Source organism: Solanum stenotomum, chromosome 8, assembly GCF_019186545.1.
Source record: "Solanum stenotomum isolate F172 chromosome 8, ASM1918654v1, whole genome shotgun sequence".
In the NCBI taxonomy this organism is placed as follows: Eukaryota; Viridiplantae; Streptophyta; class Magnoliopsida; order Solanales; family Solanaceae; genus Solanum; species Solanum stenotomum.
In genome coordinates, this window is record NC_064289.1 from 2,094,659 (window position 1) to 2,211,332 (window position 116,674).

At 33.8% G+C, this 116,674-nt stretch overlaps 12 protein-coding genes, 3 long non-coding RNA genes and 1 other non-coding gene across 19 annotated transcripts; 7 read left to right on the top strand and 9 right to left on the bottom strand.

Annotated features, from left to right (window-relative positions):
• The first annotated feature begins 2,573 nt into the window (after window positions 1–2,573).
• Window positions 2,574–7,518, top strand: LOC125874578 (uncharacterized). Its single transcript, XM_049555489.1, has 3 exons — window positions 2,574–3,135; window positions 3,651–4,734; window positions 6,991–7,518. The coding sequence occupies exons 1-3, from the start codon at window positions 2,726–2,728 to the stop codon at window positions 7,291–7,293; spliced, it is 1,797 nt and encodes a 598-aa protein (XP_049411446.1). The 5' UTR covers window positions 2,574–2,725; the 3' UTR covers window positions 7,294–7,518.
• An 8,046-nt stretch (window positions 7,519–15,564) lies between these two features.
• Window positions 15,565–16,815, top strand: LOC125874633 (uncharacterized protein At3g28850). Its single transcript, XM_049555601.1, has one exon. It carries the CDS (start codon window positions 15,822–15,824, stop codon window positions 16,584–16,586), a length of 765 nt encoding a protein of 254 aa, XP_049411558.1. The 5' UTR covers window positions 15,565–15,821; the 3' UTR covers window positions 16,587–16,815.
• Window positions 16,816–18,716: 1,901 nt separating this feature from the next.
• LOC125873170 (uncharacterized protein At5g39865-like) lies at window positions 18,717–20,469 on the top strand. Its single transcript, XM_049554058.1, has one exon. The coding sequence runs from the start codon at window positions 18,909–18,911 to the stop codon at window positions 19,641–19,643; it is 735 nt and encodes a 244-aa protein (XP_049410015.1). The 5' UTR covers window positions 18,717–18,908; the 3' UTR covers window positions 19,644–20,469.
• Window positions 20,470–31,822: 11,353 nt separating this feature from the next.
• On the top strand, window positions 31,823–34,504 carry LOC125874986 (SAGA-associated factor 11). 2 transcript variants are annotated; one of them, XM_049556036.1, is made up of 4 exons: window positions 31,823–31,952; window positions 33,010–33,121; window positions 33,604–33,915; window positions 34,013–34,504. In XM_049556036.1, exons 2-4 carry the CDS (start codon window positions 33,083–33,085, stop codon window positions 34,190–34,192), a joined length of 531 nt encoding a protein of 176 aa, XP_049411993.1. In that variant the 5' UTR covers window positions 31,823–31,952; window positions 33,010–33,082; the 3' UTR covers window positions 34,193–34,504. The 2 variants fall into 2 exon arrangements, with proteins under 2 accessions (XP_049411993.1, XP_049411992.1); XM_049556035.1 differs by having other exon boundaries at window positions 31,944–32,005.
• Window positions 34,505–34,828: 324 nt separating this feature from the next.
• Window positions 34,829–34,944, bottom strand: LOC125875334 (U5 spliceosomal RNA). The gene has a single exon (XR_007447399.1). It is a non-coding gene; the product is annotated as a U5 spliceosomal RNA (small nuclear RNA).
• Window positions 34,945–37,418: 2,474 nt separating this feature from the next.
• Window positions 37,419–51,173, bottom strand: LOC125872479 (6-phosphofructo-2-kinase/fructose-2,6-bisphosphatase). 3 transcript variants are annotated; one of them, XM_049553214.1, is made up of 23 exons: window positions 50,890–51,173; window positions 50,741–50,804; window positions 50,275–50,570; window positions 49,508–49,717; window positions 48,733–48,939; window positions 48,535–48,630; window positions 48,275–48,373; window positions 48,164–48,193; window positions 47,521–47,574; window positions 45,968–46,021; window positions 45,815–45,892; window positions 44,940–45,031; window positions 44,797–44,854; window positions 44,621–44,695; window positions 43,216–43,263; window positions 41,953–42,050; window positions 41,742–41,817; window positions 40,162–40,224; window positions 39,974–40,065; window positions 38,923–38,991; window positions 38,749–38,812; window positions 38,585–38,650; window positions 37,419–37,631 (listed from the first exon to the last, which is right to left on the bottom strand). In XM_049553214.1, the coding sequence occupies exons 1-23, from the start codon at window positions 51,070–51,072 to the stop codon at window positions 37,557–37,559; spliced, it is 2,247 nt and encodes a 748-aa protein (XP_049409171.1). In that variant the 5' UTR covers window positions 51,073–51,173; the 3' UTR covers window positions 37,419–37,556. The 3 variants fall into 3 exon arrangements, with proteins under 3 accessions (XP_049409171.1, XP_049409170.1, XP_049409172.1); XM_049553213.1 differs by having other exon boundaries at window positions 48,733–48,942; window positions 50,890–51,131; XM_049553215.1 differs by lacking the exons at window positions 37,419–37,631; window positions 38,585–38,650; window positions 38,749–38,812; window positions 38,923–38,991; window positions 39,974–40,065 and having other exon boundaries at window positions 40,162–41,656; window positions 48,733–48,942; window positions 50,890–51,135.
• Window positions 51,174–52,071: 898 nt separating this feature from the next.
• LOC125874697 (uncharacterized) lies at window positions 52,072–52,777 on the top strand. Its single transcript, XR_007447293.1, has 2 exons — window positions 52,072–52,294; window positions 52,499–52,777. It is a non-coding gene; the product is annotated as an uncharacterized LOC125874697 (long non-coding RNA).
• Window positions 52,778–53,388: 611 nt separating this feature from the next.
• On the bottom strand, window positions 53,389–56,669 carry LOC125872298 (pyruvate decarboxylase 2). The gene is made up of 6 exons (XM_049553009.1): window positions 56,199–56,669; window positions 55,657–55,820; window positions 54,111–54,761; window positions 53,921–54,038; window positions 53,665–53,853; window positions 53,389–53,573 (listed from the first exon to the last, which is right to left on the bottom strand). Exons 1-6 carry the CDS (start codon window positions 56,667–56,669, stop codon window positions 53,403–53,405), a joined length of 1,764 nt encoding a protein of 587 aa, XP_049408966.1. The 3' UTR covers window positions 53,389–53,402.
• A 1,035-nt stretch (window positions 56,670–57,704) lies between these two features.
• LOC125874286 (ran-binding protein 1 homolog a-like) lies at window positions 57,705–61,247 on the bottom strand. Its single transcript, XM_049555138.1, has 4 exons — window positions 61,021–61,247; window positions 60,772–60,923; window positions 60,529–60,654; window positions 57,705–58,258 (listed from the first exon to the last, which is right to left on the bottom strand). The coding sequence occupies exons 1-4, from the start codon at window positions 61,173–61,175 to the stop codon at window positions 58,026–58,028; spliced, it is 666 nt and encodes a 221-aa protein (XP_049411095.1). The 5' UTR covers window positions 61,176–61,247; the 3' UTR covers window positions 57,705–58,025.
• A 1,516-nt stretch (window positions 61,248–62,763) lies between these two features.
• Window positions 62,764–65,261, top strand: LOC125874691 (uncharacterized). The gene is made up of 2 exons (XR_007447292.1): window positions 62,764–62,851; window positions 65,136–65,261. It is a non-coding gene; the product is annotated as an uncharacterized LOC125874691 (long non-coding RNA).
• Window positions 64,006–72,816, bottom strand: LOC125874689 (DExH-box ATP-dependent RNA helicase DExH12-like). Its single transcript, XM_049555686.1, has 4 exons — window positions 72,642–72,816; window positions 69,489–72,466; window positions 67,511–67,900; window positions 64,006–67,396 (listed from the first exon to the last, which is right to left on the bottom strand). Exons 2-4 carry the CDS (start codon window positions 72,441–72,443, stop codon window positions 64,217–64,219), a joined length of 6,525 nt encoding a protein of 2,174 aa, XP_049411643.1. The 5' UTR covers window positions 72,444–72,466; window positions 72,642–72,816; the 3' UTR covers window positions 64,006–64,216.
• A 1,113-nt stretch (window positions 72,817–73,929) lies between these two features.
• Window positions 73,930–77,813, bottom strand: LOC125873077 (ERBB-3 BINDING PROTEIN 1). Its single transcript, XM_049553941.1, has 10 exons — window positions 77,652–77,813; window positions 77,427–77,553; window positions 77,075–77,159; window positions 76,815–76,964; window positions 76,361–76,514; window positions 75,024–75,239; window positions 74,784–74,920; window positions 74,572–74,663; window positions 74,295–74,477; window positions 73,930–74,187 (listed from the first exon to the last, which is right to left on the bottom strand). Exons 2-10 carry the CDS (start codon window positions 77,515–77,517, stop codon window positions 74,132–74,134), a joined length of 1,164 nt encoding a protein of 387 aa, XP_049409898.1. The 5' UTR covers window positions 77,518–77,553; window positions 77,652–77,813; the 3' UTR covers window positions 73,930–74,131.
• An 8,936-nt stretch (window positions 77,814–86,749) lies between these two features.
• LOC125874503 (probable protein phosphatase 2C 25) lies at window positions 86,750–88,777 on the bottom strand. Its single transcript, XM_049555403.1, has 3 exons — window positions 88,226–88,777; window positions 87,366–87,704; window positions 86,750–87,273 (listed from the first exon to the last, which is right to left on the bottom strand). Exons 1-3 carry the CDS (start codon window positions 88,682–88,684, stop codon window positions 86,932–86,934), a joined length of 1,140 nt encoding a protein of 379 aa, XP_049411360.1. The 5' UTR covers window positions 88,685–88,777; the 3' UTR covers window positions 86,750–86,931.
• A 3,315-nt stretch (window positions 88,778–92,092) lies between these two features.
• LOC125874656 (protein PMR5) lies at window positions 92,093–95,148 on the bottom strand. Its single transcript, XM_049555650.1, has 5 exons — window positions 94,731–95,148; window positions 94,481–94,652; window positions 93,993–94,171; window positions 93,319–93,477; window positions 92,093–92,631 (listed from the first exon to the last, which is right to left on the bottom strand). The coding sequence occupies exons 1-5, from the start codon at window positions 95,063–95,065 to the stop codon at window positions 92,298–92,300; spliced, it is 1,179 nt and encodes a 392-aa protein (XP_049411607.1). The 5' UTR covers window positions 95,066–95,148; the 3' UTR covers window positions 92,093–92,297.
• Window positions 95,149–99,167: 4,019 nt separating this feature from the next.
• LOC125874704 (uncharacterized) lies at window positions 99,168–102,950 on the top strand. Its single transcript, XR_007447294.1, has 2 exons — window positions 99,168–99,644; window positions 102,610–102,950. It is a non-coding gene; the product is annotated as an uncharacterized LOC125874704 (long non-coding RNA).
• LOC125874703 (uncharacterized) lies at window positions 99,808–107,026 on the bottom strand. Its single transcript, XM_049555702.1, is given in 11 exon segments — window positions 99,808–100,382; window positions 100,937–101,260; window positions 101,641–101,740; window positions 101,871–101,957; window positions 102,156–102,376; window positions 102,572–102,660; window positions 102,776–102,974; window positions 102,976–103,960; window positions 104,642–105,608; window positions 105,611–105,955; window positions 106,058–107,026. Coding segments are annotated over 11 exon segments (4,287 nt in total). The 5' UTR covers window positions 106,944–107,026; the 3' UTR covers window positions 99,808–100,298.
• Between the last annotated feature and the right edge of the window lie 9,648 nt (window positions 107,027–116,674).

Here is a 116,674-nt window from a genome sequence, read left to right on the forward strand (position 1 = left end):
TAACAATGACAATATCAACATCAGACAGTGTGCATCTAATGAAATTGATTCACACGCGACCTCCAAATAAATTATGTAGTGCGCGATCTGAATCTAATTAGAACTTTAATATGAATGGGTAGAAAAAAAAATAACAATAATACAAGAACTTGCTTTGTTTCCAATTCTTTAAATTTTAAAAATATCTTCTACTTATATCTAATAAAAATTACTCCCTCTGTTTCACAAAAAGTGATCTGGTTTGACTTGACACGAAATTTTAGAAAATAAAGAAAATGTTTGAATCTTATGGTCCTAAATTAAAATTATATCAAATGTTCTAAATTGCCCTTCAATCTTGTGGCTTTAAACATGCCACGTGGAAAGTTGAAATTAAAATGTTACCAAAAAAGGAAAGAACTCATCCTTTTTTAACAGACTAAAAAAAAAATAAATTATTTTTTAAACGGTGGGCGTAACTTTAAACAAAACTATTCATTCCCAATTTTCAATCCAACCCAAAAGTCATGAGCTGAAATCTGTCCACACCAAAACCAACAAAGATCTCTGTAAAGTTATCATCAACACGAAGTATATAATCACATAGAATGAAAAAATACAGAACACGTGACCTACTAAGCTACACTATACATGCGACATGATTTACTTTTTCCGTTTTAAAATGATTTGTTGTATTTTAATTGAATACGAAATTGAAAAAAATAAAATAATTATTAAATCTTATAACTACAATTTTATATAAAAAAATTATTATAATATAGTAGGATTAATATTTTTAAAAAATAAAACAAACAATTAAAATAACAAAAAAATCCGGAAAGCAAAATAGAGGCCCACATCCCAAGAATTGCTTCAATCTCCGAGGACACCGAATGACAAATCGCTATCACTATTCCATGTTTAATCAGACATAACTATCATCACATTCACCACTCCGGCGGTCGCTTTAAGCTCACTCTTTTGTCACCGGTCCTATTTATTTCCCCACCATCTCCCATAAAACTACCCCTCAAGTATCCTCACACAGCCAAAAATATTACTTTCATCCTCTTCTCCAGTTATGTGTTAAGTACTATGTTTTAATTTCGAGAGTAAAACAAATAATTAAATTTGATAGAAATATTAAAAATATTTTGAATTTGATATAAATTATTAGTATTATTCCTAGATATTTTTAAAACTATTTTTTATTTTACTAATTAAACTCAAATTAACCTTTGATTAATGATATAACATGGCTAGTGGTCTCAAACTTTTGTAAGGGCGTGAGACTCTTAATAAAAAAATTAAGAGAAGTATTGAAAACATCCTTAAATTTGAATGAGAGTATAGGGGATATATTTCACTTATGTGACAAGATTATGAGTATATTTAAGTTCAGTTACTAAAGGGATGTTTTTAAGGTGGTATAAGGGTCTGAAAAATATTTAACTTTGATCGGATTTGTTGTTGCAATACCAAACTTTCATAGGACCTATTATCTTCCTAGACTATTTAATATCGTATTTTATATTTGTCCACGTGGACATAAAAAATAATGCAAAATTATAAATAGTAATGTGTCCATGTGGACACATATATACTTTTAAAATACACTATTAAATAGTTCTGGGGGTAAAAAAATACGATATTAAATAGTCTAGGGAGGTAATAGGTCCTTATGAAAGTTTAGTATTGCAACAGCAAATTCGNCCTTTGATTAATGATATAACATGGCTAGTGGTCTCAAACTTTTGTAAGGGCGTGAGACTCTTAATAAAAAAATTAAGAGAAGTATTGAAAACATCCTTAAATTTGAATGAGAGTATAGGGGATATATTTCACTTATGTGACAAGATTATGAGTATATTTAAGTTCAGTTACTAAAGGGATGTTTTTAAGGCGGGATAAGGGTCTGAAAAATATCTTAACTTTGGTCGGATTTGCTGTTGCGATACTAAACTTTCATAAGACCTATTACCTCCCTAGACTATTTAATACCGTAATTTAAACATATATATTTGTCCACGTGGGCATAAAAAATAATGCAAAATTATAAATAGTAATGTGTCCACGTGGGCACATATATACTTTTAAAATATACTATTAAATAGTTCTGGGGGTAAAAAATACGGTATTAAATAGTCTAGGGAGGTAATATGTCCTTATGAAAGTTTAGTATTACAACAATAAATTCGACCAAAGTTGAGGTATTTTTCAGATCTTTATCTCTTTTTAAAGCTATCACTAGTAATTCACGTTTAATTTAAAAGTGTTTTCAATATTTTTTCTCTTTAAACTATTGTTATTAGTGTGATATATGTAAAGGTGATATGTCCGTGATCTCATTTTTTACTTAAGAAAGTAAACTAAAATTATCGTGGATTCAAGTAAAACTTATCAGAATACAAACAGTAATGAATAATAATGCATATTGAAAAATCAACCTAAGGCAATCAATAGTTTTTTAAAATGAATTACCTAAAAAGGAAATTATATTGATAATTCATACAACAATAATTAACATACTTTGGTGTATTTCATTCATTACAACAATTTCCCTACTCTTTCTATATAAATAAATAACAATTTCTCTACTTTTCAGTCCATTTTTATAGAAACTTTTAGACCTCTAAGCTAGTGTTCACTTGGAGCTAGGCTCAAATCATATACACATAACTAACCATTCATATTATTAAAAATCAACAAGGAAGACGTGATATTCTGGATCTGCGTGCTTCAACTCATGGCAGCAGCATTGGAGTGCTGGTCCAGTAGAGCAAGTATGGATGAGGACATGGTAGAACAAATTCTAATGAGTAACAATGACAGATCGGAGGAGCCGCCGGGAAATAGTTGCTCAGCCGGTGGTGCTAGTTCTACCGGCGCCGGAAGCAATGGAAGTTTTAAAGAGTCCTCTGCGATGCAGAAGCGTTTACAGAGGCTGAGCCGGAATGTATCGGAGGCTATTGCGTCACTTAAGAACTCGCTCAACCTTGAATCGGTTCGTGACCCGCCCTCGGACCGGGTTGAGACCTGCCGGAAGCACGTTTGGGGAAGTGTGGTACGGGGCTTGACTCAGCTTTATCCTGGTAGTCAACTTCCGGAGAAGCTTGTCTCTAACATTCGCAAGCATTACGACTCTTTTCCACTCAGGTTTAGCATTTCTACTATTTATCAATAAACTCGTCGTTGCATTGTTAACGATGATTTTATATGTGTATGATTACAATGGCGGATCTAAGATTTAGAAATCCTGGGTTACGAGCTTAGAGTTTGAGTTCTAAATGTATGTCTAACTCTAGTTTTAGTTTTTTTTTTTTTTTTTTACATCTGTATAAAGTGTGACCTGTGGGTTCTCCAAAACTCCCGTAGTGTTTGCGCTACAGTATATACGTGATCATGAGCATCAAATTGAAAATGGATCAATGGAGTGGAGTGATTATCGGGAATTCGTATAATCAATTCCAACTAGTTTATGATTGAGACATACTAGTAGTAGTTGTTGACTTCTTGTTGTTTTGTGTAAGGTTTGGACCAAGAGCACTGTTCGGTTGGACCACCACAAGCTAGATATTTTCCTATTGTGTGTCACCGTCTAATTTCTTTGGCTTTGGTGCTGTTTGTTTTGGTAGTTGCATTTTCTTATATACTTGGCTTGTTTTTGATAGCTATGGGCAAGCTGGATTCGAAATGAAGGATGTGTTTCTACATATTAGATTGATAGAGCAGGCATCTGCAGAGGACCACCCAGCCATTATGATACAAGAGGTGTCTGATGATGAAGTCCAAGGGTCGATTTTCAAGTTGACATTTGCATGTAACTCCTCTATTTCATGGCCTGCAATGTCCGGGGCACTCGACAGCGCCTCAATTTGCTGCAAAAAGATACAGATCTTTGAAAAGAAAGGTTTTACATTGGGCGTTGTGATGCTTTTGGTTCAATCTGGGAAAGAAAAAATGTTTAAAGCTCGTATCGAGAATGTTCTTAAATCATCCCTTAAGAAGCCAAAATCTACTTCAATGAAGAAGCTGCCATTTGGCCTTTGTGGGACTCAAGAAGAGAACACAAAGAACAGAGAATATGGAGACATTGAAGAGGACTCTAGGCAGCCAACTTACAAAAATGGATTCGAAAATTTGAGCCCAAAGGTCCAGCTTCAAATGCCTTTACCTACTTCTTTGTTTACAGTCTCGGTCGATGAATGGCAGACTGTGTTATCTGGTGGGGATGAGATTGGAAAGTGGTTATTGAGCTCTGATAATCTTGAGTTCGTCGATCAGATTGGACCTAGTACATTCAAAGGGGTATACAAGGGAAAAAAAGTTACGATTGAGAAGCTCAGGGGCTGTGACAAAGGAATTGCCTATGAGTTTGTGCTTCGAAAAGATTTGTTGGAGCTGATGACTTGCGGGCACAAGAGTACATTGCAATTCTTTGGTGTTTGCATCAATGAAAATCATGGCTTGTGTGTTCTGACTAAGTTGATGGAAGGTGGATCAGTTTATGACTTATTGGTAAAGAAAAAGAAAGTCCAGACCAAAGAAATAATGAGGATTGCCACTGATGTAGCTGAGGGAATCAAGTTCATGAATGATCATGGAGTTGCATATAGAGATCTCAATACACAGAGGATCCATTTAGACAAAAATGGGAATGCTTGCTTGGGCGATATGGGCATAGTAGCTGCCTGCAGGAGTATTGACGAGGCCATGGAGTATGAGACTGATGGTTATAGATGGCTAGCTCCTGAGGTTTGTTCTCTTCTACATCCCATTTGATCCATATATATGCATTCATATGTTCTCTTTATTCTGGAGTATTCAGTAATGTTTTTGGAAATATATTGAAAAAGGCTATTCTTGGGATGGTACCAACATTATTTTATGGTTGGCTCTCAGATTGCATTACAGTTTGAGGGTAGTGATAGATTGAGGGGGGAAAGTGTTGGGATCTTTTGTTCCATTTCTGGCAGAGCACTTCAGATGAAATTTGTTATACCAATTAGAAGTTAAACATAAGTGGAGTAACTTATATAATTATTGGAAGTATAAGAGTATTTTTCATATGTTGTGCAGTTCATCATTAGGTGATGGCTTCAAGTTTCCTTATTGATGAGTCATCCAGAAAAATCTAGGGCCTTACATAACAAAGTGATCCGCTTACACTGTACCACAGTTTTTAATTGGAAAGCATCTCAAGTCTTAACAGAATGGAGATAGTAGATTTGTTGGAAAGATGTCAACCAAAATTTTTTGTGGTATAATTAATTTTAGGCTGTGACATTGGGGTTCGCCGTGTCAAAGATAGTTTTTCTTACATGAGTTCTCAGCTAATTTGGTAGAATCTTTCCACATATGCTGTGGTAGCCCGAGTAAACAGTTTTCGATGCCAAATTGAGTATCAGTTTGAGGTAGGGGAGGCAGAGAGCTCTTATAAGACAATACCTGGCCCCTACTTGTCTTTTTTTTTTGGTCCTTTGGGGATGAGATAAAGGACCGTGAGTAGAAAGGGAGAGTTTTTCTCTGTCAGATGTGCTAAATCTACCTGAAATTAAGGTCAATGAAGGTTGAAAGGGCTTGCCTAAATGGCCAAAATACTGTTATGGTGCTTGGGTGTAGTGTGATAAGAGGGGCAAAACAATGATCAGTTTCTACAACAATGACAACAACTATGTGTCAAACTAGTTAAGTTAAATGAATCTTCCGTATCTATTCTGCTCCATTTGGTCCCGTCTCATTTTACTACTCAATTATTTGTCTTTTATGGCAAATTAAGGTTCTCTAAAACTAGGATACTCTGAACTATCTCCGCAGCAATGACAGTTTCTGTACTATAAAAATTTCGAGTTAGTGTTCAATGAGTGCCATCTGATGTTTTCCAGTCCTTTGGGCATCCCATATTAATGACCACAGAGTATCATCTAAAATTTTCTTGAGAAGCATATTATGTGTGTTGTCCATACATAAAGAGAAGGGGGAAATTAATCTTTTGTTGCCACAAGATGAGTAGTTTAATTTTTCTTAAGAGGAGAAAAGTTGTGATTTTTGTTACTATTCTGAAAGCATATCAACGTCTTCATTGGATAGGCCTTTTGATGATTATCTACTAATAAAAATGTTGCCACTAATCCTGCCATGATTTTTGAGCATGCGCAGCATATTATCATATTTTCTTTTGCTTTATTTGCTTTATGAAATTAGCACTTATGTTCTGCTGCATGATTATGTACTTTTGTTTTTATTCTAGTAAACAATTCTGAGTTAATTTCTCTTAGTGGAACCCACTTTTAATTGAAGATGCAAATCCTTATGGATGTTTGGTAACTTTCTTTCTGGTGCTACAGTTTTTTCCCTTTCTATTGCTGGGAGTGGGGACAATTTTCAAATGAATTTATGCAATTCTTTTAGGGGAAATTGTGATATTGGCTTATTCCAATTTTATCCTCTGTAATATTATACTAAACATCACAAGGTATGGGTAACGTCTGCTGCGTACACCACACCCTCTCCAGACCCCACTCGTGGGATCACATTGGGTGTGTCGTTGAATATCATACTGAACATCTCAGTTGGTCCATCCCCTAACAAGAAAACTATGTGTCTGCTTCTTTTTATGGTACTTCTTATTCAAAATCAATAATCCATTAAGTATTTGAAAATTTGTTAGTGGAGAGACCAAAATCGCATAATTCTATTAATTAGTTTATAAATTGTTTTAATTAAATCTGCTTGATCAGACAACATGAGGACAAATTTGAAGTGCTAATCCTTTTAGAGCTATATTGATCGTTGTGGAACATGCTAGTTTTTTTTAGTAAAATACCTTGTTATTTGATTGATGTAATGGTATCTAATAACTTGCCTGCCTCGGACATTGATGTTAATGTATGCTAAGATCTGTTTGTTGTTTGTCAAAGAAGTAATGCACCATGAGCTGTTTACTTTTATGCACAATAAATGATAAAAGTGATATTTTTCACATTTTAACCATGTATTTGGTTGTAATAGATAATTGCAGGTGACCCTGAAAGTGTTAAAGAGACTTGGATGAGTAATGTATATAGTTTCGGCATGATTATATGGGAATTGGTGGCTGGTGAGGTAGCATATGCTGCTTACTCGCCAGTACAGGCTGCTGTTGGAATTGCTGCTTGTGGGCTTAGACCTGAAATTCCAAAGGATTGCCCACAAGTTTTGAGATCTCTTATGATCAAGTGTTGGGACAATTGTCCTTCAAATCGTCCTCAGTTCACGGAAATTGTGTCAACATTGGTACGTTCCAGCAGTAATAGCAACAGTAAGAATAGGTAATGAAAATCCTTTCCATCTCATAAAAATGTAAAAGAAGCCGTTTTAGTCTAGTAGATGCCTCAATCCCTCGTGTAGATCTTTTGTAGTAGCAACAACAACATACCCAGTGTTATCCCTCAAGTGGATCGTAGATCCTTTGTAGCAATGCAAATTAAATCCTTCCTTGATTAATGATAAATATCCTCCTATCATCATATATAATGAAAGGAAAAGAAATTTACTGGATTTTCCCCTCTTGGAATGTCTTTCCAGCTTATAGTTTGTGTTTTGTGCTAGAGACATGATTGGTTGGGTCACATCTGGTCTCTCCTAGTCCTATTATGGCTGCCAATTATCATTATTAGTTACTTTTCATGTTGTCTGTACTGTGAATTGATAAACTAGCATAAAGCAGAAAAAGACAGAAATATAAGGATTGAGGCATGAGAGACCACAAAGTCTTAGTAATTTAGGTCTTTTGTGTTTAGCTGCACTTTATGTTTTTATGGTGGCTAACTATGGGTCCCTTCTCTGTTTCCTTGTCACTAGAAGTAATAACAAGGAATATAAGATCAGAACAATTTTTTCCCATAGGAAAAAGATCCAAATGACATTTTGATGGGCCAACTTTTGAAGGCAGATTCAATTAGACTTTTAACCTCAAGGCAGATCCAAAGCTGGAAAACTGAACCAGCTTTTGAAAAATATTTGAAATCTATGGCCAAACACATACTAATATTTACTGAGAGCTTGAACGAATTTAATCGTTTTCTATATGCATTGAGTTTTGGTTTGAAATAGGCAAGTTCTGCATGTAAGTTCATGATAGTGTAATAAGACATTATGGGCTCATTTGGTACGAGAGATAATTAAAATTCTTTATTTATACATTTAAGAATTTTTCAGAACTCCGTTTGTATATTTCACTTGCTAATATACAAACATGGTAATTTATTATAATATTTTGATAAATCGTATACAAATAGCTAAGGTAAGCACACACAAAATTCTAGAATTATACAATCAGGAACCGAATACAAATCAGACGAGTAGCAATAATTGGGAAAACTGTAGCCGTGAATTACAATTTTCTTAAACGGTAGCTATAATACCTAATACAGGCTAAGTGTTTGCTGCATAATTTTCCCTAAAAAAGTGCCTAGATATTTACACAGAACCAACGAGTATGTGACATGTGTTTTTTTCACTTAGCATATTTACTTCGTATTTTTTTTCTTACCCTTAATTATGGTTTAATCCTAACAGAAAAGTGTTGGTTTTTGGTAAGTAAATTCAAGAAAGATTGATGGGCCGGTGCATTACCAGTTTTCCCTGGGCCGGCCCAGCTCAATTGTAGCCTACCTGCAGTTGGGCTTGGAGTGGGATATTGTCTGGTTAAGATAGGCCCGCATTCCTTTTTTTTTTTCCTCGGGCTTTCCATCCGAGCAATTCGCTCTTGTCATTGTTTTCCTTTATTAACCGGATTTCCCAGATAATTTAGCAGGAACATAGATAATCCTCAAATATGGTTATATTATTACTTATGAAAAATAGTACTAACAATGATAATGATAATAATAATACTCATGATTTTCTTATTGTAGGCCAGTAGCAAAGAAAAGAACTACTTTCCTCCATTAATCTTTATAATTATTAATTATAATAAACGCCTATTATCATCAAATTGAAATGAAACAAACACGAGTCACACAACGACTTGATCAATTATCCAAAAGGAATATTGCTTTCTTTTACAAATAATAGGTTAGAAAAGGGGAAAATTGATAAACTGTCAAAAGCAAAAAATAAGTAAAACAAAAGGCAAGTGCTCTTTTTATTTCCTTTTTGGATAATTAACTTATGAATATGAATCATAATACCCTTTCTATCTTTTAAGATCTACAAAAAAAAATTAAAACTTTTTCGCGATATACTCATAATTATCCTCATTCATGTTTCAGGAAAACAAATAGTACCAAATATAAAATGAGCATTGTACTACTCATCAATCAACATCCCAAAAAAAAAAAAAGGAAAAAGAAGATAAGAGTGTAGTACTATTTTAAATTACAAGGAGTTGTCTAGTTGGTAGACACTCTTCGTGTCTGATTCTAGAGTTTTGGGTTCGAGTAATCAAGAAAGTGAAAGAAAATGTAAACTCCTAGGAAGAGGTAAAAAAATAATATTAATGACAAATCTAAAGCACAATTTGTTCAAGGAACACAATAATTGTTACTCAATTATATTAATTAAAAAAAATTATTGAATATCCATAGAATTTGATTGTAAAACCTAATTATCATTATATATAACTTGTAAGTATTTTTTTAATTAATTTTACTGTTTTTTTTATATTGACAATACATATAACTTTAACTCGTGTGAAAGAAGAGAGCATGTGACCAAAAGTGAAAATTGGTTTGTTAATGTGGTTGCTGTAGAAGAATTATGAAGCACATGCAACTTTTCAGAAACCACTTACTTTGGTTGTGTCAAAAATATATGACCTAACCTTTATCTTCCTTTATATTGCAGAAATATGATCCAATCTAACTCCTCTCGTGCCCTCTAATCATACACTTACATGGTCCACCCACCCCACCTCCCACCCCCAGAGAATAAGAAATTGCACAATTTTTTCTATCTCAACGTGTCTGAATAACTTACGTGTATCTCAATTATTTTAATGGGTACTTAATATTCAGGAGTGAATATAGTATTATGAGACCGGATTCATTTGATTAATCCAAGTCTTTTGATGTAGAACATATTCACTAATGTTATAACAAATTGTAGATATGAATCCATCATTAATATTATTGTTAGGGGTTTATCCATAAAACTTGGAATTAAATTTATTAAGTATTTAATTGTGAGTATTAGCTAAAAAGAAAAAAAGTCATTCTTTTCCTATTGGCCCTATTCAAGTAAATTGATTTTCTTATATTTATTTATGAACGTTTCAAATTTAATGTGTGTCACCCTGTGTTAAAATAATGTTATAGAAACAACATGATATATTGAAGATCATACAATTGTAAAGGCACTTTTGATATATTATCTATATATATATCATTTATATATCAACATATATATAGCTTATTTATCAGTACTATTTTTGATAAATACTTATCCATATTGGATATATATATATATATATATATATCATTTATATATCAACATATATCATTTATATATCAATATAAATATGTTTATGGAAATTATAATTTATATCTATAAAATTGATATAAACATCAAATATATATAAATTTTAGTAGGGTTTGACCATACATTTCAAATATATTTTATTTTTTCGAGAAATTTATGGAGTTGAAGTTGAATATGGAATTGTGTTTGGTTATACTTTTTACGGAGAATATTTTGAATATTGTTTCCTTATTCTTGAGGGTATTTAAATACAACCTCAAAAGTAAAAAGTAAGCCGAAAAACAAATTATAAATTGTTNTTTTAGTAGGGTTTGACCATACATTTCAAATATATTTTATTTTTTCGAGAAATTTATGGAGTTGAAGTTGAATATGGAATTGTGTTTGGTTATACTTTTTACGGAGAATATTTTGAATATTGTTTCCTTATTTTTGAGGGTATTTAAATACAACCTCAAAATAAAAAGTAAGCCGAAAAACAAATTATAAATTGTTTTCTAAATTTGAAATACAACTTCAAATTAAATTTGAAAATTTTATGGCTAAATACAAAATTTTAAATATAGTAAAAAAAATATATTTTTTAAGAAGTGAATAGTTATTATGATCAAACAAATCGATAATGAATTTTTATTATTTTCAAAGGAAAATGTGGATAAGAATCTATGTGATGGGTGTCTCTCACCCCAAAAGTTTAATAAGAATATATCCATTGATCCTTATGATTAGTTTTCTCTGTGGTGATTAACACATCTCACTTTAGATTAATTAGTACCAATTACTAATTTATAATCTCAATCAAACTTGTTGAGACTGAAACTTCAGCACAAAGAGGAATATATTTTCTTGATCTTTATATTAGGTGGTTGGATTAAATCAAGAAGGTAAGAAAAAATACATATAGTATTTGTATATACAATGTATCCTATGTATGCCTAAATTGCCAATAACAACAGTAACATACTCATTGTGATTTTATAAGTGGGTTTTGAAGACGGTAGAATGTAGGGAGATTTTATCCTTATTTATGTGGAATAGAAATATTGTTTCTGAGACATTCACTCAAAAAAAAAATCGAAACAAAATATGCTTACATTGAGCCTTCTAAAAAAATTAATTTACTAAGAAAAAGGATCAAGAAAAGAACAAGGTCGGAATTAGAGTTATAATTATAGATTCGTAAGAATTTAATCGATTTGGCCAAAATTTTATATTTTTGTCAAGAACTCCACTTAGTATACATAAAGAAATTATTCAAAATCCAATAACCTATATTTCTTTTTATAAAATTCCTGATTATTAAAATTAAAATTCTAAATTTGTCAATCAAAAATAATACTCCTAGCAATTTTTGCTAACATTCCCAAATCTGAAATTCCATTCTCTCGACAATCCACATGCTTGCTTATCCTCTCATCAGTATTCATAAATACACATTTTAATTCATTTTATGGATGGCTAGATTCTATTATATAGTACTAATGACTCTTGAGTTTGAAAATGTTACTATTATACCAAACTTTTTTTTAAAAAAATTGAGTATTAATTATTATCGATCACGTAGCTATCCAACTTTTAATATGTTCAATAATAATAAGCAATAGTGTCAACGTTATGAGGACCAACGTTATAGCTAGCTCCTAATAGTATGGGAGTAGAATTTCACATAGAGAACACACTTTTATTACGCTCCTCACGTGTGAGTCTGATTCTTTTTCATGAGTCAAATACGTGGAATTTTTTTTAAATGAGTGGTGGTGATAGTCGATCTTATGATCCCTGCCTGCTCTGATACCATATTGAAGTGAGTAAATCATTTCATCTAAAAACTCAAACTTGTAGAGAAATCACATTTTTATTATGTAATTGTATTCTCAACCGTTGGGACCAACATCATATATAACTTTCCTCTTAAGAGTATTAGTACTATATTTTACTAAAAATAATAATTATGTTTTCACTATCAATATGAGACTTTATTAGTACGTCAAATTTCTTTTCGTGATTTACATGATTCATCATCTCATGAGCTTATCTCGAGATTAATTGTCTCCCACCCTTACCCACATCAATCGAGTAGTCATGATCATCAATTTAGTGATTTCTTTTTTGTATATGTGTCTTCAAAGCTATGGATATAAAGATAGTAAATTGATCTGTCATCACCTGTGTATGGACAAAGGTATTGACTATCAATTATCGAATTATCGAATTTGAAATTCGAAAAACCTAAACCGAATATCGAATGCCCCCTCCTTAACATGCTGTAATATTATTTAAGTCAAGTTCACACGATAAATTTGCAAAACTTTTGATATGTTACGTGAGTGACATTTTGTTAACGGGTCAATTTAGGTTGTAATCCAAACTGACCCATCTCTTAAACGGGTCAATTTGGATTATTTAATGAATCGATTAATTAATCAACCCGTAATCGATTAATTACTCAATGACTTCTTTTAATGATTCAAAACTTTTTTGGATGACGTTTCTTTTTTTATTGCATTTACTTTATTAACTCTCTACATTTTTCTTCTATGTAAATGAACTATTCTTTGTAAAATGTTACTAATTGGAATACAAATCATTGAAGTTGCAATTTTTATTAATTTTTTTTTTAAAGTTGGTAATCTACGAGACAGATTTTAGTAGCAAGTTTTGAAATCTCCCATATTCTATGATTTTGTTGACTTTTCAGTTTAGAACAGTAGAGTTTGATAAATAATTGAACTAGACTTGTACGAATATTAGTAATGTAATATTAGTTATGAATAAATTTATGTATTAGTTATGTTGAGTATTCACAACGAATGAATTAATAATCACATTATAGAGGAGGTTATTTTTAACTTAAATTATCATTTTTATTGATGTTGTTAAGCCATTCAGTCAAAACTCAAATCACTATGAAGGAAAAACTTAATTGAATATTAATAATAATGTCACGACTCAAACTAAATCGATTGTTTTTAGAGAATTTTTAGAAAAGATCAAGGAAAGTAATTGTTTACGAAAATCAAGTAAGCTAATGTGTACTTTTAGTCTTAATACAAAATTATGAAGCATCACTTGAGTGTTACAATTAGTAAATGAATTGAAATATTAAGTACTGGAACCGGAAATAGCCTACCTAATTATTGTCAATCTTGTCACACAATTATCAACCTCTTATAACCTATAGTTTCATATTGAACGTATTTGCTGGAAGCCAATAAAATAATTGTCAAACATATTTAAAGAAGGATATACTAATGTGTACACTTTTCTGCCAATAAAAAACAAATTTGATAAAATAAAACATCGCACTAGATTTTTGTGATTTTGATTTTTTTTTTTGCCCTCCTAGGAGCTTCCACCCCTTTTGTTTCTTTGGTGACTTGAACTCGCAACCTTCAGGTTGGAAGTGAGGGATGCTTACTATCCGAGCAATTCTCTCTCATCGTGATTTTGAAGTTGATACTTGAAATTTAAAGTTTATAAGTTGAAATCTCAAAAAGTGGCTCAGAGTATTTAAAAATTTAATCAAATAATTATGTGAAGATAATTTTTTAATTTAATCCAAAAATTATGACCAAAACTTTTTTTGACAGAATTAAATCGTATGGCTTTTATTTTTTTAGTTAAATTTCTAATTTACCAAAAAAATAAAAAAAATAAAAAATTAGTCAAACCAAACATGTGCAAGTCAGATTTCTTCTCCATTACTATAGTATTATTTTATCCTCAAAATCTCCTCTTCATTTTTTTCTCTTTCTTTCATTTCATATAGTAGTACTTTTCCTCCATATATTTTTAATCCCAAAATAATCAGTAGCGGTTTTAATTTTTGTCTGGCCTTTTGAAGTGGTGAGTATAGGTCTATAGGATAAATTCTCCATTATGTAATAATTTATAAATTATATAGGGATGAAAATTGTAGTAGATAAATTTTATGCAATAAATTTGATTTAAAAAATATTGAAGACAAATCTATTTCAAGTTATTTGTGTGATAGATCACCCTCCAAATGAGATAAGTCATCCTAAGGACTCCTTCATATTAACATGGTATGTTTTTTCTTTTAAAAATAATAATAATAATAGTAGTAACTGATTTTAATATTTATATTAATTAATACTATACTATATTTTTAGATTTTGTAAATAATTAGTATTAAATATAAGGCAAAACACATACACAGCCCCTCAAACTTGGCCCAATTTTTCATTTTGGCACTCCAACTTAGCCTTGTTCCATTTTAACCCTTGAACTCCATTTTTTATGTTCCATTTTAACACGAAATACTATTTTTATGATTTCTCTATTTTATATATATTCTTCCAATGCAACTTCTTATTTTAAATCGACACGTGTCAGTTAATTTTAGTTAAAAAAATTAAAAATTAACAAAAAATAATTCATTTTAAAAAATAATAATTTCTTTTTAAGAGTGTTATGTATTTTTGTGTAAAAAATAACCGACGAAATTGTGTTGGTAACATTTTTTAGTAGTGTTATTAGCAATGAACAAGAGTCTTTTTTTACTCGTATTGAAGATGAGTTTTTTTATTCGTATTGATTTATATTAAAAATTAAAAGTGAGTATTTGCGTTAAATTTAGATAGCCTAGATGATAAGAAAAAATAAATAAGTAATGTTATTTAATTTAATTGAATGTTTAAGAAAGAAAATCAAAGAACTTTCGTCAATTTATTTTCATGCAAAAATATAGAGAAATCTCAAAAAATAATATTATTATTTGAAATTTTTTATATTCGTTTGCGAATGTTTAATTTTTTTATGAAAATTAACAGGCACACGTCTATTTTTAAATTTTTTTTGTTAATTTTTAATTTTTTTAACTAAAATTAATTGACACGTGTCGATTTNTTGAAGACAAATCTATTTCAAGTTATTTGTGTGATAGATCACCCTCCAAATGAGATAAGTCATCCTAAGGACTCCTTCATATTAACATGGTATGTTTTTTCTTTTAAAAATAATAATAATAATAGTAGTAACTGATTTTAATATTTATATTAATTAATACTATACTGTATTTTTAGGATTTTGTAAATAATTAGTATTAAATATAACAAGGAAAAATGAAAATGTATATTAAAATCAGAGTAATTTTCCCCTTCTCTGTTTGCCACTGTCACCCCCACCCACCCTGACACCTTCACCGCGTTCGCAATTTCTTCTCTATAATCCCTTAACACTGACGCCAAACCCTTCTCCTTCTCACTGTCCCCACTCCCATCTTCTTCTACAATATATTTTCTTCCATTTTCCGCCATTGATTTCAACCAAGAAACCTCAATAACCAAATCCTACCAAGTTTCAACAAAGTTGTTCTTCTTCTTCTTGTTGTTGATTCAGTTCTTCGATCTCTGAAAACCATGTTGGTAACACGAACCAAATCAAAGATTTGGAATCACAACACCAATTCCCCCAAATTCTCCTGTCCTTCTTTCAAAGATATTCAAACCCTTTTCTCTGACGATTCAAATTGCAATTCACCCACCCCCAACAAAAAACCCAATATCTTCCATCGTGTACGCCGTGTTAGTGCTGTTCTTCGTGCTCTATCAGTCCGACCCGGACCCGATTTGTCCCTCAAAACCCTCCTCCCTCAACCCGAATCAAATCTCAAGGAGACCCGTAAATCGGAGCCGTTGATTCAAATCCCAGGAGCTGAGAAAAAGATAGTGATCTACTTCACAAGTCTAAGAGTAATTCGTTCTACATTTGACGATTGCAAAGCTGTTCGAACGATTCTGCGTAGCTTCCGGGTTTCGATCGACGAACGAGATGTGTCCATGGATTCTGGGTTTATGGAAGAGCTAAAGACGATATTGGGTATCCGTGAAAAGACGAAACCGTCCTTGCCGAGAGTTTTCATCGGCGGGAGGTACATTGGTGGTGCGGAGGAGATTCGGCAGCTACATGAAGCAGGTGAGCTGAAGAAGTACGTTGAAGGGCTGATTCCGGCGGATTTAAGCACGTGTGAAGAGTGTGGCGGCCATAGATTTATCCTCTGTGACGAGTGCAATGGTAGCCACAAGTATTATAGCGAGAAAGGTGGATTCAGAACTTGTACGTCTTGTAATGAGAATGGTTTGATCAGGTGCCCATCTTGTTACTATGCCCCAATTACACTATGATTAGATTAGCAAGCTCTATAACTATATTTTAGGCTAGTCAGAAAGTATAAGCTGAAAATGAAGATGAAAACTTTATACACTTCATTTTCTTCTTCTTTTTAATCTTCCATTAGCAGCTTTTTGTATGATTAATCTCTCTTTCTCTTCTTCTTTTTTTACCCTTTTTGGTGGAGGTAGAGGGAATTGGTGCATTAGGGTGTGTTTATATGCTAAGAAAGCAGTTTGATTAGATGCAAAATGTTATCTTTAGTTGATTTTTCTATGTATTTTTTTTCATAGTTTGCTTGATTACAAATATGCTGTGCCTGGGCAAATTGTTATTGATTAGGGGTAACACTCTCTGTTTAACAGAATGTTAGAGTTCTAATGTCTTGGTCGTATGCATTATCTGTATATATGTGATGAAGTTAAGTTCTATTAAAATGTCTTTCTGAAAGTTGGTTAGCAATTTTGCATAAAGATAATGAGTAATGACAATCAAATCTTGCACATTGCCTCATTTTTTGGTTGGCTCTAATTCAACAATAACAAATCTCATTAGGTGGGGTCTGGGGAGGGTAGGGTGTACACAAACCTTATGCCTACCTCGTGGAGACAGAGATAGAGATGTTGTTCCCGATAAAGAAATCATTACATAGCTCGAATTCTGGTTTCTGAATACTGATTTTGCTTGTGACATAATCTATTGAATGTGTTTAGCAACTTTGAGGCAGGGGCCAACCTCCTTGTATAGCCTTAGACCCCTTCCAAAATTATCTATTTCTATTTTGTTTTACCAACGATGGTGCTCAGAAGAGTTTGCATATGACCGTTTATTCTGTTGGGTATTTGTTCTCTCTCTCTCTCTCTCACTAGCCTTTGTACAAACTCTACCATCAAAGCTTAGACAAATGGATTAAGTTGAAGTTGTTTTTCTTCTATAGTCCCAAGTCTTGGTAGATAGAGTTATCGAGTATCTATCTGTGTTGATGAAAGGTAACAGGCTTTTTGGCAACATTTTGATATTAAGATTGGGTGATATTCCTTCCCAACTATAGACGTTTAGTGAGAGGTAGAGAAAGCTTTCTAGCCTGAGAGTTGTGGGCTCTCCCTTGTTTCAGTAACAACTATATCTGTAGAATTATGCTTAAAGGAGAAACATTTGTTTACGGTGAAAGCATCTTTTGAATGAAAATACTGACATGTACATTCAAACTTGGGATGGGTAAAAACTGCTGGCTGTCTTTCATTGTCGCAAATAGGTGATTTTTTTCACTTCTGCCTGAATTTTAGTAGGCAAAATTATATAGTGCATGTGCTGATGGTTGTAGCAGATAACTAGTCGAGGTACACGTAAATTGCTCGGACATTACTGTAACCCCGTCAGTGTTTGACCACTTTAGATAATCAACATGTATATATTTCACGCATCGATGATGTTGTGACATGCACCATTAACTTGAGAAAAAGAAAGAAAGAGAAGGCACATTACCAACTTCTTCTCGCCTTCTCTAACATTGTTTGCCATACCCAAACACCTCTAATTCCTTTTTTTTCCCCTCCGCCTCACAGAGATAAAATCATCAAACACCATTGAATCGAATAAATACGAAAAAAAGAGATGATATGAACAATAATCGAAATAGATAAAGAGGAGAAATGTGTGGGTATCTGGCCAGCCAACTTCTATTAGTATTTCGTTAGATTTCTCCCAATTTTTCTGTGAGACAAGACCAAAGGGAAGGCCGGCCGGAGCCTGAGGAAGAGGATCAATATTTTTTTTAAAAATCTAACACGTGTCACTTAATCAAGCATTGAGATAAAAAAAAAATATTATTGGTTTAAAATTTACCACCTCCCTTTCAAAAATAATCTTTTACAAACTCTTTAATTCTTACTTGTACACATGTTATATCGAATATTTTAGTAGGATAAACATATTGAAATAAGGAGTATCCTTTTGTTAAGTACGTGCCCACATACATAAACGCTCACAATTAGTTCAATTTTTTCTATTAAATATACTTTCGTTATATGCGCCACCAGTTTGGAGTCTTGTACAATTTTTGGCCCCATGTTCTATCAAGTAAGGATTTGGTAGTTAAAAGTATTTACCAAATGACTATTTTTTTACAAGTTAGAAAGGCAAAATATGTATTAAGCCTAAACAAAATTACAGTAAAAGGGAAGCATTTGAATTTGATGGATGCGGACCGGGTCGAACTACGATTGTTTAAATAATAACGCATTCGTAGAAGTCGGAAAATCGGAAGGGTCAGCCAACAACACCCCCATTGCGTCGCGCTGATCATAGCTTCGTTGTTGTTTCGATTTCTGGAAATCATGTTGCTTAGTCGAACCAAATCAAAGATTTGGATTCACAACAACAATTCTCCCAATTTCTCTTGTTCTTCTTTCAAAGATATCAACACCCTTTTCTCCGACGATTCTGATTACAATTCACCCGTTTCCACCACCACCACCAAAAAACCCAATATATTCCATCGTGTCCTCCGCGTTAACGCCGTCCTCCGTGCTTTCTCAACCCGACCCGCACCAGCACCCGCACCCGCACCCGAATCAACAACTCCGAAATCGATTCAAATCCCAGCAGCTGAGAAGAAAATAGTGATTTACTTCACCAGCCTTAGAGTAATTCGTTCTACATTCGATGATTGCAAAGCCGTTCGATCGATTCTGTCTAGCTTTCGTGTTTCGGTTGATGAACGAGATGTGTCTATGGATGCGGGGTTCATGGAAGAGCTAAAGACGATATTGGGTACCCGTGTAAAGACGAAATTGTCCTTGCCCAGAGTTTTCATCGGCGGGAGTTACGTTGGTGGCGCGGCGGAGATTATTCAGCTGCATGAAGCCGGTGAGCTGAAGAAATACGTTGAAGGGCTGACTCCGGCGGAATTCAGCACGTGCGAAGTGTGTGGAGGTAATAGATTTGTTCTCTGTGAAGAGTGCAGTGGTAGCCAAAAGTGTTATAGCGAGAAAAGTGGATTCAGGACTTGCACGGTTTGTAATGAGAATGGTTTGATCAGGTGCCCTTCTTGTTACTACCCGATACTCTGAATGCAATCGTTAATATTGTTTTCGTTAGATTAGTTTCGTTAGATTAGTCAGAAAGTATTAGCTGAAAATGGAGGTGAAAATTTTAGTAGTAGAGGGATTGCTGTGCTTATAAAAGTAAAGAAGGCAGTTTGTTTTTTGCAAAATGCTCTCTTTAGTTGATTTTCTTTCTTGGGTGTTTGCTTTTGACATAGTTCTGTAAAGTACTAATTGAAAATTGACTACAACTATGTGGGATAATACATGCTAATTATGCATGAATTCTGATGTTGTCCTTCGGGAAGTTTCCTAGATTTGATTCATCTTTTTAATTTTTGGTTGTACTGATTTTTACATATGCTATCTCTGTGTAACAATTGTTTGTGCTTGATGGTTTAGTCATATACATTAGGTTGATTCTGTATCGAAGGGTCCCTAATTGAAGTTCTTATAAAAATCCCTTTTAGAAAGTTGGTTAGTGTAAAGATAATGACACTCAAATGTTGCTCATTGATTCATCTAGATTGTTCGATTTTGCTTGTGGGCTGTGGCCTATTTATTGATTGTGTTAGCAAAAATGTGTTGTTTGGGCAGGCTAGCCTCCTTTATTAGTCCAATACCTCTTCTACATTAGCGAATTCAAATTTAGACATTGTATGTTACAAGTATGGGTTCTATAATGTGTATTTAACTCATCTATACTTATTTTCAAGCATACATAGGTCAATCCCAGACATTTGGTTTGCCAATCCCTCAAATCAGTTGTTGGATCCACCATTTTCCTTTTACACTATCTATTTGCATTAGTCAATATATTCAGGTGCCATTTATATTGGATGGTGTTTGTAACAGGCCTCGACTTACCTTCATTGGTTAAATATTAAGTTTGTATGCTCTTCCTTCCCAACTATACACGTTTGTTCAGAGGTTTAGAGTTCTCGAGCCACAGAAAGCTTTCTAGTTTGAGAGTTGTGGGCTCTCCCTTGTTGCAGTAAAAACTATATTTGTAGAATTATGCTTAAAGCCTAAAGGACAAACATATTGTTCATGGTGAATGCATCCCTTGGAAGAATATACTGATAGGTTATATGATCAGACTAAACTGCTGACGGTCTTTCACTATCACAAATGAAAATCTTATAATGGAAGAGTAAGCTCTGGGCTTGATCACAATTGACCTAAAACATCCTACCTAATTATTTTTGCCTTGGCGGACAGCGAAAGCTGGTGTTTGAGGAAAGTGAGTATTTGAAATTGATCAAGCTAAGATAGTATCAAAAGCATTTCTAGGAAGTTGGATATTGGAAGAGAGCCTACACATCTGTCTACCCTTGCTTTAAGGATCCAAGTGCAACTCTAGTTGGACTAATTCATTCTTCTTTGATGTTTGAATGACTGCCATTAGCTATCTTGGTAAATGGTAGATTACTGTCGTTCCTTAGGGTTAATTGTTTTCTTTTCTCATTGTCTGGATATTGAGGTATAGTAAAAACTTACCCGTACTCAGTATTAGACCAGACAAATTGACTTGTCACTTGAAAACTACAGTGACAATGCATTTATAAACGACATATAGGTTTTGCATTTGTTGGTTTGATATAAACACCAGGTGTTGGTAAGTATTATGTACACCACGAGGCATGTGACAGTTTTGAGGTTCAAGAAGAAGCAGTCTACATAAATTATACTGAACATTGTTCTCTTCATTGAATCACTATTACTTGTCTGTATTAACTGGAAGCACATTCATGGCCCTCCTTCTTAATGATCTTTGATGTTGTAGCAGCTAAATTGTAGCATTAAGCCATAGCTAGGTAGTTATTAATATTGTGGCATTGAAAATGTTGTAGTAATGAATTTGAATTATATACCTCAAGTGTTGCGTACACTTTACCCTCCCTCCCCAGACCCCACTTGTGGTATGTCGTTGAAGTGTACTTTAATTGGTTGTAACAAACCAACAAGAACAGTTAGATATATATTGTTGGATTAAGGGGGGCCTATATCCATTTACCTTTCAACAAGAAAGCAAGTAGCATGTGCTATCTTTTCCTTTTTCAGTTCTTTTTGAAAAGAAACAAACTTTGCTGTCTTTAGTAGTAGTACTACATTTTTCATGCACTTCCTTCAATGTTGAGGACTCGTGTCCAAAAATTATGCTTGGTCAAGGTCCGTTAAACTAACTCACGAGGTGAGAATTATTAAAAATTATATAAACAGAACTGACATTCAGTTCCCCGCACATTTAACTTACTAATTAGAATGTGAACAATATAATATGAAATTTCAATATCAAGGCAAAATGATAATTAAAATAATGAGTCTCATTTTGGTACTATGATTAAAAAACGTGAATTTTGTGGCGAACTCAACTTTAAACGTTTGTTCATATAGTGAAAAATGTTCAAAACAATATAATACAAATCAAATCGCCTATTGAGAATCGATGAGCCAAATTATCTTTTGTACAAAAACGAAAGTTGCTCCTCCGTTTCATTTTGTACAAACACATTTTTCATTTGTTTAAAAATCAATGACATTTTTTAATAATTTAGTTATAAACTTTTTATAGCATGGTTAATTATATGGTTTTATATCCACGAAAATGTTTATGATATATTTCAGACCATAAACTTTTTTTAAAATATTTATAATACAGTGGACAAGTAAAATAAACCGGGAGTAACTTTTGGATGGAAGAAAGATGATCTATGAGTAGAGCTATGAACCAAAATAGTGTAGAATAAATCATAAATGTAATGTGAGCTAGCAATAAAAGATTCGATTCTTCACTTTGTAATTCTCTTTCTCTACGATATTGATGAAAGGGTTTCGGGCTCCATCGACTATTCAGTCGTATAATGACCGTGATGACTCGATTATTTCAAATACCTCATGTTTACTAATAGTTGTTGCAGCCGTGCTACTTATTCTGATATGTGCCCTAACTCTCAGGGAAATCTCGCGTTGTATCTTACGATACAATGTGAGATTTCTGTTTGAGTCTGCGAAAGCTGAGGCCTCGCGTTTGGGTTCGAAAGGACTAGAGAAGGATGAGTTGAGGAAGATTTCAGTTACTGATCAAAGACGTATTCAAAATTTAAAGGCAACGTACATGTGATCTCCTAGAAGTAATGAGTGTACAACCTAACTCGTTGGATCCACTCTAAATCCGCCTCAATGTCTTGCTAATTATGGTAACAACAGATCAAGTTTCTTTACCACTCTTCTTTTATTGTATCCAGAAACATTCTTGATTACCAATAGGTAGCTTTTCAACATATTCGGTGAAATTTTATTGAAATTTGGAGAAGATAGGATATTACATCATCTTGTACTATATATTTGCAGGTTGCTATGTTCAGGAGAAATAGTTCAACCTTTTCATACTCAAAAGGCGTATAGCCATCACATGTACTTTGAGTTCTTCCACCGAAGAAACTCAAGTTTTTTCATACTCAAAAATAGGGATGGCAATGGGGCGGTGCGGTGCGGATGCGGGGCGGGGTGGGTTTAAGGCTATGTGGGGTGGGGCGGGTTTAAGGTTGTGCGGGGTGGGTGGGATGCAGGGCGGGTTGAAGTGGGCTTTTTTAAAATTAATGCGAGGCAGAGCGGGTTACGGGTATATGTGATTTTATGAGGATTCAAATTTAATTTTAAGTTTTTACATGTTATAAGAGTGATAGAACGTTATTTATCAAGATAACTTCTATAAATCTACTAAAATATTCAATATAGTAAATGAAAATTGTTTAATAAAAAATAATACAATTTCTTACATGTTTTCCAATTGACCTCTAAAAAATAAATTTTTAAGTCACTATCCTATTAAATTAGTACAACTTAATGAAAAAAAGAACTTATTTTTATGAATTTTATTTTTAATATCAAACTTAACTAGAAAAAGAAAATATTAAAAAAGTTATGCGGGGCGGATTCATGTGGGACAGGTCTATGCGGGGCAGGGTGGGGCGGATTGAAAATGAAAAAATTGTTATGCGGAGCGGGACGGGACGGATTAAAAATTTGCGGGTTAATCTCAACCCGCCCCACCCCACCCCGCATCACCCCGTTGCCATCCCTACTCAAAAAGCGTATATCTTGCCACCACATGTATTTTGAGGTGTAGAAGATTGTTTTAGATAGATGAAAATGTACTCGCGTATAATGGTGTACTTAATATAAACCTTCCTTTTTCTAACTTTCCATACCTGGCTAATTAAATTGAATCCGGCATGAAGTAGGATTAATAAGTTTTTTTATTAGTTTCCTTTTTTCGAAAAGGCTAATAAATTGAATCCTATTACAAATTGAGATTTATATATATGTGCTCTTAGTTTTATCTTTAGTTTTCACTTTTCTCACGTTTTTTTTTACTTTTGGTCTTAGTGTGATTAAGTGCAATTTTAGTTACTACAAAAACAATGTCAACATACGTTCATCCGGTTTATTGCCAAAATTCATATTTTTTTCCAATTCCAAGAATTGAATATCATTCATTTCAATCAACAGAAAATTGAGTGATCGATACAGAACCTATTTTCATTAGTTGGGTTTTTTTCACTTCAGGGATGTATCAAGATCAACACTGATGGCAGCTTCAATTTGGGGTTGGCGGGGTCGCACGTGATGACCAGGGAAGATGGTTGGGCGGGTTCTATGGACGACTTGGCATGAGAGCTACGCCAAGTCTTACAGCTGAGTTATGGGCAATACACGGAGTCTAATATTGGCGAAGAAATACAATTTGAAGAAGGTTATTATCGAGACAGATTCGAGCGAAGCCTTGAAGTGGCTATATCTGATGGGTAACGTCTTGGAAAGTCACCCCGATCATGTTGTTATAGAAGAATGAAAGAGTCTTATATTCGAACTTGGGATTGTACTAATTCACAATTTGAGACAGGAAAATAACTGCGCAAACTACCTGGCGACGTTGGGAAGGATACAACAAGAAGACATGGTAATAATAGATCGTCCACCACATTCCGTGTAACTTTTGCTTTGTGCGGACATGAACCACTTAGCATATCCTAGGTATCCGAGACATGTATCCTAACGAGGATCGTGAAGTTGTAAATCATTTGGTAAAATCTAAAAGAATGTAATAACATATTAGCATTGAAATAGAAAAATAAATGTAAAAAGGAGGTTTGACGTCTCCTATTGATGAAATATGTTATAAAAAGATTGTCTTATTTTTCATGTTTTACGTTTTTTATTTTTACTACTAATTATCAACAAAAAAAAAATATGTTTAACTTGCAACTTTATAAACTCGTAATATATATACATGAAAGAATAAGAACCAACGCACATTAAATAGTATATATTATTAGTACTAATAATAAGGACAAGAAGAGAGGGAGCTAACCCACTACTTAATTCTCCCACAAAATAATTCCTTCTGATCAAATTTGTTATAAAGAATTTCATCTCCTTATAGATCCCCTTAATCATATCAATTATGTAAAAAAAAAAAAACTAGGTACCAACAACAAACATTACTTAAAAATTCATTTCAAATATTAGAAATTAATTAAATATCCATAAGATCACAAAGTATTTAACATTGTCTTAGATATTCATATCATAAAAAATTCTTAAATTACATAACGAAAATTTAAAACTTAACCCCCTCCCCACCCCTACATAGAAAAGGAATAATCCCACAAAAATAGCAACAACATTTATTGGTTGGTTCACAGGTCGTCAATCCTGGGTGGGTAAAAGTTCATGGCATCAAAGTTGAGATACTGATCCATGTCTATTTCTGCAATTGACTCAGACTTAAAAGTTGGAACTTTGTCCTTCAATCTCCTGAGTCTTTGCAAGTTCCTTCAACTCAAGTTTCAACTCTTGAGTTTGTGCTGCTATCAAGATGATGGAAGTCAAGATTTTAAGTACGTTCTAGCTAGTTAATTATAAATCTTCTTAACTTATTAGGTTCTAATGAGTAACAAAACAATTTGAATAATTTAATGTATTTTTACGTATTAATTGATCGTGTAACAATTTCTTTGTCATTAATTATCTGTCACACCCCAAACTAAAGGAGGCGCAACCAACATTCGCTACCTTACTCAATTGAGCTAGCCACTAAGACATAATGGAAAAGGAATAATAAGGAACGACAAGTCCATCACAATAACTTGTTGAAATAAAATAACTGGACCAACAATGTCATAACAAAATCAATGACACAAAGAAAGAGACAACAAGACCTATACTCATTAATTGATAAAGAACTACAATCCGATAAGGCTGCAACTGAAATCATATATACAATAAGTCGACAAAGCTATTAAAATATATGATTTTAGTTGCAGCTTTGACGACTTGTAGTTCTTTATCAGTTAAGTTGTCTTTGTTGGCTCTTTCTTTATGATATTGAATTTTTTGTGACCTCCATGATTCAATCATCTTATTGTGATGGCCTTATTGAACCTCGTTGTTCCCTTTTCATTATGGCTCAGTGATAGCGCAATCGAGTAAGGTATAGAGTCCTGGTCGCGCTTCCTCTAGTTTGGGGAGTGACATTATTATTGTATGATAATTATATTATTATTATTATTATTATTTAATTAACATTTGTATATTGTAATTCCTTCATAAGTAGAATTTGAAATAATAATAATAAAAATTTGTAGGAGAGGAGATATATAATATACCAATACGTAAATTAGATTTGTCAGTGACAATATCCAATTGTGCTTGCAACATTTCGTTCTCCAGCATCAACTTCTTTTTATTATCTTTAACATTTTCTATTTCTGATCTCGCCCAAGCTATTGTATCCTGCACCAATACATATATGAACAAGATTATTAGCGTTAAGTATAGTGAAACAATTAACCTATTGATATTGGAAGATCCAACAAATTCTTATACACTTAGGTAATTCATTCGACATCGCTTCATCAATTTTATTTGTATATGTGTAAAAGGTAAGAAAGAAATTTTGTATATATATAGTTAGGTACGCTTAATCTAGTGTATCGAAACCAACCTTTTTATTTCACAACAAATATAGAAATAATATTTACTTATATTTTATTTTTATCAAAATTTCACTTGTGAAATTACACTTGATATGTTATTATGGGTACACTTACCAAAATGATTAATTTAATTTATATCCAAGTAAGATCATACACTCATATGTTTGAAACGTGTGCACAAAATTTCTTATTCAATTAGCAAATGAGTTTTGAAGCGATATCATTTTGAGAAAGACTTGTTTTTTTTTTTTTAAAAAAGAATTGTGATCGTAGAGTAATTATGAATTCAAACTTCTGATCTCAAACTAAGCATTAGCATACTAGGTTCAAATTGAATTAAAAAATACTCATAAAAATTATGTTTGAGTAACTAGCAATTTATTATTCGATCTGTTATTGTGATGTATTTATTTTTTCAAATTTTAGAGTTGTCTAAAAGTAAATTGCATTCACCATTGAATTTTCACAAGCCTCTTAAACTTTTATATTTTCATGTGTATATATATGTGCACGCGCGTGTACTATTTTCAAACCAACCAAGGAAAAAAATGAAATTAAATAATGAATTGAAACACCATTTGAATTTAAAAAATTGATGTAAATTTTTATTACCTCTAGTTCTTTGACTTTCTTTTCCAGTTCAGCTGTGTATTCAATCTTTCTGATCCTGGATCTTTGTTCTGATAGTCGGTTTGACATGATTCTATAAAGGCAATTACAAAAAATTAAATTAAATTACTAGTTTTAACACATAAAATCTTATAACAAAAAAATAAAAATATTATTTATCCTACAACTAGAAAATACAATTTTCTGATAAAATTCTTTAATCGGATCATATCCATTGACCATTGGTTTGTTAAAAATATTTTAATTGACTTTTTATTAAAATTTCAAACATCAATTAGAAATTTATATTTTTTAGTATCTATAAAAAAAGAATTATCTGATATATATTCCAATCTTATAAAAATAAAGTAAAATCTAATTATCTCCCATATAATTAGAAAAAGAAAATCTGATCGAAACAATTGATAATTCGCACAATCAATCATTTCAATAAATTTTTCATCAAAAATTTTCAAATGTTGATAAAAAAAATTCACATTTTTAAAAGCAACATAGAATGGAAAAAAATCATATATGTATATAACCTTCTCGACTTTTTCAAATCTACGTTAGGATCTACATGACCATGCTTGAGTTCAAAATTCATTGCTTCTTCCAATGTTTGAACTTTATTAATTAGTTCATCTTGAGTAGGAGTTTCAAGCACAAATCCAAATTAGTCTCATCAGATCTTTTTCGTTTCTCATCCATTTTTCCTTCAATAAATTTTGTTAAATCACTTAAGGAACAATGAATTAAAAAATTCAAAAAAGAAAAATAGTTAGCAAGAAAATGAATTATAAAATATATAAACTAATATATGTATACCTCTAATTAAAGAATATTTCTTTAATTTTTTTATAAGGTTAGAAAATTATAACTAAATGTCTTTATATAGAGACTGAAAAATGATTTTTTTTCACTTGGACAACCGGTCAACGCGTAAACTAGATTTCATATGATTCGAATATTTAAATTAAAAGGTAAACTAATTAATAATCACAGGAGAATAAAAGAGTTGATTTATTATATATCATTCATGAAATCATAGGATACAATTTATTAAATAAATTTACAAAAATAAAACATGGTAAATTGTACTTATTGAGAAATTCAATTAATATTATTGTGTTAAGATTAAAGTCATCAATATGGGTTAGGTCCGTTGGATTGATCTGATTCAACATGTGGTTTGATAAGGTTCAGCTAAAATTTGTAGTTCAGTTCGTCGACCAAATAAAAAAAGAAAAAATTATTTAAATTTCACTAGTTTAAGAGCTAATGAATTAGATATATTTTAATTTGTAATATTACAAATCTTATCAGATTTTGGTGTGTCCAAATACATTAAGATATGTTCAGATACATACATTTCGGGATACATTGGGTCAAAGTTAGGTGTAAGTTTTTTTAGATACATTGTATCCAAGTGTGGATTCGCATGTATTTGGGATACATAACAAATCTCGTTCGCCTCTCTCGCCATCTCGCTCGTCTCTCTCTCTATTTTAGTGCATAAGTTAACAAAAATACATGTATAGGTAGGGGTGAGCATGGTATGGTGCAGTACGGTATTTGAAAGGTTTGTTCGATATCGTCATTTCGGTTTTCAGTTTATAAAACATTATACCATTGCCATACCAATTTAATTTGGAATGGTTCGATTTCAGTATTCTATGGTATGGTAAATCGATAACCATAGTTTGTTCAACTTCGACTAATATATACTCTTATAATATAGTATTATGATTCGACAATTAAAAAAATGTCTCAATTGTATCATACTAACACATTACAAATGTAAAAGTATATATTCAAAAGAAAGTACAAACAACTCCTTTTGTTAATCAATTACATTTTAATCAAAATTGAATTGTCAAAGTTTCAACTTCTAAACATTTAGTTTTCACTAATATTAGGTGCATATTTGTTAGTATTTCAATACCACTAATCTATATAACCTTAAAATCATGAACTCCTAACTTGAATGTAAATTACTATAATATCCTTAACTTAGGTTGTGACTTTTTCAATAAGTTGTGAATTTTTTCAAAGGGTTGTGATTTTTCGATGAGTTGTGATATTTCCCAAAAATTGTGACTTTTTCGATGAGTTGTGACTTTTCCGATAAGTTGTGACTCTTTTCAAAGGGTTGTGATTTTTCGATGAGTTGTAACTTTTGCAATAAGTTGTGACTTTTCAAAAGGGTTGTGACTTCTCGGAAAGGTCATGACTATTAAGATATGACACAAAAATTATTTTTTCATACTACCCTTTGTTGACTATAAATAGAGGGATTTCCTCTCATTTTTCAACCACAATTTTTTTTAATCTTCTACTCTTGTTCTTCTTCTTGTATTTTAAAAAAAAACGTGTGATTTATTCTCATTGTGTGAGTTCGAAGTTTAGCGGAATATGAGGTACCACTATTCTGATGAAGTAAATTGTTCTATCCTAAGAAGATATATTCCATAACCATGAGTACTTGAGGAAAATAATTTTGATGATATAATAATAATTTTTTTTTACTTAATATATACATTAATATGTAATGTTCCAATATATGAAGTTAACATGATGTAGTCTAAATACATTTGTTTTTGTCAATAATTTATCTTGTGATGTAGATATATGCTTCTGAATAACTATTTCCAAAATTATTAGACTTCTTAAGAGTTAGATAATTGCCATGATTTATTTTTTTGATGTTCAAGACAAAAGAACATTCACAAAAGAATCTGTAATATTTTTTTGTGCAAAACTTATTATTCAAATCTTCGCTTAAATAAGCAATACAATTTACTATGCCATATATTTTATGAATTGGTAATCACGTGCAACACACGTGTTGAAAAACTAGTGTGTGTGTGTATATATATATATATATATATATATAGACACTTCGGTATGTTATTTCTAAATACTAAAAACCAAATACCATACCGAATATTTAAAAAATCAAAATGTATACCATATTATCAAAATCATGGTATTAAAAATTTCGATATGATATGATAATTCGGTATATTCCACACTATGTCCACCCATATGTATATGTATATCTTCCTTAATATATGATAAGAAACTCTTAATTAGTGTTAAAATATCTAATATTTTTAAAAGTATAGATTATAACAAAATATATGGTAGTGATAGTGGAGTATGTCTAATTATGTAGTTTCTACCTAGAAAGATAATTAAAAAAATAAAAAGATTACCCCGAATTAGGGGTGTCAAAATGAGCTCAAAATAATTTGAGAGTTCAGTCTCAATTCATTCAAGACTTAACCCATTATTAAAGAATCTTCAATCGAGCCAATATAATTTGCAATTTCTAACCCATTTTTTTAAAAAAAATATTTGCATTAATGTAATGTATTATCCTATATTAAAGGAAAGAATTATTATTTTTTTAACCAAAGGATCATGAGCCATTTATTATCGGGAAATTTGTATGAAATAACAAACTATTGATTCAAATTAAATGTTATAGCCATAGTTTATTTTAATTGTAATTCGCAGCAAACATCTAATTTTTTTGCCATTTGATTCGGTATACAATTAACCATTTTCGATATACAATTAGCCATTTTATACATTTCGATATAGAATGTATATAATGCATTTGTGTTTGTGTAAAGCGAGAGAAAAATATATATACAAATACAAATACATATATTTTTGTCATATACACTTATAATTATACAAATACAAATCTTATTATACAAATTACAATGTATAAATGAATTTATACAAAACTGAACAATTTGTATAAAATTGAATGTTTGTAGCGAATTATACAAATCAAAAGTTCCATAGCAAACATAAAATTTGCTAATTATACAAACTATAGTTATAACATATAAATATAATTTTTATATTTGTTATATATAAAAGTTGTTCTTTATTATTAAACAAAAAGAGTACAGAAGGCCCAAATCAGATTGATCCAAACCCAAGATAAAACAGCAACAAAAAAAAGGGGCAAAATATCTAAAAACAGTAAAAAGAGGAAAGTAAACAGTCACTCTTCTCTGTCCACCAAACTTCAACAAATTCCATCTTCATCTTCTCTAATTAATCGAAGATGTTGGCAAGCTATAGAACCAGTGAATGTATAAATAACTATTTACGGTCTACTCCCTTCGTCATTTTATGTGGTATCTTTTACCTTGATACGATATTTAAGAAAAAAATGAAGACTTTAAAATTTAAGATCTAAAATAATTTAATATTTGTGTTTATGTAAACCATTTCATTAAGGTAAAATGTGAATTTTAAAGTTAAATTATTTACGATTATAGTAAAACGATATTATTTTTGAGACGGACTAAAAAGGAAATAGTGTTACATAAAATGAAACAAAGAAAGTATTTTATATCTTCTAGGATTTTTTGTCCATTTGTAACTTTTTTTATTTTTTAGTGTTAAAGTTCAAAATTGTAATTATAAAAGTGTTAAGTAATAATATGTTAAAATTATCAAGATTAAACGAGTTAAATTAAGTGGGTCATGACCCAACCCAAATTTTAGCTAATTTGAGCCCAAAATAAAGTGATTCAACCGATTTCTATTGTAACCCATTTAATGCCTCTACCCGAATGCGCCTATCAAAATACCACACGAGGCAGTTTACAAAGTAGCTGACTGTAGAGCTCCAACTTCCCGACCCGACCCGAACACTGAAGCCCATCGTCCCTTCTGCCCCTGTTCCTAAATTCAGGTACGAAATTCCCAACTCCTTTCTGTTGAAGGAACAATCTTCTTTCTCGATCTGTAAGTTTTTTCTTTATGTTTTGGTGTAAGTTTATTGCATACGTTTACTAGATTTGGCAGGGATTTTAATCGGAAAATTGCAGATCGGATGTGGAACAGTTTGATTAAATTAGTTTGGAATTAATATTTTATTGATTGATGCTTGATCATGGTTGAGATCGACTTTAAACTTCTAAATTAATCGAAATGAAATCCAGCCGATGGATTAAGTTTGTATGAACTGAATTAGCTTCATTGAGCTGGGAAAAAAAAGGATGTCTATGTTTTTTTCATTGATACTAGGTTTGGAATCTTCAAATCTGTTGCAAATTTAGTTGTTGGTAATGTGCTAGTGCTGCTGTTCACTAGTCAGACTTTATCATAATGATGAGAGCATGTAACTCGAGAAAATCACGAATCCATTTGTTTGTTAAGATTGTATTTTCATTTCTCATATAGTATGTATTTGACACAATCTGAAGATATGATGCTAGATTGGAGGTTATGGAGGACATGACTTAGGTTAGGAGGTTAGGTGATAAAGCATTGTCATGCTTATCCTTTCATTCCGGTAGTCGTAAACTCGTACTGTTTCTCTGGTAGTTTCTTGTCCTTCAAATTTTGCTACTATCTCTTGTACTTTGGTTATCACATTACTTTGTCGTGTTTTCTATAGTAGTTTGCCATGCTCTTCTCTTCATTTCCGTTATGTGTTTCCTTAAGCGGAGAGTCTCCTCTCTCACTCCCAAGGTAGGGGTAAGGTCAGCGTACACTCTACCCTCCTAAATCTCACTTGTGGGATTACACCGGATATGTTGTTGTTGTTGTAGTGTAGTAATGTATCTATAAAATCAAGAAGATGATATAGCCAGCTAAATTTGTAAACTTATTTTTCCTTTACACATTAACTAGAGAAAAATCATGAATCCAACTTGTTTGGGCCTGTGACATAGTTGTTGTTTGTATTTTATTTTATATTTTTTTCCTATTCTCTTCTTGATCATGTTCTGTTGTTGTCTATCTAGGTTGCAGGTTTTTTTCTTGTGCCGAACCTTGTGGTGTGGATTTTATTGTTCATTGATTTCTGAGGAGAGATTCATGTCGGCATCAAATGAGGATAACATCTCTCAACCACAAGTAACCCACATCTTAAATGAAACCAGAAACTTATATTTGCTGGTTATCTTGCTTAATTGCTATAGTGAATTGTATGCATCAGTTGCTTCTGAAGGCAATTAGTAGAATCTTGCTATTATTTGACTCTGTTGTTTCTTCTTCGTGTGGGAAAGCATGCTTTTTCTTGTCTTTCCCAGCTTTTCTATTGATTGCATATGGTTTTTTGTTTTTATGTTTACTTTACTCTTAAATTTCTGGATATAGACTGTTCCTGCCCTTATTCCCATTGATGATCAAAGGTGGGCCTCGGGGTTTGGAGGCATGGGTGTGGCACTCCTTATTTAAGCTCAGTTCCCCTATGTTTTTTACAGTTAGAATGTCTTGTATATGGGTGAATTTACTGTATTCTACTTCAGGCTTTTCTTGTTGATATTTGACTATTAGTCTGCTCTGTGATTCTTGTTGATATTTGACTATTAGTCTGCTTTGTGATCCATGTGCAGTTGTCCGCTCATGTTTTTGATGAGCTTCTTGATTCCATCATTACTGATGTTGCATCTGAGTGTCACCGCGTAGCGAAACTAGGCCTTGATCGTAATTTAGAAGAAGAGGAGGAAGAACTTCGGTTGTCTGCACAAGCTCGGGCAACAGTAGCTGATCCTAGCAACAGTAGTGAAACAAATGGCAAATACGTCGTAGATATATTTGGGCAAACCCATCCTCCTGTTGCAACTGAAATATTTGAATGTATGAATTGTGGCCGATCTATCATGGCTGGGCGATTTGCTCCTCACTTGGAGAAATGCATGGGAAAGGTATATTCTTTTTCTATTTCAGTAGCCAGTCTCAAATTACCTCTCATCAGTTGATCCAAACTATTTTCTATTAATACTTGTATGCACTTGGCCTCAGGGGAGGAAGGCCCGTCTTAAGGCAACAAGAAGTAGCACTGCTCAGAACCGATATACACGAGGCAGTTCTACTTCAACCTACTCCCCTTATTCAACTCCCACCAGCACGAGTCGATTACCAAATGGAAGTTCCGGTGTTTCAGGTCATGAGTACTCAAATGGCTCCTTAGAAGACTTGTGACATGGCCTTGGATGGATGCAGTGGTGGGGGCTGATTCATCTTCAGGTGAAGGATTGAACTGAGAAGACAACCCACTGTTGTTGCATCCTTTCGTGCCATAAGAGGAGCTGGTGGAAGTAGCTGTACTGGTCCGTCATACAAAGCAGATGCTGCTCATAGTATGGTTAGATAATAGCTGTATGAAAACATGGGTTTCCCATACAAATGGTTTATAGTACACATTGACTTTCACAAGAGAGATGAATAGCATTAGTTTAGTAGAGATTAACAGCATTGTAAAGGAGATCTCACTGTCTGTCTCAATATTCTAGTTCAAAGCTAATGCCTTCTTTAGCAAGTTTGGGGTTCTATTTTTAGTACAATTGAACTGATAATAACATGACCCATGTAACGAAGTAAAATACTACATACTTTGAGCCTATGACTTGATCATAACATGAACCAATGTCTGCTAGATACACATGGCCTCATAATGTCTCCCAAACTTTGCCTACCCACCCACCCCATCCAACACTAAGCTGACACAGAAATGGCTCAACCAGCATAGAGATTTAATTTTTGAAACAACTTCTTAGGGATATGTGCAGGAAATCTACCCAAATTCACTGAAGAAATATTATAACTAGAATTGTTGGGATCCTCAGTAAAGAGAACCCCTCCAAAAATTGGCGTATGCCACTATTTGCAACGTACACACGGTATTCTTTAGTAAAAGGCGAAAGAATAGTTCGCTATGTGTTCATTGCGTGGCTGCGTGAGTATAACAGAAATGAAGGAGTGCTTTATATATTCCTTCTGGCCTCTCTGTTCTTCGTATGCGCTTCGATGTGGGACTTTCTACTTACCAAGTTTTATTATTAAGTACCACTAATGGGCTCTGTTAACTATTGGGCGGAGTCCAAGACTTTGAACGACCCATATTTTGAAAATAGAGGACCATAAGGTTTGGCCCATACTTGTCATACTATTATTTATGAGCTTTTTAGATCGTCATGTAAAGATTCATTTTGTGCAAATAAAAATTACAATGATTCCAATTTCCACTATTTCTTTGTTTGGGAGACTTCAAACATGTTTTACAATGAAATTTCATTTTTTACAAAATTTACTTATAATTATTCTATATCTTTAAGTTGTGTAAGAAAACAAAGAAATCTGTTCCATTGTCCATTTTATGAAGTTCTATTTATCCATATTAATAATGATTTTAGCATTTACTTCCTCAATTTTCAATCCTGATCACTTTTAAAAAAATAAAAAACTGTGATACTTATTATTATTTATTATTTGAATCCATGGTGTATGGGCAATGGGCCTTATTGCTGCTACTGAAAATAAATGAAACAGTTGACAATGCAGTAAACCAACTCAAAGAGAGTGAGTTTAATTACTCTTTTTTTTTTTTTTTTCCCTAAACAAAGAGAGGGAGTTGGCTGTTGGATTTATTGCTACTATGTGGTTTAAAATAATTTAAATATAAAAGATTATCTGTCTTAATTTTCAGATTATTAATTTCACCTACTGCTGAGAATTACTTATACATATCTTTAGTAAGCAATTTGATAATATTCTTTTTTATTGTTACAATATAGAAGTTAAAAAGACTACAAACGGTTTGATCCACATACAATAGTAATATAATGGCATAATATAGACAAATTTAAGAGTTAAATTTACTTGGTTTAAGTTTAAGGTTCTAACCATGATGAGTTTAGAATGTCAAATTCATCTAAATTTTAATGAATTTAATGTAGAACGAATTTCTCCTCGGATATGCCATATTTCTAATGACATTCTGATGGAACTGTCCATTTGAAATTCGCGTTTGTAGTTATATTTTTTCTTCATCTGTCAATAGTATTCCCTCTGTCTCAATCTAAATGTCTTACTTTTTTTTCTGGTTTGCCCACAAAAATGTCATTTTTATATTTAGTAAGTTTTTCAATTCTAACATTCTACGTGACAAGTTTAATTGTACTACAACAAGATTTAAAAGACTACACACATCTTTAATTTAAGATTACGAGATTCAAAAGTCTTCATTCAACTCTGAAACTTTGTGCTCAGTCAAACTAAGACACATAAATTGAGACGGAGAGAGAGTGTAAATAAGAAGCTAGGAAGCAGAATTGTCCGTACTTTTCCCCATCACTTCCATTATTTGAGTTACTCAGTATTGATCAATTGGTCATGTCTTTACAAGATACTCAAACTTCAAACTGGTACTTCAGTGACCTCAAATTAATAACCTCACATTTCCAAAACCATGGCCTTTCAATTATTTTTTTCTTCATCTTAGCATTACTTGTTGCCTTCTTTTTCTTCTATTTTGATTGTAAATTTAACTTCTTTTCTAGTGAAATATTGAGCTCACCACCAGATGCAAATGCAGTTTTGGTACAAATCAACAAGGGACTTGATGAGGAAACTATTCAAAAGCTGCCTGTTTTCTTATTTGGTGAGACAATATGTAAGTTAGATAGTGTTCAAAGAAGTGATGAGTGCCCAATTTGTTTGGGATTATTTGGAGATGATGAAATGGTTAAGTTATTGCCTTATTGTGAACATGTATATCATGCTCAATGTATTGATAAATGGCTGATTGGTCACTCAAATTGTCCTTTATGCCGAGCTTCTCTTCATCTCAACTCATCTATTACAAGTTCAGAAGTCGTTGCATGATTGCTTCCATCAAGAATGAAGAAGTATTGACCATCAAATGGAGTGTATTTTATTTCTTTTGTATTTTTATGAGTTGTACTATCCCAACTTGTAAAATCCTCTTATTGATTTGATATAAGTGCTAGTTAACTGAGTATAGCAAGTTGTCACTATATTAGATCTCTAGATTATTATATTATGATTGATATATAGAGTTACGCGTTATTATAGGTCAACTTAACCTGATAGTTAACAAATTCTTTATAGTGTCAAACTGTCAATGCATTGAACATAAAACATAGATCAGTTTTTTTCTTTTGGCTAATTAAGAAGCAAGAAACATAAATAACTTCAACATTCAATAGTAGGATTATAGGCAAAGTTGAAAATAAATTTAATCTTGCTACTTATGACACTTTAAATGTCTATGTGAATTTGGAGAAGGGGGAAGTAGATATTTAAATTTATCATCTTCAAAAAGACCATAGTAAGAATCCTTCGCGAAATCACAAAGAAATTAAAAGACTGAAAAAAAGAGAGAAGAAGGGATCGGAGAGTGCAGAAGAAGATGAAGATCAAGCCTTCAAATTGATACACTTTGATATCAAACACTCGTCGATATACAATTTTTTGGGTATCAGTTGCTACAATTTGAATGAGAGAATTGCTGCATATACGTATTAGAAAGTCAAGTTGCAATGACCTACATCAGTTTGTATCTCTTCTCCTGTACTCCTGTAACCCCCATTTGTATCTCTATGATTGTGTGAAGTGGCATCTGCAAGTTTAACAAGGAAAAGGGTACAATAAATGCATCTTTCGACTTGTTCAAAGGTCACCACATAAAATTGCACAAAGCATAAATGCAGAAACCATCACCTATACGGCTATAGCCACTACAAAACTTTGCCTCGTCTTCCAGCCATTAGAATACATATGTATGGCTTAATATATCGATAGTATCTTGAACTTTTCTGTAAATTTCATTGAACAAGCTGTAGTTCCAGTGTTTAAATGAAATTTACTCACAAGTTTAAGGGACTGTTATGCATTAAGCCTATAAATGATCAGCAGACACTTCCAACTTCAAGGCTATTTTCCTGATTAAATGATGAGTAATGGGTGTTTTTGGTATGAATGGAAATATTTCCCAGAAAATGTATTTTCCGGAAATCATTTTCCAGAAGAAACTGTCTCACTATCCAACACTCTAGAAATTTTAAAACTATTCCAAATGAACTATCAGAGTTATACATAAGCGAGGAAAGTTGTTTTCTCCCTCTTTAATGAAATATATTTTTCATTGGTATTCTGTTGCCAGGAAAGGATTTATTTTTTAGAAAACATTTTCCTAGAAATATTTTTCTTCATACCAAACAACCCAAAGGATAACACCAATAATGAAAGTTGTATGCTCAACCTCTTTTTCTAGAATCATGTCAGTGCCTTATCTACCCTTATTTAAACCAGAGTGTCATAGAGGAGCCTTAATGAACTTCGTTTCTTTCAGCAACTTAATTAACCAATTCAATCAAGACAGATGGAATGAAAGAAAGAAAACGTAACTCCGCAGCTTGCCCAAAGAAGATAAATATCATTTTCATGTCTAGAAGATATGTTCACTATGCTTTAACTACCAAATTAGCACGAATAGATATGTATCCCCATTCATTGTGGAATATAATATAATGATCCTCTTCAAAGTCTTCACACGCAAGATCAAGTAATTACCTCTATGTGTGGAATTTCACTTAAAGGCCTATCAGCAAAATAAGCATACAAAGCCCTCAATACGGCCTACAAAAAAATTTAGAAAGAGACAATTTGAAGTCATGCACATGCTTTATTGGCATGGAAAAGCGAAATATTTTAATGCTTCAGCAACATTTACCAACCTGGTGAGATACCACCACCACTGGTGCTCTTTGTCTTTCAAGCTCGATAATCACCGGCTCCAACCTGCAACATGTTGAGAATGTTAATTAGAACAAAATGAGAAAAATGAAGGATTCTAAATTTAATGTATTGAAAGTAACAAACCTTTCAATTTAAAGGGTTAAATAACAAACCTTTGTATGACATCAAGATAAGATTCGCCTCTAGGGTATCTATACCTCAGCTTGTCCTTTTTGCGTGACCTGTATGTATAAATAAGTAACAAGCAATTTGACATAACCAATTGATATTTTTTTTAAAAGAATACAGTGTTGTTCATTAGTGTATTCACTACAAGAGAATGGTGGATTCATTTCTTCTCATAAGTAAGCAACACACTGCTATGAAAACATGTGAAGAGAAAGAGTAAATCACACAGCCAGTTAGAAAATAATGAAGCAAAAAAACCCTATGATTTCCAAGGAGATGTCTTTACTCCATATATGAGTCTTTCATCAGTTGTTCAACGAATTCCCAAACTAGGAAAGGTGATGGTCGTGCCATCACGGAAGACCTTTTCCAACTCTAACTACATTTCAAAGCAGTTCAATCCAGTTGATTTTCAACACCCGTTGATTCAGATCCTTATCAGCTAGAATAAATGCCTTTAGATCTTCTCAGATTTTTTATCTGGTAACTGACTTACAGATAGATACTGAAAAAAGAAAGAACTATGCCACTGGGACAACTAATCAATTTTTTTTTTTTTTTTGATAACAAGGGAAACCCGCAGCCGCTACCCTTTGGGTGCGCACAGGGTAAAACCCCCACTCCTATGCAATAGCTCGCAAACCACATAGGAGAGGTAACCCGCACTAGGCAAGCCTGGTGCGACGAGCTCGACCCAGAAGGCAAACCCCTTGCTTTCGCTGACAAGGGGTTTCGAACTTGAGACCTCCAACATGGAAGTCCCAAGCTCAAACCACTGGGCCACCCCGAAGGGTAGGACAACTAATCAAATTAAGCTCGTTAATTAGACTCCAAACAGACTCTGTGGTCAATTCTCTGTCTTAGTAATATCAGTTTTCTGTAGCTGATGAGGCATATCTTCCTTTCAGTATGTGTTCATAGTTTGCTGACTGTTCCTATAAACACCACAGAAATTCTACTTGGATAAAATCCTACTAGGTCACAAACAAATGGATAAGCTTGCATTGTGAAAGGTAAAGAAGAGTTATAGCATACTCATATTCTTCGGGCATATTTTTCTTTATTTCTTCATAAGTCATCCCGTCACATACACCAGCATTTATTTCATCAAGGGCTCGCCATTGTATCTGAAGAGGGAGTGAGGGAAAAGGAAGAACCTTACTTCAGGAGAGTTAAAGACATGATTTAAAACAAACAAACACACGATGGTTCAACAAGCTAACCTTGGGAAACCCAGCAATTGGACTAGCTGTCAAAATTGTTCTTTGCAATGTGCTGGTCCATATCTAAGTCACAGAATATATAATAGAGCATTTTATTTTTTTTGAGATAAAGGTAACTGTGTATTCACAAAAGGCTCATCATCAAATAAATGATGAGCATACGTCACTTACAATCTCATCAGAGCATATCATATAATAGAGCATTTTATACAACTTTTCTCTAGCATATATAGAATAAGTTGTGCAGAGTAAGCACTACCAGCTATCTTCAACTGTTAATGATCTGTGCAGAGTCAGCAATACGTACTGAAAGCCTAACAAACCATCAAGGTACTTAAACAGGGTCCTTTTCAAGGAGAAATATAAGAAAAATAGAAACTTTTGAGCTTAATAACTCCTAGAGACCATAAAATCTTTATATGCTCATACTTTTTTTAAGAAGTACTCTTTATATGCATGATTATGCTGATTTTTTTCTTCATGTGCATTATGTTCTTGAAAAAAAGTAAGCTTTTAATTCTTCAAAAGCAAGAAATTTGAGATATTATCACATCGCACATTCCCAAAGATCAGCTGCAAGACCGCAAATCCAATTCTTTTAAATCACCTCCTCCCAACCCCCACAAAAAGTGAACAGTACCTGAATTTATTTATTATTTCTTGATTTCCTTTTTGAGGAGAACGTGGATCTTTTTGGGCAAACAGGTGTATTAAGCTGCTAGGGAACCACATTTTCCATATAGGGATTCCTTAAATCTTAAGATCAGTATAAAAGTTTGACATCTGTCCTACTAAATAGGAGTAGCTTAGTTACGGGCTGATACTAATTTTTTAAATTCTGGAAGTGGTGCATCCCGTATAAGCTGAAAAAGTTGGCTGCTAATGGTTCATGCACTTTTGCTTTGTGATTTTTAGCAACCATTAATCCTACTTCGAGTTTGTGTGTAAGAAATGATAGTAAGTATAAGTACTGCATTTAGATCCTTTTACTTCAAAATTCCATCTGACATAGGAAGTTACGAATATCAGAGAAAGCTGTGATCATGCTTCTTCTAGAGAGCTAATTTTCCAGTTGAAAATATCAGGCCAAAAAAAGAAAAAGAAGATAGAAAATGCTTGCTCGCCTTGGGGGAAAGATCAAAGGTCCCTGCTCCTGGCACAGATTACTAACCAAAGCAGGGAACTTCAGTTCTTTTTCTTTATTAACTTATTTATTTATTGAGATGTAGTTATCAGGAAAAAGGAAGTGTTTTCATCAACGATTAAGGAAGCTTTCTTCTTAAGCCAGAGAACACAAAGTGATTCAGAACAGGTTTCAAAATGATGAACTAGATTAGTCATTAAAATTGAAGAACTAGATTTTCTTGATATGTTGACAGTAACATAATAAAAGAATGCTTTTCCACTATTGCTTTAAACCCAATCTTTCTCCCAGCCCTCCCCAACCACCCAGTGATAGCTCAATCAGATGCTGTAGGTCAGTTCCCATTCGTATCTATTTCAATAAAAGCACTAGTGGAAGTTGGAAAAGAAAAGGGAAAAAAAACTATACAATTGAAGCATCAGTAGGTAGAACTTACAGAAGCGGCCTTTTCATTTTTCAGTCGTTTTTCAACAAAATTGGCAAGCTTCTTTGCATAGAGCTCCCCAGTTTCACTGTTAAAGAAATTTGTCAGTCAAAAATTTGAAGCTCCATCGATGTTCAAAAAAATGTTGTCTTGGACAGTATTAGATGGATTATAAAATGTTCACATATATATATCATCTTCAAGGTGTTTAGAGGATACAAACCTTATCGCAGTGTCACCACCAATTCTGCCTCTAACATTGTACAAACTCTCTCCATGCCTTGTTAGCAAAATTGGACGGGGTGTGAGATGTGTATTGACCTGCATATCATATCATATCAATCTGATGGGCACTTCCAACAAAATTTAAGATCAAATGAGAGGAGCAAAATAAACAATAAAATGTCTAGATCAGGCAAATTGCCATCTTGCAATGAATGCTAGTGTGTTTGACCAGTTCTCTTTCTTTCCTTACTTTTCTGGGATAAGTGGAGGGCCATGACAATGTGAAAATCACTCTTATGCAAAATGAGAAGCCCCGTCACAAGAATGTGCCAGGTCTTTGTTATACATTCAAATGATAAAGGGAACACCAGTAAAGAGGACCTGTTCTGTACAGCATGGAATTCTTCCATTTACCAGTGTGTACCAGTAGTCATATCATCCAGTAGCAAGAATACTAACTCTGCTCCCAAACTCTGATTTTCAATCTCTCTTTTCCTTGAAACCCTAAGAACAGATAAGACTACACTAAGGTGGTAACTGTTAAAACTTACACATTGGTTGAGAGAACGGATTGTTGTCTCCTTATATGGTCTTGAGAAATTTTCACCTCATGAGATAACTTTTAGGCCCAAAGTTCATTTTCTTAATAGCAGTGTTATCAAAGGCGCGCTTAAGCCCTGAAGCGAGGCTCAAAACGTATTGAGCGCTTTGCCTTGCTTAATGTGTGCTTCAATATCGTCATCAAGGTTCTAAGGCATGCTTTCCCTTGACAATGAGCCTCTTCTGAAGAGGCAACACTAAATAATTGATATTTCATTTTATTGTTAAAAAAAAATCAATTTCTTTATTCATATATTTGGCATTAATGCTTATAATTATTAGTCTTGGACTAAACATATATATTTGTACTTTTTTTTTTGAGAATTATATATTTGTACTTTTTTCTCCCTTTGCGTCTTCATTCATTAACAGCTTTCTTTCATCTTTGCACTTAAAGCCCCAACAAACCGTAAGTTTTTTTGCGTTTTTTGCTTTTGATAACACTGCTTAATAGTAACCATCTGTGGATGTGAGTTTATTCCAGTCTTTGCTACTTCTGTTTTTCATTTGTATCTATTTCATGGAGTCGGGCATTACGAGAAATAGAAGCAATTCCTTCATTTCTAGCTACATTATTCAATATAATTCAGGAGATGCCTCAAAGACACAGTAGTCTATCGGAAAGAAAAGAGACCACTTAGTAGGATGAGCAGTAACTTACCAAGAAGAAGACAATCCTCCCAGGAAGATAGCCACTAATATTATTTACCTGCACAAATAGAACTAATTAATTAAAGAATCTGAAGCTGAATAAATAATTTCAAGAGGCTAATCTGGTAGGATCCATTCCTCCCTTGGAAATCTGAATTGAATTGCACAGAAACTTAGTCTATGGTTGTAGCCAAGTCTAGCCGCCTATCAAATTTTGAAGAAAGTACTCCTCCGTTCACTTTTAATTGTCAAATTTGGACTTGCCACTCTCACTAAAAAAACAATGATTGAGATGACTATTTTGCCACACTACCCCTATTAATTGATGTTTAGTATTAGGTCTTGGAAAATGATAAGTTAAAAATGACAACTAAAAATGAAAAACTATTTCTGAAATAGTGGACAAGTAAAAGTGAACAGAGAGAGTAATATATTATACAAGTGCATGGATGTCTCTGGTAATACGCTAACACATCTCTTGATCTTACACGAGTAATTAGGATAACACTAGAAGAATCTTGACAGTGGCACAAACTTCCATCAATTTTGCGAATCAGTCATTAATAAACTTATACAAGCCTCACTTCATACTTAACTGGAGATGCTACCAACTAGTAACTCAAACGAGGCCAGCCTAAAAGATTGACAAATTTGAACACTGCTGCATAGGCATATTAAGAAAGAAAGGTCCTGTAGCCTGTTCTGATTGCTCCCACCTCTCTTTCCTCTTTAATTAACTGAACAATCCACTGTCAATAGCTTTCGAATTCTTACTGAAGCCAATCTAAACATCGTCTGCACCATAGATTACATCTTTTCTCCAACTCCTAAAATTCGACATGAAATTGGTACTGAAAAGTTTATGTCAGCCTGTAAAAAGCATATAAACCAATTTTATACAGAGTCCTTCACTATCAAACTGTTTACCCGTCTCCAGACCGCCAAAAGATATATAGCTCTCACTGAAGTTAAATGCGATGAAACCTTAAAGAAGTCAGAAGAAATATAACTTCATATTCCTTCAAAAGACTGAGATAATAGGGTATTTTGAGGTTATAAACCAACTTATAGGAAGAGTTAGAGGTACAAGGCTATTGAAAGTCAAACCGCTAAACACTAAGTTAGCCCGATGAGGGGAAAGAAGTAACCCTAGTTAAAAGTATGAAACCTAAGACCTAAAAACCCTTCAGAGGCACAACCTACCACTTGAGCCAAGCCTCATAGGTAGCTCACTGTCGGTGGAATAACACAAAATCATCATGAAGAAATCAAGAAGTTTAAATAAAGTCCACCTTGGAATTAATTCCTTGGACATAAAATGCAATATTTGCTAGTTGCTACCAATGCTTACATCGACCTTTTGACGTGTCCTCAAATAAACAACACATGAAACAAATCAAAATAAGGTCACTTACTTGTATTTGTCCTCCATGACCACTGACCATATCAATCATTTTAATATAAGAACCTTCCTCTACTGGCTCATAAACCTTGGAGAAAAGAAAATGACAAACATTACATAATATGATGTTAAGCATTCATAAATAAATATGACAAAAACAACCATAATAACTATGATAAATAATATTACTTTTTCATAATTATCAAGGCGATTCTTGAAGTCCCTGTATCCAGCTTCAAAATCTGGCCTGTATAACAAATTAACAATGCCAACTATGTAAGTTCTTTTCTAACTAATATGAGAAACACCAAAGATACAGCAAATTATCATACTCTTCAGCATAGTCTGGACTTTGTTGAACTTTGAGGCGTATGTTTCTTTCAATTAGTTTAGGATCATTACAGAGGGTTTCCAAGAAAATTATCTGCATGCAAAGCATCACAGAATTCAAGAATGAGAACTAAGAGCAGATAAACAACTTAGGCTTCTGCATATGGATCCACAAAATCCACCAACAAGTATCATCATAAAATGTACACTTCCCTTTTGGCTTGTCTGCAACCAGTAGTACATAAACATAAAGAATGAATTAAAAAAGAAAGAAAGGACTAATCTGTTAAAAGAAACTACTTAGACACATTAAAGCACTGAGATACATAAGTGGGTGATGCTGCAATTTTTGAAGTGCTAAGAAACTAGAAACACAAGTTGGAGTGACTTTGTTTCAACCAACAAACGTAGTGTCATGCAACCACCACTCCAAAAAAAGTAATAAGGGCACGTTGACTTAATCGCTATAAGGACTTCGATGTTATCTCGACTCCCGCACCCAACTCATGGAAACAAAATAAGGTATAGTATTAGATGAAACCGCTATTTGTAAATATTAACTATTGTTAAAGAACTTAACTCAAATCCTGCAATTGCACTTACATAGATGAGAATTAAACACATCTTACAGTTTTTTTATTTTGTGATAACCGAGAAATCTTCGAGGGTCGTGGTTCAAAATTCAACAGGTTGCGTGTCTGCCCTTCAATCCTTCTCCGCTTAAATATCAGGTTTTTATCTATGACATGTGTGTAACCTATACAGCGCTCGCTCTTACCACTAGACCAAAGCCTTGGGAAAAAAATCTTACAGTTCCATTGAAGTAAACTAAGAGCAGTAACATACTAACACTAGATGTCCATCAATAAGAATTCACCTTGCATTTTCCCTCAGCCATCTGCATAAGCATATTCCTTCTTTTCCTTGAGCTATTTGTGGCATCGAAAATTCCTACCTGCATTCAGTAATGGATATAGTTATCGAAAACTCAGATACAGGTATTGTTCCATAAAAATTACAGAAGACTTACCTGACCACCCTCTTGCATCCAAGCGATCATGTCTTCCATTGCAAGGGCAGCTACCTAGTAGCATGTGATGTATTAAAACTATGTGAAAAGAAGAAAGTCAATGCAACGAATAAATTAAGTCCAATGTAACTACAAGAGAGATTGATGATGCACTACAACTCAAAGTTTTATACCCATTAGCCCTAGGGATAATGCAATAATAAACTCCTACCATGGCTACAAGAATAACAACAATAGAAATTTCTTTAAAAATTACCAGTCATACTGTCAATAAATGGGCCTATGGCCATCCATATCTAAACCCCAAAATCCTAGAAAGTAACTTCTACAGCAAGATGAGAAAGCAACATGTTCTTTTCTACAACACTCTTACAAACTAGATATAATATTAATCAATTTTTCTAAAAGTGAACGGTCAAATGTCCAATTAATGGGTGTTGAATTGGCAATGGAGAATATTGATACAAATTGCAAAATTCCCATGCATGTGATATGACAGAAGCCCTATCCATATGTTCTTTTCTCTGGGAGGCCAGGAGGGGCTACTAAGATTAGGGATGTTAAGGCAGAGCAATGAAGGACCTGCCCATAATCGAAAAGAGAATATAGATCTAAATGTGGAACGGGCCAGCGACGGGATTTTTTTTCCTTGCATTGTGGGGGTCAGGGATAGGTGTTCCATAATTTTTATGCAAGTAATGGTAATTCTTCTGGGGTTTTGATTCAAGTGAGCCACCAGAACTTAGGTTTCACACCCTTACCTCTCCAAAACAGACTCTGACACTCATAATGGTTCTTTTCGGGAAATAGAACTAAGAATAGAGAGAAAATAGGAGAAGCGTAATTTCCGTACAGAAGACAAAACACAAAGGGGAAAAAGTCGTTATTGCTACAGGTTATGACTGAACCTCTCAATCTTCACCCATCCCTCTCTTTCCCAATCTCAAACTGATACTTAATCCCCGTTTCAATATATGTTGACAAATAGACAAGGAAAGGGAAGACAAAGACCTCCTCTGACTACATTACGTGGAGCCTACATCTCCATTTCAACAGCGGAATGTACTGCCCTTCTTAATGCTCACCCTCTGACCTTCCTGGTCTTGCCTCTTTCCTCTAAAATTCCCCATTGCTTCAAGTGAGGTCATCCGACACTGCTAACTAATGTATGTACATAATAATTACAACTATACACACAAACTCACGATAGAATGACACTGTTTAGAAAATAATGTGAAGTAATTATCAGTTTGGGATGGAAGTAAAGCCTTGCTGAACCCCACAGCCTCCAATCCAAACATGTGTACTAGCTGAGTTATAACAGGCAGGTGTCAAAATCCTATGTATGGAGGATGGAGGCCAAAATGGGGCAGGGAAGGGGAAGGGCAAGACATATAAGGGGGAAGGGCGAGGGAAGGAGCACTATGGTGAGTCGTTACAGGCATAGCATTCAGTATACCCGCCCAAACCCTGCCTCATGTTCAATCTAATTAAGATGATTTCAGGCTTCTAGCAAACAGACAATACACAATACCTATTCTGACAGAGTTTACCTCATTGCGAGCCTCCAAGCCTTCTGGATTGTCACCTCGGAAGAAATCAGCAGTCTGCGTCAACAAGATACACAAGAAAATGAAGTTCCACAGATTGTATTTCAATTAATACGAACTTACAGCTCCTAGGAGGAGAAGCTCAATAAGTAGTGTAGTTTTTTATGTTACAGTTGATACTTAAGGAACTACTTTGAACCTACTACCAAAGATAAAGGACCATTTTTGTCATTTTTATCATTTTCTCCATTTCATGGTGTATGCTTTCTATATAAAAGATGTCCACGGACTATTAACTTTGTCTCTTCAGAACACAAAGGATTGAAGCCGCTTTTAGATCTTTGATACAATTACTTATTGTAATACCAGTATGAAAGAAGTGGTAGTAGTACTTTGCTGAAATGGACAACCCAAAGTGTCAAATGTTTTAGATGTCATCTGCAAAATAAAATCATACCACCTAAACCAAAAGGCCACCAGATAATGAACCTTAAATGATGTCTTGGCAAGTGAATTCTCAGTTTAACATAGTTTTCTATACAAGAAAGATAACAGTTCTTTTTTTCTGTTTTTTTATACGTGAGACGGCAGTTCTATTTGACTGCAGATATTTAGAAAAATAGTTCAATTCAGGAATTTAAACTACCTGATTACTTCCGTGCTTGAGTCGGCGGTACTGTCACAGAAAAAAGATTGGTTAGTTTCCTTACGTTTGCAAATTTAGGAAGACATTGAAGAAACAAGTGCTACAATTTACCTTCCCAACATTGAAGTGCTTGGTGTCATGGCCTAACCATCGAAGATACCTAGTAAGCTTAGCGGCAGTAAAAGTTTTGCCACGAGCTGGCAAGCCAACCTGCAAGAAGCATAAGCAAATCCTAAGATCATTCATTTCATAAGATACTATTCCAAGAACATAGGAAATCCAATCCGAGAGCACAACATCAGCATCAAAGTTGACAAGCTTACACCAAAACTAACGTGCTTATCAGTTCTTCATCATAAAAGAAAAAATACCAGAACGATTGCTAGATGCATGTCTTCCTTTGGCCCAAGCATCTGATCAGCTACAGCTCCAGCTGCAACTGCTCCTGCAGCAGCTGGCATCACATTCTAAACAATTTAAAAGAATGATACATCAGATGCATAAACCAAGATACAACAGATATTTTATTACAATATTCATCACAACAGAAACATTAGATTTCTACACACCTTGGCATCTGAATCAGGCTTGAGATCAAGAGTAAAACTGGTTGTACTGGGTGATTTTACTAGTCTTGGAGATCCCACACCCCTATCTACAAGGATTCCCCTGTAACTATCTTGCTTTTGCAAAGACGAGAACGCACCCATGGACTTGGATTCAACCGTACCAGACCCTGAGGGGACTCTAGTTGGATCCGGGACAATTACTTCCATCTGCTGGATGATAGAAAGACGGCATAATGTGAATCAACTGTGGCTCTTAACCAATGAGGTACAATTTGAAAGAAAATGGTAATACATGTAGAATGAATAAAAGCATAAGGTTGGTAAATTAAGTAGGGAGAACACTAGTCACATAACATGCATGTTTCCAGCGAATGTAATACCTTCTGTGCATAATATGGGATAAAAATTTAAATAGCCTCTATGATTGGTTATATGAGTGTCAAAGAGGCTTACTATACAAGATTTTTAGCTGGAGGATGAAAAAGATTAGTATATAATATAAGCACCAGGGTTGAATAGCTTTTTCATTTTACTGAGTAAAATGATGATCATTATCATGTATTACAAAAATGCTAATGCCTATTTCTCTTAAATTATGGGAATGCATTACAGTGAAACACTTATCCCAAAAAAAATAGTCATAGAATTAGTAAAACTCTGAATCTCAAGCGCACTTTGGGGGTTTGTTTTGTTTTGATAAGAATGGGATAAAGATAGACAAAATCTCAAGTCCTATAGTCAAACTAGACCTCAAGTCAAAAGGCACCACGAGAACCTTTATTGTAGCAGACCGATCATTTGAAGTGTGACCATCTTTTGAGGAAGGCCTTGGAATGATAGTGCCATCTGTCCCAGAAAATACCCCTTTACGTGTTAGAGACCTAGGAGTTTCTGTCAAGTTAGCAGCATAAACCGGTGCAGATGTTGCTGGAGCAGGGACAACATAATGTTCAAGATCAAGCTCTAGACTAGCCGAAGAGCCATGCTGTCGAGAAAAAATGTTTAAAATATAATTAATATAATTAAGGCATATATGAAAAACATATCCAACTGCCAAAATCTATAGAAACAACCCTGGTAAGCAATATTCATCCACAGACATCTGAAGAAGCTAAAAACAAGAATAATTTGACCAATAGACAGAAGCAGAAAAACTAGGAGCACTGATAAGAAACATGAAAGTCAATAGTTTCCTCAAAATTACACATATAGTAACAAAAAGCATAGGCTAAACATCCTTATTCAAAATTAAAACATCTTCAATATCAAAATCTGCAACCTCATTTCACTCCTAAAGAAGAGCAAATTATCTCCCTTTAAATTTAAATGTACAATATCTGTTGATGCAATAACCTGTAATATAGTTTCTCACATTTGCACCAAATGTGAGCACAAGGCTTCTGAGCTCCAGCATGTTAAACAAACACTCATTCACATGGAGAGATCATCTAACAAGATAGTAAGACAGTAATCACAGGCATCTAGCACCATGGTTACAAAGCAGCATTTACAATTAGCAGTCAAACAATAGCAACATCTTACCTCTGCACCCATTGCTGGTGTCGAATTTATGCTAACATCTGGTACTCCTCGAACAGTAGAAAGCCTGCGATTTTCCTGAAAGGCTCTCCAACTAGCCGCAAGGTCAAATGGTGAAACTCTGTCTGCTTTAACAAACACTCTATATTCAATAATCTCTTCATTTTCCAGCTTAAACGAGGCTGAACGCCCATCACCTTGCAACGTTCCAGCAATAAGTACACGGTTTGGGCCTTCCTCCACTATACAAGGCTCATGATTGTACTTTGGCTTCAAAAGGAACTTAAAGTCCAATGTCTCTATACAAATAAAAATCAAGCAATCAACTACTTCCCAATCCCTATTTAGTTCGGGTCAACTATACTAATCCTCCTATAACTCCATTCCGCAAATCCGCAAATGAAATTACCATAGATTTTCATTCCATGAATTAACCACAAATTTAACAAAATCACAATAGTAAACTAACCGTGATTACGAGGAACAACGAAGCTCAGTTCCCACATAGAAGTTGATTCCCGTTCCATCGGAAGCTGATAATGAAAAACAAAACTGCATTAGTTATTAATCACAAAAATCAAAAGGAAAAACTGAAAAAGGTGAGAGTGATGAAATTACAGCTTTAGATGAATCCCATGAGCCAATTAATGGAACGGAACCATAAACATGAGGAATGAGTTCTCCTTTAAGCTTATAATTCTCCATTTTGAGAGAAACGTAAAGCTGTCCTCCTCCGTGATCTTCTCTATCTTCGCTGCCATGCGAGCTGCTGTCTGTGTTCTTCGATGAACCAGTACCCATTTTTGCTTGAAGCTACAATTTCTCTCCAAACAAAAAAAAGAAAACAGTATTCCTGTAGGCTTATGTTAACTGAATATAGTAATAATAAAAATTATGTAATTAAAGTAGTCGTCAGTTGTGGATAGGACGATAGGTTTAAAGAGAGACGGAGATTGCAAGATGAGGAAAACTGAGAAAAAGAACAAAAATTGAAATGGTTGGTTAAATTTTTCCTGTTTTGATAAGAATAGAATTTGGGGGAAAAATATTTAATTTTTAGGTTAAGACTATAATAATGGAAAATGAAAGTTGAATTCTATATAGGATTTGGATTATACCTTTGAGTGACGATTAATCAATATATATTTATTATGAATTGATTGGAGTTGCAGATTGCAAATCAAAGAAAATTTATGAATATTTTCATCTATTATATGTTTTTATGAAAATATTACTCCTTATTTGTTTGTTAGAACGCGATTGACGGGATGAAGATTTTTGTGTATTAATTTGTTAATATTATATACTATAAAAAATTGAACAAACAATAATATATATTTCAATAAGGCATGAAAATTAGGTTGGAGACTAGTAGAAAGTAGGTTTTTAAATTTATGTGATGTTTCTCTTTCTTGGAGATGTTGATTTTAGCTATAGCTAGTAAATTTAATTAACTACTAACTTATATCATTTCATTCTTGACAATCCATGCAGCACATTTTGATACTTTTTCCATTACTCTGATTCGTATTTTTATATAAAAGAATTACTCCATAACTTAATGATCGAACAATCTTTTTTCTTTGTTATCATGTATGAGATCAAATAAACTTGCATTTGATCAAATACAAATGTATTAAAATATATAATTATGAACATTTATAGTATTTTCATAAAATGTAATTTTAACTACTCCTATATGTTTTTTGTTTTAAGAAAATTAATGAATTCATGTAGGAATACAAACATAAATTGAATGTCTAAAAAATAAATACTTCAAAAATTAAACATAATGCATATATTATGGTTACTTGGTGCAAATCCTACAGAGACTGGGCCCATTTCTCGGATGATTTGCCCCAAAGCCCATTAGTCATATCCACTCTTAGGGTTTCCTTTTATATTCCACCAGTCCTCACTTCCGTTCTCATCGTGCATCTTCTCTTCTTCATCGGTAAGTTCACTCCGGCCAGGAAGTAAATAGACTCCCCTCCGTCGTAGCTGATTCACCATGAGAGCCAAGGTACGTAGACGTCTTCGTCTTGTTTTTTCCCTTTTTAGATTGTAGTTTTATACAGACGGATCTAGAATTTTAAGTCGATTGATACAGAATAATACTCACTACCGATTTGTGAATCATGCTCCATTGCTGAAGCTTTACATGTACTACTTTTTTTACTGCGATTAATATGTGTTGGTGCTCACTGGGCATTTTTTTTCATTTCAGTGGAAGAAGAAGCGTATGAGGAGATTGAAGAGGAAGCGCCGAAAGATGAGGCAGAGATCTAAGTAGAATTGTACTTTGCAGTTCTTAGCTTTTGACATATCTCCGTCGCTCTAGGTTATTGCGTTTTTGTCTTATTTTCATTGTTTGCAGTTAAATTTCAGTAGTTACATTGTTGCTAATGGCACCTAAACCTAATGTATTTCTGTTTCTGAGGTGTATTGAAACTCTGGGAGCCATTTTTGGCTCAAGTTTATGATATTTACTCCTTAATTACTGATTCATCTTGATACGTTTTTTCTTTTACCAAATGGCGTATTGCTTGCTAATATTGTGAAGATGTGACAATGTCCCAAACAGAGTGAATTACGGACTGTTTGTCTTCTGTATTTGAAGGATTAACAGTGTTTGCTGCATACTGAAATAGATATCCTCCACTTGTGTTTAGCTTTTAGTGAAGTTGAACACAAGACAGATTGTTAAACTTGAAAAGTAATGCATTATTCTTGGTCATACTTTCTTCTCCAGTTCATTTTTTGAGCAATGAGTCTTTTCTCATATGGTAGTCTGCTAGTTATCTAGCTATATACAATATCAGAGAGGTTTAACAGTTTGAAATGCTAAATTTTTGCCTTCATTATCTAGTGAATCGTTTAGGCAGTGAGAATTAGAAGCTGACTCCTAACATTGAACCTTTAATTTCCAAAACCGTCTGATATTGAAGGGGAATTGTTGAATCAGCTGGGGGAAACTGTAAATAGATGGAGCCAGGTAATAGTCCAAAAATCCATTTTATTAAATGGTAATTAATTCTGATTACTGAGTTTAAACAAAGAATTCTAATACGGCTCTGGTGTTATTGAAGAAGTAGTAAGACGTGCTGGAAAAAAAAACTAATCTAGCAGACTCATTGAGGGTTTGGTGGACGTCCATTGGCAGAACAGACTCTAGATCCCCACTCAAGTAACTCTTTGCTAGTATCATCCCTGTGAACAATAACTTCAATGAAACATAAGCAATCTTTCTTCTCTCCAGTTGCAGTTGCAATTGCTTCTGTCAGCTCCTCTTCCGTCCTTACCTACAATCCAGTTATAAAACAATTTGAAAATGACGTTTTTTTGTTGGAAGTATGGATATGAACATTTCTATGTAGAGTAAGTAACACTTACCTTTTGGGTCCAGCAATTACCTTCACCATTGTGAAGTGCATCCACCAAACCAGTGTAGTTCCAGTTCTTGATCACATTATAAGGCCCATCATGGATTTCAACCTCAATGGTGTAACCACCATTATTAATCAAGAAAATGATAGTTTTTTGGTCACAACGAATCATTGTTGACACGTCTTGTGCAGTAACCTGTTATCCATAATTTAGTTCTCCACTCGAATAATAGTGTCTGGTATGACGAAAGTCATTTTGTTACCTGAAAACTTCCATCACCGATGAAAGATATGACACGTTTTTTGGGTACAGATTGTGCATAGCCCAAGGTAGCACCAACAGACCAACCAATGGAGCCATATTGCATCTGGAATTGATACCTGCAACACGAATCGTCTAATGACTCAAAATAAAATGGATACCAGTCTGTTAAGCTTTTATTAGTCACATACCCACATCCTTCTGGTAACTTAAGCTTCTGGCAATTGAACCAAGAATCCCCTGTCTCAGCAATCACAGCTGTATCAGCTGAAAGCATCTTCTGTACATGTTGGAACAGAACATTGACTCTTAGAGGTTCGTTAGGCTCCGGCTTTGGAGGAGTTCCTTCAGGAACAAAGATCCGACGATAGTTATCATAAGCAGTTTCGTTTTTCTTTACTTTCTTTGCTAGTTCAGATAGGAAATCTTTCATTAGGACACAACCAAATGCTGGTCCATTTCCAATTACAACTCTATCAGGCTGCACAATTAACGCCTTTTCTCTCTTGATCAAAAGTGAGTACCCAACAGAGCTGTAATCATTAAAAACCGGACCAGCAAACAAGTAAGCATCAGCTGATTCAACGATTTCCGCGCAATAGGATGTGCCTACCGCACCCCAGTAAGTGCCAATGAAGTGAGGGTGTTGTTCTGCTACTAGCCCTTTTGCTGATGGCATCATTGCCATGGCATAACCAGAAGAATCAGCAAGTTCAGCAAAAGCATCACAAGCTTTAGCTACTCTTAGCTTTGGCCCTCCAATCATGACTGGTTTTACTGCCTTGCTTAGAAAGGCCACTGCTGCATCCACTGCAGCTTCCAACCCCTTCTTGCTACTTAGCCTGTATCAATAAGTTCTAATTTTAAGTTGAAAGAACATTTCACATACAACAGTGGTGAATCCAAGATTTAAGGTCAGTAAGTTCTTCTCTTTATATATGTGCTAATTTCTTTTCACACACGCATATTTAGGCAAACCCACTGCATCTGGTCTTGATCCGCCATCAGGGGCGGAGCCAGGTAGGTAGGGTTGAGGGGTTCATCCGAACCTCCTTCAATGGGAAAATTACCGTCTTTATACATAATAATTAAAATTATTTTGGCTTCTTCGTGTGTTTACTTCATCATATTTTGAACCCCTAGTAAAAATCATGGCTCTACCATTGTTAGTAAGTATATTCTGCTCTTTATATATGTGCCAGTTTCTTTTCACATACACATATGTAGTCAAACTCATGTGTCAAGTCTTGATCCGCCATTGTAAGTTCTAAAGGTAAGTTAAAAAATAGCTCTCATGTTACCCTTCGGGGTGGCCCAGTGGTTTGGGCTTGGGACTTCCATGTTGGAAGTCTCAAGTTCGAAACCCCTTGCCAGCGAAAGCAAGGGGTTTGCCTTCTGGGTCGAGCTCGTCGCACCGGGCTTGCCTAGTGCGGGTTACCTCTCCTATATGGTTTGCGAGCTATTGTATAGGAGCGGGGGTTTTATTCTGTGCGCACCCAAAGGGTAGCGGCTGCGGGTTTCCCTTGTCATCAAAAAAAAAAATAGCTCTCATGTAACAACGACGGATCCAGAATTATGAGTCAATAAGTTCTGCTCTTTATATATGTGCCATTTTTTCACACATATATTCTCTGAGTTAGACACGATGGATATGTGAACTGCTACGTCTAGTGTATATCCGCCACTGTCATGCAAGTTCTTTATAAATGTAAGAATAATTGATAATGTAGCACATACCTAGGTGATAGAAAAAATGGAATAGGATCCCTGCTGAAAGTTGGATGAGGGGTGGCTGGCAAATTGCAACTGATACTAATATATACTGGCTTTCTTTCTATTAGAGCAGTAGAAATTGCTCTATCAATTTGTTCAAGTGCATCCTCCAAGTTATTTATCACAGCCTAACACAACCAAAAATAGAAACACGCAGTTAGTTTGATATGTAGGGAACTTTTTGCATGGTATTATTGGAGGAAGGAAATAGGAGTAGAATTTTTCCTTGGTTTGGATATAAGCATCATCTTCTATTTCGTGTTTGACATGGTTCGGCGTACAAGGGTCAAAGTACTTAATTTTCAGTGTGAATTTGGATATAGAATCTTCAAGTTCTTAGAAATAAAGTTTGTTTATCTAAAAACTACATAAAAAGTAGTACTCTCCGTTCACTTTTACTTGTCTAGTATTCCAAAAATAAATTCACTTTTACTTGTCAATCTTAACATAGTACATAGCAACCTGTAAACTTCAAATTTTGAATCCAAAACTAGAACTTAACTTACCTGATAACATGTAACAGTCTGAAAACACCTAAGTTCTTGGCTGAAATCAGGCAATCCAATAGTATGATGCAGAATTCTATTAGTTCCATAGTCATTAGTATTAGGACCTCCAACAATGCAGATAATAGGGAGGTTCTCACTATAAGCACCAGCAATTGCATTAATCACACTAAGACCACCCACAGTGAACGTGACAACACACGCACCAACACCCCGAGACCTCGCGTACCCGTCAGCAGCATATCCAGCATTAAGCTCATTGCAACAACCAACATTCTTAAGCCTTGGCTCAGCAATTAGGTGATCAAGAAGTGTGAGGTTGAAATCACCAGGCACCGAGAAAACATCCTCAACGCCAATTTCAACTAACCTTCGGGCTAAATGGCGCCCTAAGGTTGCGTCAGGGCTCGCAATAACGGAAGAAGAATGTGAGTTTTGGATACAGGAAGTGGTGCCATTTGCATTGTCCATGTTTTGTTTTTGAGGAAATTGATACAGGGAAAATGAAAGACATAAGGAAAAAATATATATGTGTGTGTAAAAATAAAAGAAGTCAATTTGTTAAGATTCGAAAAGATAGGGAAAATTGAGTGAAGAACAAGATAGTGGTTTCTTGGAGAGGTGGTCAGTTTTTTTTGCTTCAAATATTTCAAGGTACCCAATACAGGACGAATGTCTTGGCTTAATGATCGGGGTTACTATATAATTGTTGTACAATTTTATTTTTAAGTATCATTTTGGTCTAATATTTTTAGTGGGTAAATAACGTAAGAGGAAGAGGTTCAACTTCAAATATATAATCATATTAGAATTTTATAGTTAGGTCATAAACAGTAAATATCCTTCATCGATTTGTCTTGTACGTAGAACTCAAGCCTAGGAGTTATATTTAAAATGTTAATGTAGCTTTCTTGACGAACCATGAACAGTTTAACTACTGATATTCTTAAAAGGCGTAACAAGTCATAAAGAAAATAAATTGTATAAAACCAATAACTATATGCAGCTCATTAACATTGCCTGTAATCAAAGAATGGCTACACAGAAAGGTTATGTATTCGGTAATTACTACATATCTTGTTTTCTTTTTACGTAAATCAAAAGAGGAAGCTTCATTATCCGCTCACGAGCTGTTTCATTGAGGATTCCACATACGAGGTCAGTAGCTTATGACCAAGTGAACCTACGCAGTTTGAGACAACTCCACTCTTATACGTACATTGAAAGTAAGCCAAATATCCAGAGAACTCTTTAAATCAAAGTTCCAAGAGGCCCAAAATAGACAGCAGTCTGATCACAGTGCAGTACTGTGAGCAGCATCTTGTGTCTATATATCATACAAACCGAGTGATTTCCTTCGAAATACTCAACTGACGAGACCAAAAGAGAGCCTATTTCTCTTACCATGCCATTTTTTAAAATTTTAAAAATAATCAGCAAACCTACCAGTGGATTCAACTTCCCCAAATAAGTAATGAATTGAATTATATGGAACCAAGGACACAGAGAAAGAACAGCCTCAAAAAGAGGACTTACATAAACAACGTACAGTTGGGTATATAATACCAAGACTTACAATAGACCAACACAATACCTCAATCAAAGAACAAGACCCACCCTTGACGTAAGTTTCCCCAAGATGTTGAAACACCTCAGAGATGGACAAACAAATAACAACCTCCCCCAACCCCAGACGACCCCGCCCCAAAGCAACACCCAGAAGTAAACACCCCTTGCACTTGACCAGACTATACCCAAATTTGGTTGGCAAAAATGGAGGTGCTACAAACCTCACCAACTACATTTGGCGTACATGACATACATCTCTCAGGCTGAAGCAGCCTCTTCCTTTTTCTCTGCATTATCAGAAGGCCTCTCTTGTTTGACGTCGTCTTCCTTAACTTTCTCTTCAGTTTTTTCCTCGCTCTTCTCTTCTGGTTTCTTATCTTCGACACTCAACTTCTCAAGTAGGCCAGCAGCATTAGATGCATCCACATTTTCCTCTTTCTTCGTTTGTGATTCAGCAACCTCTTGGAAAGTCTCCATGAAGGTCTTGCAATCTAAGAATAAAAACATTACACTAAGACATCATTTTTGCTGAGGAGAAAAAAAAAAAAAAAACAGGCAGCAAAATAAAAGAATCAGGGACATGATCATACATACTATTAAACTACAACATCCTCAGAATCACTTCCAGGGCCCCTCTCAAGTCTCATCCAGTGTTTGACTTATCCCCAATCATGGGAAATTTTCTAATCCCTTGAACGTGTAATTAACTCCAATATGTTGAGTAAAAACTGCAATGAAGATCCAGTTCAGGAGTCCATACCCGGCTAGGTTCATTCCACGCCTTATAATCCAATAGTCCTAGTTGATAATTTATAAAGCACCAGTCCTCAAGTCCCTAAAGAGCAATCACTCTCAAGTAGGTAACCAAGCATGCAGCATTAACCATGATTCCTTTTACCAGTACCTAGGATTCTGGAGAGAAGTCCAAGATCAATTCACTCTCAACACTACACGGACCTCAATCAAGAGGATATGACCTAAAGGTTCTCAACAACTTAATAATAAAAGATCAATCACTTAGGTCATTGGCAGTTCCGGTTTGGAGAATCATAAATGGGGGCATTTTTAATGGGTTTCTGTAGACTGAGGTTGTGGTTTTGCCTTCTAACGGTGCATCTGATTTGCAGTCTAATGTTTTTGATTCAAAACCTGTGAGGCCTGCCATGACATTATTTCTGGAATTTGGGAATTTCGGAACTATAGCAGAAGGCAGAAACATGGAGTCTACCTTACATACAGTTGTCCCATCACTCCCCTCTCAGCTAATCCCAACCTCGCCTAAATCTTAGTAAGGTATAATATTGGTACTACTCGTATGATAGTATTACCAATTTAATATAATGAGAATAAAAACACAACCAAAATAATTGATAGGTATAAGATAATATGTATGTTGCCACTAAACAAAAATAATATACATGTTATTCCCTTACAGAGAGAAGTCACCTATCAGTTTAAGGTTTGGTTTGCTTTTCCGTCGTCAGCAAAGTCGTGGATTTACTATATAGGAGGGCCTAAGGCATGGAAGAGATCAGACTGGCGACAACCTAAGTCACAGGTGAGATGATCTTTATTCATAGCGCACAATGTTGAGCAGTAAAATTTGTACATCTATAATCTTGAGCCTGCACTTAAGTCTAGAATTGGAAAAGAATTTAGGGACTTATCAATTCCCTAGTTTCTGCAATCAACCTTAATAAGGATTTTACTCTTCCAAGTTCTATTCATGCTTCAACCACTGTTTCAATTTTCAAAAGGCAAGGATGTACGACATAGGGTATCTTAACTTCCTTGATCACTCTTTCTTGCTATTACCTTATATATATATTCAAGGAATACACACCATTAAAGCCATAACTAACATCTCATGTTGAGAATAGGTACCTCAGATATGAAATAACCTCTATTAAACTTCAACATCTGAAACATCAAGCCATTGGTTCTAATATAGACAACTTATATAGACTTGAAGAGGAGCAGAGCTTGCAAAATTCTATTTCCCTGTCCATCTAAGTACACTTCTACCCCCCTCCCCTACACACCCCAACTCAGAATCTATCAAAACATTTGGTTATCTAAATTACACCAACAAACTACCCAAAACATAATTTGGTGGTACTATAATCTTGCCTTGATCCATCACCTAATCCAAACAACAATCATAGCCTCATAAGCCAAAACTACTGGAACACCTTTGCATCCCAATTACGCTCAAGTAGATGAATTGCAGAATTTTACACCTCAGCCCTGAAGATCTAATCTTATGATTGTCACTACATTCAATCTTCCAGAGTGGAGTAAATGGTAGTTTCAACTGGACTAATAGTTTAAGAACTATCAAAACGAAATAAACCATATGCACACAGCAGAAGTGTATGTTAGTGTAGGTTTTCCAATCATAGAGACAAGCTTGAGTTGGTGACTAACAAGAAGAAAATGAGAAACTACAAAGCATACCTAAAGTACAGTAATTAACTGGTGAGCTTCTATACTCAATTGATCTGAATACTTCAGAAATCTACAACTACAATACGTGCACCCATTACAGCATTCAGTAGAGAATGAAATGTTCTCCAAACAAAAATCTAATGTTATAACCATAGGCACAAAAGGAGCCATTATAATGACTAGCAATTATGGGGCAAAGGCAATCACGACAAAAGGAAATTGCAGATTTTAGCTAATTGAATGCTTCATCTATCAAACAAGACCCTAGAATCTAGTAAAAATTAACCGAACCAGCAGATTCAGAAATTCTTACTCTCTAACGATGCAAATCTAATACAGAAAAATTCATCCTTCAATTCACCATCAGCAAAATCTGCGGCATGCCACACACAGGACTTCTCGTTTCCAGCATGTTCCTGAACTGTCATCGTCGGAATAACTGCATAGCACCGAATCAGAGTCCAAATCTCAGATCCCGAATCAAATGAAACACATAATTGAATAAAATAAACTTTAATCATGCAAATAAAGGTCACAAATCGAACTATAAACAAACCTAGATGATTGGCACAGATCTTAAGAGTCTTAGATTGACGCATAACAAGACGAACTTTTCCAGTTTCCTTATGCTTTAAAAGCTTAACAGTACCAGCACCTCTCTCTTTCCACTGATTTCCCTCTTTGTCGAATCGATAAAGCTTCGCTTTCCTGATACGATAAATTCACAAGTATTAAAGTTATTCATCATTCCTAGAAATCGAAGCAGATCGAAAAAATAAACACAATTATCAGAGAAATCAATTACAAATCGAGGATAGCATCTTCGTTCTCTTCGCCAGTTGTTACGGCAACTTCCTCGAGCCTGACAATCGGCGCAACGTGAGCTCCGGTATCTTCGTCATCGGCTCCAGCGGCTTCTTCCTCCTCTCTGTGCTCGTGTTTAGGCTCGGCGCTAGACATTGTTAACCGTACGGTTGCTGTGTTTCTTATAACAGAGGTTTTATTTATTTTTTTGTAGAAAGAGAAAAGATAGTGAGACGCCAGAAGAGGGAAGAAAGGTTTATATAAGAGTTATGGGAAGAAAGCGTGATGCTTACGCACATGATTTTTTATTTTATTTTTTTACCTATTTTATCATTAAGCCCTTGTTTAGTACTAGTAGTAATAAAATTCTCAATTTCTCATCTTAATTTATAAATTACCTATAGGTCAAGAGACTTAAAGGGGGGTTTAACCTTTAGATTTTTATTATTAATTTATTACGCTTTTAAAATTAAAATTTTCAAAAATATTGAAAACAGTTGACTACATGTTACCTCTTTTATTGATACTAATTTATGAGGATAAAAATAGAATAGAAATTTCGATTTGTCCAACTTTACATCTTATAGAATAAGCCAAACAAACAAATACAGAAAATAATAAAATACCTAGGTCTCAATTCAAGAAAAATATAACCCGATATGTTTAGTTTCAATCGTGAATTTCACTTATGAAGATGCATCCAATAATTATTGTACCATAGCCCATAGGACACGAAATTGAGTGCACACATATCGAAGTAATAATTTTATAAAAATATAACGTTGTTCTACATGAAGAGAAAAGAGAAAAGCAGTTGCAGAATTGAAACTGAAGTCTAGCTTTAATCAAAAAGGAAGGAACTGAAAGCCACATAACTAATCACTACTACATAGGAGAAGTTGTCAAAAAAAGAAAAAAGCTACATCATTCTCTTCAGCCATTGCCTGTTTAACATTAAGAGTAAAGTTGTATTCCTTGTCACAACCCAGATAAGAATCGCACATGAAATAGAGTGTGTAGTACCTTGTTCCAGCTTCAGCAGGGGCAGCAAAATCCAGCTTGACCTTAGCTTTCCTTTGGAGGGTTATAACTCTCGTAATTGGTTGCTCATTGTATCCCCGACAACAAGCCACCATCCTTCCTCTTTTGTTCCGGGATATCTAGCTATGCAATAACAGGTCCAACTTCTGTTCTTCTACGCTCAACATATCGCTTAAGGGTTACCTGCACACTTACATCGTCTCCAGCACTCACATTATCACTGTCCAGCACATGATACTTCAAATAAATGTCTGGAAACCGGTTACAGAACCGGGCAATATGTCGAAGCTGAAAGAAAGTCCGACATTTGCAAGAGCACACGCTTCTCATCATCTTTCATCTCCACTAAATCAAACACTGTCTCTATACGATTTTCTTGGCACTTGTTAACCAATTCCTCTGTCAAGTGTGGAAGCTGGAGAAGCATCGAGTTACGATGCCACAACCCCTGTGTCGCCATCTGGCTCACCTCCATTGTTAGAAGTGCTAGACTAAGCCAACCATTACTGGAAACAACATCAACCATTGCTTGAAGCAGCCTAGTAGCAGAAAGAAGCACCTCTCGCTGATCAAAAGCAAGATTTCCAACCACCATTCGCCTAGAGAGATGGGCTTGTAAAAGAGCATTTGCCTTGACATGAGGATCTGTGTATTTCGGATTCTCAAAAGAGAATGGCAGATCATTAATCAATCTTTTTATCGATTCCTCTTCACCTGGCCGTATTGGCAGCTGTTCAAACTCCGATGCTGACGCCAATATTTCCAGCAAGCCCTTCAAATTTGTTTTGGAGGTCACAGAAGAGCTAAAACGCTCTATTGTGGTGTGACTGATATTATAATATGACGCTATCATACCGAGCAGAAACACGATTTGAAGGTTGTTGTTGAAAGGTCTCTCAAAAAACCTTGTCTTTCAAAACAATACTGATCACTGATGAGCAATTGAATAATTCTCTCAAGCCATCCTATTTATAGAGTTGTGTTTTTTCTTATAAAACCAAATAAAATTACATCTCAAATCCTTTTTTCTAATAGGAGTTGTGTTTTTAGCCAAAATCTAACTCCAAATAGAATTACAGCTCAAATCCTTTTTCTAATAGGATTGAAAACCAAATAAGGAGAAAAATTCCAATCCTTCTCCAAAAAGGATTAGGCCATGGGCTTATGGCTGAAACATGGCCATAGCCCAACACTGTAATCGGTTCAGTTTCAATTGAAAACTCTGACGTTTCACTGTGTTAAAATCCGACCCAGGTATGTTTTCTTAAATACTTAATCTACATATGTGTTTTCTCAACTCTTTATGAACAGATTCTAAGACTGGGAATTTGCACTACTATTTATGGTCTCTTGGTTTCGCTCTTATGCGAGCTGTGTTCAACACCAGTAATCTTCTATTTAGATTGTTGATCAATATTTTTGCTGTTTTGAAGTAGTACTGTGACATGATCCTCCAGCTTGAACTTCATTTTTTAAAAAGAAAACTTCAGTAAGTCTTATTAGCATGTTTCAGCATGTCATTTAGAGATCTGTTTTGCAGTGCATATGAGTTATACATCCTTATATGTTTAGCATCTTTGGCTGGCCGAATTGGTTTTAACCAAATGAGTACGGTATGCATTTGTATTTCTAATAACTTTCGATATGCATTTGAATATCCATTCATCTTGGCGTGCGTCTCTCGCTTGATTAATTATGCATCCGATTAAAATCAGAACAACAATTAGTGTAATTGATTCAGAAATTTAAGTATGGTAATGTTATTAGAGCAGCTTCCTCATTTGTGCTATATTTGGGTAACTTTGATTTAGTCCTATCTAATTGATTAAGATACCTACTGCCCCCATTCAAGAAATAAGGAAAACATAACAAGACATGTTTAGTTTCAATCGTCAAAGTTCAGCAACCATTCTCTATCAGGGCATGAGCAGAAACATTAAAGTAATTGAAAAACCAAGTACATCCATTTTCAATTCATACTGAACAAGTCCTCCTAAATAAGGATAACCGAAGCTATAAAGCAGGTGCAGCAGTGAAACTGAAGGATCTAGTACCAACTGAAAGCCGCATAACTAATCACCACTAGATTGTCTACAGAAATAGATAAAGCACTTGGGAAAAGTTCTCAAAAAAAGAAAAAAGCTACATCATTCTCTTCAACTGTCATCTTCAGCCATTGCCTCTTTAACATCAAGAGTAAAGTTGTATTCCTGGTCACAACCCAGATAAGAATCGCACATGAAATAGAGTGTGTAGTTCCTTGTTCCAGCTTCAGCAGGGGCAGCAAAATCCAGCTTGACCTTAGATTTCCTTTGGAGGGTGACTCTCTTAATGGCCAGTAATTGGTTGCTCTTTGTATCCCCGACAACAAGCCACCATCCTTCCTCTTTGGTTTTGGGATATCTAGGTGCAAAAACAGGTCCAACTTCTGTTCTACCTTCAAGATCTCGCTCAAGGGTTACCTGCACACTTACATCATCTCCAGCACTCACATTATCACTGTCCAGCACATCATACGTCAAATCAATGTTTGGAAACCGGTTACAGAACCGGGCAATATCCAGAAGCTGCAAGTCTGACATTTGCAAGAGCTCACGCCTCTCATCATCTTCCATCTCCACCAAATCAAATACTGTCTCTATACTCCTCCCTGGATTTTCTTGGCACTTCTTAGCCAATTCCTTTGTGAAGTGTGGAAGCTGGAGAAGCATCGAGTCACGTTCCCACATCCCTTGTGTCACCATCTGGCTCACCTCCATTGTTAGAAGTGCTAGACTAAGCCAACCATTACTGGAAATAACATCAACCATTGCTTGAAGCAGCCTAGTAGCAGAAAGCAGCACCTCTTGCTGGTCAGAAGCAAGATTTCCACCCACCATTTGCCTAGAGAAATGGGCTTGTAAAAGAGCATTAGCCTTGACATGAGGATCTGTGTATTTTGGATTCTCAAAAGAGAAACGCAGATGATTAATCAACCTTCTTATCAATTCCTCCTCACCTGGTCGTATTGGCAGCTGTTCAAACTCCGATGCTGACGCCAATATTTCCAGCAAGCCCTTCAACTTTGTCTTGGAGGTCACAGAAGAGCTAAAACGCTCTATTGTGGTGTAACTGATATAATAATATGACGCTATCATACCGAGATTCAAAGGTGAAAGCAAAAATTCATCCTCAACAGTGACACATTTACTTGCCTCCAAGTCACTGATGGTATTCTCCACTAGCTCCGACAGTTGGTCAGACAGATGCCTATGACTAACACCCTGCAGATTGTAGTAATTTGGATTCTGTGTCAGCCTTCTATACATGAAGGTCCATGTTAGGTAATCAACAGCATCCTGCTTGTTCTGAATAACGCCAACCACCACCTCAGCATTCAAATTATCATGGAGATAATGTTGCAGATGGCTTTCAACTGGGAATGCTTCATACAAGAACTTCTTGTAGTAATCCTTGCGTGGTGCATGGCAGAGGATAACACACTTCCCTGAGCTATCTACAAGAGGTCGACTGGCATGGCCCATCATCTGCAACAAATCAGTAACGGGATAATCAGTGTGTGCATTTTCCCTACCATCATAATACTGTGTCCCCATGACCACCACCAAATGTGCAGATAACGGTACTCCCCAACACATTGTACCGTTCATCACACACACTTGAATCCATCCAGTTTCAAACAATGTCTTCACTATATCCTGATCAGTGGCACTCAACCCCTCATGCAAGTAGCCCACACCATACTTGAGTGTCTCTTGCAGCATAGGTTCATTGATCCTTTCCACGAAAGGTTCCAGCTCTTCTGCAGATCGTAGCAGAAATATGGGTGTGTCTTCGCTGTCCATGCTTGAATAAGTCATCAGATCTACAGCAGTCAAGCGAGCATGCTTCCTTGTGGGAACGTACACAAGTGCAGGTTTTCCCTTCCTTGCATGTTGGACTATTGCAGTATATGTGGGTTTTGTCATGGCTTGCATCCTAGCTTCAAAGTTAGCAATATCAACACCTTGAATGTGTATTTCAAGTGGCACAGGCCTTACCCCAGGCGGAAAGTTGAAGAGCCCATGAGATGTAGCCCCAATCCATTCTCCCAAATCCTTGGCATTAGCTAAGGAAGTTGACAAAGCAACGATGCGGATCTTGTTCTCAACCTGGCTTGAGATATATCTCATCCGAGAGACGATCACCTCCAGGATTGGGCCACCTTGACCCCCAATCAGGTGCAATTCATCAATAATGAAAAGACTGACTTGCTGAACATGCTTACGTTGTTTCCAGCGACGAGACAAAGCATCCCATTTCTCAGGTGTGCTGATAATTAGTTGACCCTTCTCCAACAGCTTCAGATCACTGGCGGTCTCCCCAGTTAATTCAACAACCCTCATTCCCAGATGGTCCCCAAATTTCGTTTTCCAATCGTTGAACCGCTCCTTAGCAAGAGCCTCTAGTGGAGCTATATACACAGCACGAATGGTACTATCAGGTCCTTTCTGATGATTCCTCAATATGGCAAATTCAGCACAAATAGTCTTCCCACTACCAGTTGGAGCTGCAACCAAGACATTGTCATCTGAATTGTACAGCACTGTGAAAACCTGAGTCTGAACCGGATTGAAATGCTTGAAATCTTGATAAAGTGCTTCATATGCTGGATTCCTCAATGCAGTAACTGGCAGAGGTTGCAAGTCTAGTAACTCGGTGGGAGGAGGATATTTCTCTGGCAAAATCAGATGTCGGAAAGAGACGGGTAAAACAGTCTGGGACCCTAGCCATTTGTCAGAGACAACCCAAATGAAATACTGTGGGGGCAGTGGCTCATATATTGGGACTGTGAAGTTCAAAGTATGGTCCTCATCAATATACTGCTTCTTCAACATGAAATATTCATGATGAAGAATAAACTCCCCATCATTATCTTCAACAATTATCCAGAAAGGTTCTACATAACCATGAACCTTGTCTTCCCATTGGAAATCCGGTGTAATCGTCAATTCAACCCTCAAGACTGACCGCGTAATTGGTTGAACATGTGCAGCAAGGTTCAGCTTTGGGAACTGATGAATGAACTTGTGTAATGTCCTTCCCATCTTTGGGAACCGGATAAGCTCTCCCAATTCTTGTGATGAAAGATCATAATAACGCTCCCAAGCCAAATCTTTCTTCTCCAACTTCATCAAGATTTCATTTGGTATGCCATGGAATTGGCGAAGTGGTGTCTGTACACTCCACATCCTCTTGCTTATCATTTTGCACCATTTTAAGGCCTTCTCAGCTAACTGAGCCCATCCCCTTTTCAGAACAATCTCAAAAAGGGCTCGCATCAGACGTGCAGCACTCTGCAAAAGCAAATAACTAAGTTAGATAATTCACTATCAGATAACACCAAATCACAAATGATTAAAGAAATAACAAGCAACTATATAGGAGGTTATTTATACAACACAACAAACCTGAGTGATATAAACCATGTCGGATGACAGGGACAACCCTTCAAGCTTCAGCCGTGAAATATACGCCTGCAATAGTACATTGATCTTGGCACTAGGTTCCTCAAGACTCTCTTTTATTGGGATAGGAACACGATCTAGAAGCTTCGCCAATTCCATTTTCTCATCTTGTCTGACTGTAACATATTTGAATTCCTCACTAAGAGAGAAAAGCCTGCAAAGTTCAATGTCACCCATCGTAGGCTTCAAATGCTCATTGTACGTGGAAATTGTCCCGTGAGTTATATAATAATAACTCGCAATGCGACCCAGGTCAGTCACCTGGAAATATCCACTTTTTCTGTCATACTTGACCAAGTTATTCTTGTCCAGCAATATAGCAGCAGAATGTACCTGCAAGCAAGTATTTCAAACTCTGAAGGAATTATCGATGCTTTTCAGCTAAGATGGAACAAAATACAATTTGAATGTCAAACTATCAGTACAATAAGACATAACAACAATTTCAAGGATGGAAGAAATACAGCACATATGTTGGATATTACTACCATTGATTATCATAGAAATAATTATATTGAAGGTTAGTCTCTGCTCTGTTTCATTCAAACTAATGGAAATTAGCTCTCCATATAAACAACTAGCTGGCATCAACTCACCAAGAACGATCTAACTACTATAAACTAAACATTAACATAAATACTCACTCAACTATTGGACATTACTTTTTTCCATGATTGGCATCAATATTCACGGGAACGCAAGATTATTAATCATGGAGAATCTGAGCAAGCCATTTGAACAACATTTAGCAATACAAAAATATGGTGCAACCAAGAGAATATCATAATATGAGTTTGTCAATTAGATCGTCGCAGATCTTTAATGAGAATTGAGGTTGTAGAGCAATAATTACTGTTAAATATGGTGAAGCAAATTTGGCGCACCAATTCAGTGTATGTGCCTACTTATATAGGAGTTTGAAAGAATATATGCAAGCTTGGTCTGAATTCCAGCACCATGTCAAACTAAATGATGGCAGCGGCTGCAGGATTCTTTCTGGACAGATTTTTGGTTGGGAGATAGAATAATTAATGGACAAATCTCCTGTATTGTGTAGCTTAGCTGTAAGCAAAGATAGTACAGTTGCCAACTGTTATACTGACTCGCGGTGGCATTTAAATTAAAGAAGAAACTTCATGACTGGGAAATGGATGAAGATTAGCAAATTTCTATATATTTTGGAATCTATAAACCTTGATGTGAGCCGGCTAGATTCCCAGACTGGAAAGCTAGTCAGGATAGAACAATCTTTGTTAAAAGCTGGTATACTTTCTACAGAAACAACCAGACAGGTGGAACAAGTCTTGGCCTTGGAAAATGTTGTGAGAGTAAAAAGCATCTTCTAAGGTTTTCTTGTTTTGGTTGGACTGCTGTAAGGAATGTGAGTTTAGCTCATAGAATTTTACAGGAAAAGGCTTCTCCCTGTGCAGTAGTTGCTGGTTTTGCTCAGGAAACGATTGGCCATCTATTTTTCCTTTGCAGGCAAAGGAGACAAATCTAGGATCTTTTTCTTAATACGAAATGTGCAGCAGATGATGTCTCAACATGTGAAGAATTTACTGGAGGCGGAGTAGAAGAGCACAAAAGATGAAAACAGATCTGGAAAGCAATTCCTTTGTGCACCATATGGACAATTTGGTTAGAGAGGAATAAGAGATTCTTTCAAGGACACAAAAAACAAACACATATCATTTGTAAAAAATAAATGAAATTTATGTTTCTGGTGTAGGAACAAGAAGATAGAAAATTTGTCTCAGTACATGTTGACTTTCAGAGTTCCTAGGGATGAAACAGTGATGGTGAAAATGTAAATTTTGTTCTTTATATTTTGCAATGCCTTCTTGGCACTATTAATGAAACTTTTATCAAAAATAAAGTAAGGAAAGAAAGGAACAGCAAGTGGAATATATGTAAGACTTACCAAGTCAGCACGCCTTTCCTCCAAAGCATAATCAGTCTTGAGAGCATCAGCAGGTAGACCATAAAGTGTGGGATTCCGTACCATGCGGACATAGAGGTAAGTATACAGGAGCCATTTACATGCTTCCTTGGCATTCAACACAGTCCCAAGGACAATCTCCGCATTTAACTGATCTGCCAACTTGGAGATAAATTGACTTTCTATTGGCAGCTGCTGATTCATCAGGGACAAATAATATTGCAATTCGCTGTGGCCCGTTAATATGATTCCTTCACCATAGGTGTCATACTGAGGACGTCCAGCGCGACCAAGCATTTGCATAACATCAAGAGGACTGAGTTCAGTCCATGCTCCTTTCTCAGGATTGTAAATCTGGGTACCTTTTATAATCACAGTATGTGCAGGTAAATTGACACCCCATGCTAAAGTGGCTGTTGAAACCAACACTTGCACATGGCCATCAGCAAAAAGATCCTCCACAAGTTGCCGATCAGTTCTAACCATCCCCGCATGATGAATAGCAAAACCATATGGTAAAAGATCTTTGAGATCATTGCTCTTCACAAGCTCAGTTTGCGACTGTAGAAGTTCCCGAGTTAAACTGTCCTCCTTCAAAAACTTACCAAGGGTGTCATTAGCAAGTGCAGTATCCCGTATCGCACGAGCTGTCTTAGATGTTTCCTTCCTTGAATGGACAAAAATAAGCACCTGATGCTTTCCTGCAATACTAATCACCTTCTCATAGCAAACGTCATTCATCAACTGGAATCTCTGCAGTGGCTTCTTAACTGTAATTCCAATATACTGCTGAGCCAACGGAACAGGCCTATAGCTATTGTCAAAATGGAAGAGTCCTTTCTTCAGATCCACTCGCAAAAACACAGCCACGTCCTCATAATTTGGAAGAGTTGCTGACAATCCAACAAGACGAATATGCTCTTTGGTGGTTTCGATCTGTCGAATAGTTCTAGCAATGATACTCTCCAAGACAGGACCTCTGTTGTCATGCAGAAGATGAATCTCATCAATAATAAGAAGTTTAACAAGCTGTGTATATGTGCGATCGCCCGACTTTCTGGTTATAATATCCCACTTCTCTGGGGTAGTCACGATAATTTGAGTCTCTTCAATCTGTTGACGAGTTAATGTTTGATCACCACTCAACTCCTTCACTGTGACACCATAATGTTCCAAACGCTTGGAGAGATTACCAACCACTTCAGCAACAAGGGCTTTCATGGGTGCCACATATACAATCTTATAGTTGTTGTGGTTGAATGTACCATCATCTTCATTGCGGTTTAGTGCAATTTGCTGAAGTATAGTGAGCATAGCTACATTGGTCTTCCCGGCACCAGTTGGAGCACAGAGCAAAATGTTCTCCGGAGAAAAAAGGGCAGTCTCATATACTTTACTCTGCACCCTGTTCAATTGGGTCATCCCACTGAATGCTGGTCGAGCCCACTCTGGAATGGAGGATATCTTCACAAGCTCTTCACCAGGGTCTAGTGGCCTTGGCTTCAATGCTGGCACGTGAACTTCCTCGTACCCCTTCTTATGATTCCTGTAAGACCCCACTGGAAGCTCACATTTCTTATTTGCCATCAACAAACCGCCTTGCTGAAATGCAAGGCTGTCAAGATCAAGAAACTGACGCTGCCCCATTAACCAACCATTATCAAGATCTCTATCTACAAGTGCCTTCCTTTCTCCATCACCATCAACACCAGACTCATCTTTAAGACGCCTAGCCTCTTCCCTAATGCTTTTCTCCAGATTCTTCTGCCTCTCTTTTGCAGTAGCCCTAGTAGCATGCAACTGTTCTAATATAGCCACATGATCTGGCCCCAACCCCAACATCTCTTCTTCAATTTTCTTCCTATTCTCTTGGTCTTCAGCCCTTGCAAGGCGGGTACACCATACTACCTTTAGCCGGTTGCGCAGAAGATATTTGATGAGACTGAACTTATCAAATTGGAGATGCACCAGCAGCTTTGTTTCTACTTCACGATCATCGCCTTCAGCAAGAATTTTAAGAACCTCTTCAGCAAGCTTTTGGCTCTGTTGGGGATCGATCTGCTGCTCATAAGCTTGAGAGATCTTTCTTTGAAGCCAATAAGCATCTATGTCCTGAACATTCAAGGCCATTCCCTCATCGGCCTCCCGCATCTCATCATCATCAATGCCACTGCCCATCTGCATAGCACCAGAAGCACTGGCTTCCATCACATCATCGTCCTCCTCTTCATCATCAGGTACCACATCAAGATCACTCTCTTCTTCTTCTTCTTCATTCTCCTCAAACTCAACTGCTACACCGACATCATCGTCAAGACCATCATCGCCGTCAGCTGCAGCAGACGCTGATGCATCGCCACCATCCTGATAGTCAGTAATGAGTCGCCCAATTGACACCAACTGATCAAACACCTGATTCGATATAGGATTTAACAGCTTCTCAATTTCCTTTTTCTTTTCAGGGTTCTTGAAGTTATCATTTTTCAACACCGCCAACATCTCGTCAGCTGCTCCACTCACAATGTTGAGAGGCTGTCCCCCAAGTTGCTGCTGAATCAAGCTGAGCATAGCCTCATAAGCAGCCCTAGTTTCCTTTGTTTTAGGCTGGTAAACACCTTCCTCACTCGAAGTAAGAACACTTTCTTCCTGAAGCCGTCTCTTCTTACTTTGCCTAGTGGGCTCAGAGACAAGTGGTTCCCGCTCCTTCTTCTTCCTAGCCTTCTGAAGTTTCTCATCCAACTCTGGAGGTCTACCCTTGTAAGCTCGATCACCAAATGATTTAGGGTCAATTTTTCCATAAAGAGACTCAGGTTCACCAGAGGGTTCATGAGTATCTCGGGGACGAGAATCAGTAGTTAGAACAAGACTTGAGTTCGCTCTGTACTCATACTGTTTGAAACGTGCGTGTGCTTCTGCACCACCGCCCAAATTCGACATATTTCAGTCGAAAATCAGAAAACCTAAAATTCAAAAAAAAAACTCAACTACTCAAATCAGTCGGCTCAAATAGCTAAACCCTAAGTACAACTACAAAATTCAAAAATTGACAATACAGTTGGGAAAACGCAGATACAAGTTCAAACGAAAAACAATAACAGCAATAAAGACGAATCAACAAAAAAGCTTTGCACTCACCGGAGTCAAAGAGAGATTCGAACGCTTCCGACTATGCCGCAAGTAGAAATAATACTATACACTAACTGATTAGTAGTAGTAATATCTAGGGCTCACAACCGACTCGAAGAATCGGAGGACAGTAGCCGCCTCTAAGGATTGAAGAAGCCGAGTTTGTATGGAGTTAAAGTGTTATTTGATTGATGCCCTACCGTAGTGAGCCTTTGAACTACAATAAAATCAATTCTAGATCTACAATTACCACACTAATTTTTCCCTCTAATTATCGATTTTTGGGCGTTTTTTAAAATTAAATAAAATAAAATAAATAACCATGTGCATATTACATAGAAAATCTCATGCAATTTGACATATAATTTGAGAATACAAATATTAGTAAAAGTATATTTTTACATGTATTATGTCTTCTTTTTATTATTTTTCATTCATTTGACATTAAATTTAGATCATGCATCGCAGAGCTTAGGACTTATCTATAGGAAATAGACTCTAAATAAAAGAAATTCATTGCAGGAGCGAATCGAAAACTAATTAAAGATGAACAGCCTTTTACTATATCAAATACAATTCAAATTGATATAATTATTGCATAATTATAAATTTATGACTAATATCATAAAGTCATAGACTCATAGTACAACTATTACTCATAGTTATAGCAAAGTAAAAGTATTTTTAAAATATAAATGGCTTTACTTATTCATTATACAAATTTAAATTCAATATATTTATAAGTTGTTATCACAATGAGCCTCGTTCAAAGATATGGTAGGTCATTACCATTTTGTAGTGATCTTCCTAGGCACTCCAACATTTTTTTTCCTAGATTACCCGAATTCACAATCGTTAACATCAAATGTAAATTAATTGATAAATGGTTATATAATTGTGCAATGATTTTGAATATTTCATGAAGATGTACCAAGTACAAATTTCTTCAATCAATTCGGTTATTAAATGCATAGATAGCCACTTAAACCTGACACATTTTATAAAATAGTCATTCAAATTTGCATAAAGCAAAAAGACCTGGTATCCTATTAACTTAAGGCTTTAGCATTTCTTGATGAAGAGCTGATTAAAAGGTGAGATTCTTCTACTAAAAACTTTGAAACATTTTTTCTAGTAGAATCAGAAAAATGATTGTTATGTTTCCCATTCATGTTTGATTTTACTGAAGCCAGTCCATATTTGTTAATATCAGAAACAAAAATGTGATCTTTCTAACTTCAAACAAATAGAGAAGAGCACAATACGGACTTATTGAAGGTTTAAAATTAAAATGATGAGAGAATTTTGAATAGCATTGAAAAACCTAAGGAGAACAACTTAACATGAACGGGTACAATAATTGTCTTTCATAACCCCACAAAGATGAACATAAGCAGCTCAACGTGACGAATCGACTCACACTGAACCAATAGTTTCAGTAAAGTTGATCGATCAAAGCACCTCAAAATTGCAAGTATGAAAGTTTTGGAGCCACTTCACTATCCTTCCATAGGCTCAGCTTGAGATGCCTCTTCTACCTTGTCACCTTTCTTTCCTGCTCATGCAAAGGGGGTAAGATATCAGAATTCAAAAGTTACTGGTAAAAACAAGTTGTGCAACATCGATTCAGTAAATATATTTTGCAAATGCATTTTGAATTACCTTTCTTTTTCTTCCCACCACCTTTCTTCTTAGTCTTGGTGGGAAGGGCTAGCCAAGCCTTGATTTCAGGTTCATTCTCTGTTGTCTTTGTAGGCTGAAGCTCCTGGAGCGCATGAGATGTTACCCTATCGGATCCATTGGGCATTAACAGCACTGTGAACTTAATGTGAGCAACCAAATCACCTGCGTAAGCAACAAAAGATGATGAAAACGAACAAGGGATATTATCGACAAAACTTACATCTAAATTTTGAATACTGAAGAAAATGGTACCAACCAGGTTTCTCATGTAGAACAGGATATGGCTGCAAAAGCTCATGGTTAACACATTCAACAAGGCCCAAACGAGCCCTCTTCTCCTCCAAATCCCTGCTCAAGTAAAAATAAGAGAGTAAGTAAACAGCATTCTCTGTGAAACCAGACATCACTATTATCATGAAACTTCTAAATTACTACAGTTGAATATGAATTTTGAGAAAATCATCGGACCTTGCGGTAAATGGCATGATAGGGAACTTCTGACTGATTTCACTGAAGATGAACCTTGAGGCTTTCATCTTCAGGTTATAGCTTTTGTCCACAGCTCTCTTGTAGATGGTTGTTTGTTTCTCATCCAACAACTTGGGCTGCAAAGATTAAGAAAGGCCCATGAAAATAAACTGTGAGATTCACGAAGAGAACTCGTAATATTAGATATTCAGATGTCAAAGGTGTAATACACATCCATACCTTTCCATCACCAGTGCTCGTCACGATATCAATGGAGTAGACCTCATTCTCTTCAAATTCTGCTTCATCTACTCTTGTGTCAGGATTGGACACGCTCAATACAACTTTGTTTCCATCAATAACAAACTGTTTCATTTGATGGCTCAATACACCCTCGACAATCTTGCAGTCATAGGCAGCAGCAACTTTCTGAATAGCTTCTGTTACATCCGAGTTCTGCAACGTCCAAGAAACTTAACAACACAAATAATACACAAGAAGCCAAAGAATAGATATAAGACAAAGAGCATCCTGACATCTTCATGCCATGACTATAATGGCCTAAACAGCATCTGTATCCTAAACACCTACTCTACCTTGTGTCCTTGTCCACATAATCATAAGGAAGACAGCCTCACAGTAATCTGAGGATTAAGAACACAGTTGAAACAAATAGAAAAAGACCTAACAATTTACAAGTTCACACACATAAAACATACTACTTTTTATATAACACTACCTAAGATGATCTATAACTCCGGCATTACAGAGCATAACACTCAGTTAAGTGGATCTCATGCAAGTCAAAGACTAGTGATTGAGGTACATATCAAGAATTTTTTCAACAAATCATGTTACTACATATCAAATTTACCAAGCACTAAGAGAACGAAAATTTAATTGTCAAAAAGAAAAAAAAACAGCACTAAGAGGCTGGAAATGCTAGACCAGTGAAGATCAAAATAATCATACGGTTGGAGGAAAAAAAAATGCATTGCAAGTAAAATTTGTTCACATCCAACAATTATGTCTCCAACTATATTGTTTGAGGTTCCTCAATTGGAAAAAAGAAGCATCAATAGCTCCTTCACTTCCTAAAAAGACCCACCAACCTAAGGATGTAACAAGTAGTCACACAGAAAAACACTTACAATTTACCAACTTAAAAAGGTCCTATGGTTTCTTTTAAATAGGCAAAGGTGAGAATCATAGCATTAGCTGAAAAAGTTACAGCAGAGCAGGTTTTTTAAGCAAGAGGAAATGTTGCACAAAGCAAAGAGCAGCAAAGATTGAAGAAAAAACATGCACATCAACACCAGATCACTACCACCATTTAGAAACTAGACTGACGCTATTTGGTAAAATTACTTGAGCTAACAGAAGTACCCACTGAGGAATAGCCAATGGGAAACAAACAAAAAAACTATAGGAGTAAGAAATAAATATAATTCAATTCCACGTAGAAATCCCTTAATTATATATAAGCAAGATACAGAAAGAAATATCAGCCAATACCTCTAAAATGACATGTAATTAGTTGGTGCATCACAAAAAAAAAACATTTACAATGACATTACCTTCTTCCCTGGTCTTACAAGTCTCAAAGCAACTTCAGCAGCTGTATTAGCAGCTGCAATGACATCAGCAGCTCTACCAGTAACTGGTCCTTCGTGAAGAACATGTGTATGTCCAACTACTGCAATAAATCCATCAATGTGACATCCCATATCACTGCATCAAAAAAGAACTACATGTTACTCACAAAACAGTTTATCTCATTTCACAATACAATCAAAAAGGGTCACAGCAAAATCCTCTGAATGCATTGCCTAGTTAAGGCCTAAAGTTAGAATTTGACCTGGACAAAAACCAAATTATTTATGACTTAAAGTTCCTGCTATCAGCACTTGATGCTAGAATTCAAGCTTAGCTCTGTGCTGAGAGAATTTTCCTTTTTTTCTTCTAAAGTGGGCTTCTGGAATCATGATAAACAATGAAAATCACCTCAAAATGATGTAAACCATTACTTACATCTTCAATATATCACCTTCTTCCACTACTGTCTCATCACTAGCCAATGGAGAGAAATGGCACACGGTGTTATTAACTGAAATACATGTTGGAAATGCAACACCTCTCTCAATCTTCTTCTTCACATTCTTGTACATATTTCCAGTTTGCCTGCACAACGATTTATTCTTCAATCAGTAAACTTAGCAGACACCATTATTCCTGATATACAACGCAAAATTACATGTGTTGAAAGTATAGAAAACCCAAGAAGTACATACTCTTTGATAAAGGCATCCCCTTTCTCACAAAGATCAACTATCTTTACTTTTGGCTTGCATTCGGACAACACCAACTGCAGCGCCTCTGCAAAATCAAAACAACAAAACTTAGTGCTTCATACCATGAACCTAGGTTCGACTATGAATATGGCTTTTCAAATACACTTTAATCACTGTAATTATAAACAATTGAGATTTTTCTCCACCACAGGGAGTAAACACCAACAGACTTTCAGCTATCAGATGCCACAAAAGTTTCAACTATCAATCAGAAAATCAAATAGGCTATGTAAAAAATGCATAAAACATCAAATTAAAAACCCAAAAAAATAAATAGCGAAAGGGGATTAACTGTTAACAATTTCAGCGGCGCTCTTGTACTTGGTGACGACCTCAGGACTTGTGAGATCCAATTCTTTCTCTTCTCTCTCGTCGTCCGACATAGTTACCAAATAGCTATTAATTCAAACACACAAATTCTGCAGGAAAAAACTAACACAGAACAACGGAGAAAAATGAACTGATAAGAGAATGGCGACAGAGAAAGAGGAATAAATGTAGAAAAACGAAAACTTACCGAAGCAAAATTGGGATTTTGCGATGGAAGAAAAATGGAGGCAACAAGGGTTTGGAAGCTAGGGTTTTTAGTGAAGTTAAAGGTGTATGAGGTGATAAAAAGGAGACAAAGTACTGATTTTTTTTTTCTCTTTCCTAATGGGCAGTTTATGCCTTGTTTGGCAATGTTCATGTGAGTAGTATTATCAATTGGTATTTTGGTTTGACAAAAAAAGGAAGTTCTTATTTTTTAAATTTATTTTGTTATTATATTGGAAGGATAGCTATATAAATGAGGAAATAAAAAGTAAACAAAATTCTTTAATGAAATTGAAATTCTAGAGGCAATCAATAATTTGTAAATTTTAAATAAATTAGAGGTAAGTGTGAGTTTTGTTTGTGATTTGTGGTTTTGAGATTTTTTAAATTTTTCAATGAACCTCGTAACTTCTTTATTTCATAAAATAATGGAGAAATTAAGCAAATACCCCATAAAAACAAAATAATTATAAATATATATCCCTTACATTTATACTCCACTAAATAATTATACTATATACCCCCAAACTATGTTAAATCAATATATATATATATAGTATTGGTATCATTAAGGCTGATAGTTTCGCTTAATCGAAATCAGTATATATATATATATATTGTATTGATATCATTAAGACTGATAATTTCGCTTATGTGATACTAAATCAGTATATATATATTGTATTGGTATCATTAAGATTTATTTTTGGAAATTACTCATTAGTCAATGATACTATAAGAGTATGTGTATATTTTTTTTGGTATCATTAAGGTTTATTGTTCAGGAATTACTTATTAGTCAATGATACTATAAGAGTGTATATATATTCATATATATTTGTTGTATCATTAATGTTTCTTGTTCACACCCTACTCATTCATATATATTTGTGGTATAAGGTTTCTTGTTCACACCCTACTCATTAGTCAACGATACTATAAGAGTATATATATTGTTATGGTATCATTAAGGTTTCTTGTTCAGAAATTACCCACTAATCAATGATACTATAAGAGTATATATATATATGTAGTTAGTTAGTTAGCTGTGATATTATTAAGGTTTCTTATTCACACCCTATACTCTTTGCTCATTTGTAAATGATATTGTAAGAGTATATTAACAAAGGGTATCTCTAGTAAAGGAAAAAAGAAAATAAAAAAGAATAAAAATAAATAAATTATCAAATGGTATCTCTAATAAAGGATAAAATGAAAAAAATAAAATAAAGAAGGAAATAATAAAAATTGTTACCAAATGGTATCTATATCAAAGGATAATATGAAAAATGAATAAAAATAATAATTAAGAAAAGAACAAAAGTAATTTATTTTATTTTCTTAAAAAGACAAAAATATAGAAAGAAAGAAAAAGATAAAAAAATGACAAAAATATTATCAAATGGTATCTTTAATAAATGATAATAAGGAAAAAAAAAGAAAATATAAATATTTAATGAGAAAGAACAAAAGTAATTAATGATAAGATAAAAATAATAAATGAGAAAAAAAAAACAAAAATAATTAATAATAGGGAAAATTGTATGAAATAACAAACTATTAATTCAAATTAAATGTTATAGCCATAGTTTATTTTAATCGTAATTTGCAGCAAACATCCCCTTTTTTTGCCATCTAATTCGATATATAATTAGTCATTTTCGGTATACAACTAGTCATTTTATACATTTCGGTATAAAATGTGTTTTTGTTTGTATAAAGCGAGAGAAAAGTGTATATACAAATACATATATTTTTGTCCTATACACTTACAATTATACAAATACAGATCTTATTATACAGATTACAATGTATAAATGAATTTATACAAAACTGGACAATTTGTAAAGAAATTGGATGTTTGTAGCGAATTATACAAATCGAAAGCTCCATAGCAAACATAAAATTTGTTATGGAAAGCAATTATGCAAACTATAGTATAACATACAAATATAATTTTTATGTTTGCTATATGTAAAAGTTGCTCTTAATAATATGATAAAAGCTTTGGGTTGGGGCGAATTGGGCCTAAGTTTTAAAAGATTTGGGGGGAAATTGGGCCTAAATTTAAAGGAAGTTGAAGGAAAATTTGACCTAAACTAAAAGAGGTACAAGCTGTAAGTTATTTTGGGTCAATGTGTATTTGCTGAATTAGTTTGGGTTAAACTATGAAATTGTAATTATTTTATGTTTTGTGGTTCATTTACGTAATTTCCTCTAAGATTAAATAGGTATAGAAAAGCCTCAAATGAGCCCAAAACAAAGCCCAAAAAAGGTAAACAAAGTTCGATCGATCCATTAAGATATTTGCCAACATCTAAAATTAGGCAAATGACATAGTATAAGAAAGAAATTACTTCCTTTTCCTACTTTTTCATTAATTACCAAAAATCCCCTTTTTTAGTGTTTTTTGGATACATAATATAGCAGTGTGGATACTTAATATAGCAGCGCGGATACTTTAATTAATAACGGGCGGATACTTAAATTATTAATTGTTAGCAGCACGGATACTTAATTAACGAGCGAATGCATAATATAACAGCGCAAATACTTTAATTAATAACAGGCGGATACTTAAATTATTAAGTTGTTAGCAGCACTGATACTTAATTAACGGGCGGATGCATAATATAGCAGCGCGGATACTTTAATTAATAACGGGCGGATACTTAAACTAATAAAGTATCCGGTTAAGTTGAATTGGGAGAAAATAAGGGATTTTTGTATTTTCGTAAAAGAGTAGGAAAATATTGAGAATAGATAAAGAAGTGTTGTGTATTTAAGTAATTTTTCCATAAATCAATCCTCTGAGTTAGGGTTTTTATTGTGATCTCCGCTTTCTTCTCTATCATGTCGCCTCAGGTGGCGAAGCTTCTTTGAACATAATCTTTCATTTTTTTCTTGTTGTGCATTATCAATATTTAACGTTTGATGTCTTCGTTGCTTCACTTTCTCAGATCGCAAAAGTAAGTATCCTCCTTTGCCATCTTTTTTATCTCGTTTCTTCCTTATTTGTAATCTCTTCCTCTTTTGCAGAGGTATACTCTTGATGATGGATGTAATGGATTTCAAAGTGGTTTCGACACAGGTACCAAGTCATGTGTGTTGTGAGAAGAATTTTATGTAAGTTCATTTTTTTAACTATCCCTTTCATCTCTTTTCTTTCTCTTCGATCTAACCTTATATATATATAATAACTTTTTGAGGTATGTATATTTTTAATTAATAATTTATTTAGTTCACAAAGACATATATTATGAGTACGTATTAATAAAGTTGATATCCAATTTTGATCATTTTTTAAAATTTATTTTTTGAGCTTCCATATTTAATAATAGATATAATTACCTTATTTTAAGTACCAATTTATTACTTTTATATTTTTTATAATTATTATTAAAATTGTATATTTTGTTATCGAAGTCACTATTATTACTTTGCACCTTTTGTTTTAAACAATTGATTGTCGTCACCTTATTAAAAAAAATCACACTTTTTAAATTAACTATAGGTCGTTAAATTGTATTTTATTTATATATTAACATAAAGTTATAATATTAATATTTTGTATATATTAATTATTAGTTGTCATCACATAATTTATTGTATTAGTTATTAAGTTAGAAGCTCAAAATAGTATAAAAGAAAGAAGAGAAAAGACCACAGAAATCAGATCAAAACCTTATATGAGATCAAATATTTCAGTTCATTAATTTTCTAATAATCTATATAAAAGGTAGCTCAAATATAGGCCTTAATCCATGTATTTCACTGGCAATATTCTCAAGACCCAAAAATTAAATTAGATCATCTCTTTTCTCAATGTGTCTTTGTTTCCCTTCATTTTTGACTAAAACTTCATCTCTTTTTCATTATTGACAAAGCACCTCTCTATTTTCATGTAGACACTGAATACTCCAAAACATTTTTTTATTTTTTTCCTCTTCGTGGTAGATTTAGTCAAGTATAAAGATAAAAGTCTATTGAAATTTTGACATTGAATACTAGTATTTACATTCATTTTTTGACGAACCTTTTTCGCCATTCATATTACCATAAGCACTGATATTTTCTTTAAAAAGATCTTATAAAATTTCTGTTTAAATATGTATCGGTGATCAAAGTACCTCATTCAGTGTCCCGCAGAAGTTTTTATAAAGACTTTTGTTGTCGTAAGGAGTTTTGCTTTGAGAATTAATATTGCGGCTAAATTTGGAATATGTATCTTTTTTTTTTATTTGCTTCTCTAGCTATCTCTTGTTGCATTCCGAGCACAAACGAAGGAGGAAAACATGAGAAAATCTTAAGTTCTCTTCATGCATTATTTTTCTTCCTCTTTTGAAGATATATATTGAAGAAAGCTTTTTAATTTTGTGAATTTTTTTAAAATAATTTTATTTTTTAGTCATATTTTTCCGCCATAATAAATTCAAATTTGTATTGTTCCTTTTTTCTTCTTTTAGTTCAATGAAGTTTTTAGGCCAATATCCGCAACAAGAACAAACTCATCAAGATCAAATGTGAATTTTAAGCGAATTGAGGAGTAAAGTTCATGATCAAGAAGAAACAAACACTAGTATATGGGATAAATACAATTATGGTATTAAAAAGTACAAGCTTAAGATTTTCTTGTAGACTCCACATACTAGTTTTTGCTTTTTCTTTGTCAAAAACTTGAATTTTCAATTCTTTTGATATTTCACTTTGATCTTGATGATATTGTTTCTCTCGTAGAAATTAGCTTAAAAACTCCATTGAATGAAAAGAAGAAGAAAAAGTTAAATTATTCAAAACCTTATTAACCCGCCACAATAATTTCAAATTTGAATTGTTCTTTTTTTCTTCTTTTAGTTCAATAAAGTTTTTAGGTCAATATCCGCAACAAGAACAAATCATCAAGATCAAATGTGAATTTCAAGCGAGTTGATGAATAAAGTTCACGATCAAGAAGAAACAAACACTAGTATATGAGATAAATACAACCATGGTATTAAAAAGGTACAAGCTTAAGATTTTCGTGTATACTCCACATACTAATTTTTGCTTTTTCTTGGTTAGAAACTTGAATCTTCAATTCTTTTGATATTTCACTTTGATCTTGATGATATTGTTTCTCTCGTAGAAATTAGCCTAAAAACTCCATTGAATGAAAAGAAGAAGAAGAAAAAGTTAAATTATTCAAAACCTTATTAACCCGCCACAATAATTTCAAATTTGAATTGTTCTTTTTTTCTTCTTTTCGTTCAATAAAGTTTTTAGGTCAATGTCTGCAACAAGAACAAATCATCAAGATCAAATGTGAATTTCAAGCGAGTTGATGAATAAAGTTCACGATCAAGAAGAAACAAACACTAGTATATAGGATAAATACAACCATGGTATTAAAAAAGTACAAGCTTAAGATTTTCTTGTATACTCCACATACTAGGTTTTGCTTTTTCTTGGTAAGAAACTTGAATCTTCAATTCTTTTGATATTTCACTTTGATCTTGATGATCTTGTTTCTCTTGTAGAAATTAGCCTAAAAACTTTATTGAATGAAAAGAAGAAGAAAAAGTTAAATTATTCAAAACCTTATTCACCCGCCACAATAATTTCAAATTTGAATTGTTCTTTTTTTCTTCTTTTCGTTCAATAAAGTTTTTAGGTCAATGTCCGCAACAAGAACAAATCATCAAGATCAAATGTGAATTTCAAGCGAGTTGATGAATAAAGTTCATGATCAAGAAGAAACAAACACTAGTATATGGGATAAATACAATTATGGTATTAAAAAAATACAAGCTTAAGATTTTCTTGTATACTCCACATACTAGTTTTTGCTTTTTCTTGGTTAGAAACTTGAAACTTCAATTCTTTTGATATTTCACTTTGATTTTGATAATCTTGTTTCTCTCGTAGAAATTAGCCTAAAAAATCCATTGCATGAAAAGAAGAATTTCTTTTTTTAATTTTTTTTTATTCAAAACCTTGTTCATCCGCCACAATAAATTCAAATTTGTATTGTTCTTTTTTTCTTCTTTTAGTTCAATGAAGTTTTTAGGCCAATGTCTGCAACAAGAACAAACTCATCAAGATCAAATGTGAATTTCAAGCGAGTTGATGAATAAAGTTCATGATCAAGAAGAAATAACCACTAGTATATGGGATAAATACAATTATGGTATTAAAAAAATACAATCTTAAAATTTTCTTGTATACTCCACATACTAGTTTTTGCTTTTTCTTGGTCAAAAACTTGAATTTTCAATTCTTTTGATATTTCACTTTGATCTTGATGATCTTGTTTCTCTAGTAGGAATTAGCCTAAAAACTCCATTAAATGAAAAGACGAAAAAAATAAAAATTAAATTTTTCAAAACCTTATTCATCTGCCTCAATAATTTCAAATTTGCATTGTTCTTTTTACTTCTTAGTTCAATAAAGTTTTTAGGTCAATGTCCGCAACAAGAACAAACTCATCAAGATCAAATGTGAATATCAAGCGAGTTGATGAATAAAGTTTATGATCAAGAAGAAACAAATACTAGTATATGAGTTAAATACAATCATGATATAAAAAATACAAGCTTAAGATTTTCTTGTATTCTCCACATACTAATTTTTGTCCTTTCTTGGAGAAACTTGAATCTTCAATTCTTTTGATATTTTATTTTGATCTTAATGGTCTTGTTTCTCTCGTAAAAATTGGCCTAAAAACTTCATTGAATGAAAAGAAGAAAAAATAAAAATTTAAATTCATTGTGGTGCATAAATAATTTTTTTGGCAAATACATATATGATATATAGTGACTTGTTTATGAAAATGTGTACTGTTTTAAATTAAAAGTCAAATCAAATAAAAAATTAAAGAAACATTAGATGACTCAGTGTGAGTGTTCATTAATGATTAAAAATATAATTAAAAAATAATGTTTGGAGTATTTAAAACTTTCACAAAATTATAGACTCATGTCTAATTTTTTGAATTTTGTGTTCTTCATTACCATAAATGACTTTTATTCAAATTAGGTTAATTTGTGTGTCTACCGGTGAGGGTGGGGGAGGTTTAAAATTGTATATGAATATTTTAATTTTCGAATGGAAGAAATTCTAATTCAAATTCTCTCATATTTGATTGAATTTTTAAGTTCAATTTTGAATATTTTAAATTTTTGATTAGATCGTTAGTGACCAAATGATAACATTGACATAAGAAAAGAAGGTGAGTAGGGAATGGTCTCTTAAAAAATACAAACAGATTTCATAAAAAAAGCAGCGATAAAACTTATTGCATATAAGATTGAGAAAATGTTAAAGCTTACGAGTTCTATACAAAATATAGTGTACAATAAAAAAATCAATAAAACTTCCTTATAGATACAAACTTTTCGTACTGCCAAGAAATGAATGCAGTTTACAAATTAAGGATCTACAACACTAGCAAATATGCATTTCATATTTCCCGCGTTACTTCCCAGTCTAATAGAGGTCTTTTAACTTTCACAAAATTTACTAGAACTCACTTCTAGTCACTTTTAGTATTGAATTAAAGTTATATACTTGATACATATATATAAAAAAAAAATATGTAATGACAAAATAACTATTAAGATATTTTGTGACAAAGTGAAACATCTAATCATACTTAACTAGTGTCATATATACTTTATGATACAACGCTATGATTTTGACAAATAAAAAAGGCGATGCTCTAGTGTTTTCCATGTTTTATGTAACTGCAGCAATTTTAAGCCTTCTATTGTTGCACACAATGTACTCCAATCTCATTGAAAATTTTATATCTATTATTACATTTAATCTTGGACTTTTGGTTAACTAAATTGCTTTTTCAATTTCATTTCATCACAAAACACGTTTTAAAAACATTTAATGTTATGCTATAGAATAAAGTTGATTCCAATGCATATTAAAGGTGATGTGAAGCAATTAATACTTTCTTAAGGACATATGAAAGAAAGCATTTCACTCCTCATCACCTTCTTCACGATCAAACATCACACCTTCTCACCAATTCACTGTCCGTAAGGCCACTTATCAAATTCACATGGAGGAGACGAAGGCCTAATCATATCATATTGATGAACTGACTCTTATTAACAGGAGTTGCCCAACAAATTATAGGAGAAAGTACACTTACAATTTCTACGTATGTATATGGACAATATTTTCTTTTAAAAAAGTAATTCTTCACGCCTCAAAATAATTTGCATGGACGATACGTAATCATGCTTAGTGTACGAGCTAGGAATATGTGGCGTAATCATGCTAAATTGTTAGCTTTATGAGAGGAATCTCTAATACTATTAATATTCCCACTGAATTAACAACTATTATGCAGGATCTAAAAATAACATTTCGACAAAATTTATCCATTGAAGATAATTTTATTTATTTATATTAATTAGATTCAAAGGTAATTAATATGCTATAAAATGAATAGCAAATTTACAAAGCACTATTATTTTAATGCATGTATTTGTTTTAAGGACAAAAATTAAATATCAACTCCTGTTTGAAGAGCAAAAGTGTAATTTCTTCTCTTGGAATTACATGTTTGACTTGATCCAATTGAGAATATGAGTTCACATATTAGGAAGTCTTTAAGTTCACATAATAGGACTATATAGAGTTGAATTGTTGACATTTGACTGCATTTGGATATTTAACTCCATTATCAGACCTAACTTAACCTATCAAATCTCTTTCTTATGCTAATAAACAATTGTTTAATCAAAATAACATTCTCCAATTATTACTTTATTTTCTTTTAACTAAATGATTTGGTCTATCATTCATACTACGATATTGACATCATTGAAACAAAAAAAATAAATCTCGACGATGCTAAAAGTTTGAGTCGAAGTTAAAGATCAAGAAATCGTTACTAACATATTTACGAATCTCAATCGTGGTAATATAACATCCCACTTTATTTAACTACCACGACTTCAAGTATAAAGTTTTTAGCAATAGAATTCACACTTGTACATGTCCGTCTGAATACAATCATAGGATGTTTAACAATTAAATAACGATTGCTGATAATAATATCGTAAACATTGTCTAATGAACAAATGGATAAAAAAGGATTTTTGCTCATCATTTCACCTGATCTGAAGTCGCATAACAATTTGATTTACAGAGTTAAAAACCTCATACTAGTAAACTGATCCAACTGTTATTCTAGTAAAAATCTCTGGCTAGCAATTCGTCTGCGAGTTAGTAAGAAAGAATTCCTAACCTAAATTGGGGATCTGTCAACAGAATTGTCCCAGTTGAATGATCATCACACTTATATCATCAAGTGAACCTCGCGAAACAGAGAGGTCAATGAGCTTTCTACACGCTGACAAGGGCTGCTGTGTACTGATGCCAGTGCACAAAGGCCGAGCAATATCTACTGCTTCCTGGTTGCTAACGGTATCCCATAAGCCATCAGATGCTAGGACTAAGAATTCCAATTCAGGATTAAGTTCAAGAATCTTCGTCTCAGGTTCTGCTGTTACCCATTGTTTAAGGTACTGATCCCCAATACCTCTTGATACAGCGAGAGATCCCTGAATTCTCCAAACACCATGACAACAATCCACGTAGCCACCCTATAGAACACAAAACACAAGAAGATCAGCCACTATTCATATTTAACAAGTAGGGACATAGCTAAGCATAATTTCATCGTCAAGCTGCTTACCGATGCCTCAATTCTATCCTTCTCATCTTTCCTTGAAGGCCTATGATCAGAGGTCAATACCTCAGCAAGCCCTCCTCTGCTCACAACAGCACGACAATCCCCAGCATTAGATACAACTATATTGCCCTTTTGGATTAAAGCTGTCACGCAGCATGATCCACCCCGAACTTCTTGGCTGAGAAATTCAGTATCTGTTTTAAGATAACCGTTTTTCACTGCCGCCTCAATTTTGTCATCAGTTGTCTTCCCTAGTTCATTCATAATGTTCTTATTCAAGTTCTCTGCTGAAAACTCTGCAGCTTTCACTCCTCCATGACCATCAAATATACCAAAAACACCCTGTTACAAGTAATCCCTTTGTCAGTTTTTACTGCTTCAAAACACTTTATAAACAATCAAACATGCCTTAATCCAAACTCGAAGGTAAATAATCCATCCTCTAAGACAAACTTGGTACTTACACACATTTCCAGTGAAGTTCTACTTCTATGAAGAACTAAATTTTGAGAAACATTAGTTCATTCTCTCCTCAGACCCTACTTGAGGGATTACACTGGGTATGTTGTTGTTTATATTAGTTAATTTTTTCCTCAAACCATACTTGTGGGATTACACGGGGTATGTTGTTCTTCATATTAACTAGACATAGAAGAATAATTTGACAGTTGCCTTCCAACTACAGATTCTACAACACTAGCAAAGATACTCAATTTGATGCTAAATTTACATTTCTCGTTCCTGTTTATCGTATATTTAACATATACGCAGTGTAGAAAAAGTGAAACAGTTACAGATAAGTTTCAGAAACTGAAAGAGAACCATAAAATGTACTCCTACTAGTAATTAACAGCAAAAGATACCTGTTTGGAATCTCCTTTAAGATTAACCATGGCAGAGTGACGATCCTCCATTGCACCTTTTCTCCCCCTTTTACAGCAAACAGAATATCCATCACCCTCAGCCTCAACCAAATCCGCTACTCCAGCAGGAGTCACCGGAAAATTCCCGAAACTCATCGAAGCCACCGGAAGATCCAACCTAGTCGGTCTCTTCCTCTTCAAAACCGTAGAAGTAGAACAATCAGTATTAGAAGCTCTAATAAGGTTACTCGGTGGAGGTTTCTGAAGCCTAAGAATCCGTAACGGCGACGACGGAGAAGAAGGAGAAGCTGAGGTCTTTGAAGGAGAGTGAGTTAGGGTAAGGGTTTCAGGCGAAGAAGAAGATGAAGAACTAGAAACTTTACAACGAAGAGAAGCCGGCACCGGAACCCTAGACGGTGAGAACACCGGCGAATTTGAAAGAGCGACGGTGCAAGACATATTTTCTCCGGCGGTTTTTTTCCGATCTGTCGTTTTCTTTAACGTTCGAATTTTTTCCCGTTATAATTTTTTTGGATTTGTGATGGAGATTGTGAAAGAGGAAAGTTAGAGGTATTTATATGTGGGAAGGAAATAGTGGCAGACTGGCAGTCAAAGTATTGGGGCCTAAAGTGGAAAAAATTGTGTGGCCCATGAAAGCCCATCCCGTGTTTTTAGAGCGGTGATTTTATTTTATTATACTATACCTTTTTTAAAACTTAATTTATTGTGTTGTTGACTATTTTTTTTCTGTTTTAATTTGTTTATTATAAATTTTTTTAAGTTTGTTTCAAAATTTAATTCTTACCTTTCATATTAAAGACATTAAGAATGTAAGATTATACTTATTCCTTTACGAAAGAAGGACTTGTTTTCCTTTTTAGTTGTTTTAAAAAAAATACTAATTTTTTTTTGTAACATTTTAATTTTTAACATGACATGTTCAATATCACAAGATTAAAGGATTTTTTTGATAATTTTGACATAACTTTTATTTGTAAGATTAAGAGCCCGTTTGGATTGACTAAAAAAGTAGTTTTTAAGTTAAAAAATAAAAGTAACGGGAAACCTATTTTTGAGTTTTAATTTATTTTAAGTTATTTTAAACTTATTTAAAGTTATTTTAAAATTTATCAAACACTTTCTAACTTATTTTTATATTTGTCGAATAATTCAGAAGTCAAAAACTAACTTAAAAATAAGTTTGACCAACTTATAAGTCAAATCAAACACCCTCTAAAAGGTCTTCTTTATTTTTCGTAAACGCCGCTCCAAGTCAAATGTCATTCTTTTTTAAACGAAGAGAACTATATTTTAGTACATTCCACCTATTTAGTTAAGGCCACAAAATTCACAAGTAAAGTTAAATTTACAAAGCACAATAAAATATAGTGTTAGAACTTAGAAATATTTTCATAATTTTTATTTTCTTAAATTTTGTATCAAAACTAAAACAAAGGGAGTACTACTCTTTCTAATGTTGATTTTCTCCCTAGAAAAGATTTAATCTTATTTGAATTCTATGATACAAGTCACCTGTAAATAAAAGAGGTTGTTCAAGTGATAAGTATTTTCAATCTCCATTTTAAAATTACAAGTTTGAGTCACCTAAAAGGAAAAACTAAGGAAGGTCTAGACGAAGTTGAAATAATTAAATGGAGAAGTCATGTAGATAAAAAGAGGGTTGCTTAAATAGTAATCACTCTTCGCCTCTAATTTTACAATTATAATTGAATCACCAGAAGAGGAAAATGGGAAAAGATCGTATGGAAGAAGGGAAATTGATAGAAATCGTGTAGACAAAAGATTATTACTTAAGTGGTAAGCACTCATACCTCTAATTATAAAAATACAAAAGTGGGAAAGGTCCTACGAGAAGGAAAAATGATAGAAGTCGTTATAGACCAGTCATAAGAGATCATTACTTAAGTGGTAAGTATTCTACGTCTTTAATTACAAAGTTGCAAAAAGTAGAAAAGATCAAGAAGGGGCCAAATGATAGAAGTCACGTCTCATAGAAATGACTTATGAAGGAAATGTCTGATATTGAAAATTACATTATTTTCAAGACATATTAAAAAAAATAAAAATACATAAATTGACACAAAGAATGCACTAAGTTAAAGAGTACTTATACTTATTAATAAAAAAATAAATTAGAGCGTCTTGATGAAATTTTTTGAGTGCTAAGATTAACAATAATATTCATGTATTAATTAAAATAAATAATATAAAAAACATTTTACTTAAAATATCTCATAATTTCTCTCTCATGCAGAATATTTCTAAGTAGCCCATACTATTAGTGAGTGAATAATAAACTCATACCCTTTTTTGTTGTCATTTCTTTTAAGTTAGATTGTCTTTTACGTATACGCAAAAATGTAAATTAGTTATGTTAAGTTTCAATGTAACGCGTTATCTTTTAGTACTAAAACATTAGATTAATAGAACGTTATGATTAATAATAGTAGTAATTACTATTAGTTTTTATGAATCAAACAAGATTGTTGTTAGAGAAGAAGTGGGAAGATGTGGACAATCAAATTTAAGAAATTAAGGTCAAACACGCAAATACAATAACTACTTTTCTTCCAACCTTGCTTATAGAGGTTGGCTTTGACTAGGCCACTTTGCACTATGTCATTTTATTGGTATATTTATTGCAAATTATTACCCTATTCAGCAGTGGGGCCAAAAAATTTATTGAAGAAATTCAAAATATAAGAAACTTATATATAAGAAATTTAAATATATATATATATACACGTAGACACCCGTTGGACCAGAGCAAAGTTAGAGTCTGTTTGGATTGACTTTAAAAATAGTTTTTAACTCAAAAAATAAAAAATCAAACTTAAATGACTTTTAAGTCAAAAATTAAAAAGTAGGGGAGACCTACTCTTGATTTTTAACCTTTTTTTAAAGTCATTTTAAACTTATTTAAAATTATTTTTAAGCTTGTCAAACACTTTCAAAAGCTAAGAATAACTTAAAAGTAGGATTGATCAACTTTTAAGTCAATCCAAACAGGCTCTTAGAATATAGCATAGAGTTGATAAACTCAGCAACTATATCATACATTTTCTCTATATCTTTCAGAAACAATTAATTTTCTACCTCCATAAAGTAGTAGTAAGCTTTGCGTACAGTCGACTCTCTCCAAACCCTCTACTTGTTATTATTGTTGATACGTTTTTCCATTTCATCATACCTACCCTAAGCCAACCCAACATGAATACATATATCACAAAGTAGCTATTGGGCCAAGAAGCAGCAATAGGACCAAAAGGACTTCACAGTGATGGATTGAGATCCAGGTCCAATTAGCAACAAGTCAAAAATGACTGTTTCAGCTACTATCCATAGCTGTCTTACTTTCAGTACTTGATCAATTATTGCTCTATCATTGAAGTATCACTTTGATTATTAGCTATTGTAATTGGAGTTAGTTTCTATCAATACAAATTGGGAGTTTAGTTACTGTTTCATTGTTGTTCGTTACAATTAAGCAAATTCGTTCGGCCCTGTTGCAAACACGTGCATAGCTGGAGCTTTAGTGCATCAGACTATTTCTTTTTTTGTTATCCTTTATGCTTTTGTATTGTTTACCTTATGGTAAACATTATGACATAATTGAAGATGTTATTTGCCATATCTAAACATATATAATGTAATAACGATCAGAGCAAACACTCCTATGTTCCTTATGTCGGAGTGGTATTTCATAAGTAAATGTCAGACCTCACAAGTGAATTATGAGAGATTGTTTTCAATATACTCTCGTGTCAGTAGAAGTGTAATCAACACAAGATTGACATGGAAATAATGGCAACAAAATAACAAACTGAACAAATCAAAATTCAAATGTAGTGAATAATACCAAATAATATCTTTCATAAGCAGCACAAATCAACAATGCCGATTCAATCACTATATAAACTCATTTAACAATTATCTTAATTAATTAGCTGCATTAGTGTGAACATTTTGTGTCTCCTAAAATGAATTTGCATCAATAGGGCTAGCAAAAAACTAAAAATTACTACTACAAGCTAGCTAGTCCTATAATAAGTTAGTAGAAAAGTACAGTGTAAAATAGTTGGTTCCATGTATCAGGCAGGCCAGGTAGACACCAATGGCTACAATCAGGTTTGTTAGGGTTAATTCTTTGCTGAGAATTGAGATCCCCACTGTAAATGGATGGATGTGCATCTTTCCTCATTGTTGATAACAGTGTTATGTCTAGAAAGAAAGGTGGGTTGTCCATTTCTCTTATTACTTTTTGGATCACATTTGATTGATCCAAATCCGGACCTGGGTATGTGCTCGTCATCGGGGTGGTTGTTACGGGGATGGTCTCCCCGTAACAACTCCCTGTTGATGCACCCACGTTCCATTCACTCGGGCTGCCAACAAAAACAAATTTTAAATTATTCATACGTAGTAAATATATGTGGAATTTCTCAATTATTTGGCACCGACAGAAGTGACGGAATAATTAATACAATTTTTAACATACTACCTATTTCTCAAATAAACACCGAAATTTGAAGAAAGAAATGGATTTTTTTTTAAAAAAACAATGACATTCTTGCTATAATATTAGTGTGATTATGAAAAAAAACTTCTTACTGGAAGTAAAATGTCAAGTGTAATTTAATTATTTTTTTCTTAATATCACACATACTCAAAAAGGAGTATCATTTTCACAAATACGACTGCAAAAACACAATAATTGAATGTTGTTAGGTCCAAGTTGGAATACAAAAGCATATAATAAGTCGATGACAGCTGATATAGTGGGGACAAGGTCAGCATAGTTCCAATAGAGAAATTCAAAAAACGACTGCTCCTACTAATAACACTGACAAATCTACTGAACACCTCCAGTCTCACGCCAGGCCAAGATTATATAGAGATTGGATAGCTCAATAATTTTAGTCTAATTTTGTATTTGTATTAAGAAATTTAAATTAATTATGTATTTGAGATCCTAGTACTAACCACTCACATCACTATCCTAGAACTTTGAATCAATAAAATTTAAATCATGACTCCGTCTCAGTGCAGTATTATAGAGAGAGTTAACATACTTGTAGTGCGTAGGGGAAATGCCCTGAAAGAAGAGTCTGGTTCTACTTCTGTCAATATTGGCATCAACCCATCTTGCCCACGTTCTTAGCCCTTTCTCCATTGCCATTAGTGGATCCATGTCTTCATACATTGTCCCTCCTGCTTCTACGTTGTCCCACCTGCATATTTACCAATTTCACCCTCATCTCAAATTTTAGAGTCGGAGCCACAATTTAAATTTACATATACTCAATCTATCATTGAATCATAGTCCGTTTTAGTTACTGGATTTATAATTAAATATTCATATATATATTTAACAATTTTATTAATATAAATATTAGATCTAAGCAAAAATTACTTAGTTCGCCTGAATTAGGACCTAATACTATAGCTTTGCCCCTAAATATTATTACATATGGTTAGCTTCTACTCAAGAGTGGAGACGAACCTAGTTAAATATATTTTTATGTACATATAAATACATATTGAAAACTCGTCAGCTAATTTGTGTGTTTACTTATTCATATTTTAAACCCATGAAAATCGTTATTGCTTCTAACATGACCTAAGAGTGCACTCTTTGATTATATCAATTTGTAGAAGTGTTTTTATAATGTTAGTTAACAAAAATCAAAGTCCAAAGTGAAAAAAAAATCTACATGATGAATAAAGTTAGGAAAGGAAAATATACCCTTGGAGAGGGCCTTTGTGAGTCCACCAATGACCAGTATTAAAAGACAATACATCTACACCATGCCAAGCATTAGCATTTCCTCTTATATCATCCAATTTTAGCACTCTTTTGCCTTGCACAGTGTCTATGTCCACTAGATATGGTGCTTTGTAATATGAAATAGCCACTCCATAATCCTGCAACAATCACACCATCTTTAATTTTAGCACTAAATCACATAAAAAAATAATACTACACTACGAAATTTCGTGGTGTGAGCAGAGGCGAAGCCAGGAATTGAAGCTACACTCTAGCTCAGCATTTAGAGTTTGAATCAAAATTACTGGATTCTACTGAACCCGTTCCCTACAATCTAGCTCCGGCCCAACGTGTGAGCTTGCTCATATTGTAGGTCTTAAATCCTCACAATGCATAACATAAATCCGATTAACATTGGTGAAAATAATAGTGAAATAGAAATAAAAAAGCAATAGCGAGGCGTATACCAGGAACTTGAAAGTTGAAATAGGGTAAAGCCTCGACATCTGTGTTTGAGCTTTTGGTACATCAGCTGAAATCATACAAATCAACGACTCCCATTGATCCCGGCCTAATGAATCACCCACAAACATCACTGTTTTCCCTTTCATTTTCAACAGAAACTCAAGCCCATTAAACCTATTAATTAAAAAAAATAATCAAAAAATCATCTAAAATCGAAACTCCATTGAAGATTTAAAATCAAGTTTTAAGTACCTGGGTAGCTCACAGTTCGCCGGTTTCCATCGATATTTCAGATATTCAGTATCGGGTCGGCCGTAGAGTTGACAGTTGAACTGTGAATCGACGGCAGGGCAAGAAGCTGATTGGTAAAATGGGTAAGTTTCATCGTAAAGCCAACTACCTATAAAAAGAGAACATGAAGTTTGATTCCCTTGAAGAATTGGGTTTCTGTGATTTGGGTTATTGTAATTATGGTTATTATTATGGTGGTTCCTTAATAATATAACAGATAAAGCTACATAAAATTGTAACAAAAGAAGAAGACATAATGTAGTTGAAGAAGAAGATAATGAAGAGAGAAGCACCATTTGGGAGAAATAAAAAAAGGTTAAGGAAGAGCAGAAAAAGTGTACTTATAAAGCGAAAAAGATATATAGAGAGAAGAAAGAAACAGAGTAAAAAAAGGGGTGAGAAAGAGAGAGAGAAAAAGAATGTCGCTTTGTGAATGTACTGTTTTGAAAGAACTGAGGCATGGGCCTATGGCTGATGGAGAAGTGGAGATATTTTGTTGCAGAGTGCATGTGAAGATGGCTGACTTGGTTCTCGGAGAGACAGATTCAAGATCTAAATGCTATAACTTATATACTTGAATTTGAAGGCACCATAAGGTACACACTATATTCGCCTCAGGTATATTGAGTCGGTGATGATTAAAATTTGAAATTTTAAATTAATATGTTAAAAGTTAAAAAGGTGCTTATGAGACTTACTAAGTTTTTTTTTTTTTTTTTTTTTTTAACAGGGGAAAATCTGCAGCCTCTTTTTTTTGGGTGCACAAGGGTAAAACCCTCGCTCCTATGCAATAACTCGCAAATCACATAGGAGAGGAGAGGTAATCCGCACTAGGCAAACCCCTTACTTTCGCTGGCAAGAGGTTTTAAACTTGAGACCTTTAACATGGAAGTCCCAAGCCCAAACCACTGGGCCACCTCAAAAGGGTAACTTACTAGGGGTTTTCCTTGATTATTATCAGAAGTTAAATTCAAATTAGGTAATGAGATGAGGAGAGGGGCGGTATGTACAAGGTCTTGTAAGAAATTCATCTCTTATGAAGATCAATAAATATTCATTTTTTTTCCGCAAAATTTTGGGAGTTTACATTCATCATAACATGAGGATTAAATCATAAAGCAAGACAAAATAAACTCTTTCAATCTTATTTATGTAGATTCAATTATTTATGAATTATGATAGTATATACAAATTTTTAATATAAATATGTTTATTTGTATACAAAATTTGAGTTGAAGATGGTTATCTAGGTTTTGGCGGGAAAGTGGCTCCACAACTTTTGATGCTTAATTTAACGACAGAAATTAATCAATAAAAAAGTTTAGGATTTGGAACAAACCTTTGTCATTTAGTAGCCTCGAGAGATCTAACTTCTCAAAAATGTACTAATGTTAATCCTTAATTTATGAGTTACTGTTTTTTTTTTTTAATTCTATTTAAAATGAATATCATTTTTATAATTAAAAATATATTATCTTTAAATTTTTGCTTTTATTTTTAATAAATTAATTCATCTAAATATTTTATTTTAGATTAAATTTATGCTTATTCAAACCACGTTTACTTGAATTGAGACATAAGAGTAGTAATTCTTTATTGACATAGAACAAAAATTGTTTGCACATGTGGACCACATTAACTTTGTCTCTATGAGAAGGTGTGTGGACCATCCGAAGAAAAAAAAATCCCTCCTTGTTCTCACTCTTTTGCTCTCTTGGCGATTTGAACTCGCAATTTTTGAATTAGAAATGAGGGTGCTTACCATCCAAACAACTCTCTCTCGTCTAAATTTTTTATTAATTATTAATTATGATTAATAAAAAATATTTTTTTAAATGACTTTTCAAATAAAAATAGAAATAACAGATTTAATAAGTGACATTCTATTTTGATTGCTTCCTCTTCATTAACCTCAACACCTAATCCCGACTTCAGATCCCACACCACCACCACCTCTACGCTCTCGCTCCTCTTGCCTTAAATTCCACGTGTGCCTACCATTTTTAGTTCTTGAATATTTGTTTAAATTATATAAAAATACTTGTTGAATAATTTTTTTAAGGGAAAAGGGCCTAATATATCCCTCAATTTTGCTATTTGGAGTTGATATGCCCTCGTTATGAAAGTGGCTCATATGTATCCTTACCGTTATACAAATGGCTAACATATATCCCTACCGTTACAAAATGAGCTCACATATACCCTTCATTTAACAGAAGTGAAAAAAATAGTTTTAAAGTTATATTTTTGACTTTTGATTTTTAAAAAAATTATTTAGGGATATATATGATTTTTCTAGCAAACTTCAAGGTATATTTTAATTTTTTTCGGACATAATTATTTTTTTGACTTTTTGATTATCATTATTTGAGTTTCTTATTCTTATTTTATTTTTTCTTTCATTCCTTAGTGTAAGAAAAAAATTTAAAACTATTTTTTTTGGATATAATTTAGTTTTTGTATTTGAAGAAAAAAATTGGGTCATCTATAATAAATTTTACAAGAATATTAACAAAACTTAAATAAATTTGACCATCAAAATAATAAATCTAAATTAGTCATTGAAACAAGAAAAAGTTAAAAATAATAATATATGTTTGAGGAAGATTAAATATACCCATATGGGATTATATTATTTTAAAATAATTAAAAAATTTAAACTAAAATTAATTTTTTCACTTTCGTTAGAAGAAAAGGGTATATGTGAGACATTTGTATAACAGTAGGGGTATATATGAGCCGCTTTTATAATGAGGGATATATCAGCTCTAAATGACAAAGTTAATGGGTATATCAGATCCTTTTCCCTTTTTTTAATATACTTATCAAATATCAAAAAATAAATAAAAAATAACTTATTTTTTCACGAAACTTAACATTAAATATATGAAAGAAAGTAAAGGGTGGGGAAGGGCGAATGCGAGGGAGGTCATATCTTATTTGATACATATATTTCAAACTTCATTATAAGTAAAGGAATTTACGTTTCTTCCTACAATAAATCAAATTTAATATTCCAATAAAGAAAAGAGTAAAGAAAATAAAAGACAAAAAAATGAAACTTGTTAATGGTTAAATGTTCTTTGCTTTACTTCTGGAACAAACACAGAACATCATACCTAATTTCACATTGTATGTCTCCAATATGTCGAATCTTTCAACTTATATTTGAGTTGAGAAGTAACATAAATTATATTAGTATTTAAATCAAGAAATATCTAATTTTAGTTTTATCCATATGAGTTGTGATAAAATGATTGAGATCCTCCATTTTTAACTAGAAGTTTCGGATTATGTTATGGGAGAATAGAAAAAATTATGTTGGGAGACACCAAGTGAAAAACCTATTAATCTATCGTTAGTAGTATTAACTATAAAGTCATTAAATAATTTGATAATGACCAAATTTGAATATTATGCTTGTATTTTAAGTCGAATAAATAGATGTCTTATGATAAGCACTTTACATAATCATCGTGTTGAGACCCTAATCAAAAGAAAGATAACCAAAAGAAGTATACTTAGAAGATTCATCTTATTACCCCATGATTATGTAAATTGCTTGCCCTAAGACGTCTATAGTAAGCTTTTGGACATAAAAAATGCAATATTTTTTTTTTAAAAAAAGTAATACTTATTTGAAAAGAGATTGAAAAAGTATTCGGAAGTTAAAATTTATGTTTGGACATGTATTTAGCTAGAAAAAAACTTCAATTTTCAAGATATTTTCATTAAAAAAATTTACGAAAAAAAAGAAGATATTTTTTGGAGGATTCATCATATTAGCTGGAAATTTTGATTTTGCACGTTTTCCAAAAATATATTAATTTCGTACTAGTAGTGTACATATTTTACGTAAAACAAGATGGAAATACAGCAACTTTTTCTCAAAGTGAAAAAAAAAAAACTCAACAGACGTTTGGGGTTCCTGTTATTGTCTAGTTAAAGGCAACACCAGAAAGAGGATAATGTTGCTCTGAATAACACAGAAGCAATGGAGCAGAGTGTCACGGGTTTGGCAGATCTCTCACTTTTTGTCCTTGTATTAAGTTTTTAGGGGCGTAGATTATGAAGTTGAAACTTGAAAATTTGTGATGTTTGAAGTTGAAACGAAGGGGAGTGTACGCCAAGCAAATTGGTATCCAGGATTCAGAGTTAGATGAGGAAGAACGGAGAAAGAATGGGAAGGCATTTATTTCAATATCTATAAACGGTATTGATCGAATTGATATATACGAAACTCTCCCTTGCAAATTGCTTGCTACTATGCATCTCAAAAAGGAAGAACGGAGAGGAGAATCCAGAGTCAGGATCTAGAATGAGGAAGAACGGAGGGAGAATGGGACGGTGTTCGTTTCAATATCTTTATACGGTGACAATTTCTCAGAGTGTTTGATCGATATGAAACTGTTCTCTGCAATTTGCTTGCTAACTAAGCATCAGGGAGAATTGAGAGTCAGGATCTAAAATGAGGAAGAACGGAGGAGAACGGGAATGTGTTCATTTCAATATCTATAAACAACGGTGAGTGACAATTGCTCAGTTTATTTGATCAAATTGATAAATACAGAGACTCTCCCCTACAAATTGCTTGCTTCCATGCATCTCAAAAAGGAACAACGGGATGGGAGAATCCGGAATCAGGATCTAGAATGAGGAATAACGGAGGGAGAATGGAAAGGTGTTCATTTCAATATCTATAAATGGCGACAATTGCTCGGACTATTTGATTGAGTTGATAGATACGGAACTACCTGCAAATTATGCATCAAAAAAAGGAAGAGCGGAATGGGATAATCCAGAGTCAGGATTCAGAATGAAGAAGAACGAAGTCCTGTGAATTGCTTCTCCTGGTCCTCTAATATAATTGACAAGGTTAGTGAACCAATACAATTAACTTTCAATACTAGAACTTATATTCTAGATTAAAAAAGGCATCACAGTCCACTAAGCTCGATCTATGCACAAGTCCGGGGAAGGACAGGACCACAACCGACTATTGTACTTAACCTTACCTTGCATTCCAAGGAGGTTCCTAGGGTACAACTTGCATCTCAGCAAAAGCTTCGCTTTTTTAATATTAGCAGTCAAGAAATAAACTCTGTTCTAGGTAAAACAACATATATGAAAGCCAATGAAAATCTGGCTCTATGTATGATACTATCAGGAACAATACAAAAGCTGCTAAGGCCAATTTGAACTAATCTAATCAGATTTACATATATCATAGTCTTAATAAATTCCCTCCTACTTTTTGTAAAGGAGGAAAACTAAATATTAAACCTGAATAAAAATATCCAGGTTTTTTAAATAACTATCCTGTAAGAGATAGGGACTCACAGCTCCTCTGCTGGTTCAACCTTTTTTCCTCAAGAAATCACCAGCTCACTGTTGAGTATCACCTCTTCTGAAAAAAGCTTGATTTATACATGACGATTTATCCGACTCAGCTTGTAGCATGTTACCAGGCCACTATCATTGCGATGATCACTGGCAAGGTAGGCTGCTAAGGTTGATCAAGCTTGTTGGTTAACCTGTTAAACATAACAAATGATGGTTAATTATGACAAGGATCCAATAACTAAGAAATTTATTACTATGGAATGACATTTTCTGAGTATGTATAGGAGTGAACCTTGTGTTGGAAAGATAATTTTATTTTTAATTTTTGATATGTATATATAGAAAATTAGTTATGATAGATATATTGTTTTAGTTTGTTCATGAACTAGAGAAGATGAAAGAAAATCCGGAATTGAATTATGTGCATGTAATAGACTAGGTACATGCTAGAAGAAAACCTATAAATACCTATGCAATGTGGTCCGGCCTTTCCCCAGATCTCGCACATAGCGGGAGCTTAGTGCATTGGGCTTAGCTGTCCTTATGTATGAATGTAGTAAATGATTATTTGAGATAGATCTAGTGTGATAGCTCCTCCGTTGATAGTTATGCCACACAGTTATTGAGTCTACTTGATTTATTGTTCATATAATTGATTTCCATATGAGTGATTTTGAATGCTGGTCCATATGATTAGTTTCAAAAAAAGTGCATATAATGATTCTTGTTACAGTGATTTCTATTCGTCATGGATGTGAACCTTATAACACTCTGATTAGTCTCTTCTTCAACCCTTTCAAAGCGGAACAAAAAAGAGAGGAAACATACCCCACATGTCCTTGGTCCACAGTTGCACAACCCTCAACTTGTGTCGCTTGAAACACCTCCGAAACAGCAACATTGTCATCCGATTCAACGTTGTCTTTGCTGTTTGTATTGTCGACATGTGTTTGCTGGGCTTTGGCAGGGGTCTTTTCAAGGATCTTCTGGCACATTATCGTACCCTGGAAATCAAGGAAAGTGTAATCAAAGAAGTTTGCTCTCTCTGATTGTTTCACAACTGAGAAACCAAATTTAGTGGTCCATGTGTTTAGGACACCAGGGACAGCTGGCAATACTAGCCTCTCAACTCCTAATCCCGCGAGTGTCTGGACAGAAAAAACATTATGCGTAATAAAACAAAAGAAGAAACAATTAATAAGTATATATATGATTAAACATTCAAAACGATCATCTGGCTGCACAAGATCACTAGTTCACTAAGTTGAGCGTGAAACCTTTGAGATTGTTTCTACCATGAGATAACAAATATTTCCAAATAAATCTTTTCCTACAGAATGTACTTCAGCAACCCCTCATTGGGATCGCTGACCATTGTCACCAGCCTAAATACATAGCCTAAAAATCTTGAATCCGCAGCCAAGCTATCATAAACTTCCCTGCATGAGAAAGAATATACTCGGGGGCCTCTTTTGTTCCTTTGGTACACCTCAACCCCACAAAACTGAACTGAAGAAGAGATGCATACCTTTTCAAGCTCATTAAATAAAATGCGACACATTCCAAGTCGGCGGTGCTGAAATTGTGTTGCAACAAGTGGGATCTCTGCCACCTTTTCTCCATAAACCCTTTGAAATGACAGTAAAAGTAAATAATTAATGTAAAAATTTTGTTTATCACTTTTAGAATCATGGAGAAGTTAACAAGGAAAACAGAACAAGTGGCAGTTCGTCCTGAGAATATAAAACCCTGGAGTACCTTACGGTCGCTACTGAAATGAGTTCGTCATTTCTTTCCAACAGTACGGTGTAGAAGCCTTGGAAATTTAACCGGTTCAGCTCGGACCTGCAATTTCAGATTTTGTTTGTCTTTAGTTGAAATAATTAATGCCCTTCCATTTTTTAATAAAGTCAATTATGAAGTTGAACCCAATGGACCTTTTTTATAAGTAAATGATTAAAATTAAAAGTAGAGCACTAATATGGTGCTGAATAGATAACATCAGCATACTAGACTGACTTCTCTTGAAACTCTGAATCTTACCATCTACTGAATATGACATCTTCTGCGATGTCTCTCCCCGTGAGACGTTCTTTGACCGGTTCAAAGCTGTCGTGCATCACATTCAAAGCGACACAAAGTCGGCTATAGATCTCCACACTGGACTCATCATCAGGTTCTGTATATTTCAACAGTCTCCAGGTGAGGTTATCATTACCCACTATAACCGATTTCTTCAGGAGCAGACGCATACCCAAACATATCTGAAAAAAAAAATGTCTGATAAAATGCTCAGTTAAAAATCCACTGAAAATGTAAATGGCACTAGTTAAGCATGTTATCACTATGTTTCACAATCAAATATAGCATTCATTTCATTGCACGATTTCGTAAAAGTGCATTCTATAAACTTCTCAACAACTTAAAAGTGCCCTGTAAGGAAAGCACGCTTCAATTACCAGCTTACAACTTTTGTTGCACAACCAATTTCCTACAGGAAAATCATCCAGTTTTTCAAGACCGTTGTTTCTCACACACTGAGCATGATCTGCATGGTATCAAGTATTAATCAGTATAGAAGAGCTCAAAAACTTCACGGGATTATACTGGAAAGATTACAAAATATTGTTGGAACATATGAGAAAGATCAAATAGGTACTCACATTTATGGTTACACTGACAACAAATGAGAAGGGTGTTATCTGTAAATTGTTTTCTGTTTTTATCAAATCTGCTCTCACCACACACTTTACAACAGCATGATGGGCAAAACCAGTCACCATCTGGAACCTCCTGTTTAAACAAATGCAAAATAAAGCAATTGGCTTTTTGATTGAAGATTAAGAAAAAGAAATACAATACAACAGTATGAAAGAGATACCTTAACCCCAAGGCAATCAGGATGAAATGAAGAAGGGCATCCATCACAGAGTATTAAGTCACCACCATAATGACACACAGAACATATATAGTCATTTTCGGTAAAATGGCTACCCTCTTTGTTTTCTATACTATGTTTGTGTTTCATCTGCATTTGACACTCGAGAAGAGACCTTCCATCCTCCAAATATATATTTGCTGAAGGTCTATTACAGATGCTCCCAGCATGAGCTTCAAAGTTACGAAGACCAAATATTTTTTGGCAGCAATTGCATTTGATTCCTTCACGAGTTATCCGCCCTTCTGCCATTGGATTACCATTCTTCTTTTCGCAATATTTTACCTTAGCACGTGGCAGGACCACATTTTTGTCTATCAACCAAGATAAAACTGTTCGAGGTATTTGATTAGAGGAAGAAGGAGCCACCTTTCGAGCTCTTTTACTTGATCGCATATCACCATCTCCTTTTTTGAGAGAAGGCCTGGATTTTACATCCGCATGCTTTCTCTTCTTTCTTGATTCCCTTAAAAGGGAGATCAGAGGTTTATCCACCACTGCTGACTGGGAAGACACTTGTTCTGGTAAGTGGCTTTCAGCTTCCCACTTTTTCACACACCATTTGCAAGCTTCCCGAAAAGACAGAAAAGTTTTTCCTTCTGGAGAACAGTAACGAATTCTCTTGTCATTCTTCCCAGCAGGAATTAATTTCCATCCAATTGAAACTAGGTAATTCTTAGCCTTTAGGGCTGTATCCCCTATCTTCACCCCATTTCTATAGGACTTCTGATAGGCAGAAATGTCTTGAGATTTCGGTAAACAATAGTCAATTACAGCTTGGCGGCAGATTTCAGGCTCAATTCTTGGTTCTCCAGGCTCAGTATTTATTTCTTCATTCTGAATTCCTGTTTCTTGCTGCGGAATCTCTGTTTCTTCAAGCTCTTCTTCAAGCTCAATTCTTTTTTCTTCATGCTGAATGCCTGTATTCGCAGGCTCAATACTTATTTCTTCAGTCTCAGCAATTGTTTCTTTATGCAACTCAGGTACCTCTCTGCATGTTGGTCTTTCCATGCAAGGAGACAGGGTGGAGTTATCAGTGTCACCTCTCTGAATGCCTGTTTTCCCAGGCTCAATATTTATTTCTTCAGTCTCAGCAATTGTTTCTTTATGCAACTCAGGCACTTCTCTGCATGTTGGTCTTTCCATACAAGGAGACTGGGTGGAGTTATCAGTGTCACCTCTCTGAATGCCTGTTCTCCCAGGCTCAATACTTACTTCTTCAGTCTCAGCAATTGTTTCTTTATGCAACTCAGGCACCTCTCTGCAAGGAGACAGGGTGGAGTTATCAGTGTCACCTCTCTGAATGCCTGTTTTCCCAGGCTCAATATTTATTTCTTCAGTCTCAGCAATTGTTTCTTTATGCAACTCAGGCACTTCTCTGCATGTTGGTCTTTCCATACAAGGAGACTGGGTGGAGTTATCAGTGTCACCTCTCTGAATGCCTGTTCTCCCAGGCTCAATACTTACTTCTTCAGTCTCAGCAATTGTTTCTTTATGCAACTCAGGCACCTCTCTGCAAGGAGACAGGGTGGAGTTATCAGTGTCACCTCTCTGAATGCCTGTTTTCCCAGGCTCAATATTTATTTCTTCAGTCTCAGCAATTGTTTCTTTATGCAACTCAGGCACCTCTCTGCATGTTGGTCTTTCCATACAAGGAGACTGGGTGGAGTTATCAGTGTCACCTCTGTGAATGCCTGTTCTCCCAGGCTCAATACTTATTTCTTCAGTCTCAGCAATTGTTTCTTTATGCAACTCAGGCACCTCTCTGCATGTTGGTCTTTCCATGCAAGGAGACTGGGTGGAGTTATCAGTCTCACCATGTAAACTACTTTGTTCAACTGGGGGAACTACCTCACAAATTTTTGACTCTTCCAACACCTGGCAAACTTCACTAATTGATACACATACCGTTCCATTTGGAGCAACATAACTTTTCTTAACCTTACCACCCTCCCTTTTGAGTTCAAATTTCCAGCCCGTCCATAACAGATGCTTCTTAAATTTTTTTATGGAGGACATAGATGGCATACACTTAGTTATTACTTTTAGGCGAGAGTCAGGTTCAACAGACAGTGACTGCCAAACAAATTTCTTCTTCTTTGTAGCAAGTCTTCCCCTGCGACTCTTAGAATTCACACACTTGCCATTGGACAAAATACCAGCAATCTGATGACTAGTCGGCTTCTTTAATTCTTTTATCAGGGTTGCTTCTGGGCAAGAGTCAGGTTCACTCAATGTCTTCATCCTTTTAGGAGGTCTCCCTCTGCGAGGCTTAGAATTCTCCAAAGTCTGTGTGGTACTAGACAAAATACCCGCAGTCTCATCACTAGGCGGCTTGTTAAATGTTGCTGTTGAGGTTGTGTCTGGGCAAGAGGCAGGTTCACCAACCACAGTCTGCCCCTCATATATCTTCCTCTTTGTACGAGGTCTCCCTCTGCAAGCCTTAGAATTCGCAATAGTCAGTGGCTGACTCTTGGTGTTGGATAAAATACCTGCAATGTCATCAATAGGCAGAAGTAAAACATAGAAATCATGTGTGGTGATACAGACGAATATTCCGGAGGAAATGAACTATAAATATCAATACCACTCAATAGAACATCCTCTGTGGCAGGTGCAGACTTCTCTGAAACAAGTTGCTTCTCTACCGGTTGAAGATCTGAAATATCCTGATCCAAAGGCTGTTGAAGATTAGGAACATCCTGATCCACAGGCTGTTGAAGAGGGGAAACATCCTCGAATATCTTCTCCTTAATTATTTTTGTCGAGTTTGCCCCTCGACAAGAGTCAGGTTCACCAACCCGGGTCCGTCCCTTGAATATCTTCTTGAGTTTTCTAGGTCTCCCCCTGCCACGCTTAGAATTCGCAAAAGTCGGTAGTTCACTCTCAGTACTGGACAAAATACCTGCAATGTCATCAATAGGCAGAAGTAAAACATAGAAATCATGTAGTGATACAGACAAATCTTCTTTTTAGCTAGGAGGAAATGAACTACAATTATCATTACCAGTCATTTGAACATCCTCTGTGGCAGGTGCAGACTCCTCCGAAACAAATAGCTTTTCTACAGGTTGAAGATCGGAAAGATCCTGATCCATAGGCAGTGTGGCCGCACTATCTAATGTGCAAGCAGCTTCAGTAAAGGGTGCAAAGTACACTTTAGGGTTCAGTTCAGCTATAAATGCAGGTTCTGAAAATTCGAGCGACTGACATCCCTCTCCAAAGATCTGTGAGGAGTTCAGTTCAGAAAGAAAATGCTTGACAGTTAACTTTGTACTGTCATGCACAACTTCCTTCACCAGTTTCCTCCAAATATCTTTCGAAGAAGATGTCCACTGCTTGAGATGTTCATCAAAATCATCCTTCAGCTGCACTTCATACCAAATTTGTTTAACCGAAACTAAGAGTGGGTTTAGCTTCTTAATTTCCTCAATCACTTGAAGAAAAGTCCATGTGCCACGGGGCGTCCATACTTCTGTAACCTCATCCCAGTCTTGAGATATACGCAACTTGTCTATCTTTGCCTTCATTTCATCACCCAATTCTGGGAAGAAGACCTTTCTCTCCTCATGACCTTCCTCACGGTCAAATAATACACCCTCCCACCACGCATCTTGGTAGAAGCAATCAACACACTGACCATAAGGCCAGCTGCCAAATTCACAAGGAGGTGGCGATGGCCTGATCATGCCACATTGATGAACTGGCCGTTCATCATCAGGTAGGACCCCATCAATTATTGGAGAAATGTTTACCACTTCAACCAATTTGCCAGAACCCCGCTCTGACCATATAAACTCATATTCAACTTCACGAATCAAATCACTACAACTAACCACAGTACCCAAATGCCACGAACCCAAAAATCCATCTTCAACACTCTTCACCTGCATAAACCACAATGCAGTAATTAATGAGGTGAAAAGGTTAAGGCCATGAAACAACAATCTTGACCCATCACATACACTTTACAGCCTTCAAAACACCCAAAACAAACCATGTGCCTTTTTGAACTAACAATTGAAAGGGAAATAGCATTGATGCTGAGATAAAACTTTGTATGCACAATCAACAACAATAACAAAAAACTCAGTCTAATCCCACAATTGAGGTCTGAGACCGAAAGACCCTCGACTAAACAAACACAGAAAAAGAGGCAATTGAAGTTTGAATACAGAATGAAACCCCAAAAAATTAAACTCCCTTGACTTGTTCTATCTAATCATTCCAGTCTCCTTCACATCCATGAAACATTAAACCAATTTTTTTTTTAAAATCCCACTTTCAACATGCTGTTACCCACTGTTATACAAATGTACACAGAAAAAAAGAGAAATATATAGATAAAACACCAATGTGGGTAAATCAAAATCAACTTAAAGAAGCAATTTTTAACAAAACGTTATAACCAATGAAACCTAAAAATCAAAACCCAAAATTCAATCTGCCCTCATTTTGTACACCACATACATATACAACATTTATTAAAATTCAAAGAATCAAACCTCATTTGCTTAACCCAAAATTCTAATTAACAAAAATGTTGATCAAAACCATTCTTTTTACTGATTAATCTTTCATTTCCAACAAAGAAGAAATCATATCTGAACTGGAAAAACAAAATTCAGATGCTTAGAACAATTCAAAACCAAAACAGAAATGAATCAAAAAATCGAAAAAAAAAAAAAAAAAACTGAAAACAGAGCATTTTAATCACCTCAACTTTTTGATCAACACCCAATTTCCGATGTGCTCCTCTGTCAACTTTGTGCTTTCTTTTCCTCATAACTCGCTCAGGTTCGACCGCCATTGAAGAGTAAAACTTCCTTTGAAAGTGATTGGGGAGTGATGGGGTTTATCAGTTACACTATCAGTTTTCCAAATTTAGTAGAGATTTATATTTTTATACATATATAAAAATAACAATTAAAAAAAAACCTGTATCTAATGGTTTTTATTCAATCGCGAATTTGTCGGGTTACATTTTGTCCTTCTCTTTCCAAATTGTAAGCAAAAAGGGAAAAAATATTAGTACTCTCTCTGTTTTGTTCTTCCGGTTTTCTCCCTGAAATATATATATATTTGAAAGGAGTTAACATGCAAGACCTTCATTTTTGTTGTATATCCCAAAAGAGAAATTATATATTTGTACTATATAATACTTTCATCAAACTTATTTCTTGTGTTGTTTCAATAAGTTGATAGGTTATGTTTTTATAAGTTCAGTTTTCGGTATTTGTTTTGGGATTTTGATTAATTTAGATTCAGGTTATTTAGAGCTGAGTCGTAGTGATGGTTATGAATTTAACGGAAATTTAATAATTTTTGGCGCATATCATATAGTATATTTTTTGGCTTACCATTTTATTTTTGGTACTTGTTTTGAAACTTTTAGTTAGTTTGGACTCGCGCGCTGTCAGGGCAGAGTCACAATAGTAGTTATAAATTTAACGGAAATTTAATAATTTTTGGCGGGTATCTTATAGTATATTTTTTTGCCTTACCATTTTATTTTTCGGTACTTGTTTCAACTTTTAGTTAGTTTGGACTCGCGCGCTGTCAGGGCAGAGCCACAATAGTAGTTATTAATTTAACGAACTTGAATAATTTGGCGCGAATCTTAATAGTATATTTTTTTTCTGTTTTATAGTTTTATTTTCGGTACATGTTTTGAAACTTTTAGTTAGTTTGGACTCGCGCGCTATCAGGGCAGACTTTTTGCGCGCTGTCACAGTAATAAGACACTGCAATAATTATTAATTTAACATAATTGAATGATTTTGCGAATCTTACATTTATGTGAAAAATGTATGAAAAATCTTATCCATAACCCAGTAAGTAATAAAATTATTATTAAAAACTCGTAATTCCACAATTTTAATTTATCTTCGCATGTTATGTAAGTTCTATTAAAAAGAAAAACAATCTTTAGTAGAATTTTGTTTATGACTAGCAAAAGAATGATGGAGATAGGAAGCAGCAGGGGTGGCATAGAATTCAAAATAGAATCGAATCGAACTAATTTAGTTCTTCCATTTTTTTTAGGAAAAATTACAGAAATCACATACTTTTAAGGCAAAATTACAATCTATTCTTTAAAAGTTTATAATTACAAACATCCCTCAAACAGATACAATAATATAAGCGCTAATACACTAAACTGATGCATGAGATACATTAATCGTTAAGTAAAATACATTACATTTTATACATGATAGACTAATCTGATGTACATTTTATACATGATACATTAATCTGATGCGCGAAAATGAGGGATTTCGGAGATTTGTAAAACTTATAGGGGATAATGACAATAAGTAAACTAAAAGACGGGATTTCTGTAATTTTTCCATTTTCTTTATCAATGTCTGTGTTTTTTTCAAAAGTTCGATAATTCGACTCGTTGTTCAATGTAATGGTCTCAAAATCTCGGAGCACTGAGAAATTGAACTTTTATTATTTTTTAATAGAATATCTATAGTATTCGTTATGAAATTAAATTAATTTGAATTCGAGCTGTCCGCCGCAGAGTCATAGTGGTGGATATGAATTTAACGGAAATTTAATAACATATGGCACAAATCTTTTATTTTTTTTGTTTATCATTTTTATTTTCGATACTTGTTTTAGAATTATTTAGTTAGTTTACTTGCGCTCTGTTAGAGGCAGAGTCACAATAATGATTAAAAATTTAAAATAGTCATCTCAAATTATTTTTTATTTTAGAAATGTAAAATAAAATTAATTATTATTTTCTATTTTTTGACATAATAGTAATTGTTCTTGAAGTACAATTTAATTATGGGTTGATGGTACAATGCTAGCTGTATTTGGCATAAATTTTGGGACATATTCTAAAAAAAATTATCTTTAAATATCTAGTTGTTCATGAAATTTTCATCAGATTCTAAAAAAAAAAATATTCAAATCTTTTCATGTTCCCTCCATTTTTTGGAATTTTAAGACTTCCACTCACAAATTCTCAAATTGTTTTTAAGTAAAATGTATGTCCAAATATAATTTAAGTTTTAAAATTACAATTTTAAAAATTTTAAATTTTAAATTTTAAATTGTAAATCTATGGTCAAACAAAAGCACAATGTAGTAAATATCCAAGGAAAATATATCATTAAAATAGTCAAAACCTTTTTTCTTCTATTTTTAAAAACGTGTTTTAAAAAAAATAGGATGAATAATTTGAAGAGCAATAATTAGAAAGAGTTAATAACAGTACTAGATCTCATCGAAAATGCCAATCATATAACCTATGCTAGTTTTAATGATTACTTTTGGTATAAATTTTGATTTGAGTCTTTACTGTATTTGGCTAATCACATTAAATTTTCAATTAATTGAATTGTTTACTTTTGATCCTTTACTTTATCCTCAAATTTACCAAACATTAATTATTTTCAGTACTTAATTACTTATGTATTATATCAAATTTTTGTATTTTGATATGTAACGATAACTATAATTTTATAACATATTTTCTATTAGAATGCATCAAAAATATATTCATATGTCCCTAATTATTTGTCCACTTTTGAATTGACACATCTATTAAAAAAACAAAACAGTGATTTTTTTATTTTACCCATATTAATTATTAAGCGGATAAATTAAAAACTTTAGATCTCCAAAAAGTTTTATCTTTTTCAAAGTAATTAATTGAGGGTATAATAGGGTGTCTATTTTACCCTTGTTATTAAATATTATTGATCATCTTACACATTTTCAAAACATTAAATTTAATACGGTCAAAGGTTAATATAATACTATTATTATCTCTATTATTTATTGTTTCTTAAAAAGTGTGTCAAATCAATAGTAGACAATTATTATACGACATCTCATCAATATTTGAGTAAAAAATATGACTTTCGAATTATGTTTTGAAGTTTGAACTAGTAAATACTCCCTCCGTCCCTATTTACTTGTCCATATTTCCTTTTTTGGTTGTCCCTATTTAGTTGTCCATTTTGACAAATCAAGAAAGGACAACAAATTTTTTCCTATTATACCCTTATTTACACTTCTTGAAAATTGTAAAAGTGTATGTTGTTTCCCTCCAATTTATTTCACTTTAATTCAAATAAGTGGTTGTAATTTTAAAGTGAAAAGTTGTCATAAGGGTAAAATTGTAACTTCACTGTGCTAATCATTGTTGCCTTAATCTGTGTGTCATTTCTAAAGTGGACAACTAAAAAGCGACGGAGGGAGTACTATTTCCTCTGTTCCTAATTACATGTCCACTTTTGAATTGACACACCTACTAAGAAATCAATAATTGACATAGTAAGTTTACCATTTTACCCATATTAATTATGAAGTAGATCAAATAAAAACTTAATATTTTCAAGAAGTTTTACCTTTTTCAAAGTATTAATTGAGGGTATAATAGGTAAAAAAATTGTTCTTTCTTGATTTGTCAAAATGGACAAGTAATTAGGGACAACTAAAAAATGAAATGTGGACAAGTAATTAGGAACAGAGGGAGTATCAAATAAAAAGACAGTAATAAATATTGTACTAATATCTATAGGACTTAAATTATTACTCTCTCTATCCAAAAATATTTGTTTATTATTGACTTTGCACACTTTTTAAGAAACTATAGATAAAAGAGCAAATCTACCATACTACCCATTTGAATATAATAAATACAATATCTTGTAAATCTAATACGAAAATTACTATAATTACTAATAAGGGTAAATTAGGAACTAAGTGTAAAATTATCTATTTATTTCATAAAGTGGACAAGTATTGTTGGACATATCATAATAGTATAATGGTATAAAAAAGGCTAAAGTATTCATTACCCCCCTGAACTTGAAGCATTTGTTGTACACCTAAACTATATTCTGTTTTAATTACCCCCTGAACTTGTTTATTCCTCCATCACGTACACCGTTTTTGTCCACCTACTCCTATTGTGATTACACCCGCACAACAGCTGGCAAACGTGGTGATGTGAATTTCCACTTGGATAAATAATAGCCACCTAGATAAATTAATATGGCAAAAAATAAATATCAAACATTCATTGTTTAAAAGTTATTTTTGAATAAGGGTTGATTTCGCGGAACTCCTTCTGGATTTGGGTTTTTCTAGACGTGAAGTTGGTCGATTAAATTTTAAATTTGTCAGAAATTCTTACCAAATAAGTGTTAATCTTTGTTTCCTTTACTTTTCATTTACATTTTGCCCTATTTTTCGTTTAAAATATGTCAAATATTAAAGAAATATGGAGATTTCACGTTTTTTTTTACCATTGTAGCTTTATGATGTGGCAAAAGATCACTTCCTCACGCGCCTAATAGAGTATGTTGTCAATTTTTATGCCAGGTGGACAATAAAGGTGTACACGATGAAGGAATAAACAAGTTCGGGGTAATTAAAATGGAATATAATTTAGGTGTATACCGAATAAAAAACTTTAAGTTCAGGGGGTAATGAATACTTTAGCCTATAAAAAAAAGGGTCATAAATAGTCTCTTAACTACAGAAATAGATCTAAAATAGTCCATTAACTATACTTTTCTCGTATAGTGGACATTATTATTGGACATACACTATTATTGGACTGGAGTTCTAGGCTCTTCAAATTTATCAAAAAATTATTTTATATATAATTATAAATATTAATTGAAATTATACTTCTCATGTCCCTAATTACTTGTTCACTTTTGAATTGACACGCTTATTAAGAAAACAATTATTGACGTAGTAAGTTTACCATTTACACCTATTAATTATGAAGTGGGGGAATTAAAAAGCTTAAGATTTCAAAAAGTTGTACTTTTTTCAAAGTATTAAATTAAGGGTATAATATGTAAAAAAAAATTGTTCTTTCTTGATTTGTCAAAATAGACAATAGTAATTAAGGACAAAAAATGTATAAGTAATTAGGGACAGAAGAGTACTCCCTCCGTCCTTAATTACTTGTCTACTTTTGAATTGACATATATATTAAGAAAATAATTAATTACATAGTGAGTTTACCATTTATCCTTATTAATTATGAAGTGGATGAAAATTTCTATATTTTTCAAAGTAATTAGTCATTTAATTGAGAGTATAATAGGTAAAAAAAATTCTTCTTTCTTGATTTATCAAAATGGACAAGTAATTAGGAACAACTATAAAATAAAAAATGAATAAGTAATTAGGGACGGAGGAGTATCTTTTTTCAAATTTTACTTAGTCACATTTTTCTTGTTAGGATAATGAACAAAAACAAACACTGAATATCTCGAGAATGTTCCTCTAGCTTGTAAGGGGGGAACGAAAACCATGTGGGATTTTTATTGAAAATTGTGTACTTAAACTCCTTGGAAATTGAACCTTAACTAATGACAAATCATTATAGTACTATTCGTTAATTGATACAGTATTTTATTTTATTTTAAAATAAATACTTTAACGTTTTAAAAGATAAATAAATTTTATTTTTTTAAAATTATCTATATTTATATAATTCAGAATTAATAATTATATTTTTAGTTAAGAATAAATTAGTAAAAATATTTTTTATTTTTACGAATAAGAAATTTTAAGAGAGGTCTTCAAGATTAAAAAAAAAAAACTCACATTTTTAAAATGTAGGAAATAATATTTTCAAATTACTACTTCATATATATGTATCATTAAATTGATTCTTATACTGTAAATGGATATTTAAAAAAATGAAAGGAAATATTTTTTCAAATTACTTCATATGTAATCATTATATTTGATTCTTATACTAAAAATAGATTTTAATTTTTAGTTGTTCACTTTAATAAATTAAGAAAAAAAAATTCAATATTATTACTCACTCTAGTCCATTTTAAGTGAAGTGTTGAAAATTTTTTATGGTTCAAAATAAATGAACTATTCAAAGTTCAAGAGAATTCTTGACGTTTTTTACTAAATTATTTATTCTTCATTTAATGAATTTTTTACTAAAACTCATTAAATATATTTCTTAAAGAGTATGTCAAACCCCCAATGATTCACTTAATATGGACTAGAGAGAATATTAGTCAAATTAAGATTTTCAAAATATACTTAATAAGGTAAGTTTAATAAAATAAATCTATAATACATATTTTTAAGGACAGTATCAAATCGACACAAGCCATGAAGTAAAATGATAAAATAGGAGTATTTGTCGTTTTAAAAATTTAAGACATAATTATATATTTATTTCTATTTTATCCTTAATAATTCGTATTAATTATCGTAAACATCTCAATTATAATTGATGTTATTATTATTTAAATAGTATTAATGAGAACAATATTTAAAATCACTTCTAAATAATAATATTTTAAAAATATAAAAAATTTAAAATAAATAATTTGAGACGGATAATATATATTTTTATTGCCGGAGTGATGCACGTTTAGATTATAATAGTGGTAATGGAATCAAATAAATGTAACGAATGTGGGGGGAATATTTTGTCTCACATAATTAAGGCAAGTATGTGAGGTCCTTTTCAATTATTTTATGGGCCCCCACTTCATAGTGAAGTTAGTATAATTAAGGAAACCCTATAATTAATTATTGATAAATGATTTTCTTCTTTAGTTTTTTTTTCTTCAATTAGGCAGATGTCTAAATTCTCATTTCACTGAAGGATGAAAATGGGAATTGACGGATTTTCAAATATTCTTTTTTGTGTACTATTAAAAATAATTTAAATATACCCCTTATTATATTTTTGATTTTATACTTTGATATTGATTTGTTCTTATATTTAACAGATGTCACATGACAAGCTCTCGAAAAAAATAATTCACCATAAATTAAAATATCTATTTATAAATTTAAATAGAAAATATAATGATAGCGATATATTTAAATCGAGAGTTGCCACATCAAGATGAAAAAATATGGGTGTGTATCGATCAGTTCGATTTATCGGTTTTTTATTTTTTAAATATGCTAAATCAATAATCAAATTGATAGATATTTTTTATCGGTTTCGATTAATTGGTTTTGACCCACAACGGTTCGATTTCGGTTTAACCAATAAAAAAATGCTTTTAAAACATTTGTATGACTTCTCCAGCAACTAGACGCGACAAGACAATAATGTACCTTTATAAATGCTCATAAATAGAAACAATAATAACTAACATGAAAAGAACTATACAAGTGTAACACAAAGAGAAATTATGAGGACTAGGGTTCTTACTTTTGGTTTTGATATTTTGTATAATGTGAAGTTGCGAACTCAAAGTAAGTGTTCAGAGTGAAGTGTGAATGGAAGGCTAAATGACAAAGACATCAACTAGTAAGATATTGAGATTAATATTTCATATTTATGCACGGGTAAAGTGGTAAAGTACTACAGTCTTAATGAGTTATCAGTTTACCCAATAATTCAATATTCTAAAATAAAAATCAAACCGAAAAATCAATAATTATTTTTTTAAAACTATTAATAAACCGTTAACCAAATAGCAATAAGTCAATAACACTTTTTCAATTTAATTTATTGATCAAGTCGATTTTTACGCTCTCTTTAAAGTTGATGGCGAAAGTACATATATTAAAATAGCATAACTGAAAGCAAATATAACTTAATTCTGTATATAAGGACAAATCTATCCCCTTTTTTTTTTGGTTAGATAATCCGTGGAAGAAATGGCACTACAAGAAAGTAGAGAATTGGCAACAATTTTTTACCAACAAATATAATATTGTTGCTAAATTCAATAATTGGCAACAACTTAGTTTTATTGTTGGCATATGATGAAAGTTTTAACAACGAACTTTTTCTTGTTGCCAAACCTTTGTTGCCGTATATTATGAGTTAATAAAATAATTTAAATATAAATATATTAGCAACAATAGTTTTTTATTGTTGCTAAATTACTTACCTTTCACCACAACTTTATATATTTTGTTGACTAATAATAATAAAATAACTGACCTCTTTCATAAGTTTTAGCCAAAGCAAAAGCGGGAAAAATTTCCCTCATTTTCCCTCTTTACTTCCATTTGACTTAGGTTTTCTCTTGCGTTTCTCCTTCCCAGTTCCATCAAAATGCCGATCAGAGCTTTGAACAAGTTAGCTTCCCCAAAATGAAAGTTAGGGCTCCAATTGGTAAAGTTCATTCTGTTTTAGGGTGTGTTTGGTATGAAGGAAGAAAATGTTTTCCAATTTTCTCATTTTGGTTGGGTTAAATGTTTTTTAAATCAGCTCATTTTTCTCAAATTTAAGGAAAATGATTTCTTTTCAAAACTTAAGGAAAACATTTTTCAAAACTATTTTCAACTTCAAATTACAATTATTTTTTAATTAAAAAAATCAATTTATTTTGTCTCTATCCTCAAACCATCCCCACAACCCCCAAAAAAATATATATTTTAAACCTTGTTTTTAAATTCAATTTTTTTACTCCACCCCCACCCCCTCCCAAAAAAATATTAAATGTTATTTATAAAAGATATTTCTGATTTTCAAATTTTTATTTTTTTACCCCCTACCCTCACCCCACCTCCCATCAGCACCTATCAGCCCCCCACCCCCTTCAAAAAGAAAAAAATTTAAGTTTGTTTTTAAAAAATACTTTTAACTTCAAATTTTTATTTTTTCATCCCGATCCTCGACCACCCCCCCCCC

Coding starts and splice junctions, on each gene's coding strand:
- LOC125874578 (XM_049555489.1), top strand. CDS start 2,726: ATGGCAGCAGCATTGGAGTGCTGGTCCAGTAGAGCAAGTATGGATGAG. Junction 3,136..3,650: donor TACGACTCTTTTCCACTCAG/GTTTAGCATTTC, acceptor TGTTTTTGATAG/CTATGGGCAAGCTGGATTCG. Junction 4,735..6,990: donor ATAGATGGCTAGCTCCTGAG/GTTTGTTCTCTT, acceptor TGGTTGTAATAG/ATAATTGCAGGTGACCCTGA.
- LOC125874633 (XM_049555601.1), top strand. CDS start 15,822: ATGTTGGTAACACGAACCAAATCAAAGATTTGGAATCACAACACCAAT.
- LOC125873170 (XM_049554058.1), top strand. CDS start 18,909: ATGTTGCTTAGTCGAACCAAATCAAAGATTTGGATTCACAACAACAAT.
- LOC125874986 (XM_049556036.1), top strand. CDS start 33,083: ATGTCGGCATCAAATGAGGATAACATCTCTCAACCACAA. Junction 33,122..33,603: donor ATAACATCTCTCAACCACAA/GTAACCCACATC, acceptor ATCCATGTGCAG/TTGTCCGCTCATGTTTTTGA. Junction 33,916..34,012: donor TGGAGAAATGCATGGGAAAG/GTATATTCTTTT, acceptor ACTTGGCCTCAG/GGGAGGAAGGCCCGTCTTAA.
- LOC125872479 (XM_049553213.1), bottom strand. CDS start 51,072: ATGGGTACTGGTTCATCGAAGAACACAGACAGCAGCTCGCATGGCAGC. Junction 50,571..50,740: donor CGTTGTTCCTCGTAATCACG/GTTAGTTTACTA, acceptor TTATTTGTATAG/AGACATTGGACTTTAAGTTC. Junction 46,022..47,520: donor GCTTGGAGGCTCGCAATGAG/GTAAACTCTGTC, acceptor ACATGCTACTAG/GTAGCTGCCCTTGCAATGGA.
- LOC125872298 (XM_049553009.1), bottom strand. CDS start 56,669: ATGGACAATGCAAATGGCACCACTTCCTGTATCCAAAACTCACATTCT. Junction 55,821..56,198: donor AGACTGTTACATGTTATCAG/GTAAGTTAAGTT, acceptor TGGTTGTGTTAG/GCTGTGATAAATAACTTGGA. Junction 54,762..55,656: donor CCATTTTTTCTATCACCTAG/GTATGTGCTACA, acceptor TTATTGATACAG/GCTAAGTAGCAAGAAGGGGT.
- LOC125874286 (XM_049555138.1), bottom strand. CDS start 61,175: ATGTCTAGCGCCGAGCCTAAACACGAGCACAGAGAGGAGGAAGAAGCC. Junction 60,924..61,020: donor GAAGATGCTATCCTCGATTT/GTAATTGATTTC, acceptor TTATCGTATCAG/GAAAGCGAAGCTTTATCGAT. Junction 60,655..60,771: donor GATCTGTGCCAATCATCTAG/GTTTGTTTATAG, acceptor GGTGCTATGCAG/TTATTCCGACGATGACAGTT.
- LOC125874689 (XM_049555686.1), bottom strand. CDS start 72,443: ATGTCGAATTTGGGCGGTGGTGCAGAAGCACACGCACGTTTCAAACAG. Junction 67,901..69,488: donor AGGAAAGGCGTGCTGACTTG/GTAAGTCTTACA, acceptor ACTTGCTTGCAG/GTACATTCTGCTGCTATATT. Junction 67,397..67,510: donor ACATGGTTTATATCACTCAG/GTTTGTTGTGTT, acceptor TTGCTTTTGCAG/AGTGCTGCACGTCTGATGCG.
- LOC125873077 (XM_049553941.1), bottom strand. CDS start 77,517: ATGTCGGACGACGAGAGAGAAGAGAAAGAATTGGATCTCACAAGTCCT. Junction 76,965..77,074: donor GGGGATGCCTTTATCAAAGA/GTATGTACTTCT, acceptor ATCGTTGTGCAG/GCAAACTGGAAATATGTACA. Junction 76,515..76,814: donor GAAGGTGATATATTGAAGAT/GTAAGTAATGGT, acceptor TTTTTGATGCAG/TGATATGGGATGTCACATTG.
- LOC125874503 (XM_049555403.1), bottom strand. CDS start 88,684: ATGTCTTGCACCGTCGCTCTTTCAAATTCGCCGGTGTTCTCACCGTCT. Junction 87,705..88,225: donor TTAAAGGAGATTCCAAACAG/GTATCTTTTGCT, acceptor TACTTGTAACAG/GGTGTTTTTGGTATATTTGA. Junction 87,274..87,365: donor AGGATAGAATTGAGGCATCG/GTAAGCAGCTTG, acceptor TGTGTTCTATAG/GGTGGCTACGTGGATTGTTG.
- LOC125874656 (XM_049555650.1), bottom strand. CDS start 95,065: ATGGTGCTTCTCTCTTCATTATCTTCTTCTTCAACTACATTATGTCTT. Junction 94,172..94,480: donor TTTCAACTTTCAAGTTCCTG/GTATACGCCTCG, acceptor TGATTGTTGCAG/GATTATGGAGTGGCTATTTC. Junction 92,632..93,318: donor ATTTCCCCTACGCACTACAA/GTATGTTAACTC, acceptor TTTTGTTGGCAG/CCCGAGTGAATGGAACGTGG.